Here is a 137,306-nt window from a genome sequence, read left to right as displayed (position 1 = left end):
GGCGTGGTCGAGAGTCGAAAGATTTCATTCAGCCTTTCCTCAGAAAGGGTTATATGCAAAAAATGGGGTTGGTTGAGTTATGTATAACTGGCTGCCAGGGTTTATGCCTCTGGGCATAGCACCAGCAAGTGGCGATTCCGCGGCGATGGGAACTCTCCACCCATCCATCAGCCGATAAGCAAACGCGAGTAAGGGTCCGGCCCTGCGAGGTTACCGAGAATCAGACATTCCTGGTCCATGTCCTCGGGGGTATAGCGCATGCGTTTGGACGTCAATGCCGGTCCGAGGCCCTTACATGTGTGTAATACACCATGTCTATGCCGCGTATCCCACTAGGGCACTTGCACCGCCCCTTGGCGAATCAACCTCTCGCCAAGGCTGAAAACGAAGGGTAAGAGACTAAGAGTCAACATGCAAGTCATGTATTTTACGTTTTATTGTCTCCGTTAAGTTACGCCAGGACCAGGGGACCCCAGGTGGTACTTCCAAGTCAAGGCAAATATATTCTCTGGGTAGTAATTTGGAAAGATGAGGGTCAATACTCATTCCCACCCCCTTCCTCGACTCTTGTCGCGTATACCGACAGCGTTAATTAACGCTGTCGCTTGTATCTGATAGGCGGCCACTGTTTTTTCGTGACAGTTATGAGCCCGGGCGGAGGGGTTACCCCTCCGGGAACTTCCCGGTGACTGCGCACGCACTTCTTCTGGCTAGCCTGGCGCGCACTACCCGAAAGGCCCAAGGTTCGAGTCCCGCCGGAGCAATTGCGCGGTATCAGCATGGGGCCTGCCTATATAAAAATTCCCTCTGTGGTCTAGGATATCTAGGTATCCCGGGACGAATTGACCCGACCTCCCTGAGGGGGTGTGTCGCGTATACTATATACGTTAATTAACGCTGTCGCTTGTATCTGACAGGCGGCGACTGTTTTTTCGTGACAACTCTCGAGCCCTTGCTTTATGTTGACAGTCTCAAACCCGAATAGGCAGGTCAAGCTCAGCTTTTCTCGGGCCGTCGAGTCATAGGGTTGAAACGGGGTAGAGCTAGGTATTTGCACTCACGTAATTTATATCTCCATTTAAATGCAGTAGCGCTGCCGAGTCATGACGCGCATGCTAGCGCTTCGAGAAGCCTGCTCAAGTCCCTGTTTCAGCCTGGAGGACTCCTTTCGGGGGCCAACGGGAGATACAAAGAGGAGCAAAGCTCGTGCGCCATGGTTGCCAGGTATTTTGCGAATTCTATTCCATGAAAATGAATCATGCCGACGTTATTGCTTTGAGGCTAGGGGTTACGTATGTACTGTACTAAGATATTAGATGGCGCTCGCCTTCTCGCCTTATATATGTCGTCGCTCTTCTTAAGCCCATCTAGTCCATCCGCAGCCGCCATTGCTATCCCGCTTCCGACTTCACCCTGGCATTTCTCCTCGACGGCTCGCTTCACCCGAAATGAGTCCTCACGCTTACGTCCCCGTCGACGGAGCCGCGGCTTGCCAAGACCCTGATCAACCTCTCAACATCGTCATCCCCATCGGTGGCATCGGCTCCCGCTTTGCGAAGCATGGCTTCCGATACCCCAAGCCGCTCATCAATCTCGTCGGCCGCCCGATGCTGGTGTGGCTCTTGGAGAACCTGCATTTTAGGCCTGGCGACACCGTGTGGGTCGCAGTCAACCAAGAGATCGACGACGATTTCCACCTCGGTCAGCTCGTCAGGAAGACGCTGCCTGGAATCAACCATCGCATCCTGCGACTAAGGCATCAAACCAAGGGAGCCAGCGAAACGGTGAGCCCAAAGCCGTGAGGCTCGGCATCCGTATGCCAATACTGACGCTGGCTTTCTCGCAGCTTTACATCGCTAGTCAGTCCATGACAAGCGAGCATCTACAGCGAAAGACTGTATCCCTAGACTGTGACACGGTCTACTGGGCCGATATCCTGAGCCAGGTCAGGCACTTGCCCCCCCGCCATGGCGCTTGCTTCTACTTCCCAGACCATGGAGACAAGCCCGTTTTTTCCTACATCGAGACAGAGCCTCGGTAAGCCGCGCCTGTGTTCGACTGAGGAGAAGTGCCCGTCACTGACCAGCAACGTCGTCAAGGAACGGCCTGGACTACATCACCGATGTCCAGGAGAAGAAGGCCATCTCGGACAAGGCCAACTCGGGCGCATACGTGTTTCCGAGCGGCCTGCAGCTTAAAGCAGCAGCCGCCGAGGTCCTAGACATGCGCCATCCCGACGACCAGATAATTGGCGAATACTACACCTCGAAGCTCGTCCAGCACATGATCAGAAAGGGGACACCCTTTGCCGGCGTGGGTATCCAGGAAGACGATTTTACTTGCGTGGGCACGCCCCAGCAGCTGCAGGATTTCCTTATGAATATCAAGATAGGAAAGTGCAAGCTTCCTATCAAGAGTCAGAGGCGTCGCTTCTGCTTTGATCTCGACGGGACACTGGTAGGCGTGCCGGCTGTCCTCGGCGACTATTCCACCTGCCCACCCATCGACAAGAACATTCGCCTCCTGCAGCAGCTGTTCGAGGCCGGCCACTACATCATCATTGTGAGTCCCTGGCCTCATTGCCGTATGCGCTAGAGAATCGGTTGGGCTGATATAGTGGCTTGGTTTTAGCAAACCGCTCGACGCATGCGAACCCACAATGGAAACGTTGGATCCGTTATTGCCGACATCGGAGCCGTCACATTTGCGCAGTTGGCCCGGTATAGCATTCCTTTCCACGAAATCAACTTCGGCAAGCCTTTTGCGCATGTCTATATCGACGACCTGGCCGTCAATGCCAACATTGATACCACGAGGGAAATCGGCTGGCTTCTTGATGGCCCGACGTCGCTCACGCCGGCCGCGCCCGAGCTTGAGTTTAAGCTTGCCACGGAGCAAAAGATAAAAAATTCAATGGTCGCAGCACGCGATTTCAACACTATCCAGATCCTCGACGGAAAGGTCGTCAAGTCTAGCAAGACAGAACATATTCTCGGCGAACTATTCTTCTACTCCCATATGCCCCCTGAGGTTGCGATTTATTTCCCTTCTATCTATAGCGTCGACTTTCTCCCCCCCACCAGCACCTATATTATCACTATGGAAAACTGCGGGGGACTTACCTTCTCACACCTTCTCGTCGGCCGCTCTATCACCACCGGCCGTTTTGAACACCTCCTCAAGGCTCTTCACTCGATTCACTCGAGCCAAGGAACGAGCCAGCGCAGCCTGCGGATATCGTCAGAACTTGAATCACGGTTCAATAAGCATACCTTGCCGAGTGCTGACCGGCGACCCAACATTTACGCCAATTATGGGTCTAAGCTCCGCAGACGTTATAGCGAATATCGAGCCCTATATAACGTGCTAGGTCCTCGGGCCGCCCTTATCTTTAGTCGGCTGTGTGAGTTCCTTGATAGATACGAAGCCGAGGACCGAGGCGGCTTTGCGCATGTAATCCACGGCGACCCTGTCTTCAGCAACGCCATCTTGAGGGATAGCCAAAAGACGGTCAGCTTTATTGACGTCCGCTGCCAGCTCGGAGATACCTTAACGCCCGAAGGAGACGTCAACTACGATCTGGCTAAGGTCCTGCAATCACTCTGCGGCTACGACCATGTCTTGTTTCTGGCCGAGAGCCCGGACAGAGTCGACGACATCATCACCAACCAAAAGCCGCTGCTAGACCAAGCAGACAGCAACCTCCTCGAGCATCTTCAGCGACACTTTTTCACCTTCCTGGCTAAGAACTACCCTGCGCCTGTGGACCGCGAGACGCTGTTGCGTATCACGGCCTCGCTGTTGTTTAGCCTGATTCCTCTACATAAGCCGGAAATGGGGGCTTTATTTCTGCGACTTTGTCAGGAGACGTTAGAGAAGGCCGACGACGCGTGCCTTGAGGAACGAAAGGACTTGCCTTGAGGAACGTTAGTGCCTTGCCTTAAGGAACGAGGAACGAGTAACGAAAAGGTTCTTCTGGTTCCTCCCCGGGGAGAAAGGATAAAAAAACCCCCGCCATCGATTTTCCCCTACTAAATGCCGGCCTTTAATTTATCGCCTACTACCCTTTAATTTATTAGTTGCCGGTATCTTTCCTTTAATTTAGAGTATTACTATTTATACAAAGACACATCGCTATTCGTACAACGGCCCCATTTTTAAGATACGTACTTACACTAGCCCACCCTAACACCGGCACTCTCTAAAACACTATCGCGTCGTTAAATACATTATATTGCAACCGCGTTTTCTCGTATATCTCTTGCCCTATAATTATAAAATAAATACTATTTATATTAGCAATGCTTCGGCTTTCTAAGTATACCGAAAACTAGCTCTAAGAAGCACTTAAAGCTATTAAAAACGGGATACCTTAGCTTTATACTAGTTAAAAGTAAGGTATTTTAAGAGGGACCCTCTATATATATCTTAAAGGGGCTCTACCTATTAAGGAGGTAAAAGAGGTATATTAGAGGCTTAGCTTAGAGTAGGAAAAATACCTTACCGACTAGGTTCTTACCTAGGCCGCCCTTAGGCTACCTCTAACGTATTATTAGGTTAAGGAATTTACTAGCTATATCGTTAAGGCCGGCGGCGATACCCGTCTGCTTAGGAGGTAATAGATTTCGGGCTTTTTAGCCTAGAACCTAGAGATTAGTACTATTAAAGGTAGATCTCTTAATTCTACTCGCGTTAACGGCGCCTCTATAGCCCGTATTAAGGAATAGTTCTAATTACTTAAGCTGCCGGCTATATAGGCAATCCTATTAGAGTCCCGCTTTAATATAGATAAAACGGGCATTCTTAAGGGCCTCGGCTTTAATAGTCTAGTACTAGGGAGCTTAGAAATATAAGAGACTCTTAAAAAGTAGCTAGGATCGCGTTATTAGACTATAATAGTTAAATATGTCTTTATTATAGGCTAGGCCTTAACTCCCCTTATAACTTTTAAGGGTTAAGACCTTTAATATTAATAGTTCCTTAATAAACTTAATTTTCTATAAGATTAGGACTTTATTACCTCCTTAAAGGGCTAGATAAGTAATACTATCGCTATTTAATAGCTAAAGTAGGTTTTTATCCCTTAAATAAGGCACTATAAGTAGGGCAATACTCTTCTTATTATTAATAGCTATAGGAGTTATTAGACTAATAATTTTATATATAAATACTTCTAGAATAGTATATATCTCCTTTTCCTATTATTATACTCCTTATATATCCTTTAACTACTTAATATCTTAGTTTTCTTACCTATTAAAGCTATATACCGACGTTAACTTAAGAAAATTATATCTTTCGACGATATAGCGCTAATTAATAAGGCTACCTTCCTTTATATCTACTATAAAGCTTAGTAGGCTAGCTTAACCGAAAAGAATATTAAGGGAGGTTAGCGCGGGTTTAGTTTATAACTAATTAATATAGTAAAGCCCTTATTAAGCCGCTTTATCTTACTATAGCTATTAACGCTATTAACGTTATTAAAAAGGAAGAATATTAGCTCCTTAGCTAATAATAATGCCCTTAAAACGCTTAAACGATTATAAGAAGTTCGCCGCCTTATTATAGGGCTAGAAAATCGCGGTTAAGTTAACTATATAATCCGACTACTTTTTAATAAAGTTAGCCGCGCCCTTAACAATTAAAATTAATAGCTTATAGCTACCTAGCTTTAAATATAATAGCTTAAGTATTAATTATATCGTTTATAGCTTCGAAAATAAAAAAAGATTTTATAGGATCTTAATAGCTAGTTTATACGTATTAATTAAGTTATTAAGATAAGGCAGCGGCTTAAGTATATCCTTAAGCCGGCTACTATTACTATAGCTAATTAGGACGTAGATTTTAAAGCTCTATATAGTAGCTAGCAGCTTAAATAGCTAGAAAATACTATAATCGACTATTATAACGTTAAAATATAGCTTTAATTACTATTAAAATATACCTACCTTAGTATTATAGAGAGTACTAGTATTAAGGTATATTAGACTTTAGGTAGGCTAACTTAGCGGTACCCCTTAAACGCCCGCGCCGCCCCCCCCCCCTTATATATATATATATAAGAGGAAATATAGGCTATATAACGTATACCTCTTAATTCGCTCGCTATAATAAGGAGAGACTAGCGGGCGACTTTATTAGTAAAAGGAAATCTACTAAGAATATAAAGAACTACCTTAATTATCGTAATAAGAACGATTCTTATATTAGCTCTATCTCTATACTTTATAAGGGATTTACTAGTAATCTACTAGATCCTATAACCCGCTAGACTTATACGCCGTTATAATATAACGACCGGTATTATTCCTAAGGGATAAACCTATTAAGGGGTTTATATTAGTAGATATAATAGGGTATAGTTTAAGTAATAATAAGTATATTACGTTAGTAATAAGTTAGAGGTTATAGACTATAGACTATAACTAGGTAATTAGAATTAGAGATAGAATCGTAATAAAGATCTATATTAAAAGCTATTAAGCTATTTATCTAAAAGAGTGTTCCGTTCCTTCCTTATATATTTCGAGAGCTTCCCTAGATCGCCGAGAGCACTAGGTAATCCTATAGCCTAGGAGCGCTAGAGCGCTAGAGCGATCCTACGATCTTAGCTATAGAATGTTAGAGCGCTAAAATAACCCGTTACTCTAAACTTAATTAGCCTATTAGTTTATTTAATATTCCTTACTCCCTATATTATATATCCTTATAATATATACTAGTCCCCGCTATTTACTAGACTATAGTTATAATAGGATGCTTTCCTTCTTTTTAGTCTTACCCTTAAGACCTACTACCTTAGCCGCTATATATAAATATACCCTTATCGCGTTATATATAAGTATATTATTCCTTATTCCTTTATCTTTTTAGGATATACTACTAATAGTATATTTAGTTATATTTAAAAATCCTATTCTTATAATTCTAATAAATCGCGTTAACGATTAAAGCTAGTATCCTAGACCGAGATCTATAGTATTAAAATTATACCTTACTCTTATTATTTTTAGTTAGGCTTAACTTATAAGGTCGGCGAGCGTTTTAATCGGTATTTTAAATATACCTTTATAGGCCGTTCTTATAATAGTTATAATATAGCGTCTGCCTATTTATTTTATCCCTTTCCTTCTTTATTATTCTTTTCGCTAATATTCCTTCTTTTTTAGTTTATTATATTATAAATTAATAGTAAAAGATTAATTTAAATAAATAGAAAGTAAAAGAAGTATTAAAGGAAGCGATAGCTCGCCTAGCTTAGATTAGGAAATAAAAGCGTTTCTTAAAGGACTAAGGTAGTAAGTTATTTTAGCGGGGTATATAAGCTATTAATAAAGAAGATAGTATAATGCGTTCTTCTTAAAATAAACTAGTTTATTTATTAAATAAGGAAACTATTACCATTAGCGAGGTTTAATTATTTAGTACTTTAGATATATTAAACTAAGATACTATTCTTAGTAACCTTATATTTCTAAGTAAGGGTTCGCTTAGTAGAACTATTAAAGTAGGGAACTATAATAGGTTAAATACTTAAGTAGTTCCTAGGTATTTTCCTTTAGCCTATATCCTTTCTATTTAATAAGGTATTCTTATTACTAACCTTATTTTCTTATATTTAGTATTTATTCTATTTTATATTCTTAATTATCGTTAACTTTAATTTTTTCCTATAGTTTAGCGTTTTATAGCGCTAGTTTTAATAATAAGATATAAAATATCGAGTATATCTATATTATTATTAATAGTATAAGTTTATAGTTAACTTTTAAAATAGTTTTCTTAACCTTAAACGGTCTAAGTTTTTTAAAATCTAATTTATTACTTAGTCTTTTTATTTTAATATTTTATTATATAAGGTAGACTATATCTCCCTCTTAAAAGATTAGTCCCTATAATATTTTCCGATTATAGTAAATAGATATTTATTCTTTAATAAATTAAAGTTCTTATTATATTTCTTTATATAACTTTTATAGCTAATCTACTTATAGTATTACTCGTTCTACTTATAATCTTTATTAAGTAACCTTAAATACTTCTAGGTTATATTTATAGCTAGCGTATACTAGTAAGAGCTTAGTTATTTCTATAACTAAGCTATTATAAGCTAGTTATACTATTAGTAGCTATTTAACTTAATCGTTTTATTTATAACTAATATAGTATTATAAATATTATTTAAGCGTTTAGTTAAGTCGTTTTATTTATCTATCTATTTATAGGTAATAAGCTATACTAAGCTTATATTTCGTCCCTAATTATACTATAAGAGCTTACTAAAACTTAACTATAAATATACTTTCTTTATTAAAGATAATCTTATTTAATAGTCTATAATTACTAATAATTATTTATAAGAATATATATACTAGCTCTTCTATATTACTTACTTTTTTATATAGTAAGAAGTATCTATACTTTATTAATTAGTTAGTAATAATAAATATACTATTATACTTAACGTTAGTTATAGGTTCTTTTAACGGTAGTAGCTTTATAATATAATTAAAAGCTATTAAATCCTATAGTTTCTCTAATACTAATAGTAGTTATAATTCTCTATATAGCTTATATTATTTAGCTTTACTTTATATATAAAGTTTAAATTTTTTTAATAACTTATTATATTACTTCCTTAAGCTATAAGAAGTTATATTATTATTTAATCTATTTTATTATTTTTTAGATTCCTTAGTATCTATATATTAAATATTTATATATATCTTATATAACTTTATCTTATAACGCTAATAGTATTTAGATTTTATTCTTATATATTATAACTTCTAAATATTTTATATTATATCCCTTTAATACTTTATATTCTTTATTTATTTTAGGATCTTTTAGTATATTAAGTTATTAGGTTATACTTTAAATATTATATTTAGCTATTATTACTAGTAGTTTCTATTTTCGTTAATTTCTAGGAGCTATTCTTTTACTATAAGTACTTTTATATTATAGTTACTTCGTTAACTAAGGGTATTAGCTCGACCGTTTTTTATTACTTTTTTATAGATTATTTCCTAGTTAAATTCTAATAAATATTCGGCTTATTAGATCTATCGTCCGTTTAACTATTATATTATAGTAAAGTATAAGATATTCTTATAATTTATATAGATCTTAACTTTATACTTACTTTTAAGAAGGTAATATCGAAATTCCTTAAAAGCTAAAATAATTATAAGGAATTCTTTATTATAGATAAGGTAATTAAGTTCTATACTATATAGCTTTTTTAAGTTAAATATAATTAGTTATAATCTTCCTTTATTATCCTTTTATTTAATTTATACTCTTAAAGTAAAGTTTAATATATTAGTTTTAAGTTTAATTTATCGTTTTAGATTAAAGGTAGTTAAGACTAGTTCTTATATAATTATAGTCTTAATATATTTTAAAGCTTTATTAGCTTTATTATCCTATATAAATTCTTTTTCCTTTTCTATTAAGTTATATAGTAATACTATAATCTTTTTAAAATCTTTAATAAATCGTTAATAGTAATTTATAAATCCTAGGAAACTTTATATATCCTTAATATTCTTTAGCGTTAGCTATTCTTTAACTAAGTTAATCTTATCTTATTATATTTATATCTCTCTTAGTAAGATTATATATCTAAGGAAGTCTACTTCCTATATATAAAACTTACTTTTCTTTAGTTTAACTAATAACTTTATATTTTAAAGTATATAGAGTACCTTATAGATATATTCCTTATATTCTTCTAAGGTATCTAAGAAGATTAAGATATTATCTAGGTATACTATTATAAAGATATCTAAGTATTTATATAGGATATTATTAATTATCCGTTAAAAGGTAGCTAGTATATTTATAAGTTTAAATAGTATTACTAGATATTTAAATAGTCTAAATTTATTCTAAAGGCTATTATCTATTTATATCCTTTTTTTATATATATTAAGTTATAGGCGCCTTTAAGATCGAGGGCTATAAACTATTTTTTACTATATAATCGATCTTATAGTTCTAATATAAGTAGTAATAGTATTTAGTCTTTTATTATAATATCGTTTAAGCGTTTATAGTTAATAACTAGTAATAGCTTACCGTTTTTCTTTAAAATAAATATAACTAGATAGCCTACTTTAGATACTAATATTTATATATATCCCTTTTATAGATTCTTATTAAGGTAGTCGCGTAGCGTTTATAGTTACTTTTTATTTAAGTTATAAATTTTATAGAACGTTAGCGTTATTTTATCCTTAAGATAAGTTTTATAGTCTTATTAGCTATATTTAAGTAACCCTATCTTAAGTTCTTCCTTAAAGAGTTTATTATATTTCTAGTATTCCTAAGGGATATTCTTTATTCTATCTTATAAGCTTTATTCTTTCTTTTAAGAGCTAGTTTCTCTTAACTTAAGCTCTTTATTAATTTATTTAAGGTCTTTCCTTAAAGTAGTAATAACTCTTTAGATCTTTATATTATATCCTATATTTTATTTATATTAAATACTAAGTTATATAGCTATATTAGTTAGTATATAAGTTTTATTAATCGATTTTATTATATTTATTAGTTTAGTTACTATTTTTATTTATATTGCTAAAGCTTATAATAATTTACTTAAATAGTTATCCTTTTTATCTTATTTAGTAGCTAAATTATTATAAAATTTTACTTTCTTTTAAATCTACTAGTCTTAAAAACTTATATTTTTATTTTAATATAGCTAGTTAGTTTTCTAGTTAATTAATAGGTTGCTCTCTTATAGCTATAGAAGTCTTAATATAAGGTTATATTCTTTAATATCTATAATATTAAAGTTAACTTATTTATTATAGCCCTAGATATTAATATTAAGGTAATTAATCTTTATATTAATAATTCTATTATTATAGTTAAAGGCTTCTTTTTAATATTTATAAGTTTATATAGATCTTTCTTATATTTCTATATAAGTTAGTAACGATTAATAACTCTAAGTAAAACGTAATTACCTATTACGCTATAGTTTAAAAGTATATATATATAATATCCTATAATTTAAATATCTAATACTATTTAGTTACTATAGCTTATTATTACTATATATAAGGTCCTTAAATCTTATTATATCGTGCTAGTTTATAGCCCTTTTATAGATAGCGTACCTTATTTTTTACTTAGTCTTTATTTATTTTATTTAGGTATTCTTCTTTAATTTATTATTAATATCGTTTCTTTATATTTTTATTATATAGTATTATATTAAGGCTTAAGAGACTAATTTCTTATAGCTAATTAAATATTTCTTATTTCTTAACGCTATATCGGTTATATTATACTACTTTATAGTTAATTATATACTATACTTTATAATTTTATTTATTTTTATACTAAAAGTTAAGTTTTTATTTAGTATCTTTTTATTTTTTATATAGTATTTATATATTAATTCTTTCTTAGTTAAATATAGCTTATAGCCTTTATATATATTACTAATAATCTTTTAGTATACTATTATATTATTTATACTATACTAATACTTTTTTATATTTATAAACTCTATAGTTAAGGTATATATATTCGTTATAATCTTCTTTATTATACTTAACTTATTATATAAGTTTTTAGAAGATTAAGGGTTTAAATACTTTAAAGTAAGTAGCGTTATATTATTCCTTTATTTTAGTATATTTATAGATTTTATATATCTTTAAAAGATATCTTATTAATAAACTATAAATATCGCGGTATTTAAGTAGTATACTATAATTAGGTTTTAATAATATAACTTAGTCGTTTAAGTAGCGTTAATCGATTTTCTAGTAATTTAGTTTTATACTTAGGTTAGGTTTCGAAAGTACTTATCCCTTAAACCTAATAAAAAAGGTATTATATTATACCTTTATCTAAAAGTATATTATATAATCTAAGTAAACGTATAATATCTATAAAATATACTTATAGTATTTATAAGTAAGTAGTATTTATAGATTATCTTTAAATTCTCTTTATAGTTACTATTCTTATTATAAAGCTATAAAAGTATTAACTATAGCGATAGCTATAGTATAGTCTCCTTTATATAGTACTAGTTCATATCGAATTAATATAGCTTATTAGTTTTCTATAAGAATTTAAGGTATTTATTAGGTTTTAATTTTAAGTATTTCTTTAAATTCTTTAAAGTATAAAGCGTACTCTTTAATTATAGTATTTTCCCTTAGTAATAAGGGTAGTAATATAAGTTCGTTCTTATTTTCTATTTCTCTAAGTATTTCTTATTCTTTAAAGCTTATATCGTTAATACTTTATTATTCCTCTTTAAGTTATTATCTAAGTTTTATAAGTATAAAGGCTATACCTATATCTTTTTTATTATATTATTTATAGACTACCTATTATTATTATCGATTTTTATTTTATATATCTTCCTAGAATTATTTACCGTTCTTCTTAATTTAGTCTTAAGAGACTCTTTTAAGATAAGGGTATTTTAGTTTTATAAATTTAACTTATTTTTATATTTTAGGGTCCTTTTATTATATTATTATAAGGGTCTTCTTTAATAGCTTTAAGAACTATTTAATACTATTCTTATTACTTAGGTATACTATATATTTATTATTATAATATATAGTCTAACTAAGGAGTTTATACTTTAGTTCTTATTTATTAGTAGCTTTTAAGTATTTCTTACCTTCTAGGGCTAGTATTTAATAGGTTTTCTTCTCCTTATAAGGTTATTTATATTTTTTAGAGTAATATCTAAGTTTCTTATAATTAAAATACTTTCCTTTACTTTTTTATATTATACTTAAATCTATTAGTCTAGGATTTATTATATATACCTAGGCTATTTATATTTCGCGCTTTTTCTTATAGTTAGCGCGTTAGCTAAAGTTATTTTTATAAGAAGGGTTTTAGTTTCCTCTTCCTTATTTCTTTTCTTAGTATTATATATACTATTTATCGTCGATTTATACTATTATAGTAATATAGTCTAAGAGGTTATTAAGTCGATTTTCCTTATAAAGCTCGTCCTTAACTTCTTTTTTAAGCCTATTATAGAATCGTAATATAAGGGGTTCGTTATCTTAATTAAGCTTTAAGGTAACTTAATAGAACTTTATAGTATAATCCGATATTAAGATCCTTTATTAAAGTTCTTAAAGTTTTTATTTAGCTTCTTATTCCTTATTAGTTATTTTAAATACCTTTATAATAGCTTCTTTAAATCCTTAGAAACTAGTAAAGACTTTATCTATCTCGTTATCTTATCGCGCTAGTTAGTTATTAAGAAAATCCCTTATAATAGGTCTAAACTAAGTAAGTACTATTCTAGATAAATAATTTCCTATATAAAGTACCTTTTTAACTAGGTCTAAGAGTTTAGTAATATATTACTATATCTTCTTAGCTAACTTTTCGAAACTAAGCCTAAAATAAAGAAAAGGTATACGATTAAAACCGTTGCGAATAGTATATTACGCCCTTTTAAATATAGCCTTATATAGCTACTAGTAGGTATATAATATACTACTAAAGATTACGAATTAAGCGAGGTTCTCCTTTATATAAGTAGAAAACTCTTCCTTACCCTCGCTAACTAAAGGTATATGCCCCCCCTTACTAACGGGACTAAGCCTAGACCTAACTTAGGACCCTAGCCTAGATATAAGGAGGGCTCCTTTAACTTTAACCCCCCCCCCCCTCCCTCCCTTAACTTAAGGGTCGAAATAAGTACCTTAGAGGCTAGGGCCCGCTTAAAAGAAGCTTTAAAAGGCTAATACCTTTTAAGGACCTTAAAAGAAAGGCCTAGGACCTAAGACTAAGACCTAAAGGATATTAAGATAAAAGATAATACCTAGCTTATACTAAAGACTAGCCTCTTTAGGCCTAGCCTAGCCCTACCTTAGGCTAGCTACTTCTAGCCTAACTAGCCGTTAAAGTAAGTAAAGGGGTAAAAGAGAGCTATACTTAGTAGCCCTATTAGCCTTATACTTATCTAACCTATAGTTTAACGCTTATAATAGACCTAGCCCTAACCTTAGTACCTCTTTCTTAAGGACCGGGCCTAGGGCTTCCTTTAGTAGGCCCTCTAAGCCCTTAAAGAAGCCTAAAAAATTAAACCCTTTTTATAAGGAACGGTGTTCCTACTATAAATAAAGCAGCTATAATATACTCTCTTAATTATATAAGCTAATAAGTAGTATATTAATTATAGATAAAATCTTATCCTATAAAGTAAGAATCGCTCGTTATTTTATATACTATTATATATTAAACGGGTTGCCGGTTATCGTATAATCGGGAATCGAAGGAATAGAGCTAGCTTAGAATGCTAGCTAAGACCTCTTAAGAACACCGGCACGACTAACCTCCTTTAAACATAAATATTAGTAGAACTAAGACACTTCTAGACTTACTCGAGGTATTACGGAATTCCCTAGTCTTAGGGCTATACGGCAGCCTAAATCTAGTCCCGAAAGGTTCTTCTATTTAGCTATAATTATCTATATAAGATAGCATGTCCGCTAGTAGATAGATAGAGGATAATTAACTTTAACACCTCTTCTATATACTAATATACTACTAATAAATTCCGTTGAAAATCCTACCTTATACTCCTTCTTCCCCTCTATTACGTAGTCTTACGTAATTCCTTAATTTCCTAAAATTCCGCTTTTACTTATATACCTTAAGACTTTTATAAGACCCTTATAAAAGGGCTTAAAAAGGTAGCTATAAAGTCCCTAGACCGCTAACAGCCCTTATAATAGCCCCTATACTAGCCTAAGGCCGCTTAGTAGCCTAGGGCTACCTAAGGAAACCTTAAAGCGAGCTTATAGGCTAAAGTTACTATAAAGAAGGCGCTTAAGGCCCCGGCTAAGGCCCCGGCTAAGGCTCTAGTAAAAGCCCTAGCTTAGACCTTAGCTAAGGCCCTAGCTAAGAAGAACGTAAAAGAGGACTTTTAACTTATCTTAAAGCTAAAAAAGGAATCGCTAACGCCGACTATTAACCTTATTATACTTTATAATAAGCTTAATAAGGCTATAAGGGAACTAGCTATATTAGCTTTATTAACCTTAAATAAAGGTAATATAGTTATAACGATAAAGGCCCTATATATAGTAAAGAAGCTTTTAGAGTAGTAGGAGAAGTAGTCCTTATACCTTAAGGAGCTACCTATTAAATCGGCCGACCTTCTTACTAGCTAGACTAACCTAAAAGCCTAGAGCGTCCCTAACTTCTTAGAGACCCCTATCCTTAATATCTTTACTATAAAAGCTAAAACCTTTAGTAGGATCGATGTCCTAGGGCAGCCTAGGTAGCTAGGCACCTTAGGCTTAATATAGAAGGTAGGATCGGTTATCTTTATAGTTCCTTTAAAGGCTATAGGGGCCGAATACTAGAAAAAAGGCCTCTATATAGTAGGTCTATAGATTTAAGTTAAGGCCTATAAGGAATATACTATATATATATAGTAATATAGGTGCCTTTCCTTTAGCTATAACCCTTAGACCTACTAGCAGCTTATTAAGTATACCTTTTACTTAGAAAAGCACTTAACTAAGGACTATAACTACCTTAGCTATAAAGCTAGCTAAGGCTGCTCTTACTTTAAGGTTTAATACTATAACTATAAGGGAGAGTACCTTATAACTAATAAAGTATAATATAGAGTCTATAAGGGAATAACTAATACTTAATAGCCTTAGCCCCCTTATACCTATAAGGCCCTTAAAGCCCCTTAGGCCCCTTAGACCTAACTATAACCCTATTAGTATTATATAGTATAATACTAATATATAGGAAATAGCTAACTTATTAATCTTAAAGTAGGCCTTAAAAATAAGAGTAGACCTTATCTTATTATAAGAGCCTTACTTTTATAAGATCGATAATAGCTATATCCCTATATAGTATCTAGCTTATAATATTATAACTTTTATTCCTTCTACTAACTTTCTAAAGCTCGCTAAGAAGCCTAGGGTTATAGCTTATAAGAGGAAGGAAGCTTAGATAAAAGCTAGCCTTAGCTTTAACTTCTTTTACGATCTTAATATATAGGCTATAAAAGTAAAAGGCGCTAAGCCGTTTACCCTTATTAACCTATATAATAAAGAAGAGGTTAAAGGGGCCTTAGCTAGCTAAGGCTAGTAAGGGCTCTTTATAATAAAAAGGCTATTATTAATAGCCTAGCTCCTATAATAGCCCTTCTTATTAGTAAGGGACTTTAACTTTTACTACCTTTATTAAAACCCTTTTATAAAACCCTTTAAGGCCTATAAGGTAGAAGCCCTTATTAGCTAGCTCGACTACTATAATACTTCCTTACTAATAAACCTTAAGGTAGCTATAAAAAGTACTTATTATAAGAGTCTTTAATTATTATAGGTAATAAGCTTAGGCCGCGGCCTAAGCTATATAGTTATATATAAAGGGCCGGATCCTATAAGTATAAGGGCGGGCTAGCTATATATAAAAGAGCTCTATATAGCTTATTAATATTATCTTATAGATAGTACCTATATATACGCCTCTGCCTACTTCGTAATAGTATAAGCTATTAACTAATAGATCTAATAAATATCTCCCTAAAAAGGGTGCTACTTCCTTAAAGAAGTACCCCGCTACCCCCTAAGCGGATAGGAAGTATTATAGCTATCCTAGAAGCGATTAAAAGCGCGACGGCTAGCGAGAAGAATAAGGTTCTCGCTATACTAAGGGAGCCGTCTATAAGACTAGCGTTAACCCCTACGACCTTAGTAATACCGGTTATAGCGGCGGTACTATTAATATAGAAGCCGCTTCCTTAGCCGACTTAGGATAGTAAGCCTAAGTCCTTTTACTTCTTCCTTAGCCGGCTATAAATAAAGTTTCTAATAAACGAGAAATAGGGCCTAAACGGCTATCGTAATATAGCGTGGTATTCGCTCCTTTATACGCTACCGGAGCCCTAGATATAGCGGATCTCCGGATTCTAGGATAAGGGCGGCCCTAGAGGTAGACGCGACCTATAGGACTTCTTCTAATACCTTATATATACGTTCGGCAACGTATAGGAGCGGGAGAAGGCGTAGGATAAGCTATAGACCCTTAAGTAGAGGGACGGGTAGACCTTTAGCGAATTCCTCCCTAACTTTAAAAAGACGCTCTTATAAGTAGCGGGAACTATAGTATAGGAAGATAGCGTAAAGCTTATATAGTTATAGAACTTAATTACGCTAGCCTTATAAGAGCTACTTATCCTTATAATTATACCTACTAACTATAGCGAGTACGTAAGCCGGTTAATAAAGGTAGTATAGGGCTATAAGTAGACGCCGCGTTTCTAAAAGCTTTATAAGCGCACGCTATATAACGGCGATAGGATTACCGCCCCTCTATAAGAGGAATAGCTAACTATCGATACTAATAGAGATACCTTAATATCGGCTACCTATATAGACCGAGCTAAACGCGGTAGGAAGTTATCTTTAAATATCCCTTGTACTATCCCGCTCTTTAAGTAATAGGCGAAGTAGGTAACGAGCGAGGAAATCGGGAAAAGGAAGGCTAACGGCCGCTGCCTATATTACGGCGCGCCTATATACTTTATATTAAAATACCCCTTCCTTTTAGCTAAGCGGCCTATAATAGTTTAAGTAGTAAAGATAGAACCGCTCCTTGCCTTAGACGATAAAGAAGACTCTACTCCCTTAGGCCTAGAGGAAAAAGAGTAGCTTTAAAGTAAAGATAGGCTCTAGAGCCTTAATTACTAGTACTAGTAAAGGAAAAGGAGGAATTATCTACCTATATAGAAAAGGAGCCTACTTTAATATAGGTTATAGTTAATAACTCCTTACCTATCGCCGCCCTTATAGACGAGGGCTATTAGTGCTATACTATAGTTAACGAGGCGCTTATATAAGAGATATAAGTACTAGTAGAAAAGATCGCCCTAAGGCGAGTAAAAGGCGCCTTAAGCGCGATAGAGGGTATAGTAATTAAGGGTATTACGTAGCTAGCTATAAAGGTTAATAGTTACTATAAGCTTATTATAGCCTATATAATCCCCTAACTAAAGTTTCCCTTAATCCTTAGGAAACCTTAGTTATTATATATAGAGTTATACTCGGTTTTATACTAAAAGAAGCTATAGTTTAGGCCTATATAATAGTAGGTCCGCTATAACGATAGTTTCGTAGGCATAGGACTAGGCGTACGAGCTTTATACTTAGTATAAGAAGTCCTTACCTTTATCTTTATAGGAACCGTGCGACGGTTAGAGCGGGAGGAAGGCCGGGCAGCGGCTAATATAGTAGTTTACGTAGTTAGCTTAGCGGATATCGATAAGGCCCTCTAGGCAAAGAAGCTAAAGTCGCCCTCTAAGCTATAGTAGTAGATACCGGAGCGCTTTTACGACCTCCTACCGCTATTTAAGTCCTAGGAAGCGGATAAGCTTAACCTATATAAGCTAGGGGTAAACTATAAGATCGTACTCTATACTAATAAGAAAGGGCAGGAACTGCCTATACTATTTAGACCGCTATATAGTATATTATACGTAGAGCTATTAGTACTAAAGAAGACGCTAAGGGACCTCCTAGATAAGGGTTTTATTTAAGTAAGTAGCTCCGAAGTAAGAGCGCTAGTCTTATTTATATATAAACTAAGGGGCGGGATATAGTTCTATTACGACTATAGGGCTTTAAACGTAATTATAAGGCTAGACCGCTACCCCTTACCCTTAATCTCGGATATGCTCTATAACCTTTTAAAGGCAAAGTAGTTTACGAAGCTAGATATAAAATAGGCGTTCTATAAGGTATAGATCTTAAAGGGTAATAAGTAAAAGACGGCGTTCTATATATACTACGGCTTATTTAAGTAGCTTATAACGCCCTTTAGCCTCTTAGGAGCGCCCGCTACCTTCTAGCATTATATTAATAATATACTTTAAGACTTCCTCGATAAGTTCGCCTTTATATATATAGATAATATCCTTATTTATATAAGCGGCTCTTACGAGGACTATATATAAAAAGTATAAAGGGTCTTAGAGCGCCTTTAACTTTATAGGCTCTACCTTAACTTAGATAAGTACGAATTTAGGGTTAAGAGGGTTAAGTACCTAGGCTTTATTATTTACGCTAGCATAGGTATATAGGCGGATCCTATAAAGATCTAGGCGATTTAAGACTAAGCTGCCCTAACTACGTAGATAGGTATATAGAGCTTCCTTAGGTTCGCGAACTATTATAGGATGTTTATTAAGGGCTTCTCCTATATTATAATGCCCTTAAACGAGATTACTAAGAAGCGGACCGCCTTTTACTAAGGGCCCGTATAAGAAGGAGCGTTCTATACGCTTAAGGACCTATTCTCTTAAGCCCTAATACTACTTTAGTAGGACTTTAACCGGTCTACGTTAGTTAAAGTAGATTATAGCGGCTAGGCACTTAAAGGAACGCTCTCTTAAAAGGTAGATAGGTAGAAGTAACTAGTAGCGTTCTACTCTTATAAGCTAACCTTAGCGGAGCGGAATTACGCTATTTATAATAAGGAGATACTAGCGATTATTAGCTACCTTAAGTAATAGTAAGCGGAGCTCTAGAGCTATAAGAGCTTTAAGGTTCTTATAGACTATAAGAACCTTAAGTACTTTATAACTCGCTAGTACCTCTTAGAGCGGTAAGCCTACTAAGTAAAGTATCTCTTATACTTTAACTTCTTAATTAAGTACTAGCTAGGGTAGGACTTTATAGTCCTAGATACGCTTTCCTAGAGGGATTAGGACCGGCTAATAAGAGCGGATATCGAGGCCCGGGATCTATAGCTTATCCCGTAAGAAGCGCTATAGACTTATATAGGAGCTTCCTTAGTAAAGGAAGGCGCGGCGCTAATAAATAAGCCTTCCCTTATACCTTCGCTTTAGCCTAGCGAGGAGGGATAGACCGGCCTAAGGGCGCGTATAGCATAGGTATTCTAAGATAAGGTCTTTTAGCGCTTATAGGATAGGATATCGTCTCTAGACTATACCTACGAGAGCGTACGCCGCGCTATTAAGTCCGGCGCTTAACGCTTTAATCTAAAGCTAAAGCTAAAGGTATAAGTAGCCGACTATTATATCGACTTATAAGGGCACCTACGTTAGCGGGGGAGACTATAGGTGCTAGGCGCGCTATATACTATAGAAGCTAGGGAGAAGGATAGACCGCTAGAGCTAAATAAATAGAACGAGCTCTAAGGGAAGCTAGTCTAGCTCGTCTATAACTTTAGTATTATAGGCTACCTAGGTAGGCAGGGTATAATAGTAGGCCTCGCGAGGGATTTCTACTAGCCCCTCCTATAGTACTATATTCGCCGCTTCCTTTATAACTACGATATCTATAGCTATACTAAGATTTAAAGGGCGTAGCTTAAGGGGCTACTTAAGTAGCTTCTAGTACCCGACTAGTTCTATATATATATATAGATAGACTTTATAACGGACCTCCTACTTATAAAGGGCGGCAACCGCTATATATAGGTAATTAAGGACTAACTTAGTAAGTCTATAGTATTAAAGCTAATACCGTCTATAAATATAAAGTCTTATATAGAGCGCTTCTTATAGTACTAGGCCTACTTATATAGCTAGCTAGCCTTTATTATAAGCGATAAGGGATCGAATTAAATTAGCTACTTTTAATAGTACTTATACTAGCTACTTTAGATTATATAGCTACTTAGTATAGTATATTACCTATAGATTAATAAAGGGCCTAAGAGGGTTAACTAAGAGGCGTAAGCTTACTTATAGGCTATTATAGCTTATAACTAAGTAAACTAAGACCGTTAGCTCCCTATAACCCAACTTATATTAAATAGTAAACTATATACTTCTATTAAGATAGCCCCTTTCTTTATAATATATAGCTTTAAACTACCCTTACTAGTTCCCTTTACTATAAATATAGTAGCGGAGTAGTATAGTAATTTATTACCGGAGGGCCGCGCCTCTACGTTTATATAAAAGCTATAGGAGACTATAGATTATTGCTAATCTATAATAGCCGCCGCGGTATAAGATTAAGAGCAGCACGCTAATAAGACTAGGGCCTTAGTAGATAGGTTTATAATAAGAGATAAGGTATAGCTAGACCTCTATAACTATAGGTCGGTATAGCTAAAGAAGAAGCTTAACTAGCTATATATAAAGTTTATAGTATAAAGGGTTATTAGCCTATAGGTTATAGAGCTTAATAGTCTCTTAATAGGGGTTTATAATAAGATTAACGTAGACCTCCTTTATAAAGCCTCCTTTAACCCGCTACTTAGATAAAAAGTAGTAGACGCTTAACCGCTTATAATTAAAGTAGAGGGAGAGGACGAGTTTAAGATTAAAGAGATATAGGCTACGCGCTAGAAAAAGGTTAGTAGGGGGAAACGCTAGGAGGTCCTCGTTAAGTAGCGCGGGTATCTTAACCCTATATAGGAACCTATATATAAGTTTATAGGAACTATAGCCCTCGATAAGTTTAAAGCCTTATTTAGAATAGTAAACGAAAACGATAAACTAGCGGACTACCGATAGTAGCCTAGGCTAAGACCATAAAGTAAGTATAGCGGAGGGGGTAGTTATAGTAATATAAGTAATATAAGTATAATAATATAAGTAGAGATAAAAATAGCGTTTATTATAAGGCAAAGCCCTTAAATTACCTAGGCTTATTCCTTATTATTATTATTATTATTATCCTCGTTATTATTATCTTTATTAGCCTCCTCCTTCTTATTAGCGGTAGCGGCGGTCTCTAAGGCGCTAAGGCGGCCCTCTAAGCCTATAAGCTAGTCGGCGGCGGCGGCGGCTCTAAGGGTAAAGGGGCGGCGGCTAGCAGCGGCGGTAGGGGCAGCGGCAGTAGCGGAGGCGGGCATAGCTAAGGGGACCGCCGATAGGGCGACGGAGGCAGTATCCTTAGCGCTAGGTACGTTAAAGGCGGAAATAAGGGAGCGGAGGAGTAGGACTTACTTAAGTATAAGGCCCTATCGCTCGAGGGCGCGGAGGTTATAGTAGGCAGCGGCGGCGGCGGTAAGGCGCTTCTTAGTAGCCCCCTATGCCTACCTATATAAGCCGGCCTTCTAAGCTAACGCCGTAGTAAGTAGGATAGGAGGCGCCGCCTTATAGGCGCGGCCGGCTCGCGCGTACTAGTAGTAGCTACCGCCGCGGCGGCGCCCGGCCTAGTTAGAGTAATCGAGCTCCTACGATATATAATATATATAGGGGGCCGAGCGGGCGGCGCCGGCCTATACTTAGCGCTTATATTATAAGAGGTTAGCGGATAACGTTTATTACGCTTACCTAACTATAGACTTACGGGGGTAGCGGAGACGGAGGTAGGGGCCGAGGGGCCGGGCGTTATAGGTAGCGGCGGGGACGGCGTCGTTACCTTAAGGGGCGACGTAAGAGCGAATAGCGTAGTAGAGGCGGCGGCGGCGGCGGTAAGAGCGGTAGTAGCGGCGCGGGTAGGAGTAGCGGTAGCGGCGGAGTTATTATCGGCCGCGGCTAGTATAGCATCGACGAACGACTCTATACGCTCTAAGAAAGAGGAGGTAGGAGAGGGAGAGGCGGATATATCTATCGCGGAAGTTAGCACGATAGAATATAGCCTCTCGCTTTATAAGGCGCGGAACTTATTAGTTAAAGTAATTATTATTATTAAGGCTATTATTACTATTACCGCTATTACTATAAGTATATATTAATAGAGCGGCTTATATAACTAAGAATAAACTAACGCTTTAAGTAGAGCGGAACTTACTTATTAATACTACTATTATAGTTAAAGAAAGGAAAAAAGGAAAGAAAAAGGGAAAGAGGGGATACCGCCTTATATACCCCTTAGTAAAGGATACTACTTAAGGTAGAGGGGATAGGTAACCTAAGGCTTATATAGGTCTAGACTAGCCGCCGGCTACTTAAGGGCGTATATAATAGGTTATGCCCTTATTTAAACGGCTAGCTAGCTAATAAGTATAAAGCTAGGTCCTAGCTACCTAAGCTAATAGGCGCGGAGATAATAAGGCTAGTAGGGCCGGCCCTATTAACGGGAAAGGGTAGGGAAGAGCCCGCGGTATAGGCTTAATTATATAGGAGCTATTAATAGGGCAGCGCTACGCCGCGCTTAAGGGAGGGTATTATATAAGAGTCTTTAACTATTATAGGTAATAAGCTTAGGCCGCGGCCTAAGCTATATAGTTATATATAAAGGGCTAGATCCTATAAGTATAGGGGCGGGCTAGCCGCGTATAAAAGAGCTTTATATAGCTTATTAATATTATCCTATAGATAGTACTTATATATACGCTTTTACTTACTCTATAATACCTATTAAAAGAAAGGCTTAAAAGGGGCCTTAGTTATAGACCTTACTTTTTATAGCCCTTTTAAATAGCTAACCTAAGCTAACTTTTACTTCTTAAAAGCTATAAGCTTAGATTATAAGCCTATAGCCTTTAAAGCTAGCTTAAAGGGCTTTAATAAGCTACTACTAGCTAGGCCTACTACTTATAATTATAGGAAAGTAAATTAAAATATATTCTTAGAATACTTAGCTAAGAAGGAATAGGACCTCCTTATAGTTATAAAAAGGGCTATAAAAAGAGACGACTTAAAAGGGATAGCTTCCCTTTTAATAAGAACCCTTATAGAGGCCTTAAATATAGTAATACTAAAAAAGAAGCCTTATAAAGGATCTAAGCCTTAGTAGACTAACGAGCTAACTTACTTTTAAAAAGCCCTAAGCTTAGCCTAATAAGCTTATAAGCTAGCCTAAGATAAAGAGAGCTAGAAGAGCTTTATAAAGGCCCGAAATAGCTTTAAGTATACTATTAAGGCTACTAAAAAGCAATACTAAGAAAGCTTCTTAATAAAAGTAATAAGAAAGGACGTCTTTATAGCTTTTTCTTATATTAAGGCTAGAGCTAACCTTACCGTTCTTAGTATCTTATATATAAAAGAAGGGATAGAGGTAAAAGCTAATACCTTTATAAAAAATATAAGGCCTTCTTAATAACCCTTTTTCTAACCTTAGACCCTAGCCCTATCCCTCCTTTTAGCCCCCCTTAGAGCTTAGAAAAAGAAGAGCCCCTAGGCTATATAAGTAGTAAGGGCATAGTTAAGTAAGACTAGCTAAAGCTAAAAGACCCTAAGATTAAGAGGGCTATTTTTAGCTCTTTTAATAAGAAAGCCCTTAGCTTAGACTCCCTTAGCTTCCTCCTTATTTAATATATATATAAGGCTATTCTTATAGTCTTTAATAGGGCCTATAAAGCTCTATTTAACTAAGGATACTACCCTAAGGCGTAGAAGGAAGCTATAAGAATTATACTTCCTAAGTAAAATAAGTTAAACTATACTATCCCTAAGGCTTATAAGGTTATAAGTCTACTTAACTACTTAGAAAAGGTCCTTAAAAAGCTATACGCTACCTAGCTAAGCTATTTAGCTAATATAGCTAGGCTTCTAAACCCTATATAGCTAGGGGAATAAAAATAGTAGTTAGCTATAGATATAGCCCTCCTTCTTCTATACTATATCTAAAAGAAGTAAGAGTTTAATATAAAGGCTATTACTAGTACCCTCTTATTAGATATAAAGAGATCCTTTAATTTTATATTAAAGGAATAGATTATAAGGGTCCTAAGAGAATTAAACCTCCTTAAGGCCCTTATAAGCTAAGTAGACTACTTCCTTATTAAAAGGAAGATTTAGCTAGCCTTTAAGGGGTAAGTCTAGCCCCTTATTATAAGGAACGGTGTTCCTACTATAAATAAAGCAGCTATAATATACTCTCCCGATTATATAAGCTAATAAGTAGTATATTAATTATAGATAAAACCTTATCCTATAGAGTAAGAATCGCTTATTATTTTATATGTTATTATATATTAAACGGGTTGCCGGTTATCGTATAATCGGGAATCGAAGGAATAGAGCTAGCTTAGAATACTAGCTAAGACCTCTTAAGAATACTAGTACGACCAACCTCCTTTAAACACGAATATTAGAGGAACTAAGATACTTCTAGATTCACTCGAGGTATTACGGAATTCCCTAGTCTTAGGGCTATACGGCAGCCTAAATCTAGTCCCGAAAGGTTCTTCCGTTTAGCTATAATTATCTATATAAGATAGTATGTCCGCTAGTAGATAGAGATAGAATTATTAACTTTAACACCTCTTCTATATACTAATATACTACTAATAAATTCCGTTGAAAATCCTACCTTATACTCCTTCTTCCCCTCTATTACGTAGTCTTACGTAATTCCTTAATTTCCTAAAATTCCGCTTTTACTTATATACCTTAATATATATAAACTAGCTATTAGTCTTATAAGTTAAAGTAAGAGTAGTAATAACTATCTATATTCTTTTTTACCCGCTTAAGATCTAGTAAGTTCTCTATCCTTTATATATACTATAGTAAGTATAAGACCTTACTTAGGGTTTTAACTAAGTAATATCTTAACCTTATAATTATATAATAATAGTATAGCGTATTAGCGGTATTTCTTAGTATTTTCCTTAGATAGGTATAGGTATTTCTCTATAATTCCCTTACTATATTCTTATAGTAACTTCTTAAGGAAATATTAATATAGTTCTTAAGGAACTATTATTACTTAGGAAATCGTAGTATATTCCCTATATAATATATTCCTAGGGGAAATCTATATAAAATATCTATATAATCTACTTAGTTATTATTTCTAGGATTTCTAAGTAATTTCCTAGAGTTTACTTAGTAGCTTCTAAGTTCCTTCTTCTATAAAGAGCCTTAAAGAGTTAAGGGTAACTTCTTTAAGAAAAGTAGATATCGTTATAGGTAACTAGATTATCGACTATAGGGTATCCTATAATAAATACTTAGGGCGAAAGAATTAACCGACGTCCTTATTAGTTTCCCGCGGTATTTAAGCGGGAGTCGCGCTAATATAAAATTATAGTAAAGTTATATAGATTTCTAAGGTTAGTATAGGGAATAACTTATATCTTATCTAGAATATAACTTAGTATAACTAATATAAAGGGCGCGAGGCGGCTAAGCTAAGAGTAAAATACTACTAAGACTAAGGGCGCTAGGTAGCTAAACTAAGGTAATAAATAAGTAGGGCTAGAGGTATAGTATAGCTAAGCTAAGGAAAACTAATTATAACTAGGAGCGCTCTATAGCTAAGCTAGTAATAAAATAAATAAGGCTAGGGATATAATAAGGCTAACCTAGTAACCGACCGTATTATACTATAGGGGTAGGGGTAAGGCGAAGGATCTCTTCCTTAGCTTCCTCCTTTATTAGTTACTTAAGGCCTATTAGTACGTTAGCTAGGGCATCCTATATATTAGAGGCTTTATAGATAGGCACGCTATAGGCGTTATTTAAGGCCGATTTTACTAAAAGTATTATAGCTAGTTTATTATAAGAAGCTAGAATTTAGTTATAGATTACTACTACTAGTACTTATATAGTTAGCCTTAGGTTCTAGAATCCGCCTAAGTATATATTAGTAAACTTCTAGTTTAATAAGTTAAAATAGGCTATTACGTTAGCTATATAAGGGCGGGCCGCTATTAGCGTATATAGGGGGCTAATATAAGCGGCTCTTTAATATACTATAGCGAGCTTAAGCGAGTTATCTAGGAGGTAGGCAGCGAAAGTAAACTAATAAATAAAGCTAGCGGGCACTTTAGTAAGGGCAGTATACTAGCTAAGTAAGAGGTTAGCGTCGGCCTTCTTATAAATAGCGGCGAATAGATTTACCTAAATTATAACTATATCTAGGGCTTTATAAACTAGCGCTTTTAACCTAAAGTAAATAATACTTATATAGCTATTTATATCGCCTAGGTTATCGTAGTATATTATAAAAGGTATAATAGGGAATAGTCTAGGCTTTTTATAGCTTAGAACTTAAAAGGGTATCTTACTTACCTCTTATTTAAGGAGGTCTAGTATATAAACGTTTAGAGGTTATAGTAGTCCGATAATACCTTTACTTTATACGCTGCCCCTTCGATATAATATCGCTAGTATTTAAATAACTTAACGATAGCAAATAGTTCTTAGTCTAAAATACTATAATTAAGTTTAGCTTTAGTAAACTTCCTTAACTAAAATATAATTAGATAGTAACGTCCTTTATTATTAGGTTAAGAGATAATCCTTACTATCGTAAATTACGATATATCTATTTTAATATAAATACGTCTTTCTAGATCGTAATATTAAAGGAGTAGGGCTCCTTAAAAAGCATCCTTAAGAGCTTAAAACGCTGCCCTTTTAGTAAGGTTTAGCTCTATACTCCCTAGCTTCTTCCTATTCTTACTCCCCTTTAGTAATATAGTTAAGGGCGCTATAACTCCTAAGTACCTATATATAAATCGTTAGTAAAAATTATAGAACCTAAGGAAAACCTAAATATTATAGTAGGTTATAGGTTTAGGCTATTAGGCTATTGCCTCTACCTATCGAGGGTCTATCGATACCCTATCGATAGATAAAATAAACCTAAGGAACTTAACTAACTATTAATAGAAGATATACTTTAATAGTTTTATATAGAGCTTTATAGCCCTTAACCTTTCTATTACTTATTTTAAGTATTTAGTATATTCTTCTCTTATTTTAAAGTATATAAGGATATTATCGAGGTAGACTATATAGATTATATCTATAAGCCCCTCGAGCGCTTAATAGATATAGCTCTAAAACGTAGCTAGTACGTTAGTAAGTCTAAAGGGCATTACTAGGTATTTAAAATATCTATAACGCGTTTAGAAAGCGGTCTTTTATTTATCTCCTTCTTAAATTTAAATACGTTAATATATATTCCGTATATTAATCTTAGAAAAATACTTAGCTCCTTAATAGCGGTTAATAATCTTTAAAATAAAGGGTAAAGGGTACTAATTCTTTTATATAACCTAGTTAAGTCCTTAGTAGTCTATATATAGCCATAAGGTACTATCCTTTTTTAGAATAAAAAGGATAAGCGCCTTAGCTAGGCTCTTTAACTCCTAGATTATTTTCCTTCTTATCGCGTCTTAGATCTAGTTACGTAATACTTAGAGTTCCCTTTATAATAAAGGGTAAATCGGTCTATAAGGGGGTTCTATATTAAGGATTAAATTAAGTAAGTAATCTATTCCTTTTCTAGCTAGTAATAAGTTAGATTTATTAGCTAAGAAGGTATCTTTAAACTAGTAGAGAGTTAGTAGGATTTTAGCTTAGTCTTCTTATAAAATCCCTTTATCCTTATCTTTATCTAATAGTAGGATTAGCTTAAGATTAAGCGCTATTATATATACTCTTACCTCGTTCCTATATTCTTAAAGGAATCTATAGGGATTTTATAGGGTTTCGCTACCTAGTTAATACTTAAACTACTACTATCGTTTCTATAGGATAATATAGATACGTTTATCCTCTAAGGTAGTAACTAATAAAAGGATTAATACCTAATTATTTAGCGTTAACTTATTAGTATTAATATAGAAATAAGTAATTATCTTTTCGGTGCCCCTTATATTTATTATTTAAAGCGGTACTAACTATATTTTATACTCCTTTACCTTACTATTATTAAGCCCTAATAACTTAGGGTATAATAGCGCTACTTATAGTAATCCCTACTATTAAGTAAAGTATATATCTATAAGGTTAACGGTATTATAAGTATCTAAGTATATAGGGACTTCGGTAAGGTTTCGCCTTAATATCGTTATAGGAGTTTTAAGTAACTATCCTATAAGTATTAAGTTTACTAAGGGAGAGGCGTTTACCTTAATATCTTACCTTTTCTTTATTTTATAGTATTAAGTCTAAGAGTCTTTACTAAGGTTTCTACCTTTAAAGAATTAGTATATTCTATAGATAGGTATCCCGGCTTATTATATTAGAAATATATAATTCTTAATTAAGTAAAAGATCCTCTTTCTTAATAACGTCCCTTAGTTTAGCCCTTAATAGGTATATTACTAGCTTATTAGTTATTAGTCGAATTAATAGTATTTCCTTAATAATTCGGCCTAGCTTATTAGCCTCTTTAATTCCTCCCCCTATATATACTACCTTAGGGTATAGTACTATTTCTATTCCCGGTTCTTTTAAGGGTAAAAGTAGTATTAATATATCGCCTCTTATTAGTAGTAGTATCCTAATATTATTAAGCGACTTATATAAGCTCTTCCCGTTAATAAGTATAAATAGGTATCGAATAAAGGTTAATTTAGTTTCGAAGTTATAGCTTTAGCTTAGCGAAAAACGTAAGAGTACGCGCCTTTTTTAATAAGCGTTTAAAATACCTCTTTAAAAAGTTAAAGTATAAGCTAAACTCTAAAAGGGACTAGCCTTCTTATTAGCGAGCCTCCTTTAATTATATCGCTAATAATATCTCCTTATTTATAGTATCCTTAATTAAGATAAGTATCTATTCTTTAAAGTATACTTAATCTATACTATATTTAGTCTAGTCGATTAGCGTCTATTCTTTAAGGTATCGGCGCTATCTTACTTTATAGTCGCTATATATATAATCTACTATATAGAGGATCTTTATTTCGTCGCGACGAAAACGTTTAGGCGCTACCCTAAAGGCGTCCTCTAGATCGTAAGTCTAGTCTAGACGTTTCTATATATTAGTAGGTTAAGATAATTAAGCGATATTTTTAATCTTAACCTCGCTACCGCGATTGCCGTCCGATTTAAGGGAGTAGGACCGTCGACGCTTCCTTAAACGGATAGCGATAGTACTAGCGCGTTTAGTAATTTCCTCCTTTAATTATATAACGCGATCTTATAAGCGTTTCGTCTCCTCTAGCTCCTTAACGCGCGCTTATAGGGCTATAAGCTTTTCCTTACGAGATAGTTATCTTACGCTTACGAGTAGCGATATCTTTAATATAGTTATAACGCTATCTATAGTAGGGGTCTATTCTAAGGATATATCTTCCTATTTTTTATCTCTTAAGTAGATACTTAATATACGTAACGAAGAAGCCTCGACTAGTTAACTACTATATCGCGCTATAGGAGCGTTATATAGTCTTCTCTAAGTAGCTATCTTTACTAGGTAACTAAAAAGGGAAGCTTTAGAAATTATAAGGGAATATATATTACGGTATAATTAGTTAAGTAATAAAGATAGCTAGAGGTATATAATAACCGGCGTTATTCCTAAGGGATAATCCTATTAAGGGGTTTATATTAGCAGATATAATAGGGCGTAGTCTAAGCAATAATAAGTATATTACGTTAGTAATAAGTCGGAGGTCGTAGACTATAGACTATAACTAAGTAATTAAGTAATCGGAATTAAAGATAAGATCGTAATAGAGATCGTAATAATTATAATATATTAAAAGCTATTAAGCTATCTATCTAAAGGAGCGTTCCGTTCCTTCCTTATATATCTCGAGAGCTTCCCTAGATCGCCGAGGGCGCTAGGTAATCCCGTTATTTAGGAGCGCTAGAGCGCTAGAGCGATCCTACGATCCTAGCTATAGAGCGTTAGAGCGCTAGAGTAACCCGTCGCTCTAAACTTAATTAGCCCGTCGGTCCGTTTAATATTCCTTGCTCCCTACGTTACGTAACCTCGTAATATTTATTAGTCCCCGCGGTTCGCTAGACCGTAGTCGTAATAGGATGCCTCCCTTCCTTTTAGTCTTATCCCTAAGACCTACTACTTTAGCCGCCGTATATAAATATACCCTTATCGCGTTATGCGTAAGTATATCGTCCCTTATTCTTTTATCCTTTTAGGATATACTGCTAATAGTATATTTAGTTATATTTAAAAATCCCGTTCCTATAATTCCGATAAATCGCGTTAACGATCGGAGCTAGTATCCTAGACTAAGATCTATAGTATTAAAATTATACCTTACTCCCGTTATTTTTAGTTAAGCCTAACTTATAAAGTCGGCGAGCGTTTTAATCGATATTCTAAATATACCTCTATAGGCCGTTCTTATAATAGTTGTAATATAGCGTCCGCCCGTTCGTTTTATCCCTTTCCTTTCCTATCGTTCTTTTTACTAATATTCCTTCTTTTCTAGTTCGTCGTATTATAAATTAATAGTAAAAGATTAATTCGGACGAACGGAAAGCAAAAGAAGCGTTAGAGGAAGCGATAGCTCGCCTAGCTCGGATTAGGAAATAGAAGCGTTTCTTAAAGGACCGAGGTAGTAAGTTATTTTAGCGGGGTATATAAGCTATTAATAAAGAAGATAGTATAACGCGTTCTTCTCGAGACGAATTAGTTCGTTTATCGAATAAGGAAACTATTGCTATTAGCGAGGTTTAATCGTTTAGTGCCTTAGACGTATTAGACTAGGATGCTATTCTTAGTAACCCTATATTTCCGATTAAGGGTTCGCTTAGTAGAACTATCGGAGTAGAGAGCCGTAGTAGGTTAAATGCTTAAGTAGTTCCTAGGTATTTTCCTCTAGTCTATATCCCTTCTACTTAATAAGGTATTCTTATTACTAACCTTATTTTCTTATATCTAGTATTTATTCGGCTTTATATTCCTAATTATTATTGACTTCGATTTTATCCTATAGTTTAGCGTTTCGTAGTACTAGTTTTAATAATAAGATATAAAATATTAGGTATATCTATATTATTATTAATAGCGAAAGTTTATAGTTAACTTTTAAAATAGTTTTCTTAACCTTAAACGGTCTAAGTTTCTTAAAATCTAATTTATTATTTAGTCGTTTTATTTTAATATTTCGTCGTATAAGGTAGACTATATCTCCCTCTTAAAAGATTAGTCCTTATAATCTTTTCCGATTATAGTAAGTAGACATTCGTTCTCTAACGAATTAAAGTTCTTATTATATTTCTTTATATAATTTTCGTAGCTAATCTACTTATAGTATCGCTCGTTCTACTTATAGTCCTTTTCGAGTAACCTTAAATACTTCTAGGTTATATCTATAATTAGCGTATACTAGTAAGAGCTTAGTTATTTCCGTAACTAAGCTATTATAAGCTAGTTACGCTATTAATAGCTATTTAACCTAATCGTTTTATTTATAACTAATATAGTATCGTAAATATTATTTAAGCGTTTAGTTAAGTCGTTCTATTTATCTATCTATTTATAGGTAATAAGCTATACTAAGCTTATATTTCGTCCCTAATTATACTATAAGAGCTTACTAAAATTTAGCTATAAACGTGCTTCCTCTATTAAAGATAATCTCGTTTAGTAGTCTATAATTACTAATAATTATTTATAGGAATATATATACTAGCTCTTTTATATTACTTACTTCTTTATATAGTAAAAAGTATCTATACTTCGTTAATCTATTAGTAATAACGAATATACTATCGTACTTAACGTTAGTTATAGGTTCTTTTAACGGTAGTAGCTTTATAATATAGTCGAAAGCTATTAAATCCTATAGTTTCTCTAGTACTAGTAGCGGTTGCAATTCTCCGTATAGTTTATATCGTTTAGCTTTACTTTATACGTAAAGTTTATATTCTTTAATAACTTATCGTATTACTTCTTTAAGCTATAGGAAGTTATATTATCGTTTAATCCGTTCTATTATTCTTTAGATTCCCTAGTATCTATATATTAAATATTTATATATATCTTATATAACTTTATCTCGTAATTCTAGTAGTATCTAGATTTTATTTTTATATATTAGAACTTCTAAATATCCTATATTATATCTATTTAGTGCTTTATATTCTTTTATCTATTTTAGGATCTTTTAGTATATCGAGTCGTCGGGTTATACTTTAAATATTATATTTAGCTATCGTTGCTAGTAGTTCCCGTTTTTATTAATTTCTAAGAGCTATCCTTTTGCTATAGGTGCCCCTATATCGTAGTTACTTCGTCGACTAAGGGTATTAGCTCGACCGTTTTCTATTCCTTTTCTATAGATTATTTCGTAGTTAAATTCCGATAAGTATTCGGCCTATCGGATCTATCGTCCGTTTAACTATTACGTCGTTATAAAATATAAGATATTCTTATAGTCTATATAGACCTTAACTTTATATTTACTTCTAAGAAAGTAGTATCGAAATTCCTTAAAAGCTTAAATAATTATAAGGAATTCTTTATCGTAGATAGGGTAATTAAGTTCTACGCTATATAGCTTCTTTAAGTAGAATATAATTAGTCGTAGTCTTCCTTTATTATCTTTTTATCCGATTTATACTCCTAGAGTAAAGTCTAATATATCGGTTTCGAGTTCGATTTATTATTTTAGATCGAAGGTAGTTAAGACTAGTTCTTATATAATTATAGTTTTAATATATTCGAAAGCTTCGTTAGCTTTATCGTCCTATATAAATTCTTTTTCCTTCTTTATTAAGTCGTATAGTAGTACTATAATCTTTCCGAAATCTTTAATAAATTATTAGTAGTAATTTATAAATCCTAGGAAACTTTATACGTCCTTAACGTTCTTTAGCGTTAGCTATTCTTTAACTAAGTTAATTTTATCTTATTATATTTATATCTCTCTTAGTAAGATCGTATATCTAAGGAAGTCTACTTTCTATATATAGAACTTGCTTTTCTCTAGTTTAACTAGTAACTTCGTATTTTAAAGTACGCGGAGTACCTTATAGACGTATTCCTTATATTCTTCTAGGGTATCCGAGAAGATTAGGATATTATCTAGGTATATTACTATAAAGATATCTAAGTATTTACGTAGGATATTATTAATTATCTATTAGAAGGTAGCTAGTATATTTATAAGTTTAAATAGTATTACTAGATATTTAAATAGTCTGAATTTCGTTCTAAAGGCTATTATCTATTTATATCCCTTTTTTATATATATTAAGTTATAGGCGCCTTTAAGGTCGAGGGCTATAAACTATTTTTTACCGTATAGTCGATCTTATAGTTCCGATATAAGTAGTAATAGTATTCGGTCCTTTATTATAATATCGTTTAAGCGTCTATAGTCGATAACTAGTTATAGCTTACCGTTTTTCTTTAGAATAAATATAACTAGGTAGCCTACTTTAGATATTAACGTTTATATATATCCCTTTCGTAGATTCTCGTCGAGGTAGTCGCGTAGCATTTATAGTTATTTTTCGTTTAGGTTATAGATCTTATAAAACGTCGGCGTTATTCTATCCTTAAGATAAATTTCGTAGTCCTATTAGCTATATTTAGGTAACCCTATCTTAAGTTCTTCCTTAAAGAGTTTATCGTATTTCTAGTATTCTTAAGGGATATTCTTTATTCTATCTTATAGGCTTTATTCTTTCTCTTAAGAGCTAGTTTCCCTTAACTTAAGCTCTTTATTAATTTATTTAAGGTCTTTCCTTAGAGTAGTAATAACTCTTTAAATCTTTATATTATATCCTTTATTCTATTTATATTAGATACTAGGTTATATAGCCGTATTAGTTAGTACGTAGGTCTTATTAGTCGATTTTATTATATCCGCCGGTTCGGTTACTATTTTTATTTATATCGCTAAAGCCCGTAATAATTTACTTAAACGGTTATCCCTTTTATCTTATTTAGTAGCTAAATTATCGTAAAATTTTACTTTCTTCTAAATCTACTAGTCCTAGAAACTTACGTTTTCGTTCTAACGTAGCTAGCTAGTTTTCTAGTTAATTAGTAGGTTGCTCTCCTATAGCTATAGAAGCCCTAATATAAGGTTATATTCTTTAATATCTATAATATCGAAGTTAACTTATTTATCGTGGCCCTAGATATTAATATCGAGGTAATTAATCTCTATATTAATAATTCCGTTATTATAGTTAAAGGCCTCTCCTTTAATATTCGTAAGTTTATATAGATCTATCTTATATCTCTATATAAGTCGGTAACAATTAACGACTTTAGGTAAAACGTAATTGCCTATCGCGCTATAGTCTAAAAGTATACGTATATAATATCCCGCGATTTAAATATCTAATACTATTTAGTCGCTATAGCTTACCGTTACTATATATAGGGTCCTTAGATCTTATTATATCGTGCTAGTCTATAGCCCTTTTATAGATAGCGTACCTCGTTTTTTACCTAGTCCTTATTCGTTTTATTTAGGTATTCTTCTTTAATTTATTATTAATATCGTTTCTTTATATTTTCGTCGTATAGTATTATATTAGGGCTTAAGAGACTAATTTCTTATAGCTAATCGAAGATTTCTTATTTCTTAACGCTATATCGTTTATATTATACTACTTTATAGTTAATTACGTACTATACTTCGTAATTTTATTTATTTTCGTACTAAAGGTTAAGTTTTCGTTCTATATCTTTTTATTTTTTATATAGTATTTCTATATCGATTTTTCCTTAGTTAAATACGGCTTATAGCCTTCGTATATATTACTAATAATCTTTTAGTATACCGTTATATCGTTTATACTATACTTATACTTTTTCGTATTTATAAACTCTATAGTTTAGGTATATATATTCGTTATAATCTTCTTTATCGTATTTAACTTATTACGTAAGTCTTTAAAAGATTAAGGGTTTAGATACCTTAAAGCGAGTAGCGTTATATTATTCCTTTATTTTAGCGTATTTATAGATTTTATATATCTTTAAAAGATATCTTATTAATAAACCGTAATTATCGCGGCATTTAAGTAGCGTACCGTAATTAGGTTCTAATAATATAACTTAGTCGTTTAGGTAGCGTTAATCGATTTTCTAGTAGTCTAGTTCTATACTTAAGTAGGGTTTCGAAAGTACTTATCCTTTAAACCTAACTAGGAAGGCGTCGTATCGTGCCTTTATCTAGAAGTATATTATATAATCTAGGTAGACGTATAATATCTATAAAATATACTTATAGTGCTTATAAGTAAGTAGTATTTATAGATTATCTCTAAATTCTCCTTATAGTTACTATTCTCGTTATAGAGCTATAAAGGTATCGACTATAGTAATAGCTATAGTATAGTCTCCTCTACGTAGTGCCGGTTAATATCGAATTAATATAGCTTATTAGTTTTCCGTAAGAATTTAAGGTATTTATTAGGTTTTAATTTTAAGTATTTCTTTAAATTCTTTAAAGTATAGAGCGTGTTCTCTAATCGTAGTATTTTCCCTTAGTAGTAAGGGTAGTAGTATAAGTTCGTTCTTATCTTCCGTTTCTCTAGGTATTTCTTATTCTTTAGAGCTTATATCGTCGATACTTCGTTATTCTTCTTTAAGTTATTATCTGAGTTTCGTAAGTATAAGGGCTATGTCTATATCTTCTTTATTATATTGTTTATAGACTACCTATCGTTATTATCGATTTTTATTTTATATATCTTCCTAGAATTATTTGCCGTTCTTCCTAATCTAGTCTCGGGAGACTCCTTTAAAATAAGGGTATTCCGGTTCTACGAATTTAACTTATTTCTATATTTTAGGATCCCTTTATTATATTATTATAAGGGTTTTCTTTAATAGCTTTAGGAACTATCTAGTACCGTTTTTTTCGCTTAAGTATACCGTATATTCGTCGTTATAGTATATAGTCTAACTAAGGAGTTTATACTTTAGTTCCTATCTATTAGTAGCGTTTAGGTATTTCTTACCTTTTAGGGCTAGTGCCTAGTAGGTTTTCTTTTCCTTATAAGGTTATCTATATTCTTTAAAGTAATATCTAAGTTTTCTATAATTAAAACACTTTCCTTTACTTTTCTATATTACGTCTAGATCTATCCTACCTAGGTTAGTTATATAGGCGTAAGTAATAGGAGTTTCGCGCTTCTTTTTATAGTTAGCGCGTTAGTTAAAGTTATTCCTATAAGAAGGGTTTTAGTTTCCTCTTCTTTATTTCTTTTCTTAGCGTTGCGTATACTATCTATCGTCGATTCGTATTACTATAGTAATATAGTCTAAGAGGTTATTAGGTCGATTTTCCTTATAGAGTTCGTCCTTAACTTCTTCTTTAAGCCTATCGTAGAATCGTAATATAAGAGGTTTATCGTCCTAATTAAGCTTTAAGGTAACTTAACGGAACTTCGTAGTATAATTTAATACTAAGATCCTTTATTAGAGTTCTTAAAGTTTTTATTCGGCTTCTCGTTCCTCGTTAGTTATTCTAAATACCTTTATAATAGCTTCTTCGAATCCTTAGAAACTAGTAAAGACTTCGTCTATCTCGTTATCTCGTCGTGCTAGTTAGTTATCGAGAAAGTCCCTTATAATAGGTCTAAACTAAGCGAGTGCCGTTTTAGATAAATAATTTCCTACGTAGAGTACCTTTTTGACTAGGTCTAAGAGTTTAGTAGGGTAAAACCGGTAGTAGGCCTTAAGTTAGGTAAGAAAGTTTCGAAGTATACTATAAGTACTATCGAATAGTCCTAGCTATTTTAGTTTAACTACTTCTCTAAGGTCCCTAACTTATCCGTTGCCTCCTCCGTTCCTAAGTAACTATACCTTATATCGAAGGGTAATAATCTCGCGCATTATATCTTAAGGCGATATAGTAGTTCCGGAGTTAGTTAATCTAGCTTACTATATAGGCATATTAATAGTTACGATATTGCTTAGAGTAACGTAGTATTATACTAAATAAGAGCTTTTAACGTATAACGACTAGCGTTATTCCTAAAGGATAAACCTATTAAGGGGTTTATATTAATAGATATAATAGGGCGTAGTCTAAGTAATAATAAGTATATTACGTTAGTAATAAGTTAGAGGTCGTAGACCGTAGACTATAACTAGGTAATTAAGTAATTAGAATTAGAGATAAGATCGTAATAGAGATTATAATAATTATAATATATTAAAAGCTATCGAGCTATCTATCTAAAGGAGCGTTCCGTTCCTTCCTTATATATCTCGAGAGCTTCCCTAGATCGCCGAGGGCGCTAGGTAATCCCGTCATTTAGGAGCGCTAGAGCGCTAGAGCGATCCTACGATCCTAGCCGTAGAGCGTTAGAGCGCTAGAGTAACCCGTCGCTCTAAACTTAATTAGCCCGTCGGTCTATCTAATATTCCTTGCTCCCTACGTTACGTGACCTCGTAATATTTATTAGTCCCCGCGGTTCGCTAGACCGTAGTCGTAATAAGGTACTAAGCTATATATATTATATTCTCCTCGTTATAAGACTAAAGCTTATAAGAAGAGGGATTTCTCCTCTTTAGTTAGAGTAGCGAGCGGTCTATAATATATAAGCGGGGTAGGCACGATTCCCTACTAATACCCTACCGATATATTAGTACTATATACCCGAGTGCTTTATTAGCCCGTACCTCCTAGTAGCGCTCTTATAAGCTAATAGTACGTAGGAGGAAGGAGACGTCTATAGCTAAAGAGAGGAATTTAGACTTATCCTAAAGGAGGGCCCCTAGCTTAATTAGGACTTATTCTTCTTAAAGGCCCCCTTTTTAAGAACTTATCCTTAGAGAAGCCCCCCTTTCTTATAGGACTTAATTTCCTCCTTAAGGCCCCTTTTCCTAAAGTAGGTCTAAAAGAGCCTAGGGCTAAAACCCGGATTTCTTAAGTAGGGGATAAGTATAGACTAAGACCTCCTTTATACGCTTACCGGCCTAGGTATTTAGCTTTACCCTTTCTATAAGGATAGGCTATAGCTAAGGGGGTATATCGTAAAGCGTGGCCTAATTTTATAGTTCTCGGAGATATCCCTTAGTATAAGGGACCTAGGAAGCTAAAAAATAGGTTTTAAGAAAGGAGCTAAAAAGAGGTATAGAGAGGAGGGTAGGGGTAAGAAGGGAAGTAAAAGTAGTGATAGCTTCTTATAGAGGTAGCGAAAGATAAGATAGATATACCGGTAACGGCTAGAAAAGAGGGGAAAAACCGGTAAAAAGCTTAGTAGTCGAAAGGATATTAATAGCTTCTTTAAGTAGGATCTTCTTTATTAATTAAGATACTAGATAGGTATAAAGAGGGGTGTTAGATAGAGGAAAGAAGGAGAATTAAGGAAATATAATAATTACTCCCTTACCTTTATTACTACTCCTATAAGAATTAAATCTCTCTACCTTACCTATCCGACCCCTTACTTTTAATTTTACTATCGTGTATTTTTATATACTTCTTATATCTCTCTTCGCGAGAACTCTAAGATATATAGCTATATTGTGGATAGGCTAACTGAGGCTCAGTTGGGTCTTTGATCGGTGATCATGTTGTTCTTGTTATTCTTTTTCTATCTAGACCATGCGGTGAGGTTTGATAGGTTGTGTGTGTGTGTGCGGGTAATCGTTGTTCCCTGATGACGCACGTGATATCCTTCTGCGATGTGCGCTCTATCGTACAAATGATCAGACACTGGCAGCTCTTTTAAAGTCGAAGCAAACGCATCAGATAATAGGGGGGAAAAAAATAACCAAGGGAAATCGTCAATCGTTAATCGCCTCTTCAATCGTCATATCTTCCTTCCTTTGAACCCAACCTTCAAGCCGGATCGTGATCTCGTTGTCGTTGACGAATCGGGTCAAGGCTCCGTTCGGAGATAGCTTCGTCATTGCATCAGCCGGGTTGTCCGCACCATTGATCCAACGGATGCTTGTGATGTCTCTCTGTTCGTACGCTTGCCTCAACGCCATGATATCGATCATCAGGCGTTTCTCCGTCGTAGTGCCAAGCTTCACGAGGCACTCGTATAGGCTATACGAATCCGTACACACCACGAGCGGGATTTGCGGCAATCCAAGGCGGTTTGTGATCTGGTTGATCGTCTCTGTGATCACATATGCCAAATCGAAGCCTGAAGCTAATCCATATATCTCAGAAGCCAAGACGCTGCGGGTGACTCTCTTGCACTTCGTCGAGCTCCAATGGATCAGGTTTCCGTGGATCGTGAATGACTCATCTGACTTAGTCTCGGTTGCAATGATTATAACGAATCCGATCTGAGAGCTTAAGTCCTTGTTGTTGGCGAATGATCCGTCTGTGAAGACGAAGACCTTTGCTGCTTCTAGACCTATTGGGACAAATCGAAGGCCTCTTTGTGGATTGTCGATCTGCCATTGGATCCGTTTATTCAACGCCTGAAAATCCTCCGCGGTTGGATCTTGTGATTGTGCCGCGATTGAATAATCGAAGCTAGCCTCTGGTTGACAAATTGAGGCTATATAGGCGCCACGGGCACGTTGTTCCACGTATCGTTGGGCCCGATCTTCCGTGGATAGATCGATAATTTTGAGGTTGTTGACCTGACCTTTCTGCATGACTAGAAGATAGCCCTTCTCTAGAGCAATGAGGCTGCCGTTGAAATCACAGGTATCGCCTTCTCGTAGGGTCTTCTTTGGCTTGGCTTGGAAGCATAGCTCGCGGTCTTCACGTTGCAGGAATGTTGTTGTGCCTACCAATAACGTATCATCAGTCTGAAGCGCGGCAACGCCGAAGGCATTAACCTGAAGTGCGGTATCCGCGTTGGTCTCTGCGGTCGTGACGTTGATCTCTGCGGTCGTTATCATTAAACATGGATCAAACGTTGACGGCTCCATCTGTAGCTTGATGCGGTGATGCTCATGATACGTATTGAACCAATGAGCGCCTGCTTCAGCGATTCCGTACAATGGCTTGACCACACGAAGGATGGTTCCCCCTGGGTATCTCTCTTTTAATTCGTGTGGCAAAGAGATGAGGATAGTGCGATTCAAAGTGGTCGATGCCTGCGTATAGGCCATCGTAATGTCTCGGATAGCAAGAGACATCTTCAAAGAGCAAAGGAAGGGGAAAGAGCGAGTACTACCCGCTGGGCAGGACGGGAGATTGTTGGAGCCTGCGTGAGGATCTCACGCTTCTCGTCGTCACCATATCCTTGTACCACAAGACGAGACTTCTCGTACGGTGTAGCAGTGTTCTTGCCTTTGACCTCCCGGACCATTCGTGACTTGAATAGCCTGTGTTTTCCATGCTTATTCATATCGTATCGTTCGGGCACGATGACGCCTGCGCCTAGCAGGTTCGTGATTTCGAGGTCATCAGAGGCTTCAAACGGTCGTCCGGCGGTAGTGATTTTCTTCTCTGCACGTAACTTTACGGCAAGGTCGAGGGCGGCGCACTCCTTATGCGATAGAAACATATTAGCGGGTGAAAATTGAGATCGAGGTAACGAAAAGGGCTAAGACTAAGGAAATAACTAGAAGGAACGAAGGTATCGTATTGCTGCTGATCTCGAGGACTTTTCTTGGTCTGCCGCGTCTGCGTGGTCTTTCCGGCTCGGGATATTCGAATGGCTTAGGCACTTCGGTCTCAACGTTGATGCTATCAGCCTGATTGTCAGCAGTCTGATTGTCAGCGTGTGGCTGCTGTAGAACATCGTGACTTCGTTGCTGCTGCGAATCCGGGTGGCGAAAGTAGGGCTGGACAGCCGTGCTGCGAAATTTAGCTGGCCCGTTGTCTAGCTCAACTGTGACTTCTGTGTCTGTCACAGCTAGGACCTTGTATGGGCCTTTCCATCCTCCTTTCTCACGAAATACTCGAACTTCACTACCAAGCGGCAATGATAGTGGCATCTTCTCAATCGAGTTGGGCCCATTACGGGCATTGAGGGCGTCATTGACCTTCCTTTTAGCTACAAGCTTGCGTAGCTCTGCCATAGCTTTCGTCACGGCTTTCGCACGTGTGATCGCGGAAGCAGAAGGCGGCGAATCCATCGTTATCCGAGGGTAGGCACCAAAGACTAGTAGTGTGGGCACTAGACCGTCAGGTCCGGCGGTATCATTGACGGATTTGAAGGCCATTTGAAGCAACGACTCAGCTGATGCTGTTTTAGCTCGGCTTTCAAGATCTCGTATGCCCTTCGAATCGGGGCGTGATATCTCTCCACCTTGCCAATTGACCAGTGGGCTTCGACGGGCACTTGGTGACAGGTTATTCTAGCAGCTTCGCTTCTGCTTGGAACTCAGAGGAGGCAAAATTCGTACCAGCGTCGTGCGTGATAACATCTGGAGGGCCTAGGTATGTGTCAATCCAACACAATTTGAGTGCTTCCCACGTCTCTTTAGCCGATATATTCTGAAGAAATCGTCCGGCTTGGAAAGAGGTTGCTAGGTCAACGGCATGAAGGACTGGCCGGCTGTCAAGATGCATTACATCGACGATCAATTCGTAGTTGAAATCGCAGTTATCCTTTAACGTGAATTTGAACCTGCGCGGTGCGTCTGCCTTGATCTGGCAAAATGACAGAATTTTCGGATCATCGCGATTGCTTCGAATTCAACATCATGCCCAGCGCTTGTCAGTAGCTTATGTAGCTTGTGTACTGACGGGTGGCCAAAGCGAGTGTGTAGGCGCCGAAGCTCGGCTTCGGATAGGAAGGCAATAGCGGCTTCATCCTTCCGTAGGAAGAACCACGGATGACCCCATTTGCGTACGATCGGAATCCTCTTATCGCCGCAGATCAATTCGTTCGTGACGTTGTTGAGATAGGCACCGAGACGGTCCATATCCTTGAGGCATAGCAAGAAGGGCGTTGACATATTGATAACGTGGAAAACGACTTCTCCAATCGGGGTGATGACTGTTGTGATCCCGATCGTGTTCGTCGGCTCGTTTCCACCGAATCTGACCGTTGCGATCGTCGCATTCTTCCGTAGCTGGACCGTCGGCATCTCTCGTTGGAGCGCGCGGAATTGGTCGATCCCAGCTGTAGATATCTTCGCTGCACCCGTGTCAGGCAGGATCCCTTGGAAAGAGGTCCGGTTGTAGCGATCGAGCAAGAAATGCTGTGATTCCTCGCATATCGATTCTCCCTCGACGGTGTGAATGCGGTGGCGAAAAGCTCTATTAGATAGGAAGGCAGCTGCAAAGAAGCTATCGCTTTGATCGTCAGAGTCATCGTCAGCAGAATCAGAGGTCTGATCTTCATCTGGGTCCCCTTCGTAATCGGCAAGGAACGTAGTAAATGGACGGGAAGATGACTTCTGGCCGTGAAATCCTCGTTCTCGAAGATATCTTTCCTTGGCCCTCTTTCTCTCGTCATCCGGATGCTTCGTTGAAAAACAGCCTTCTTTGCCGCAGACGTAGCAGCGCTTCGTCCACTTCTTCCTTTTGTCAGCGGGGTGCTGATAGCGGCGGTCAGTAAAGAATTGGTCTTGATCTTGAAGATATTGACTGGGCTGTCCGGGCTGTCTTTGGCTGACGGTTGTGAGTGACGATCTTAGCTGTGAAGATAGTCCCTCGAAGGTCTTAGCCGGCACGAAGAGGGCGAATTCTAATTCAGGCACGCCACGGCATGCTCGAATTGTCGTTGAAATTAGCTGGTCTTCGCCGCCATAGCTATTCCCAAGAGCTCTCTGGCATAGCTGCAATTTGTCAAGAAGAGCCTGGAGGATTTCACAGAGAGGCTTCTCGGGAGATTCCTTCCGAAGCTGTGTGAAATTGATCGAGGTCCAGTCAGTGTGATACTGTTGCCTATTGACTTCCGTATCAAAGTGCTGCTTCATCTTCTGATACATCTCCGCGAACGTTGAATCGCGGCTGACTTGATGCACGAAGAAGTTCTTTGCTCTCTTCGTGAGGATATTTGAGAGCAAAGCGTGGAATTGTGACGGTTTGATGCTAGCTGTGAGGCAGGCATCGAGAAAGTAACGGATCTTATCATCTAGGATATCGTAGGCGTCACCTGAATAGTTGAGCTTTCGATCCCATAGCTTAGAAAACTGGTTGGCGATGGCAGGATCGAGGTCTTCATTGGGGACCTGGACTGGGGGCACGGTCCGGTAAGCTTCGCGGTCGATAGCTGGTCTGATCATAAGTTCCTGCTGCTGTTGATTCGATCGTGACAGGGTAGGGATTGGTCATTGGGGGGGTCTTGCGGGAGGTTTAGATCGGGAGTGACTGGTGCTGGGGTTGGTGCTGGGGTTGGTGCTGGGGTTGTTGCTAGCGATGGCGATCGTCTGAGGAGTTCTTGTTGGCGTCGGTAGGCGGCCGTTTTCTCGTATAAGATGGCATCACGAAGATCGTCTTCATCCCACTCAGGAAGTCGGTCACGGTTCTTCAGATTTACTAGGAATGCCGTGATCTTTGCGTTCAGCTTTCCTGTATAGATTCCTCTGAACCTTAGGGTATTCCGTAGGACCTTACGGACCCTTGGATCGACCTTCTTGAAGTCGTCTTCCTCCCAATCCTCAAAGTCTTCTTGGAATGATCCAAGCAGCTCGAGACCTTGACATGTTGAGGAGACTTTATAATCAACGATGCGGGCGAGAACGAAGGTATTATAGTGGATCTCATCGGAAGTCTCGTTGACTGGGGTGTTGAAGAGGTCCATGTTGAAGATTGTGGCGAGGCCACGGTTGAATTCAGCAATATCGAGGAATTCGTTGATGTCGAGCGTCGGTGCGTTCGCGTTCGCGCTGGTGCCGCTTGCGCTGCTGCTCATGATGTCGGATGGGGCTTGACAGGAAAATCTGCGAGGAATAGGGCAAGAAGGTGTCAAGAGAGGTCAAATTGATCGAGAGTGATCAATGAAGCTGATAATCAAGCGGGATACCAGAGATTTGTATGTGCGATAGGGCACGCCTAAGAGGTCAGCGGCTGAGGCAAACAACTAGGCACGGTTGACTGAATAGAGTGGGCGCCGGTCGGGTCTTCGTAGTCAGTCTCGCGTTCTAGCAATCTTAACTTCGCAGGGCAATCTGATGCAGATGATGCTTAGAAAAGACTCTCTTCTATCTTGCTGCTCTGAGGTTACCAGCCAGGTAACAACTGATCAGTGTGGATAGGCTAACTGAGGCTCAGTTGGGTCTTTGATCGGTGATCATGTTGTTCTTGTTATTCTTTTTCTATCTAGACCATGCGGTGAGGTTTGATAGGTTGTGTGTGTGTGTGCGGGTAATCGTTGTTCCCTGATGACGCACGTGATATCCTTCTGCGATGTGCGCTCTATCGTACAAATGATCAGACATATATATACTTAAAGTAAAATTAAGAAAGCTAACTATATACGTTAGCGCTTATTAAGGAAAACTAAAGTATTATAGACCTAATAATAGTACTATATAAGATATATATTATTAATATCCATAATAAGCTTCTTATTTACTAATATATTAAGCTTATAATAAATAGTTAGATACTTATTAATATACTATTAAGTAGTAAGCTAATTATATAAGATATAAACTTCTACGATTAAGATAAAACTTATATTATTAATCTCTTTATTCGCTTACTTACTAAAATTAACTCTTATAAACTTTTAGTATACTTAAAAAAGAATTCTTTTATAGGTATATATAGTACTTCTCTTATAAATCCTTCGATATAAGTTAAGTATCTACTCTAAAAATATTATAATATCTTCCTTTATCGATTCTATAAGATAACTAAGTAGATCGACTAATAGGTATATATAGTATTTAGTCTTATTAGCTTATTACTTAAATATAATAAAAAGGTCGCTTACCTTATCTATTTTTATTTTACTCTATATATATTAACCTTTATTATCTTAGCGTGCCGCTTTTTAATAGCCCTATATTTTTAGAGTCGCTCGCGCTTCGACCGGTAGTAGGCTAGCGAGTACTAAGCTCGCGGTAAGCTTTTTAATACCGCTATATTTTACTCTTATATATCTTAGAGCTTCTAGAGAATAGAGTAAAGGTTCGTGGCCGAATACTATATTACCTATTAATTAATATATTCTAACGCTATTAAAATTAATATACTACGGTTTAATTAGGGGGTCGGTGGGGGCCGGGGATAGTGAGGCACCTCGAAAGCTATAGCGGAGGGGTAGAGACGAATAGCGCACGCCCCGCCACCGGCGCTTCGCAAAATGTCCTCCGAAAAGGGCAGCCTATCCTCTAGAAGTGGAAGCACTTCCTCTAAAAATGGAAGCACATTTGCGGTGAACCTACACTTTTGTCGTAAATAGGGTAGCTTGGATTCCAGAAGAATGCCGAGGTTGACACAGCCAGCATCACCTCTTGGCGACAGCTTTATATGATGCTACAGACTAATGACTTGATTCGAGAAACTGTCACATTTCAGAGCTCATTGACGAGCGCAAAAGTGGCCATGAACTGCCATGCCTCCTACATCCTCACAAGCGTACTTATATGCAAACATCGAGCTTGCTAAAATCTATTTCGATTCCTTGTAGGCTAGTTACAGAGAAGTCTCGACAGTGCAGTAATAATCAGTAGCGACTCCTTGTTTCTCTCGTGGCAACCGCTTCTGACTACCGAGGACGAATCGTCCCACGCGTCTGGATGCCTTGATCCTAGGATTTGCGAACATCGCAGCCAGCAAACCCATCCTTGACATGGTAGATCAAGCCACAGTACTCAGCAACAGGTTTCGAGCCACTGGGGACGTTTTGGTTCGGGTCGTAGAGATAGATGGCGCGAATCTTGCCCGACTGGTCGTTTGTGCCGTCGTAGGCGTCGTTTTTCGCCACCGGAAACTCGACCCGAAAGCCATTGGGATCTGCCTTGCAGTCCCCGTTCTTGAAATCGAAGTCTTCGTGGTTTCTGTACGGATGAGGGTATGATTGTGCTATGGCGGGGTGTTAGCCAGGGCATTATGTATGTCCTTGGGCAGGCACAGACGGCCTCGTCAAAGGCTCAGGACTTACGACCCAAGGTCTCTCCCGCACGCCTGGCATTGACGCCGGTACGAACAGCAGTGACGATGTCGTTGTATTTAACATTGATTTTCCCTGGACTTGTAATGAGCGGGTTTCCGAAAACCGCTGTTTTGGTCAGCTTACCGCATTTTTTGTCGAAATCATCCAGGTTTTTGACGTCGACAGGGTTCTGCGATATCTGTCTCAGGAAAAGAGGAGCCGGTGTCGCCAAAGCGAGCGGCAAGGCACATAGTACGGTCGTGAACTTCATGGTTGACTGATTGTTTCGTCTTTTCTCTTTGCACAACGTCCAATGTCAACTGGGACTCGAGCTGTGGCTTTGTCTCGCAGTCTAGTTGTGAGCGGCCGCACCACGTACTTATATTTGGTTTGTGAGTCTGCAATCCGTCTTTGACGGGGAGACGAGCACCGGTGTCCGAGGAGAATCCATCGGCCATCCGCAGCGCAGCCCATCGCCAGGTTCCCACCTCTCAGCACAGGGTAATCGAACATGAGCTGACTCCCATCCTTCAGAACGCCATGGTGGGCTGCGTTGGGACACGGACGCAGCAGCACAAGTTGAGAAGCAATTGGCGAGGCCATGTAGTATCAACTGGCGATTCAAGGAACCCAACTGGCGATCCAAGCAGGACCAACAGCCTCGGCGGATCCTACCTACCGGCCCGGCCGAACCACTGCAGCTCGGCTATTGCCCAATATCGCACTCGGCCGACGCTGCTACTGCACTGCGTTCTGAAACGGAAGCATCCTTGTGCAGTTCATTGTGTCATTGATGACGTACTGTTGCGAGAACCAACAACACATAACTTACATCTAGCTGTCAGCGTCGTTTGCTTGCATGTTTCCCTCTACAACGTACAGTACCTCCGTAAGTAGACGGCCGGCGTCTTGACCGTTGACTCTCGGTTCTTTGAATCAGTCCGTACTCCAGTAAGCCTGCACAACCTGACGTTTTCTAGCTACGTCATACGCCACGAATTGCCGAGTACCTGCAGATGCCCTTTCCATTCCCAACTCTCTCGGGGTCCTTTAATAACCTGGAGGCAATCGAGGCACTCCCAACCAAATACGCACGTCAACAATCGGCACCACTACAAAATGGCAGCCGCATCGACATCTGTCGAGAGCGCAAACCCCATCTCGGATGGCTGGTTCAGCGAGCAGTTCGATCGTCACGGCGGAAACAACGAAATTCTCCTGTCTTGTTTGAAAGAGGAAATCGCCGTTCTCGAGGCGTATTATCAAGGAAAGACGAGCACCGGCGATGCAGCCTCGGCAATCACGCGTCCCATCTCAAACTCTCCCGCCCCAGCCCTCGGGGGCTACTCCGACGAAATAGTCGGCCTCTGCCAGCTATGGAGAGTGTTCACCGACGCCCTCGCAGACTGGCCATCAGACCGCTTTGCCGACCTTGTCGAGCTTCTCAAGGCTATTTCCGAGATCCCAGATAGCATCCACCGCGGGGAAGCCTTGGATGACGACGGCAAGGAATCGTTGACCTGGAATCGACTCCCCTACTTTTCCATGGTTTGGTTTGACAAATACTGGGAGGAGCCGCGAGATATCGTCGAAAAGTGTTCCACCGACGAGGACAAAGCTCGTGCAAAGGAAGCCTACGTAACGCAACAAGACTCGACCGCTCGGCTCGTGGCAGCTGGAATTCTGCAGCGCCGTAAGGCCTTTGAGTACATGACCCGGGCATTGTGGGCAGAATCAGAGCCGAAAGGTGACTCTGACAACTGGAGCGACCGCTCGGCAATGCGTCAATGGATACTCAGCTTCTATATCTCAGCTGTGGCTGCATGGATGGAACGGACCGGGCACAGTGTCTATCTCGATCTGCAAAGTATCGACATACAGAATCGGCCACCACCAGCTGCTCCATCTGGCGCCACCAAGTATTCGGATCGTTCTAGAGAGGATTGGTCGTCTTGGAAGAAGCGGCTGCTTGATGTGGCTCAGAATGAGTCCGACGAGGCCACGAAAAAGGCTGTCACAGCTGCCATGGAGACAATGGAGGCTGTTGAAAAAGCGGCAGAAAAATGAGGTGTCTTGACAATGCTTGATAGGGATGGAATGAAGCTATTGTTAACCTTGGTGATGTTGGTATGTCAACGTTGCGTGAAGACACGATAAGATACACATAGACTTGGTCAATAGCTGCATGTTCGCAGAGCAATTACCGCCACATATGGCTTTATAGCAATTACATCGATTTGCATCCTTTCAAGGTTTCTCTACCAAGTATGCTAACCTGTATAGTTAGTGGAGGCTGCATTTCAGACGTGGGTGTCACCGCCAAGTCCTCGAAGTTTACAACCTCTCGAGACCTAAGAGGTCGGCTTCAAGGCGTCAGAATTGCATGGAGGGTGAGAGATTGGATGATGGTGGACATACGTAAATGTTCTATAAAACCGGCAGCCGGGCTGTCCCACAACCATGGCTATTGAAGCTCTGCCGACTGCTGATTGATAGGACCACGGGTTTGCGTTATATGCCTAGCCGGAAGCGAGCTGAAGATGGAGACGAGAGATATATCTTCAATGACCCAGAGAATTTCGCTAAATGCATTTGCCAAAGCGGAGTGGCAGACACGAGTGTCCCAGAACAAACCCGCCCTTCAGGTACCCGGCTGAGTTGCTACACACAGTCCTCGCGTTGACCGTTGTCTGGGTCAGAAATGATCCCGGGGCATGAATGTATTAACGCTTGTTCATGTCTATTTCTCCTTGGAAGGTTCTCGGTAACATATTCATCAATTAAACCCGTCTCAACCGCGGTCATGGACCTCGCCCTACCATGTCGGCACTTAGAAAGCCAAGAACCAAGAGCAAAGCCTGAGTTCAACCGGGTACGGTGGCATCGATGCTCCGATGTCGGTAGGACAACTGCCGGATCTGCGTCCGATAACGCGAGCCGTAGATTGCGTGGCAGAATGCCATGCCGTTGACAAGGTCCTCTGCATCGGTCTGCATCTGAGGTGCTGATTCAGAGGTAAGTCGGGGACAAGCTGTGGCCAGAGATCTCGAGTGGGCTGTAGACCTGTAACATCTTGGTGGGGCAGTTCCGGGGGATCCCCCTCGAGGAAACACACTGCCGCCAACAGGCTGCCACCAAGGGGTCAACTGCAAGGGGCTTTCAGTACCTATATATACTGTATACAACAACCCAATTTGTCGTTTGCTGTGTGCAAAAGGGCGGTCCAGGCGTCACTAACAACGTTGACCTGCAGTATGACATGCCGTTGGTAAGCCCCCTGAGCAACGTCATATCAGTTGAGTGTACAATCCCGCGAGTCATCTCCCGATTGAGCGGTTATGCCGTACGCCTCGACATGGAGAAGGGCTGAGTTGACTGAGGCTCAGGCGGGGCTGCTGCATCAGAGTCCTTGGGTAAGTTGCACGACGTGACTCCCAGCAACGTATAGGCTTCGAAAAGCCTTGTGTATCCGTCAGCGCAAGCTCCGTTCTTGGTCCTAGCTGAGCCTGGACTGTTAATTGGCTGTGCCATACGCCAATTTTGGGACGAAACTGGTCTGGGGATGCAGATCTGTACTACTGCATCACCTGGCATTACATGTCTCGTTGGTCAGATATCTTTCTACCAACCGTCTGTTGCTCCTAGGCACTGCCTAGAGCTGCCTCAGAAAGGAAGTATCCAAGCTCCCCGTTGCCTTGGCCCACTTGAGATCTCAAGACGCAGTTCCTCTATTTCCAGTAGGCAAACAATTCGAGGTATTATGCATGCTCTGCGGACGCTCGTCTCGAGACCAGGCCACAGCTTTCGCTCATGTACTGCGAGTCTGCCCAACCATCATTTCCTGGAGAATCAAGCGTGTTGTTGTCTCCACCTCGAGCCGCACAATGAGCTCCATGCAGAAAATACCAAGCGCGAGGCTGTTGTTTGCGAGCCCGGGCAAGGGTGGTCCGGCGCAGTCGGTTCCTGCCAAAGGAGATGGTGGAACGAGCTCATGCCTGGACAATCTGAAGGGGTCCAGGCAGCGGCGCCGCAGCTTTCAGAAGCCGTATTTTCTTGGCTTGATGCGTGACCCAACGTATGAATAACGCGAGGTCTGACCCTCTGTCACTGGCTTCTCTTCGTCTCTTTGCTTGCTCTCCTTCTTTTTCTTCGGCCCACAGGTGCACCCACCAAATCATTAAGTCTCAGAGCGAGTTTCTGAGCATCATGCGGTTCGTCACTGCTCAACCCGGCGCCGACCGGAGTGCCCTTGGCCCTCGCATTCGTGTCATCGGCGCCGGGCTTTCGCGATGCGCAACTTCGTCCCTGCAAGCAGCGCTGGAGACGCCCAGCATGGGCTACTTTCCCTGCATGCACATGGAGCACGTCGTTCCTCACAGCTGGCGTTCCCAAATTATCATCGACGCCATGCAGGAGGAAGACACGCAAAGGCGGCGCAAGCTCCTCCACCGGGTCTTTGACGGTTATGAGGCCACGACAGACTTTCCCGGCTTCTGGTTCATCGATGACCTCATGGACATGTATCCAGATGCGCCCATCGTCCTCAACCAGCGCAAGGGCGGCGGGAACGCGTGGTTCAGGAGCTTCGAGGATAACATCGGCTTCTTCAGGAGCTGGACGTTTTACCTGATCTGCTTCCCCTTCAGATCCGATCGTCTTCATTGGACAATGCACCGGGTGGCAACCCGGACCTGGGATCAAAAGTTCGGCGTCGGTGTCGGCCCCGAGTTTTACGACGCCTACCAGGAGTTTGTGCTGCGGGAGGCCCGAAAGCGCAACCGCGAGGTCTTGGTGTGGCGGGCGGAAGACGGCTGGGAGCCACTGTGTGATTTCCTCGGCAAAGAGGCGCCCAAGGACGAGCCATTCCCTTGGGTCAATGATGCGGTGACCGTGCAGAACGTCAAGCAGGTGTTGGTCGCGCGAGGGATTCTGTCCTGGGCGGCCATCTTTGGCGGCTTCTGGGCCGCATGGACGCATTTGCCGCTGCTGGCGGGCTTTGTCTCGACCCAAATGAGCCAGGCGCCGGCATGAGGTGATACGAGGTTATTCTGCCAATATTGGAGGATCATGACGGCGTAGTCTTTTGTTTGCACATGCAGGGCTTCAGCGGGAATGAAAGGAGCAATTGCATCCAGGGGGGGAGCCATGATTGTAAGAAAAGGGACCACGTTGGTGTCCAAGTCATGGCTTGAATCCCTCGAATCAAGCACATGGCCTTGCTTTGCCTGCCTCGCGCGTCGTCCAACTGTGAGGACAAGCGATGAAATGGACTGGAGTGGAGGGCAAGCATGGCTGAGCCTGACGCCGCGTTTGCCCTGGGAGCACGGCAGCGAGCAACCGAATGCGGCCCGACCGTCAGGCACTCTCGATTAGGAAAAAGCGAAAGGCAAGAGACGACACGATACGATTGCTGCGCTCAAATTGCCTTTGGCAGTCGATTGGTGAGCCTAGCCGGTTGTGAACCTTGGCAGTTGGTGAAGCTTGGTCGGAGTCGACGGAACAAGCCAAGAGTCTTTAAACTCGGCGCCAAAGCAGGCGCCCGCCATCCCGGGACGGCTATCTTTCTGCCAACAGGCCAATAAAGCCCAACGGCTAGTTGGCGAGGCTCGACGCGTTGGGAGGCATGAGGCGCGCGCATCTCGACGCGGACACGGGCTCATCCGAGCTGCAGACGTGGGGAGAATCAGCAGGTCCTATACCAAGTACATACATGCATGCCGGACCCGATGATGCCGGCCAAGGCGGCCAGCGAGCGACGCGAGCAATCAATCATCAGGGCGTGTCGGGAGCAGGAGGTGAAGCAGCGAGAAAGTCAGGCGGCGTTGGGCGGTAGGCATCAAGGGTTCGAGGGGATCAGCCGTATTAATAAATAATGCAGGGTCGTCTGCAGCTCAGCCGGACCACCGTCGACAGCGATCGTCGACGATGTTGGCCCGCAACAAAAATCATCTGCTTCTCCGGGCGAAAAGTGCGAGCAGGCGGGAAAAAGGAGTGGCGCATGAAGAGCTGGCCGTCACCAGACACCTAAGCAATTGGTCACGGGGGCCGGCGCGTCCATTCCCGTCCATTCCAGAGTGTTGGGCCACTGTAACGTGGGGAGTTATGGCGCCTAAGCGCATCAGCTGCCCGGTCGCGGGGCCCCGCCATTTAGGCCCTGCCCTGCCCGCCATCTCCGGCGTCTTCACCTTCACGCCTTCGCCCTCTTTCCCTCTCCCGCCATCGTTGACGCTCCTGCGCGCCTCGAAATCCCATATCCCTCCCGCCGCCCTTTCTGACTGCGAGGCACGGCCTCAACCGCCGCCGTCGCCATGTTCGACCTCTTTGCTACGCTCCTCTCGTACGTTTCGTTGCACTGCCCCGCCAATGTCGTCACCCCACGCGCGCCGCCTTGCCTTGATCGAAGACCCGTTTGCTAACCTCGACGCCCGCAACAGCTCCGTCACCTCCTTTCTTTTTCCCATCTTCGCCTCGTACAAGGCTCTCAAGACGTCGGATCCCGCCCAGCTGACGCCATGGCTCATGTACTGGGTCGTCTTCAACTGCTGCCTCCTCGTTGAGTCCTGGGTGTCTTTCATCCTCGCCTGGTGCGTCTCCAGTCCACGATCCGAAGACGCCATGACCACTTGTACTGACGATAGCGCGCCGCAGGGTCCCCTTCTACGGCTACATCCGCTTCTTCTTCTTCCTCTACCTGATTTTGCCCCAGACGCAGGGCGCGCGCGTCATCTACGAGGAGCGGATCCACCCCTTCCTTGAGGAGAATGAGGGCACTATCGACAACTTGATCGCGAGCACTCACGATCGCCTCAAGGTTGCCGGCATGACATACTTGCGACGAGCCATCGAGTACTTGAAGATAAACGTCCTCGGCCTTCCCCCCTCCGAGGAGGAGGAGCCGCCCGCGCCCGCGCCCGCCGGCCAGCAGGGCTACACCCAGTCGCTTCTCGCCCGGTTTAGTGTGCCGACGGCGAGATGGACCGGCGCCGCCCACACCGGGAGCGACTTTTACAACTTGCTCGCCAACGCCGTCTCCGCCGCCACGGGCGCGACCGGCGGCGCCAGCGGCAGCAGAGCCGCGCCCGACTCGGGCACGCTGATCCCGCCTAATCTGCGCGACTCGGCCGAGAAGATGAACTTCATCGCCGCCCAGCGCGAGCGCCTGAGCATCGTGCTCTCGGCCCTCGACCGCGAAGCCCAGGAGATCCAGCGCGACGCCGGCGACGCTCCCCCCGGCGCCTTCGCCCAGGGCCATCAAGACAATGACGCGTCGAGCCGCCGACGGTCGAGTGGACTGAGCAAGAGCCGTAGCGAAACCGACTTTGAAAAAGTCGAGGCCGAGAGCGGCGCCGAGGGCGAGGATGAGGGCGACGGCTCCCTTCGGCGTCGGCATGCCTCGGGGACTGGTGGCGGGCCCTGGTTATCCTGGGGATGGGCCAGCGGAGCCGGCACCCCCAAAGGCACCTCGCGGGAGGGATAGAAGTCCTCGAGAGAGCTGTTCAGGGTGGAGTATTCGGCGCCTGATTTTAGATATGGCCGATGGGTCTACCGCGGCAGCCTGTTCGCGGGACGTCCGCTGGTGCCTCCTCACGGAGTGGTCTGATGGCAAGCCTGCCGGGCTTGATGAATTTTTGATTCGGCCAAGTCCCCCCGGTGGCTCAGCGAGACATGTAGTAGGTTTGCATACAGTGGTTTCATTGTCAGGGCAATCGTACGCCAGAAGCCGACCCGATGCAGTCAATGTCCACATCTCCATAGCCCGCCCGTCCCATCTGGGCAGTAATGTACAACGGCGGATCCCCAACCCGCCGCACGCGCGCACTCTTATGCTCCGTAAAGTCGCCAGTGATTTTTGCAACGATGCCCGCTTCGTCTCGTGTCATGCCGTGGCGTGCATTCTTGCTGGAGTTCTCACTTGGTCAGCTTGTAGGGGTAGGTGACCTCGACGGCGCCCTTTCGGAACCAAAGCGTGCGCCGCTTCTTGGTTGTTGCGTGTTCCACCCACGCCTCTTCCATGCGCGTCTTCTTGAACCAGCGGATGAAGTGGGGATCCCACAGCTCCGAGCCAATGCCCAAGTCTTTGCAGCAGCGCATCAGGGCGTTGGACTTGCAGCCCTCAATGGCCGAGGGGAGCTGGTCACGGCCGAAGAAGCCGTTTTCGCCTTGGGCTTGCGAAACGAAGCTGCCAGATGGAGTCAGCCCAGGCCGTCAACATGCAGGGCTGGAAGAGCAGAATCATACCGGCCATCCACAATCAGGGCATATTCACGCGTCACTATGCTCTCGCCGACGACGGGCTCTGACTTTGGGATGAGGCCCCATCCCATGGGCCCAAAGGCCTCGTTCAGCCTCCTCCTGTACTTGATCTCTGGTAGATAGATTATGCCGTCGGGCTTGACCTCGATGTCGTGTTCCGACAACGGTTGCATAAGCACCTGGAACTGCTCCTCAGTCACGGGCTTGGTCGAGACGCCGTGGAAGCTCTCGATCCAGTCCACGTCGGGCGGCGCGACCTCTCTGGAGTCGGCGGCGGCAGGCAGCTTGACCCGGTGCACCACCTTGCTGAGTTCGTATCGCGGGGGGTCCGACGCTGGCACGGAATTCGTCTTGCCGTTGGCAGCCGCCAGGCTGCTGCTTACGTTGGAGGCCGCCGACGTAAATTTGGCCCTCGGAGCACTCGGCGGCACCCTTGGTGGCAGTGTCCTCGTTGTTGCCGCGGGCTTCGCCATATGATCGGGGGCTCGCGTTGGCGCCGCAGGGGGGGTTGCTTTGGTGGCAGCTGGAGGGGTTGCCGGCGGAGGTGCGTCGGCAGCAGCTGGCGATGTCGAGGATGCAGTCGCCTCGGTGGAAGAGTGGCGAGCCCACGGGGCGCCGGAGCTGCGGCAGAGCGCCAGACTCCGCGTCGCCGCGACGACACCGCGACGGGAGGCTAACATGGCTCACGAACGGGAGTGGCGGAGGGTATAGCGACGAAGGGCACGTGTCGTGAAGCTCGGAAAGGCGGCGGGCGGAGATATTCGAGGCTGGGGGGTGGCGTTGTCGGGAAGAGGCAAAAAAATCGGATTCGAGGCTATTAATTGGTAGCTGCGAGCTTGGATGGTGCTAACAGCAGGCGTTTACAGGTACCCGGAGCCGCTGAGTGAAATCTCCACTGGTGCACTCACTGCATGGTACTCTGCAAAGCGCCTACAGAGCCAATGCCATCAAACTGATTGAGTACTACCTTAGTACATGACGATGCTGGTCGGGGCTTCAAGACTCCTCCTCATGCCCCCTTGCTAGAAGTGCGCTCTTCGTTGCCATTCTTCTGCCAGCACTCCTTGAACCGCTCCATCTGCCCCCCGTGTTTGTTTGTTAGCCCATCGATGAATGGGAAAACAGAGCAGGCGGCGTAAGCACTCACCTCGGCGGTGCAGGCTCTCCAGTCTCTCTTTTCAAAGTAGCAGTCCGTCATCTTTGCGTTTTCGTCTGTCCGAGGCCATCGCCAGTCAGGCTCCAAAGTCCCGCGTGATGAACAAAAGACAGGGGACAGGTGCCGCAAAGCCTGTCGCATCCAGAGAAAACCCTGGCCCTGGTATCAAACTCACCTGCGCAGCCTGTGCTGAAGATGCGCTTGTCCCTACATCATCAGCGTCAGCAAGAGCCTCAACGTCGGGCAGTCGACGCACCACTCATCCGGCTCGTCGACTTCAGCAGCCGTCGGAGGCGGCGTCTTGCTCTCGTCTGTAGCCATCCTGCTGCTTTCTCTGGCTGGCTGTGTGGCCGTCGCTGGCCCTTTGGTTGAGTTGGCGGCACCAGTGCGGGAGGCGAGTTGGCGAAGGGAGGGGAGGGGGGAAACACGACTACAACATGGCCTCTTTGCGGCTACATACCAGACGCCGCCCACCATGGCTCCTCCCGCGAGGCTCAACATACTTGTCTACACAGGCAAGTCGCGCCCACTACATGCTCGCGTGACGCCCGGCTGACCTCGAACCCGCCCAGGCACCGGGACCAGCGCCGAGTCTGTCCGGCAGTGCATGTATTCGCTGCGCCGGCTGCTGTCGCCCAACTACGCCGTCATCCCCGTCGCCGAGTCGGCGCTGCTCAAGGAGCCCTGGCCCTCGACCTGCGCCCTGCTCGTCATCCCCGGCGGCGCCGACCTGGGCTACTGCCGCGTCTTCGACGGGCCCGGCAACCGCCGCATCGCCGAGTACGTCCGTCGCGGCGGCGCGTACCTCGGCCTGTGCGCGGGCGGCTACTATGGCAGCGCGCGCTGTGAGTTTGAGCTCGGCCGCACGCCGCTCGAGGTCATCGGGAGCCGCGAGCTGGCCTTTTTCCCCGGCACCTGCAGGGGCGCTGCCTTTGCCGGCTTCGAGTACCACAGCGAAAAGGGCGCCCGGGCCGCCTCGCTGAGCGTCGTCACGGCCGCCTTCGAGGAGCGCGTGCCCGAGCATTTCGTCTCCTACTTCAACGGCGGCGGCGTCTTTGTCGATGCCCCCAAGCTCGGGGCCCGCAAGGTCGAGGTCCTGGCTTCCTACGACGACCACCTCGACGTCGACGGCGGAGACGCCAACGCCGCCGTCGTCCTATGTCACGTTGGAGACGGAAAGGCGGTGTTGTGCGGGCCGCATCCAGAGTGAGCATCCTCCTCACTCCATCTTCACCCACAAGGACCGGCCCGAGGAGCTCATGTGCCACAGGTTTGCCGCCACCAACCTCTATCCCCAGCCAGATGTGCCCGGCTACGACGACCTGGTCAAGAAGCTCGCCGCCGACAACCACGCCCGCGTGAGCTTCTTGAGGGCGTGCCTCGGCAGGCTGGGCTTGGATGTGTGTCAGGAGGAGGCGAGCACCCCTCCCTTGTCCCGCCTGCATCTCTCGGCCATGGACAGCGCCAAGGTTTTGGACCTGCTCTGCGCCTGGGAGGAGGTCATGGACAAGGAAGACGGGGCCGAGTGGATCAGGGGGGAGGCAGATAGCTTTCGGATCCAGAGTCGAGACGGCAAGCTCGAGCTCGAGACGCTGCGCCAATCGCTCCTTGAGACGGTGGAAGAGCCAGGCCTCAGAGACGATGGACATGTGGATTTCGCCGCCGTCACCAAGACCATTGTCGCCCACGAGAGCACGCTGCCGCCCCCGGACCTGACCCCGCACTTCAACCACGAGCTTTACTACACGAGTCTGAGGCGCTTTCAGACGATGGAGGAGGATGCCGTGGACTGGGGCAACGTCCTGCTCTACGGCGAAGTTGTCACGAGCACAAACTCTCTCCTCGACAAGTCAGTTCCCTGCCACCCCCCCTCAAATTGCCGAGACTCGCGGCTGACACCCCCTGTGCTCGCGCCAGAAACCCCAAGCTCACGTCCAAGCTGCCCACGGGCTTCACCTTGTCGGCATCCACGCAGCTGGCAGGGCGCGGGCGCGGGACCAACGCCTGGGTCGCGCCGCCCGGTGCCCTCATGTTTTCCGTCGTCATCAATCACCCGGCCCACCTCGCCATGTCTCGCCCCGTCATCTTTATCCAGTACGTCGCCGCCATTGCCGTTGTCGAGGCCATTCAGTCGCTCGGCCTGGGATATGAGAACTTGCCCGTCAAGCTCAAGTGGCCCAACGATATCTGTAAGTAAAGGAAACATACCACGCCGCTAGATCACATCTGTTCGCGAGACCTGACGCCGTGGAGATGCTCTCGACCCAACCAAGCCCGCTGCCTCCGCGCAGTATGTCAAGATTGGCGGCTTGCTCTCGCAATGCGGTTACTGTGACGGTTCGTACCAAATCGTCCTCGGCATCGGCATCAACGCCATCAACCCGCGCCCGACAACCTCCCTCTCGGACCTTCTCCCCGCAAACGCCGCGCCCCTCCGCCTCGAGGTGCTCCTCGCCCGCATCCTCACGCGCCTCGAGTCTGTCCACGCCCAGTTCCGCCGCCAGGGCTTCTCCCAGGACCTCGAGCGGCGCTACTACCGCCACTGGCTGCACACGGGCCAGGCCGTCTCCCTCGAGGCAGAGGGCGGGGTCAGGGCGCGCGTGCTCGGCATCACCAAGGACTGGGGGATGCTGCGCGTCGAGGAGACGGATGCCGAGGGCAGGGGCACCGGCAAGATGTGGACCCTGCAGAGTGATGAGAATAGCTTTGACTTTTGGAAGGGTTTGGTCCGGCGAAAGGAATAGATGCCTGGCGAGGGCCGCTTACCCTGTACTCGGGGGACAGACTTAAGAACACCGCTTGCCTATGTAACAGTTGAGAAGAGTAGACGAATGTGCTGGCGGCAATAGACTCGACTCACGTCTTTCAGGCAAAGACACTTTGTTTCTCAACCGTGTTGCGTGAAGTGAAGCCTCAAGGGAGGAGAGAAGGAGTTCTCCGACAGCATCGTTGGACCAAACTTGCAAGCCATGGACCAAAAGCCAAAGCAACGTTTTTCGCATGGCCACTTCCCTGCCTCGCCGAAAGTGAGCTCGAAAGGAGGATGCGGCCAAGGCATACCGCATGCAACAAATCGTCACGCTCCATCGTATTGTACAAAAACATTAAGCATACAATCGAAGCACGCCTCCCCCTTTTTCCTCTAAATCCATTCGCCCAGCGGCCACAGCCCTCGGTCCGCCGCCCATAAAACGCCATGCCATGCCGTAGTCGAGTGAAGATGTAAGTGTATACAAAGGGGGAATTTGTAGCCCCCATCACGGAAGCCGGGTTGCCCAAGAGCCACGTCGTCTCGCAACCCAATGCAACACTCGTCTCCGAGCGTTCATCCGCCGCTTGAGTAGATCCAGGGTCAACCGATGCATCGCTCGGCCCGTAGAGTAGTGTGCGCCTTCCCTTGGCTTCCCCTACCGGTCCTTGTAGATCTTGGGCTTCCACCCCTCCTTGGCCTCGGCCTCTTGCTCCGCCTTTTCTCTCATGGGCCCAAGCTCCCGCTCAAAACGCTCCTTGGCTCGGACAATCTTGCTCTGGAGGTAGAAGCTGCCCCCCTTCTGGGGATCGTTTGCGTCGAACAGGCGCTTGTACCGGTCGAGGACCTCCTCGACGCTAGCCTGCCCGTTGGCCGGGGGCTTCACGTTGAGAATGCGGCAGGCCTCGTCGAGTGTCATGCCCGAGGACAAGGATGCGCGCGCCGAGGCGCCCGACCCGCCGTTCATCTTGCCCTGGGCACGCTGGTACTGCGACGCCGCCTGCGCTTGCTTGTAGGCCGCCATGAAAGACCGGCCGAGGATCCGGGATCCAGTGAGGAAGGCGGTGAAGACGAAGCGGTGCGCCTAAGACGTAGGAGTTAGCAAGCGTCTTGGGAGCTGGACGAGGGGCCGTCGGCCGACGGAGAGCACGCGCATGCAGACATCTCAGCTGAGCGCGGATTGCCGTTAGCAGGGGCTTGGAGGCTTCATACCATTATGGCGATAAGGGTTTGGTCCGACGGTGAGTGTCTCTGGCAGCCGGGGATAGTGCCATGCGGCGTTTGTCGTGGGCGATGCTGATGAAAAGAATGCGTCCTCCGTCCAAAAGAAATCTTGCAATGGGCGGCGGCGGCAGCGGCCTTCGGGATTTTTCCAGTACAGGGTACGTGCCTAGGTACTTTGTAGACGCGCAGAAGTTTCGCCGGATATTTGCCGCTCACCGAACACCCACCTAGGTGAACGGAAAGAGCATTGCCGTGCACATGCTACTCCGTACAGCCCGTGTGATCTGCTGAAGAAGGAAAAAAAAAGGCAGAGTGACGGATCGTTTATCTTCAATTTTAACTCACGCCAGTCAAGCAGCCAAGCGAATCATTGGTTTTGCTCCCAGGGCGGCTGCATTTCTGGCACCAAGTCCCGACACCGCGGCGGCGGGACTGCAAGCTGTTGGCTGGCGCGACCCAGCTTCAACACGCGAGCCGCTCTCTGCCGGAAAAGATTGGCCCATTGCTGCGTCTGCAGCGCCATGATGACCCCTCAGGAGATTGAGGCTCTGCTTCAGTACAACGGAAGTGGCCGGCCTCAAGATGAACACGGCGACGGGTCAGACTCGGAGCCGCCAGCCGGCGATTGCGAGCCGAGGACGGCGCTCCTGCTGCCTGTTTTGAGCGCGTGTAAAGAGACGTGGGCCTCTGGGTCGGAAGCACTGGATGCCATGGCCCAGAAGCTGGGAGACGGCAGCAGAGATGGTGAGTTTGGTCCTGGAGCTCCCGAGCCGCCCGGCATGCCTCCAGGTTCCGCTGCTCGAAACGCGTCCTAAGGATAAAAGCAACAGGCTGATGCTCCTCTATGTCAGTGGCGTGGCGCTTGCCCCTGGGCGAGTCCGGCATCCTCGACTTCTTCTTGACGGTGCTGGCAGAGGACAACCTGCGCCAGGGACTGCAGATCCACGCTCTCCGCCTGGTGGGCAACTCCTGCGCCGACACGGACCAGAATAGAGCTCGAGTCGTCGCAGCGGACCGTCTCTCATCCGTCTCCCGCCATCTGCAAGACGAGGCTCTTCTCTTATTTACCGTCCCAGTTCTGTACAATATCTTGGTCGACTATGGTGAGAGCTCCCGCTTCAGCTTGTGCCCGCTCCTTTCGTCTCTGTCTGACATGGCCAGAACCCGCGCAGCTGCTGGCGTCGCGGTCTCGCCTGAGCAGCCAAATCCTCGCGCACCTGTCTCTACCCAACTTGTCCAAGCATACCGCTGCCGTTTTATACATCTGCAGGATTCTCGCCCTGCTCGTCGAGCAAGACGGCGAGTCATCAGTGGCGGACCCGTCGACCGCCAACGCCCTTTTCGGCCTGGCAACGAGCGAGCTGTCGAAAGAGGACGTGGAGAGCTTCGCCTCGATTGTCGAGGTGGCCGTCGCATATCTCGCCAACGAGGGCTTCCAGTCCCGGCTCGTTGCTGAGAACCACGTGGGACTGTTCATAGATGCGTTCCACCACCTTCACACGAACTGGATGCCAAACGAGGTTGAGGACTCAGATGTTGCAACGCGGCTGAAGCAGCTACGTTCCGCTCTCTTGACGATGCTCGCTGATCTGTCCGGCAACGACTCCTTCTCCCCTCACTACCCGCTATCCTCGTCCGTGGCTCAGTCTTTTCTGGCCTGGATCAAGGGCACGAACCTGGCATTGCAGACAGCAGCCTGTCTCGCGTTGGGCAATCTCTCGCGCTCGGACGAAGCCTCCGTCGAGCTCGTCGAGAAACACGCCGTCCACATCGCTCTCACAAATCTCCTCTCCAGCCCTGCCGTCAACGACTCCCAGCTCCTCCACCTGGCCCTGTCCTTTGGCCGAAACCTTGCGATTCCGTCGCAGAACAAGGTCCAGCTCGGCGATCTCCTGGCACCCGGCTGCGTTCCCCGAATTCTCTCCCTCGACACCTTGCCGCAGGTGCAGTTCGCCGCCATCTCGCTGACGAGGCTCCTGCTCCTCAACTGCCCGCCAAATGTGCGCCGGGTCTGCACACCGCTGAGCGCCGATCCATCGAGTCCGGATCATGAGCGCACCAGTGTTGCCGCCATTGTCTCTCTATTTGACCGATCGGATGCTGAGCCCACAAAGCTCGAGGCGGCTCGCTCCATCACTGCTCTCTGTCGCACCCTACACTCGTCAGCCGCATCAAACGTACTCCCAGACTGGGACGAGAAGAATGTCTCATCAGAACCCAGTCCAGCCTCCGTGGAGGAGAGCAAAGCTAGTCACGGCGAAACGGATGGCGCTCAACGACGGAGCCTCTTCTACGAGAAACACGACCTGAGCGGGGCCCTAGCTTTCGTCGTCGCCTTGCAGAAATGGCCAACTCTACGCTCCGAGGCCTGGTTCATCCTCGCCCTCATGAGCCGCTCCACGGACGGTGCGGCCGTCGTCAACGCCGTCCTTGAAGTCAAGGCGGCGAGCGACGCTCTCGTAGAGGCCGTCACCGGGCGAAAGGTGACGGAGAGAGAAGCGGGCTCCGCGAGGCAGATCCAGGACCTTGCCGACACGACTTCAGTCGACGATGCGACTGCGTCTCTGGCAAGCGGCTTGCAGCTGGAGCCGCAGCAGGCCGATAGCGCGGAGCAGCAAGCCAGTATGACCAAGGCCGACAGGGAGAATGCGCTCATACTGTGCGCGGGGCTCCTGAGGAATGGGGAGGGCAGGCTGCCGCCTACGAGGCTCAGTTTGCTGCAGGGCCTGGTCAAGGAGGGCACAGAACTGGTCGTCGCAGACAGATCACGAGGATAGCCTAATTCAGGCCCAGGGGCCGAAGCACTTGCCACTCGAGAACCCAAGCAAATAATGGACGTGCTTTGTAGCTTTCGCACAAGTTAAAGAGACATATGTATGCGCCCAGCTAGAGCATGCCCACTCGACGTGGCTCATTGTGGACAAGATACCTCGGCTTGCTCACGCGTCAGGCTTCCGTTTATCCACTCAACACAGGGCAGAGCCGGTGATTCATGCAATTGTTCGTTGACCTGGATGTAGAGTACCTTTCCCCCCAAGCCCAGTCAAGAACCCCAGAAGAGCCTCGAACCAACATTGCCGCTCCCTCAAGAGACGCAAAAGAGCAAAATCCTCAAACACCGAATCCCCTTTTGCCCGACTATTTCTTGGCGGTCTCGGCCTCGGCCTTGTCCCGTGCGCGCTTGTCACGGGCGCCCTGGTACCGGGCGTTGCTCCGGGCCATGCGCAGCTTGGCGTAGGCGCCACCCTCGATGGGCTTGGGCATGTCGCTCTTCTTGATCTCCTTGACGGCAAGGTCGACCGGGGCGATGGGCATGGCGGAGGAGATGAGGGTAGCCCTCTGGACCTTGGCCAGGTCGGTCTTGGTGTCGCCCTTCTTGGGGGCGTTGGATCGGCGAGGCAGCACGATAACGCGGTCCTTGTAGGCCTTGAGGCGGGCCACGTTAACGGTGAGACTCTCCTCGCTGAGGTTCTGGCGGCGGTGGTCGACGGCGATGCCGATGGTGGGGGCAAAGTGTCGGGAGATGCCGGCCTCCTGCAGTCGAGTGTCAGCATCGAACCCATGATAGCCTCGCCGACCCTTCGCGCTTGCGAGGCTCGCAGGCTCGACTCGCTGGGACAAGCCTCGAGGGCATGGCATACCTTGAGCTCAGTGAGAGTGAAGCCCCGACCGGCGCGGACCTTGCGGTTGTACTTAATGGTCGGGCATCGCACAATGGGTCGCAGCCTGTCGACGGGGCGGGGGGCGACAGCAGCGGCCTTGACCTGACGAGCAGTGCGCCTCGACGCCTTCTTCCCGGGCTGTTCAGACAGTCAATGCCAGGTTCCTCCAGATCGATTCTGCCTCGTTCTCGTGTGCGCATACCTGGTCGAAGTGGGTGCGGACCCGTCGCTGCCAGTCCTTGCGGAAGTCTGCGAGCCCAAGTCAGTCGCTGTTCGTTGTCTCGTCACCTGTCGGCAAAATAGGCGGAGGCTGCTCACGGTTGTTCACCAGCTTCTGGTTGTGCTTGATCGCCTGGAGAGAAAACAGAGAGTCAGAGATATGCCCTCGAGGCCAGCGGCGTTTCAATCATGGGAAGAAGGCATACCATTGTGCTTGCTTGCGATCAAACTCGGTCCGGTTGTCGATGTACGGTAGGGCGTTGAAATTTCGGAGATGGAGGCTGAACAAATTGGCAAAAGGGTTTTCGTGCCCTACAATGGGTACGTACCTGTGCGTGGGCCTTGTCGCGTAGCGGAGCGAATTTCCAATGTGTGTGCATCACGTGAAACTGGCTTACCTCAGCACGGAACTAGCTTACCGTTGCTGCCCCAGGCATCCACGCAGAGCCCGGGGGCTATAAATTCTCGTCGCGGCGCCGGTCTTTGCTGGTTTCTTTCCTCTCCTCTTCATACTTACCTTGTTCCGAATTCCCCAGCTCAAGATTCGGGGGATTCAGTGAGGGAGGCCTGCATTGCACATCGCGGAGTCGTTCCTCACTCCATTGTCCTTCGGGGCCATGGGGGGCGTAATTTTTGATTCTCCCAATTGTTTTCATTGTGAGTGTCGCCTTGAGCGGTGCCATGAAGAAGACTTCTCCACGTGTAGCAGCAGCCCCTGGGTCAAATTGGAAACCAATGCTCTGTTCCCGCGGTGCATCGAATGGCGGAAAGATTCTGGATAGGCTCTTGAAATATTAAGCTCTTCCCTGCTACGAGCGGGGACCGTGAAGAGCGTCCGTCGCCTTGCTTTCTGCGCAACGCGAGCTCCAGGGCTGTTCATGCGGACACGTAGCCCCAAGACTCCTCGCCGACGTAGAGATCGTGACCCCTAAGCGAGTCGCCCAAGTCACAGATCTCAGATCACTCGATAGCAAAATGCACCTGGCCTTGAAGTTGATCGTTGTCTTTGACCGCGATTTCCACCCATCGCCAGCTTCCAAGAGCTTTTGCCGGTCGGGAGTCGCGCGTAGAAGCATTGATTGAGCCTCCTAACAGTAGCCTGAGTCACGTCGGACATTACCTCCACAGATTTCCTTGCCTGCTCACCCGCCGAGCTCTTCTCGTGCGCCGAAGAATGTCCCCCTTCAGACATCTTCGGCTCTGCTCTCCCAGCATCGAGCCATTTCCACTCTTGAAGCCTAAGCTTGCCACCACCGGACTTTCCCCGCACCAATCACAGGCTACAAATGCCCAGCTTCCACCTCTCCGAAAAATCTCACAAGCTCCACCCCGAAGACGCACTGCATCTGCAAATCCATCTACATACTCTTCCGGGGTGCGCGCACTCCCCTGACTCCTTTTCCGCGTCCTTGCTCAGCCTTCTTTGTAACCATGACCTCGCGAATTGGACCTCGGAGCGTCAAGGACGCCACGCGCTTCACCTCGACCGTCCCTCATGCCACTTCAAAGTCAGCCGGCAGGCACGCCGCGGCCATGCCCACGCCGCAGTCGAGGATTCCTGGCGAGACGCCAGAGCAGCGGGTCAAGCGGCTGAGGCTGGCACACTTGGCGGCGCAAAAGGCTCAGATTAGCCGTACGGACCGGGTTGTCGACGCTTCGAGGAGGTTTCTGGACGTTGCGCACCGGTGGACCGTTGGGGGGATCGTCCTCTTTACCGGTAAGGTCCCGAGCTGCATCACCTGTCCCGCGCTTTGCCTAGGATGCCGAGGAACTGACGAGGGAGGGCGCATGCAGCCGTGGCCGGCGTCGTGAGCATCTACTCGGTATGGGATATGCTACGGTATAATCGCGCCCGCCGCGCCGAGTGGATCGAAGCCCAAAGGACGCTCGAAGCCGACTCCCTATCCGCAGCTCGCGTGGCCTACCTCAAGGGCGAGGCCACGGAGGAACAAATTGCGCTCGTCGAAGAGGCCAACCGCGAGGCCGAGGAAAAGGGCACCAAACTGCCGCCCCTATTATCCCCACCCGAGCACCGAACACATTTCGAGGAGCGCGTCAAGCCCGCCTTCCAAAGTGCGGATCACAGTGAGGGCAAGGGCAAGGGCGTTCTGGGCATCCTATCGGGTCTTTGGGGTGGGAGCCAGAGCGGCGACGGCAGCAGCCAAGTAGCAGCCTCGGACGATCAATCGGGAACCGGCGGCGTGGTGCGCTCCATCGAGACGACTGCCAAGCAGGCCTGGGATGCAGAGAAGGAAAAGCAGCGCAAGGGGGGCAGCCTAGACCAGCTGGGGCTTGACTCTGCGACTTCGAGTCCGGCACCCTCGGTCAAGAAGCGATGGTGGCCGTGGTGAAGAGAAAAGGACAAGGAAAACAAAGAAGATGACCCTATTCTGACTTTATTCTACAATCTAGCGGGACTCGGGCGAACAGGGAAGAGGGGCGTGTACCATACCCGTTGTACATGAGCAATGCATAAGTGGCGTCAGGAGTCATGTATGGCAAGCAGAATTGATGCCAAAGAGAGTTCCATGCTTGCTCGCTTCAACACTGGGCACAGCCAGCTTGGCTTATCCGTTGGCACACCTCACTATCAGCACTCTCTTCGTGTCGCCCTCGGTTTATTTACAGTGGGAGCAAGAGCGAAAGATGACGCAGATTCCATTTGATGCCACGTGAAATCCCTCGCGGCCCTCGTCGAGCTTCTAGAGCTTCTTTTTCCTCGATGCAAGAGTATCCGGCGCTGTCGCCGGGAACAGGAACTGATACAAAACAAATCCGCTAATTGAAAAGAACGCTTCATCCTGATAATGCAAGCCCGAACTGTGAAGGGGCCAAGACATGGAAGAAGAAAAAAAACATGGGCCACGTAATCGGCGGCAAGTCTTCTCGGGTGATTATGTGTAGGCACGCGGAAAAAACTACCTTGCCCGAACTTGCAGTCGGCGGTCGGCCGCTGCTGAAGCAAAAAAGGTGCGATCGGACGTCTCAAGCAACGCAGAGGTCGTTTCGTCCGGCTTGCGAGCCACGACCAATGGCATGGTGCGAAGCTGACCAGAGCTTCGTGTAAGCGCTATGGGGACGCTGCCACGGTGAGGCAGTCTTTTTGCACGGGCGAATCTCAGCTGCTGCCGTTTCCGACGCTGGTCCAGCGGCCTCACAGCACTGTCCTAGAGCTCCATGTCGTCGACGGGATCCACCAACCGCTTCTTACCCCCCTATGAGATGACAATGTGATTGAAATGGCCCGGAACCTTGAGCCTGCACTTCTCACAGTCGGACCTGTAGCCTATACTGAAGCTCTTCTTCATCCCGGGCTGCCAAGTCCAGGAATTAACCGTGTGCTTGCTTCGCACATGGCCTCTGCGACCTGGAGAGGGGGATACTAGATCGGGCTCGGACTCGGCGGCTGGCAACGGCGGCTGACTCTCGACATCCATCATGGCGTTGGGGTGGTGCATGGCGTGCGCGGGGGGGGAGTGCATGGGCAGAGACGCCTCGGGTAGCCCGTACTGATGGCCATTTTCGACATCAATCACCATGCTTGCCGACCCAGAGGCCGGATATTGCGAGGTGTCACCGGCCTCTGATATTGGGGAGGGTAGGCGCCGGTTGTTGTGGACCGCATGCCAATCCGTCCCGTTGGCCATGACCCTCGGCACACACTGGTCGTCGGAGAGGCCAGTCTGGTGATGGCCCATGTTGACAATGCCGTTGAGCGTCTTGACGTCGGGCCCAGGTCCCGCCCATTCACAATGCTGGCCCCTGACTTGGGCGGCGAAGCTGGGCTGGATGGGGGTCGGCATGCGGCCGAGAGCGTCACAGTCCCCGGCGTGGGCAAGGGCCCGGCCGTCTCCGACTCGGTAGGGCGAGGGAGAGACCGCGGAGTCGGACATGTCCATCTCAGCATCCTGGGGCTGGGAGCTGGCTAGCGGAGACGAGGACCAGGGCGAGAAGTGGGAGCGAGGAAGGGCGTCGTTGTGCACCGGAGTGGCTACCGAAGCGGGAGGCCATTGCTGGCCGGCCTTGGGCGACGAGCGAAGTGGGAGAGAGTGAAGTCGTTTCTAAGGCCACGATCAGTCAGTCGGATATCGCATGGCGACGAGGAGAGGAGGGGCAGATGGAGGCATCCTACATTTCGATGCTCCCCGAAGCCCGCAAAGCCGTTGGCCCCCTCATCATCTTCCCTCAACCGCTTCCTCCCGGGATCGTGCATGGCTTCCATGTAATGCTGCGTGGCAAACATGTCGTAGAGGGCGGAGAGACGGGGAAACGTGGTCAAGGGAATGGAGGGGAAAGGGAAGTGCGGAGACGAGGGGGTGGAAGCGGGTGGCCGCGGCCGAGACAAGGCAGCGAGCGCAGCGAGCGGGACGTCAAGCTTGCGTGGTATGTAAGGGCGATGCGAGAGGCTGGACAAAGAACAAGGATGCTGGGTTGCTTTTGGGACCGGCCGAGCGGCTGGAAGGGGAGAATAGGCGGTGGAAGGCGTTTGCTTTTTCCGTTGTTGTTATTGTTGTTGTTGTCAGCAAGCCGAGGGCGGGAGGCGGCTGAGCTTCGCTCTGTGCAGGGTGAGGGGAGAGCTGAGGGGAGAGCGAAGCTGTGGCGAACGGACCCCGGACCGGCGAGTGCGTGCGTGAGGTCAGCAATGTTGCTTCGGGGTTTTGTAGGAAGGCGATACCGGACCAGCCGTTGGAGAGGGGGAAGAAGGAGAACAGGGAGCTGGCAGTCGAACAAGAACCTATTTAGCGGCAAGGAAACGGTAAAGGGCTTCAAGCAAAGAGCGATGGATGACGCGCGGTCAATATACGTGTAGCTCATGCAGAGCGTGCACGAAGCAAGAGGTGATGGGAGATGAATGGATATTGGGTATTTCTGGACCAATCGAGTCGAGAGAGAGAGTTCTGTGACTTTGGGAGTATCTGCTGCGTACTGTACATTCGGAGAGCGGAGGGGGGAGAGAGAGGGGGGGGGGGGAGAGAGAGTCAGTCCTTGGCTATACTCCGTACGTTGCAGCACATATCGACCAGACGGCTGCACTCGAACACGACGGATACCACGACGGATACATAGAGAGTTAGATGGTACAACACTACAATGCATGCACGGGCGAGGGTTTTTTCTTGGGCAGACTGGCCCCGGTGGAGACGGAGTGGACCGTCCTCCCTCAACCGTCATACGACTCTGTGGCGCTCTCGAGGCATCGAGTTCAGCATGCCAAGCAGCGCGTCTCATGTCCCTCGGTGACCAGAGTCGTAGTCGTTGGAATGCCGGCGCCTGTTGCTGCGTTTCACGATTGCTTCACGACGAGATGCGGGCCACGCCGAGGCAACACGTTTCGAGAGCCGGAGCCCGATGCAACGCGGGCCAGGACGGACGACACTGCAATTGGAAAATGACAGGCATCCGAGTGCCAACGTCACATGCTCGTTTGCGCCAAAAGGGCGGCATCTAGAAGCACTGGATCGGGTCCGGATAGTGTCGCGACTCGCTCGCTCTCGCGACTCTGCGCGAGGAGGCCGGAGGGGCTCCGAAGGTGGGCCAGAGGGAGGGACACCCACGTCTTCAGCTCCTCTTTCCACTGCTACAGCATGTATGTATGCACATCCGCGGCGAGTAATATCCTGTGGCACAAGAAGGCCCCCCCCCCGCGTCGCCACGGGGCTGCGTCTTTCTGCCGTGCGAGTTGGCGTGGATGGATGGCCGCATTATCTGCTGCAGTGCAGTGCAGTGCCGTGCCCCGGGCCCACAGGGGCCAATATCGCCTTCCCGGCCAACCTCTTCCGCCTTTCTCACCCACGTCCAACAGTGTATCAGGGTAATTATCAGGGTATCTTTGCGAGCGCAGGTCAGGTTATCTGCACCACCTTGACATCCCCTCTGGCTTACGGATACAGCATGCAATCCAGCGAGCTTCATTGGCCACCCCGTTGTGCTGACGTACCGACGGCCATCCCGCCCGTCTACTTAATCCTACAGGGCCGCCGCGCAGTGGGGCCAGTCTCCGAGGCTGCTCCGGTCCCGGCACCACCTTGATTTTTTCTTGTCATTTCGCCTCTTTGACTCATTCGACTCAAGAGACGACACCCTGGGGGCCGAATCGACGCACATATCTCCTACACAAGCCTGCCTGGTCAGCATCTCCTTGTCTGATTCATTCTTTCTGCTTCATCAGTCAAAACAGAGCCGTCTCGTCCTCTGCAGGGTAGCGCCTTGCCCGGAACCCGATCAAGATGCCTGGACTCCAAGAGCATCCGCTGGCCGCCGACGACACAAGAGGTGAGTGCTGGACCACGAGGCCCACCCGTCGACCGATTGACTCATTGGCGACCCTGTTGGCTCGCTCTCTCAAGTTGGCGCACCAGAGCCGCGAGCCTCGGGCCCTCCAGCCTGGCGCTCGTCCTTCCAACCTATCCCAAGCTTCCTCCAACTGGCTCAGCTCGTGTGCGCCTGTGTCAGCAAGCTGACTTTGCACGCAGTGCTCGGCCAGGATCCCCTCATCCCCCCGGCCCTGCTCACCTCCGAGATCCCCGTGCCGGACGAGGCCCTCCGCACCGTGGTCAGGGGCCGAAACGATGCCGCCGAGATTGTCCTGGGTCGCAGTGACCGCCTCTTGGTCGTCGTCGGCCCCTGCTCCATCCACGACCCCGAGGCGGCCCTCGAGTACGCCGGCCGCCTCAAGGACCTGTCCGACAAGCTGTCCGACGACCTGTGCATCGTCATGCGCGCCTATCTCGAGAAGCCTCGCACCACTGTCGGCTGGAAGGGCCTCATCAACGACCCGGACATGGACTCGTCCTTCCGCATCAACAAGGGCCTGAGAGTCTCCCGCCAGATGTTCGTCGACCTCACAGCCAGCGGCATGCCCATTGCCAGCGAGATGCTCGACACCATATCTCCCCAGTTCCTGGCCGACTGCATCTCGGTCGGCGCCATCGGGGCCCGCACCACCGAGTCCCAGCTGCATCGCGAGCTTGCCTCTGGCCTGTCCTTCCCCGTCGGCTTCAAGAACGGCACCGATGGGAACCTGGGTGTGGCCATTGACGCCATTGGTGCCGCCGCGTCCAAGCATCACTTTATGGGTGTCACCAAGCAGGGCCTGGCAGCCATCACGCGGACCAAGGGCAACGAGCACGGCTTCGTCGTCCTTCGCGGCGGCACCAGGGGCCCCAACTACGACAAGGAGAGCGTCCAGGCCGCCAAGAAGTTGCTCAAGGACAAGGGCCAGAAATTGGCCATCATGATTGACTGCTCTCACGGTAGGTCCCCGGAATGCGCATCCCGCGTCTCCAACAACCGAGCTGACAGTGTGGCAGGGAACTCGCTCAAGGACCACAACAACCAACCAAAGGTCGCAAAGGCCATCAGCGACCAGCTGCGTGAAGGCGAAGAGGTCATCATCGGCGTCATGATTGAATCCAACCTCCACGAGGGCAACCAAAAGATGCCCGCCGAGGGCCCGGCTAAACTGAAGCGCGGCGTCAGCATCACTGACGCTTGCATCAACTGGGAGAACACCGTCACCGTCTTGGAAGACCTGGCCGAGGCTGTCCGCGCCCGGCGCAAGGTCAATGGCAGCAAACATTAATCGTAGATGGGTACTGGGTGAGCATGCTGGGACCAGGAGCGGTTTTGCAACCCACGTGCGAGTGGCGCGCAGATATGACTGATGAACAACCAACCGACCGGCACACCGCTCAACCGGGTTATGCTTCATGCTGCGGCAAACAAAATGTAAAAAAAAAGGACGGGTAGTTAGCCGCCAGCCAACAAGTCTCGTCGATGCGAGCAAGGGCGAGGCGGATTCCCAAGCACATGACGGGTCAAAAAAGTCGCATCCAGCCGTGAACTTGCGCCGCCTTTGCCAATGTCTATCGATTGCCCGCCACAGATGAGTAGCTGAAGCCCTGGCGATCCATGGCCCGGCCTTCGCGCCATTCGACGACACGCTTGAAAGTCGCCCACCCGAGAAGCCCTACCGTCCCCAGAATGAAGCCCCAGACTATGAATTTGTCCTTGTTGCTGTCCCGCTGGAAGCACATGGTGACGACATTTTCCTCCTTGGCATCTTTGCAGAAGGCGATGCCCTGGCTAAGGCAGAAAGCCTTTGTGCACTCGGAGCATGACGTGGATGCCGACCGACGGTCCTGGCTGTGGCTGGATGCCGCCTGGGCACGGGGTTCGTCGGAGACGTGAGCGGCGTCCGGGACGGAGAAGAAGGATCGTAGCAGGAGGGAGGGCGACGACGAGGGGGTTTTGAGCTGGCTCGCGGGCCCAAGAGGGATGATGGTGCTATTCTTGAAGCAGGTGCATTTGCAAAACGTGGGTGCAGCTGCAACAAGAGACGACGGTTAACCAGTCGTCGGCCTGCGCGGGGACGGGGACGAGGACGAGGGGACTCACACGCTGCTGACGCCACCGCGGCCAGCGCCGATAAGATGAGCGCCACTAGTAGTTGCAATCTCGTCATGGCGCGCGATGTCCGGAGAGCTGGCAACATGGAGGATCACGGCGAGTCGCGAATCTTGGGAGCATGCGAGAGCAAGTACTTTGTACCGCCCTGCCAGCCTGCCTGGGCTGGGCTGGCCGGCCTTATCTGGCGTGGGGCGTCCAGCTGCACCCGCCGGAACGACTCGCGACCGCTGATTGGCCCGCTGATCTCGCGCATCTCCTTGCACCAAAAAAAAGCCAAGCAGCCCATCACGAGACCTCAAGGCGCCGTTACGGACGCCGACTCAACGACCATGCCTCGAATACCGCGGACGGGGACCCTGGCGCCCCTGAGACTGGCGGCTGCGCCTCCGTTTTCCTCGACGAGACCGTGCTTCGCCGCCTCTCGTGCCGTTTCCACCACGTGCGCTACCCGAGCCGACAGCTCAAGCTGGGTCCGAACGAAGCTCTGGAGGGGAGAAGCTCCCGGCCCTGCGGACCCTTACACGGAAAGACCAGAGACCGAACACGTGTCCAACTTGCCTGACGAGGCGCTCGAGCCGCAGCCGCAGTCGCAGCCGCAGCCGCAACCCGAGGAGACTACCTCCGCTGCGTGGGAAACGCGCCTCGTCCTGCCGCCGAAGCGAACCGAGGCCCTGGTAGAAAAGGAGGTCAAGGCATCGGATCCGACCTACGTGCCAGCGACAGACATTGAGGGCCTCGAGGAGATCCCCGCTCTCAAGAATTGGTGGGATCTGCCGGGGCACTGGGGTGAGGAAAGCGAATTTAGGGGATTTGGCGGCGTGGAAAAGGTGACGGCGAGTGCAATGGTCGAGATCTACCTGAGAGAGGCTGTTGTCGAGACCCTAGTCCTGAAGCATACGGGGAAGCTCCAGCGATCGGCTGGGCGTACGTGGTACCAGGGCGACACGAGGGCACTCCGCCGAGCACTGGCTATCGGGATCCAGGTCAGGTCGGGCAAGTTGTGGCTCAAGGGGGATGTCGACTCGCTATCGAAGATGATAGACCCGTGCGAGGAAGAAGCCGAGACACCCGTCGAGGAAGAAGCCAAATCACTCGTCGAGGACCAAGTCAAAGCACCCGTCGAGGGGGAAGCGGAATCACCATTGCCCGTTGAGGCTATAGCAGAATCACCGCCGCCTGAGATGGTGTCACTCGAGGAGGCGAGGCAAATGATCGAGAAATGGGGCCTGGGCTGGAAGAACATCATCCTGGACGACCAGTTCAAATTTGCGGTAAGCCCTCTTTCTACCCTTGGACCCCCACATCAACAATAGCAACGCTGACAGCATGCTCGACAGCTGCGAAAACGTCTCTACCAGCTCACGGGCATTCACATCCCCGACTCTAGGCTCGGCGCCGTCAACACGGTGCAAGACATGCTCGTCTTCGCCACCCGAGACCCGAGGCCGCCCAAGCTCGCCGATGCCCTTCACCGACAAAGGAACCTGCAGCGGCTGCGCAACGTCACGGTGCACAGTCGCAGGGTTGGGCCCATCGACAAGGAAACAGCGATTGGCCGCTGGAAGGTGATTGAAGAGGAGCTCAAGAAGCGCGACCTGCCCGTCAGGGGGACTATGGGTCTGTCGGGGAACAAGGAGAAGGACTGGCTGACGGGCAAGCTCTGAGCCTCGAGACGGCAGACTAATACGCACGCGGCGCATGTACTACTACAAACCCCATACAGACTGTGTATGTCTCCAATACTGGAACTTTGATTTGGTCTGGTGGACGGCGGCGGGGTTGAGAAACGGGCCACGCCAAACAATTTGCTTCGCATCTCGAGGCAAACGCGGGGAGAGCAGGGCTCATTGACCAGCAGCGAAACATGTCGCTTGGCTGGCGTCTGCTTATCAGCCTCCCATCACGGCAGCGACCTGTCCATCATGGCCGGGATCATTTGTGAAACGTGCGTCTGCAGGAGATGGCGGACACACAATGTCGCATTGCTACGGCAGTTCCCTGCTGGGGCATACGGACAGGGATATGACTGTATGTACTGTAGGTATGTATCTGACTATTAAGACTTGCGTGGAGCAATTGTATTAATTACTGGACCGAGGAAACTAATGAGGCCTCTGCGGCTATTGGGGATGTGCCCGGCTTAGGGTGCAGTAACTAGACAATAGGCTCTGGGCGGCGCATCCCATTCTCTGCAACGGGCCTAACGGGAAGGCGGGAGACATGAGCAGGCTGAGACATGGATCGAGGGTTTGGGGCCTTGATCTCAGCGGTTTCAATGAGAAACTGAAGCTGATATCTCGGGACTGCAGTGGCCTCACGGCCTCCCTCGCCTCTCCCCCCTTTCCCCTTTACACGTCGACCAGCTCAGCCGAGGCCAAGCAAAAGCACTAAAAATGCCAATGCCGAACGTCTCACAAGCGACCCGGCTACAATCCGGCAGCGGCGGCGTCTCGCTCATGGTGATAAGCCGGGATAGTCAGCCGCCGCGCCAATGGCCGAGATTTTGGCTGCTGCTGCTGCTGCGGGGGTGGCCGCAAGTATCATGTCTGGAAGCGACAAACAGAATTCCCGAACGGATGCTTGGCGTTAGGGAGGGGCTCGCAGTTCTGTTGCACCAGTGCCATGGTTGCATGACTTTGATGTGGAACATGAGCTCGGGAAAAGAGCTTCCAGACTTCTCTTGGGCGGTATGAGGAGCAAAGTCCTCTACACGCCCTTCCAAAAGACGCTGATTGCCAACGAGGCCTCGGAACGGCTGGGGCCGCGGTTCCACCCATGACGCCGCCCAATCCCGGCTCTGGGAGAGCAGAACGGATCACGCCGGAAGCAACAGGACGTCGGGCTTCTTCATCTTGTCTTCCATCTTGTCAACTCCAAGGTGCACGTAGGCGTCTCCAAGTAATTACATACGAACCATGAAGAACGAATAAGTTTCACGAGGGCAGAACATACCCCCCCCGTCGAACCCTGCAAGACTAACATGATACCGCACACCCGCCATCACTCGTTTCTTTTCATGTCTCTTGTCTCGACGGCGCCGTCGCTGCCGCACCACCCACCCGGGCGCTTGCAGGCCTGACGAGTCACTTTTTGTTGACTTTCCTGTCGGCTGACCGAGCCCTGGCTCTCTTCGGAAGCCGTCACCCCCGGCCATGTGTCAGGCGTGTGTAAGTTGTTGGGCCAACGCCGCGGACATAAGGGGTTAGGCTGTCGGTGCGCCGGCTCTATAATACAACACGAGGGCTGGGCTTGGCGGAGGCTCTCAACGCGAGCTCTTGGATGATCCTCCGTCCGAGGCCGAAGCAACGGGACAAGGTAATTAGCATGCCGGAGCTTCCGTCTTTGGCAGGACGCGAGCCTCGGGCCACGACAGACCCTCGTGAGCCTACGACTACGACAGGGTCTCGACATACCACAGGACCTCCAGGCGCTCAGCCCACGACGGGAGGGCCTCGGCCAGCACCTCAACCTGCAGTAGGATCCCGACCGGCGACGGGGACTCCGGGAAATCAGCTCCCGGCACCGCCTCAACCTGCGACAGAGCCTTCAGGACCCCAGCATACGACGTGGAACCCCCAGCCGCGACCTCGACCTACGGAACCGGCGACTGAACCCCAGTATGCGGCCGAGCCTCACCCTATCGCGGTCAGCGAGGTACGTCTGGCTACCGTGCGTCTCGGGCTGCGTCTCAGAGCATTGACAGCAGGCAGAAAGAAGACGAGGTATATCCGCCCAATCCTACTCTCTCGTGTTAGATGCAGCCGTTATCGCTGACTCGGACCAGGGCCTCGAGTCTCAAAGCACGCACAGCTCCCTGACGTCCATCACGTCGTCGGTCCTGTACGGCGTCGTTGCCGAGGGACAGCGAACGTATGCTGCCTACGGCAAGGAGGGTCAGTCGGCGAGATGCGGGAGCCATCGTTGCCCCCCCGTTGGGGCTGCAGAGTCGGGACTGACCAAGGCTGTTGCCATTGGCAGAATATGGCTTCCCCATGGACGATCGGGAGATGGATCGCATGGACCTGTGCCACTCCATGTACTACGCGCTGTTGGACAAGAAGCGGTTTTCAGCCCCAATCAACCCGAATCCGCAGAGGATCCTCGACCTCGGGTGCGGAACAGGTAATTGATGGCCGCCAGTCGTCGTTTTGGAATGCTAACAATACGCCGTCTCAGGCATCTGGGCCGTGGACATGGCGGACGAATACCCCAGCGCAGAGGTAAGGATGGACAAATGTGCGCGGGCCAGGACATGAAGTTGATACTCACGATGCTTGCACAGGTTGTCGGCGTCGACATTGCTCCGACGCAGCCGGATTGGTTGGTCCAAGGGACAGTTGTGTCGTCTGTGGATGCCACGGCTCATGCTTGTTGCACAGGGTCCCCCCGAACTGCTCGTTTGAGCTCGACGACATCGAACAGCCGTGGACGTGGAAGGAGAGCCAGGCCGACTTTATCTTTGGGCGGGACCTGTTTCTCTCGGTCCGGGACTTTCCCAGGCTCATCGACCAATGCTACAGGTGCGGCTCGACCCCTCGCCCTATCCCGGACCGCAACGACAAGACGACTGCTGACACAATGACGGCTGACGGGGGCATGGGCAGACACCTCAAGTCCGGCGGGTGGCTCGAGTTCCAGAGCGTGACGGGCATCGTCCAATGTGACGACGGGACCTTGCCAAAGGACAGCGCGTACCAGGCCATGTCAGACAACGTGGAGCAGGCGTGCAAGCAGTTTGGGACGCCCGTCGACGACCCGCTGCGGTGGAAGCAGTGGCTGGTGGAGGGCGGGTTCGAGGGCGTGACGGAAAAGGTGCACAAGCTGCCGTGCTCGCCGTGGGCGCTGGACAAGCGGCTCAAGCTGGTGGGCATGTGGGAGCAGCACCACCTGCTCAACAACGTCGACGGCATGATTATGCGGCTGTTCCACAAGGGCCTGGGGTGGACGGAGCAGGAGATTCTTGTCTTTGGGGCCATGTTCAGGAAGGATCTCAGGGACCTGTCCATGCATGCCTATTTCCCTTAGTGAGTGGCCCCCTTTTGCTTGTTCTTTTTGTCTCGCCGAGAGACTTTAGCCTGGATGGCTGATGGAGTGGAGGATGACTACAGCCATGTTGTCTACGGACGCAAGCCACTGTAAGTGGCATGGCAGAGGCGCCTTGCCTTGTTACCCGCGGGCGAGCATACGAGAAGGATGCGGGCGACCCAGGGAGGCTGACGATAGATGGGCATTGCAGCTGACTCGTGAGAAGACGATTCTGGGTGAGGGGAGAAGGGCAGATGCGAGAAAGAGAGGAGTAATGGAAGGAGGATGGCCTTTTGATCCCTGCAGTGGCAAAACAATCGAGTAAGTAAACAATACACATACACAGACAAGGTCCGCAGGCCTCGTCCATGCACACATGACCATGTGTTTTGGTCTCGAATCAGCTCCCCCCCCTTCCATACCCCGTACCCAGCATGCATGCAATGTCGATCGATGGCCGGCCTCCGACCGAGCCCCGGTGCGGAGGCCGGCGTGGAGAGTGGGCCGGTTAGCGGGCCCCGCGGCACAAACCACGCAACCGGGCAGTGGAGTGGAAATGGCGGCGTCACCAATCGCAGGCCGGAGAATGACACGTAGGTTTATGCACAGAAGGGTTCTGTGGCGGCGCCCCTCTTGGAGAATCGGCACAAAGCGCGCAGGGCTCGTCTATAAAAGAGGAGTTTCCTCCACCCATGCCGACGAGCACACTCACAACTCCCTGCTTCTTTATCTCATCGGTCTTCAGACAACTCGTTCATCGCCCGTAAAAGCCCCCGTTATCATCGTATCACCGTATCACCATCACCATCATCATCATCACCGTCGACAACATGGCTGAAGACTGCGGATGCTCTGGCTCGGCTGCGTCGTGCAACTGCGGCCCCAAGTGTACGTGAAATCTAGCCTGTTTCGTTTCGTCATGCTGGACCAGGGAGGGAGGGCGCCATGTTTGCTAACGTCACGACAGGCTCGTGCACGACCTGCGGCCGGTCTTAAACGGTAGCAAGTTTTCGAGGTCAATAGAGGCGGGGGGCGGTAGTGGGAAATGTCTTGACGGTTATTGATGGACATGGCAATAACAGCACCACTCGACCTTTCTGTGTGTTCCGTGCGATGTCCGTGACGGCATTCCGTGAATCCAAGTATACCTCGTACATGCAAAACCCCTGCTCTCCCACCACCTGACGAGCGCTTGCGTCGGGCTTTCGGAGTGCGCAAGCGGACGCGGCCCACTACCCACTACAGAGGCGCCCTCACGTGGGCTCCAGGCCCGTCCCTCGGCTCCTGTCCGGGGGCGGACAGCCCCTGTAAAAAGGCCCAGCAAAAGGGCCCAGCACTAGCTCGTCCAGGCGCCTCGAGTTTCCCCGCGGCTCCGTCTTCGTCGTCGTCCTTCCTTGCATTGCACGTGTATATAGCGGCGGCGTCTTGCCTCTCTGCACACTAAAAGGGCCGTTGCTTCTCCTTTCGCTCGACCTGGCTGTCTGCTTCTCTCCTTGGACAGTCTCGATGCTGCTGCTGCAACGCCGACGACGGCTGGATTCTCGAGGCCACCACCTCTTGGCACGTCGTCTTGATGGCGGCAATTGTGAGTTTTCCCCCTTGTCTGCATCCTTCCTGTCCATGCCCTCTTCAGCTCTGTCCTGCCCTCACCCTTTTCTCGCCTCTCCCCTTCTGGTCCCTCGCTTCACTAGAGCCGCCTCTCCGCTTGCTTCATCCCTTGCTCTTTCCTCCTCCCCCTGGCCAGGCCCTCGTCTCCCTTGCTCCTTCCCACGTGCGGCTCTACCCGCCTGCGGGGTCCAGCAGCAAGCATGTGATTGATTGACTGTACACGACCTGTCCCTTTTTTCCTTCTTCCCTCCACCCTACGCTAATCCACCCTCGGCTTTCCCTTCCGAACGTCACGTCACAGCCGTTTAATGACCCTGTCGACGACGGCGCATGCATCTGTCGTTTCTTTTCCCTTTCCTTGTCCCCGTCGCCATCCGAGCGTCGTACGGAGTACATCCTCCCGCGGCTCGGCGTCGCTGACAAGCCCCCCCCAGGACTCGCCCTGGCTGTCATCCCTGGGCGCCCTCATGTCTGCTCGTGACGACGCCTCCGCCGGCAACGCCGCCTTTGACTCCCAATCCTCGACCGGCCTTCCTCCGACGCTCGCCGCCTTCTCCCCCGTCACCCTCACCGCAAACACCCCCTCGCGCACCACCCGTCGATCCACCATCCTCGTCCACCAAAAGAGCCCCCTCCTGCTCGCCACTCCGCCCCAGGTCACCCGCGCCTTGGCCTACAGCCACCCCTTTGTCCTCGTCCTCAACAAGCTCGCCGGCCTGCTCACCTGGAGCTCTGGCGACCCCTGGCAGAGCTTCCTCCTCCTCTCCGCCTTCTGGGCCCTCGTCCTCTACGGCGATGTCGTCGTCAGGAGGGCCGGCCCTGTCGTTCTCGGCCTTGTCCTCATAGCCGGCATGTACGGTCGCCGCTACAGCCCCCTGAGTAGCAGCGGCTGGAGCGAGCCCGCCAGGCAGGCCAAGGAGGTTGTCTCCGATGCCCTCGCTTCCGGCACCCCCGCCGACAAAGACGTCAAGGCCAACGCCGCCGACAACAAGACCAAACACCAGAGGTCCCATTCGCAGGTCACGGGCGCAAAGCACCAGAAGACGCTCGACGAAATCGTCGACACTCTGAAGGAGTTCACCGGCCGATGCAACGTTCTCATGGAGCCCCTGCTCGAGATGACCGACTTCCTCAGCACCCAGAGGACCCCGACGAGCGCCACCACAAAGCCCGCCCTCACCGCCATGTTTGTCCGCCTCCTCATCGTCACCCCCTTTTGGCTCGCCCTCACCATGCCCCCCTGGAGGGTCGTCACCACCCGCCGCGTCGTCCTCGTCGCCGGCACCTTGGTCTTGACCTGGCACGCCAGGGTCATGCGCGTCTCCCGCACCATACTCTGGCGGAGCGCTACTGTCCGACGCCTCGCCGCCGCCATCACCGGCCTGCGTTTTGAGCGTCCCGTCAAGGTGGGGCCCAAGAGCGCGGAGAAGCCCGAGCCCGAAGTTGCCCGTGCTGCCACCAAGCAGCCGGGCGTCCAGCCCAAGGACCAGCGTAAAGCCGGCGGGCCCAAGAGTGCGGGCGTCAAGTTCACCTTTATCATATACGAAAACCAGCGGCGGTGGGTTGGCCTGGGGTGGACTGCCAGCTTGTTTGCCTACGAGCGTCCTGCCTGGACCGACGAGCACAACAACTCGGCGCCTCCCAAGGACGACTTTGAGCTCCCCGACGTCGAAGATGGAAGCCAGATGCGGTGGCAGTGGGCCGAGGGAAGTCGATGGAGGGTCGATGGCGTCCCCGACGATAACGGGCCCGTCGACTACGACGGCGACGAGGGCAAGAATGGCTGGGTATACTACGACAACAAGGTAGGCCGATGACTTCCCCCTCTCCCGATCTCGAGTCGCTCGCGCTGACGGCCCCGCAGTGGCAAAACGGCCGTAGGGGCCAGGATGGCTGGGGCCGGTGGACACGCCGAAGAAAATGGTTTCGCGACGCCGAGCTGGTGGAAGTCGACATGTCCGATGCTGACATGACGCGGGCCATGGGCAACGGGCCCTCGGGCGGCCTGCACACACAGCGCTACAGCACCATGGGTGAGAAGATGCGCGCCGAGCCGATGCTCCCCGGGACCGACCAAACCGTCGCCGACGACGCCAGCGCCAAGACGGCCGACGACTCGGCATCGATGCACTCGACCTCGTCCAGGTCTTCTTTCTGGCCCTCGTCACTCCGAAAGCGTGCTACCGAGCGACCGCGAAACTCGACGGAAAAGGAGCGTCCCAGGCGGCTAAGCGAAGTACAGGGCGACCATGTGAGTGAAGAGGACGCGACCGGGCTCGGCCTCGAGGTCGAAATGGAGCTGCAGAAACAGGGAAAAGACGGAGGCCAGTGGGGAATAGGCGACGAGGCCCGGATGAATCTCGAATGAAGGACCGCATAACTTGAATAATACCTTGCTCGCCCACCCACCACTCAGTGACTTTTTTCCTTCCTTGTTCTTTCTGTTTTGGAGGGCAAAAGCGGTGTTGGATTCACTGAGCTGTCGAGGGTCCGGGAGGCGTGCAAACGAGATGTGTCGGCGCCCAGGGAATCGAAAACTTTCAGTGGCAATGCGCCAATCCACTTCACCGCACGAAACGGACCGTCTCTGCCCCCTGCTCATCGGTTGGCGAGCAGTTTCTTCGCACCGGCGGAACAGCGGAACACGCCGGCAGATGCACGCATTACCGGAGCAACGAGCCTTGAATCAACGGGGCCAGTGAGGAGGTGTTTGCGTCTTTGCCAACAGCTGGCAGAGGTGGCCGCTCAGCTGCTGTGGAAAAGCGAAACCGGCTGGGGCTGTGTTTTTGAGAGCTCCTTCAACACCTCTCAACCTCGACCTTGGGCTCGCTTGCCGCTCTCATTGTGGCATCCGGCTCGAGAGAAGGCGTGTGCACAAACGCGGGCTGTCTGAGAGGATTTCCTTGATCGCTTAAGGAGCCGTTGTTCCTGCAGAGGACCTTTCAGGCATCCGCTGCCTTGTTAACATCGCAACGCAGAGGCCGAGTCCACCAACGAGACCAAAATTCACTCGATACTTCACCTCGCGCCGCGTTTGCTTAAGATCTCGCCTCCCCTCGGAGCCACCCTCATCACCTCAAGAGCCCCTATATCAGTTCAACTGGACCGACTCCTACTCCATCTACCATGGCCAAGGCAGACGAAGCAGCCTCGGTGCACAGCCCTTTGCTAGGTGGTAAGGTGACACCGCGTGGAAACCACCGACAAGCCCATCTCCTGTATCGAGCTTCCCAGTCGTTGACAACCTCACCCACGCGGCCAGCGGTTCCGGCTCGACGCTTCGCCCCCCAGTCGGCACCGCGAGCTGCTCCCCTGTGGTCGGCGACGCCGCCGCTCTGGGGCGCCATGTCGCCGGACCCGAGCCTTCAATCCGCCCCGACCTCGCCACCGGATGATTTCTGGCGCCTGCTTCCTCTGGCCCAAGGTTCTCGACGCAACTCGACCACAGCCGAGGGGAAGCTGCCTGCGGGCCAGACGCCGAGCTGGAACGCGTCGACGCCGTCGCCCGCGGAAACCGTCAAGAAGTCGCCACTGACGCCCTTTCCGGCCTGGAGAGACGAGCCTGACGGCGAGAGCAGGCGCTCGACCGGGCAACCCCAGCAGCGCCATCGCGACTTGGAGGAGCAAGAGAGCGTGACCCCTCCAATCAATGCCGGTCTTGTCAGACACAGATGGAACCTCAACACTGCCTTGCATGGCGCGATGCTTGTTGGACAATGCATCGTCACCTTGGCCGTATTCAGCACCTTCGTTGCCGTCCTGGTGTGGCAAAAGGGCAACCCGCGATCTGGACTGGGGGACTCGTCGTACGTTTACACCTTGCACCGCAGGTATTCTCTTATACTTGGAGGCTAACTACTTTGCAGGCTATGGAACTACCTCGCACCGTCTCTCGGTCTCACTTTGGCCGTGTGCGTGAGCGTGCTCGTCCTCCACGAGACTCGCGTGCTTTCGACCGTTGCTATCCTCTACCTTCAGGCCCTGATACTCACCATGACAACGGCTACGTCTCTCGCGTTGTGGATCTGGATCCTCACCAAAGCCACCAGTCAGATGGTCAAGGGCCTGTTCGTCGGCTGCCTGATCATGATGGAGGGAACTGCCATGCTTGCCTTTGGGAGAGCCACGCTGGTATGGTGGCTGCTCGAGGATCGCGGTGAGCTGGGCGGCAACGGCGAGTCGGTGGACCAGCACGTTGCGGACTGGGAAGACGATGAGCGCTAGTGTTTGTGGGCTTGGTGATATGGTTTTCTGAAGAAGGGGACAGGTTTGGTGATTGACGACGCACATTTGCTTGTTGCTTATTTGCTGGACCGAGGACGTTTGACTTTTACCAACTGAAGATGAGCCGTCGAGATATGAACACGCCTGGCTTTAACAGACAGAAAACGAAAGGGTCTATTGAAAAACTGACAAATGACGGACGTTTGCTCTACGGCAGCCAGTGTCACTGTCACAAAATGCCTGCGGTTAAGCCGTCTCTGGCCTTTACAATGAAAGATTTGGCCTCGAACCTTTCTCGACACATGCTGGAAATACCTGCCCAATCCTCGTGTCCCAGTGTGCCTCGTTGGCTAGACGTCTCATTACGGCGGCCATGCAGTCGCAGTGCCGGTCCACCTCGTCGACGTTCATCTGCGCCGTGTCCCACGAGGCGATGAATATCATGTTTTCCGGGCTGGCCAGGAACATGTTCCAGCAGAAGCCGCTGTTTCTTCCGTCAGCCATGACTTGAATAAAGATCAAGTCGAGAATAAGACGAACGAATCAAGAGGGTCATACAGAATGGGATGGGAATGGAATGCAACCTACAAATCGGCCCAGTCGTGTCTGGCCACGGGATACAGAGCCTTGTCGTCGTGGTGAGAAAGAGACTTGCCCATGCTGACATCCCAGACAAAGGACTGACGAAAGGAAGCGTCAACCGCAACAGGGCCCTCCTCCTTGAGCTCGCTGACAACCTTGTCCCAGGGGACATGCGCATGCGCGGCAGCCTCGTCGTTCTCGCGCACCATGCGCTGCAAGAAGTCGCGCACCGTCTCGTCTTCCTTGACCTCGACAACGTTGAGAATCCGCTCCGCCGTCGGGCCGTCGATGCTTGGAGCCGGCGGGAGGAGACCCTGCATCCAGCCGGGGACAAAGGGCCAGGACCGGCCGCTCTCCCAGGAGTTGAAGACGGCGTAGGGAGAGGCGGTCTGGACAATGTTGAAGATGGCGACGGCGCATCTCGCTAGCAGCGCGGGCTCGACGCCCAAGCTTCGTCGCAGCTGGGCGAGCTTGGGCAGGCAGACGACGCGACTTCGCCGCGGGTAGCGAAACTCAGACGCCCTCTTGTCGTTCCACGTCCCGTGCCAGACCTGGTCCCGGACGCGGCGGCGCGCCTGGGCATCTGATGCATCTTCGTCGCGCGCCATCATCCACCCCGGTGCCCTCTGCGGGGGCCAGAGATGGTGCTTGAAGCGCGAGATGCCGCGTAGTCGCTCAACGTGGAAGGACACGGAGGCCTGGGCCGGGAGGCTGTCTTGATACTGGTGCCAGAGGTCGGCCCAGAAGCGGTACGGGCTTCGGGCGTCGACGGGCCATGCCGTCCCGGATCCGCTGATGAGCTGGCCCAAGTCGCGATGCCACTCGAGCAAGAAGACGGCATCTACGACGGAGTGGTTATACATCGCCGACAGATAGCACTGCCCAGTCTCCATGACCGCGATGATGTCGGCTGAGAACATCAGTTCCGGTACCCGGCAGGATGCCGAGTCATCTGAGTAGCGTTCCTCTGCTTCTTGCTCCGTCCTGACTTGGACCTCGCGAATCTGTCGACCAAAGAGCTGGTGGTGCGCCTTCACCACGGCGTGGAAGGGAGCCTGGCCGGAGGGTCTGCAGGAGACTGTTCGGAGGATGGGCCGGAGCGTCAACCCTTTCTCGATGGCCTTGCGCATCTGCGGCGCTTTGGCCTGGGCAACGCGGAAGACGACACGGATGTGAAAGGACTGCGGCCGCTGACCGGATATCATGCGCTGGAAGGAGCTTCGGATGGGGACCACGTCCTCGACCTCGCATCGGTCAAGGCCGAGAGACTGAAGTCTGCGTTTGGCTGTCTCCCACAGCTCATGGCGACTGGCTGCTCGAGTTACAAAGGCGGCGTGTCGCTGGCCGTCGGAGCTGGCGATCAGGTCAAGGCCACGGGTGGAGGAGATGCCGCCGTGTAGCGTCCAGGCCGAGCACACGCCCCCCTGGGCGCCGGACAACGCATCCTGCTGCGCGTCGCGGTCCAGCAGCAGCCTTGCCTGCTTCTCAGGCGTGTCATGCGTTGCCAGGTCTTGGAGATACAGGCGCTTACCGTTGAGGCGCAGGACGCTGTCACAGTACCGGAGCAGGGTTATGCTGTCGGCGAAGCGGGAGACCTGGTGCTCCGGGGACGGACGATGGCCCGTCAGCTTCTCCCACGTCGTGGCGAGTGCGTGGGACAGAGCCTGCAGCTCAGAAACTTCGGCCGAAGCCTCGAGCCGGCTCGCCGCGCGGAGACGGACGACGGCTTCTATCAGGATGCCCTTCTTGGGCTTGCCGAGGGACGTTGCGGGCATCTGCCCCAGCCCGAGCTCTTCAAGAGTGTAGACGGCGTCGAGGGCGTACCTGGGGCCAAGGGCTCTCGCCTTTTCGGCCACGTGTGCCTTGGAATAGCCCTGGGGGAGGCTCACGACGGCGACTGCGAGCTGGCCGGCGATGTTGTTTGGGATGCCTATGATCTGTGCCTGTATGCTTGCGTTAGCTCGAGGCCACGGTCCCGGACGGATGAGAAATGGCTCGGCTCCAGAGGGCGCACTCACTTGCAGATCAGGGGTTTCGGTCAGGGCCGCTTCGATCCTGGCCGGATGGATGTTTTCGCCGCCGCGGATGATCAGGTCCTTGTACCGCCCCTCGAGGTGCAGCACACCGTCCGCGTCCATCCTGCCCCTGTCACCGGTCACGAGCCACGAGCCGGAGGAGTCGGTGTAAAACGAAGCGCCGTCCACGCCGGCCAGGTACCCCGAGATGACGGACGGTCCGCCGACGTGCAACTCCCCGACGTCGCCGCGCCCGAGGACCTCGCGGGTGCCGGGCGTACAGATGCGCACGGCCGCGCCGGGGAGGACCTTGCCTACGCCGGGATGACGGCCGTCGGCGAGCAGGGGGTCTCGTCTGGTCCAGCTCACCAGCGGGCCCCCCTCGCTCATGCCGTATGCCTGGACGACATCCCTGGCCCCCAAGCCCTGGCGGCAGAGGAGGACGTCTTCGGGCCGCACGCAGGTGCCGGCCATGGTCACCATGGAGAGGCCGAGACCCCTGGAGGTTGGGGGCAGGGCCTCGTGCGCCAGCAGGGCCCTGACGAGCGTGGGCGTGGCCGACATGACGGTGCACCCGTCGTGCGCCAGGGCTTCGGCGGTGGCGGCCACGTCGAATAAGGGCGAGGGGAAGACGACGGCGTCGCCGCCGCGCCAGGCGCGCAGGGCATTGTTGATGGCGAAGATGTGGCTGACGGGCGTGTGGACGAGCCAGCGATCGACGGCCCTTGGGTCTCGCTTGGGGTCGAAGTCGTGTGTTTGCGCCACGAGGTTTCGGCTCGTGTGCGGACAGCCCTTGGGGGAGCCTGTCGTTCCGCTCGTGAAGGTGACGAGGGCGACGTCATGCTTGTTGGCCGACTCGTGGACGCCGGTGGCCGACGTCTGGCCCTCGTGGCAAACCCTCGTCGTCGTCGTCGCCGGCGCCGCCACGCTGATGATGTCGCCATTGTCGACCAGGTCCAGGGGCGCCTCTCCTGTCACCCGCTCCAGTGACAGCCAGCGCGGGAGACATGCACGGGAGCAGTGTATGCGGACGAGCGGCGTTCGGAGCTGACCACGCCCCAAGGCCGGCAAGTCGTGGGCCAAGTCGGCGTCCTGGACGATCAAGACAGCTGGGCGGACGGCTTCGAGCATGAGCAGAAGATCTTGGTGGCCGGCCCGAGCATCCATGGGCACAAACACCATGCCGAGCCTGGCGGCCGCCCAGAGGAACAGGCCCCATTCGGCAGAGTTGCAGAGCACGGCGGCCAGGTGCATGCCGGGGGCGCACCCGAGGCCGGCGAGGGCCCGGGCGAGGCGCTCGGCTCTCTCGTGGAGCGAGCGATAGGTCCATCTGAGACAGGCCGGGGGGGCCTGCTGCCGAGGCGCCTCGTCTGCCTCTGCCGGGTGCGTCGAGGCAGCCACTTCTGCTTCTGCGGCCGTCTCTGCCGGCTGCTGCTGCCAGCGCGAGACGAGCGCCTCTCTGTGGGGAAAGGCGGCCGCCGATGCGGACAGGAGGCTCCAGAGCTGGAGGTCCAGGTCCGGGGGCTCTGCGCCGAAGACCTCGGCCGCGTGGCTGTGGCCGAGGAGGGACGGAGGGTGCGCCATTGTTTGGCGAATATCGCAATCTAGACAGGACAAGGGGCTGCTTGATGAAGTGAAGTCAATGAGTGACGGAGAAAGGGGGATGCAGACGCCTTCTCTGACCTTGATGATTCTTTGATCAACATGGGCTCCCGAGAGACGGCGTCTCCTTTCTTTATTCTCGCTGCCCGCAGGCCCCCATATCACCGTGCTGCTGCCTGAGCAACTGCAATCTTAACATCGCCTACTCGTACGTCCAGAATTCCGGGTCCTCAAAGCTCACACGCAGCACGCCGACGTCCGGTACACGGTCTTGCTCATCTTCTCACCGTGATCAATGGCTGTGCTCCGTCGAGGGGGAGCGAGGACCGTTGACTGTCGTTCGGTTGTCCCCCTTTTGCGTAACCGTCAAACGACGCGAGACCCACGATGCTCTTCCTTCGACTAAACTCCTTATCGGCGGTCCGGGAGATGACATCGCTTTCCCCTGCGTCGGTGTAGACAAGAGGACAAGGTTTCTTGGTCACACTCACACCCGCATAGGAGAGGAAGTGTCCTTGATGGCCAGTCAAAGGGGGCTGCGGATGCGCCACTCGCAAGGGCCGGCGAACCAGATCGTGCGAAGCCGCCGGTGTGACGACATGTGTAAGTGACGCGAGACTTCAGGGGACACAAGAACCAGATGTTTGGTTCTGGATACTGCCCTCAGCCCAGCCCCAGGGTTCGGCAGCCGACATCTTGACGCTCCCTCGCGCTCGTGTGTGTGTGTTCTGGTGCTGCCGTGCCACGAGACGGCTTCGAGTGACAGCATGAATCCAGGCACAGAATTTTCAACGTGGCGGCGGATGCTTGCAGGATCTCCAGATGGCTAGCTTTTACATGTGCCGAGAGGGCCCCCTATTCAAGGAAGGAGTCAGACAGGGGCGACTGAAGACGTGAGACCCGGGCAGGCTCATGGACTCGGCAAAGGCATCATGCTGACTCTTGGCGGGCATTGGAGAGCTAGGGTTTGAGGGGGCAAGGCGAGATTGAACGAAACAGGGGGCTGGCTGTCAAGGTAAGATGGCTGTTGGCGACCTTACCCGAGATCGAGGTCGGTAAGCAACGAAATGAAACGTGCGACGCCATAGCGGATGAGGGAGGGCCATGTGCTTGTTTGATGTTGAGCACGTCAGTCCACTTCAATGGAGCAAAACAGATCATTTCCATTGCCAAGTCCCAGCCTCAACCCGAGTAAAGGAACAGCAGCAAGCCTATGAACATGATAACATGAGTCCACGGTCCGGTGCATCTGAGGATGGCTTGACCCCCATTTCTGCTTCTTAAACCACAAAGAGCCACGCAGTCTGACCGAACAGGTCCAGAGAGGCTGCATGTAAATGGCATCAAGATCATCCCAGCCACTTCACTTCAAAGAACCTCCCCCCCTCCCTTGCGTGCGGCTCTCTCTCCTCTCCCAAGCACGCCGATGCTTTTCGGACGTTGCTCATTGTGACCCCCGGTGGCGTCTGCAAGCTGCCACAGGCCTGGCTGACAGTCATCGATGTCCTTGCCGCCAACGATTGTCTCCCTCCCTCCAGCGGCGAAAGGGGGAGAATGCTTCCCTTCTGGACCCTTTTCTCGGTTTTATGTTTTTGATACCCCGGAGTCGGCGAGACCAGCAATTTCAAGGTTCCAGGCTTTTGGTCTGGCGGCGGTGACTGCTGCATCGAGACATGGCTGAATGGAATTCGAGCCTTGTGTCTTCTGTCAAGGTGCTTGGCAGTATCGCTGCTTACTTGGTCGTTCAGCCATTGTATCACTGGCCTCGCCCGGTGGCGCATTGATTGGTGTATAGAAGCCTTGGACTGGTGAGGCTGTCTGTCAGCGGCCAACGAGCACGAGGCCAAGCAAGCACAGTAGGAACCCTATACAACCGCAACATCCTGGGATGAAGGCTAACACGAATAACCAGGGTCCAGAGCTGTCGCCCGGCAGAGGTCGATCCCGGTACGTGGGACCTGCGCCGTCTCGAGCATGGGCAGCAACCTGGCTTGGGGACCTGGACGCCATATGGCAGCCTCTTTTCTGCAACACGCAGCCTCGATGCTCGCTCTTGTCTCACGGGAGTCAAGAACGACCAAAAACACAACAAACCCTTGCAAATAGTCAAACATATACTGACGAACCTCTTTGCGGCCGCCTTGCGGGCCTGGCGATCAATTGGCGGGGCACTCTTCGGCCATAGACCTGTGGCTCAGCCACCCCCTTGTTCGGAGTTGAAGAACCTGCGCACGCTCAATACAGCATCACGAAGAGATATGTTGCGGAGCATGCCACTCAGAACGGCTACCATCGATGTGGATGGGGCTCAGGAGAGACGTTTGAGCGCCACTCGCGCCGGTAGCGAGATGGACCCCCCTTCCCCCCTTTTTTGGAAATTCGATCGTCATCCATGTAGACCTCGACCGTGCTGGGAACCAGACACACCGATGACTTGGGAGGAAGTATGACCGGCCTCTACAAAGAAGCGAGGATTTCCTGGTTGTGATTGTTGATGCTCATTCCGAGTTACCGATCCTAACGGACTGTATACTATCTTTGCTTTCTGTTCATATTTCTTGGAGAACTTATTGTGAACGGGTCAAGCTGAGTTGGCTCGGCCTGTATTCGATCCACGAACAGCTCAAAAGCAGTCTCAAGGCCTCTGTCGCCGTAAGAGCACAAGTACAAGATGCAGCAGACGGTAAAGCTAGAATTCCAGCAGCCATCGTCGCTGCTCTTCCTCGTCCTCGCCGGCCTCGCATACCTCATATACCGCCGCGTGGCCCAATACCTGTTCTCCCGCCGACGAGGCTGCCAAAAGGCGAAGAGCAGAGCACCCGTCAAAGACCCGTATTTTGGCTTCGACTTCATCTACGACTCCATCTTTGGCGGGTCCGAGGAGAAGTACCTCGAGTCGACGCTCGAGACGTTCCGGCGGCTCGGGGCCACGTACACGGTCAAGCGCTGGTCGTGGGAGGTGATTTACACGGCCGACGGGCGCAACATTAAGTACCTTCTCGCGGGGGGGTTCGGCGACTTTGCCCTGCCGCGGCTGAGGGTGGCGGCCATGAGCACGCTGCTGGGACGGGGCATCTTCACCCTCAACGGGACGGCGTGGGCCCATGCGAGGGCGGTGCTGAAGCCCATGTTTGCCCGGCTCGACAAGCAGGCCGTGACGAGCGCTCTTGAGCCCCATTTCCAAGCCATGCTCGGCCGCTTCCCCGGCACAGCCCCCGTCGACCTGCAGTCGCTCTTCTTCCGGCTGGCCATGGACTTTGCCGCCGACCATCTCATGGGGAACCCGGGGTCGGTGCCGGCGGCGGGGGAGCATGCCAGAGCCGAGCGCTTCGTTGACGACTACATGGCCTGCTCAAGGGAGGTAGTCAAGAAGCTGAGGCTCGGCCCGCTCCAGCACTTACGGTTCAGTGTGGCTGCCTTTCTAGCCAAGAGGAGGGTGTTCCGGTACATTGACGACTTTATCGACGAGGCGCTGGCGCGGGACGGCCGACGAGACCCGGACGGCGCGTCGTCCGGACCAGTGGGGCGGACCGGCCGGGGGACCGGCAGCATACTGAGCGAGCTGGCGGCCGTGACGCAGGACCGCAAGACGCTGCGGGACCAGGTGTTGCACATCCTGGTTGCGAGCCGCGATACCACGGCCAGTGTCTTGAGCAACCTGTTCTTCGTCCTGGCCCAGAACCCGAAAGCGTACCGGCGGCTTCGGAAAGAGGTGCTGGCCGTGGCCGGCGATGAGATGCCCACGACGGCGCAGCTGAGGCAGATGGAGTACGTGAGATGGTGTGTCGACGAATGTGAGCTTGAGCTTCACCCCCCCCCCCCCCCCGCCCCCCTTCCTCTTTTCGTTGCCCTCTCTTCCCCCTTCCCGCTCTAGAGTCAAGACGGCCCTTCATCATGACCACGACTCGCCCCCCGAGGCGTCGACACACCAGCAACCAAACAGCAACGGCTAACAACGGAAAAATTGAAGCGCTGCGACTCCACCCCGTCATCCCCGTCAACGCGCGCGAAGCAACGCGCGACACAGCGCTGCCGCACGGGGGCGGCGCCGACGGCAATGCGCCGCTGCTCATCCCCCGGGGCGTCGTCGTCATGTACAACACGTACGCTCTGCACCGCGACGAGGGCGTCTTTGGCAGCCGGCCCGAGGCCTTTGAGCCCGAGCGCTGGCGCGGCCTGCGTCCGGGTTGGGGGTATTTGCCGTTTAGCGGAGGACCGAGGATCTGCATGGGACGTGAGTCGTCGGATGTCTCTCCCGGCTCGCCGTCTGGTTGCCTTTCAGGGAGTTGTGTGCTGACGGTGTTGTTGTTCGTCCAGAGCAGCTGGCGCTAACCGAGGTGCAATATATCGCAGCTCGGATGGCGCAGACCTTCGAGGCCATTGAGGGCCGTGGCGAGAGGGAATGGGTTGAGGTCGATGCATTGGCCACGACGTGCAGAGGCGGCGTCAAGGTCAGTCTGCAAAGGGCGCAGGCGCGAGAGCCGTCATCATGAATTGTGCCTCGGCCTGGGGAAGTTTTCCAGATTCGAAGCAAGGGACGGTCCACTTGTACGTGTATTATACTGTACAGCTTGATCTGGATTTTGACACGGCCACTAGACGCCTGTAATAACTGACATCAGTGAGATGCTTCTTCTCTTTGGGGAGCGGAGACCTACTGGAGAGAGCAAGAGCATGAAGCACTCGAGAACGTCGCCTTGTTTGCATATGGAGTAGCGGTGGAGTAGCTGGCGTCACGAAAGCGTCTGTTCATTCAGCAATCTCGTCCCGGGCACACCCGTATTGACGCTATCGTTTCCGTTTTGTGTCACCGCGTGATTCATTGAAACTGCTAACCCGACCCAGGAGGCACCAGCACAGCCTGGTGGACAAGGCCGACTCGATTTGAGAAAGGGCTGCAGTCATCTCCTATGCTTTGGAACATCTGGTCGTCAACCTTGCAAAAACAGAATCCAGGATCTACCAGACTCCCCAGTAGCGGTATCATTGCTAGACAAAATGCACGTTGGCAACTAATGCTTCAGATCCTTTTCAACCTGCGCCAGGACCATGCCTCTTACGCTCTGCCACGAGTTCTCCGCCTCTGTGACGCGTGTTTCCTTCTGGGCGAGAGCCGCAAAGTCAGCCGGAAGCACTGTTTCGAAATCGAAGCCCGGCTCCTGCTCCAGCGCCAGGTTGACAGCGGCAGCAAACTTGGCGGGATGAGCGGTCGAGAGAGAGATGTGAGGCATCTGCTCCCCGGCCCTGCAGATAGACCTCTCCGCGGCGGTGACGCCCACTGCCGAATGGGGGTCCAGGATGTAGCCCACGTCCTTGTAGTACTTCTTTATCGTCTCAATCGTCTGCGAGTCAGTCACGCGCTCACTCTCAAACGTGCGACGCGCGCTCTCCAGCACGTCCAGGTAGACGGGACCGAAGCCTCCCTTTTTCTTCAAGTCGGTCAACCACGCCGTCACTTCTTGCGAGGCCTGAGTCTTGCTCCATTCATAGTCCATGCCGGCGCCCGACGCGAACTCGAAAGCGAGGTACCAGAGCAGGCGCTCAAAGTTGCTCGAAACCTGAATGTCCATGGCCGGGCTTAGCGTCTCACGCACGCCGCCCGCTTGCTCCTTGGCGCCATCGGCACCTGACGCTTCGTCGGCCTCGGAGCCGCTGACAGGGTTCTTTTCGTACTTTCCAGTCTTCCAGAAGCGGTCCAGGATATCGTTTTCGTTGGTTGCGATAACGAGCTTCTCTATGGGAAGGCCCATTCGACGCGCGAAGTAGCCAGCCAGAATGTCGCCAAAGTTGCCGGTCGGAACGACGGCTCTGACCTTGTCGCCAATCTTGAACGACGAGGACGTCTTGGCGAGGGCAAAGTAGGCATGGAAATAGTAGACAATCTGAGCGAGGATGCGGGCCCAGTTGATGGAGTTGACGGCGCCGAGCTTTATGGTTTCGTTGGTGCCGGGGTCGGCGAAGAGGGCCTTGACGATGTCCTGGCAGTCGTCAAAGGTGCCGGTGATGGCTATGTTGTGAACGTTTTCGTCCAAGACGGTCGTCATCTGTTTCTCTTGCAATGGGCTGATGCGGCCCTTGGGGTGCAGGATGAATACGGAGACATCCTTTTTGCCTCTGAGGCCGTATATGGCAGCCGAGCCAGTCTAATGGCATGTCAGTGCTGTGTCCGGGAAGGGCGTCGAGGAGAGCATTACATCGCCGCTCGTGGCACCGACAACAGTGAGATGATGCCTGTCTGGAAGCCAGTCAGTCGTCGGTCTCCTCGATGCAGGCATAGCTGCGCATGTTCAACTGACCTGTTCCTTCCTTGCCTTGGTTCCTGCGGACGAGGAAATACTCAAAGAGATTGCCTAGAAACTGCAGGGCGCCTTGAAGACGTCAGCGTCATTGGCGAGTCCCATGAAGGGAGGGCCGTGCGTACGCACAGTCTTTAAAGGAGTAGCTAGGGCCGTGGAAGAGTTCGAGGAGATGGAGGTTGTCGCGCAAGTGTGTCAGAGGCGTGATGTCGGGAGCGCGAAAGGTCGAGTAGCTGCGGTCGATGATGTCTTTCAGATCGGCGGCGGGAATCTCGTCGGTGGAAATGTAGAGGCTCAGGATGCGAAAGGCCAGTTGGGCGTAGGGCAAGTCGCTCCAACTTTGCTGGAGTCGCGTCAGTCTTTGATGTTGTGGACAAGCGGCGTGGCGACGCACCCATTCCGTGGCGGCGGGAATGGCCTCGGGGAGGAAGAGACCGCCGTCGGCAGCGAGGCCCTTGAGCACCACGGTTTCAAAGGAAAGCTGGCAACGTTTAGTCGGCTGACGATGGTGCGCGTCGAGCGAGAGAGCGTACGCCGTAGTCACCCCCTCTGGTAGAGAGGTAGGTCTGCGACGAGGGAGCCGCGGGATCCGACATGACGACGGAGGCTGTCTGGAGCAGGCTGGGTGTGTCGACGCGATGGATGCGGCCGTTGTTGAATCAACGACTCCGTTGCCGGCGGTGGTAAGGGAAGGAAAAAGGAAAATAAATCTCTGCCTTTCGTAACGATGGACAATGCCGGGAAATTCTAGGGCCGATTCGCAGTGGAGTTTCAGATGCCAACCCAATAGCACACTAGCGACACTGGACAGTGCTTCAGGCTCGCCTCGGCACCAGAATCATTAGCCCAAGGGTCGACCAGTCTCAAGCTGCTTGATTAGATCGTGAACCTGGACTTTGAGGTGCAAACTTTGCACATCCATTTTCCGCCAGCCATAACCAACAAGGAGACTGCAGTCGGACTCGCCATGCATGGGCTACTTACTGTCGGTTTAGGAGACTCGGGGGAATGACGCCACTCCACACTGGACCGGCATAATGATAATACTGCGCCCCCAAAAGGGCATTGCGCTCTCTCCTGGAAATTCCCTCCATACTTCGCTCGCGTCGAGATAACGCGCAGACACCTTACACGTAAAGGCTATTCTCAGCGTTGGCTTTGAATGGCTCTGCTATTCGTACATCTGCATCCGTATGACATATCTTTGGCATTGGCCTGGATCGACCCTGACAGACCCAGACTGCATGGAGCGAGGAGGGTCTCGGTTTGCTACAAGTGCCATGGACAGGGCGGGCAACTCACATTTACCGAGTAGCAACGCCCATCTCTCCACTTGGTTGAGGGCATCGTGTTGAGCGGGACACGCCCGCCGCCTTTTGACAGGCATTAATGCCGCAAACAACAAATTCACAGCCATGTTTATCAAAATGGATCCGTGCTGCTAGATCTTTCGACAGTCCACTCCGCTCTTCTCAACGCCGAGGATGATATGAATTGGTGGAATACTCTTCTCAGACGTAAACTGACAAGGCTCTAGCTATCCGACGACCATTTAACTAGTGATGCACTGTTAGTAGTCGTCGTCGCCGAAGCCGGGCGGAAAGGGGACCGGCCCAAACTTTCTGAAATCGTCCCATTTCAGACTTTAAAGCGACGTTCTTTAAGATGCGAGAGTCTGTTACGATTTCTCTCGGATGAACAGGCCTCACAGTCGCTCCACTTGTCGGTCCTCGGAGGATGCCGACGCTGGGCCTCAAACTCAGTGATTACCTACAACCCAACGGTGACAGGGCGGGTTTTTAGCTCCACTGGGCCAGTGAATGCCCGCTCCGCTGAAGGAGCCAAAGTGCTGCGGGGCTGGCCGTTGGAATAGAGAGGCATTATCGAGGGTAAAAAAAAACCTCCAGAAGAATCCTTATCCACTCGCCTGATTTCCCTCCTCCGCCACCCTCTCTCTTCTCACCCTCCGGGCCTCACGCCTCGCCTCGCCTCTTTCCGTAGCCTGTTTGCCGATCACGTCGAAGCCGATCCCGCCGCGAGACAAATCGCCGCCGCTGCCTGACGTGAAACATTGTCGCGATATCACCGCCCCGCAAAGTTTCACGCGAGCACGACGAGTGCAGATTGTCGTCGCCATGGTCGAAAAAGTCTACGTCACGTACAACGATGTAAGTGTCCTCGCCTGCCGGCGCAACGGACACTGGCCCAAGACAGACGCGTGCCCTGACAATGGACCGCGGGCAATGCCTTCCAGGTGCACAATCTGTGCCGCAAATCCGCCGCAAGGCTTCTCGCCGACTTCCAGCCCCAGCTCATGATTGCCATTGGCGGTGGCGGCTACGTCCCTGCCCGCATCTTGCGCTCGTTCCTCAAGCAGCCCGGCTCGCCCAACATCCCCATTCAGGCCATCGGCCTGTCCCTCTACGAGTCCCTCGGCGGCACAGAGGTTGAGGCCATTGGCACAAAGGTCACCCGCACCCAGTGGCTCGACTTTACTGCCCTCGGTGAAATGTACAACCTCGTTGGCAAGCGCGTCCTCATCGTCGACGAGGTTGACGACACCCGGACCACGCTCGAGTACGCGGTCAAGGAGCTGGAAAAGGACGTCGAGGCTGCCCGGCAGCGCATGGGCGGCGAGCAGCCCAAGACACAGTTCAGCATCTTTGTCCTCCACGTACGTTGACTCTTCTTTGTGTCTGGCTCTGTTTGTTTCTGACCGAAGCACAGAACAAGGACAAGCCCAAAAAGGGCGTCCTGCCCCACGACATGATCGACACGCACTACGAGGCGGCCGAGACGGTCGGCGACGTTTGGATCAACTACCCTTGGGAGGCGATAGACATTGAAGAGCACGATAAAATGGCTCATGCTGCCAAGACCCCTTGATGGATAAACGGACGAGTTGCTTTGGTACAATCTACCTGCATGCTGCCTCATACAATAAACAAGCAAGGGAAAAATCTCGGCGTCGACAACAGTGGCCTATTAGACACGTGGAAAGGAATTCCATGGGCAGTTTCTGGCCCAGGCGGGGAGTAATTGGTTTTTGGCTGGCGACATGGGCTTGGATCGGAGTCCTACATCAATAAACGCATTTCAACTCCGTGCTCACCGTATTGAAGGCTGCGGACATGGTCAATCCAACGGCGTTTCTCAAGGCAATTCCAAATCCAAGCACGCGGAGCAAAGGAACATTTGCGTCATCTTGGCTCGTAAGTAAACGTTGATCTAACAAAGGCCCCCGACGCGCTTCTGTCCGCCGGGCTCAGCACTGACGGGAACCAATTCAACCCTCGCAATACCTCCGTAGTATCCAAGTCTCCGCGATCAGTTTAGCAGCAACAAACGCTCAGAATCTCATCTATATCTCGGCGCATCAGTCATTGGCGCATCATTCAGCCCCCCATGGTCCCTTCCCTTTGGTGCTTCTCTTTCAGCCGCTTCTCCTGCTTCATGAATTCGCGAATGCCGACCGGGACGTTTTCGAACACTTCTTCATCCCATAAGTCCTTTGCGATCTTAGCGTTGCCAAGTCTGACCCCCCAGCCGCCTTGTGAGCCGCCGCCATCAGCGTCTATGGATGCCTCCTTGTCGTTGAGTCGCATTTGCGCCTCGTTCTTCCTGGCTGACCACTCTTCCATGTCATCTCGGAACCGATCCCAGACGCAGTTGACGCACCCGCTCATGCAGCAGTTGTCGGGCTCTTCGGGGCGCGGAGGTACGAGGACACCAGCAATATATGTCGATTGGGCTTTCTTGGCTGCGAGGCGATCGGCCTGTTCGGCAGGGCCGAGCAGTCGGGACCCAAAGACAATGCGGGCCTTCTCCGCTGCTGTCATGGGGGGAGGTGATGGGATGGGAGTGGACGCGGCGGAGAGGTCGGAAGATGCTGGCAACGAAGCGGACGCGCTGGCTGCTGGCTTGCGGCCCGGCTTCTTCTTGGTCGGCGGTGGTGCGGACGGAGATTCGGGCTTCTTGCCGGGGGGCTGGACGTCGGGGTCGGCCGAGTCGGGAGGGTCTTCGGGCTTCTCCTTGAAAGGATACGGAGTCGGATCTCGGATGATGCTTTCGTAGTAGGCTCCCAGGGGAGATCTCTGGGGCCACGGTTCACCTTGGACGGCCAATCTGGTGGTACTGGTGAAGTTTCGGCTGGGGCTCGATGAGGCAGATCGCAAAAGGCTAAGCCTTGATGGGAGTAGCCTCTTGGATGCCGACATTGTGCGCGATGATGCGATGAGGTTGTTTCGGTATCGCGGGGGTATCGGAACGAGGGGAGGGGAGTGAGAGAAAAGCTGATATCACCATGTCAGGGCGCAAACCGAGAGTGAGTGCGTCATACCGCGGCATCGACTGCCGGCCTCAAAGGCCGCACGTGACGGTGCCTGCATCTCGTGAGCTGGGGGCCACGTGCTTTCGCGTTCTGAAGCGTTCCTTCGAGGTACGTACTGACTGCGTTAGTGCTGCGTTAGGTGCTGACATAATAACTGAAAGTAAACAGGGAGGAAGCTTTGCCTTTATGTACGGATAAAGAAAAATGAATTGTTCCGTTGCTGGCGATAAGCTCGACTGTTCTTCGATTCTCCACCGCCAGACCTCCAGCGGGTGCTGTGCTGCCACTACTGCCGTGCAGTAACATGACCAGCAGGCCTGCACTGATTCGCCATCTCCCTCCAGGATCAGCAGGCGGTCAAGCCCACCGAGGCGGCACGCGTGCCCACAGTGTTGACATTGAACACCCCCTCGACCGTCGCATCTGCAGGCCTCAGACTCGGGCAAAATCCTCTGCCATGCCGTGCCTCTGAGCCGGCACTCATCTCTTCGCCATGGACGAGTCTGCGCCCAAGCGTCGACGCGTCTCGTCGGGCATCGCAGCCGCCCGCACATCAGGCCAAGGCGCAACCCCAGAAGCCTCAGGCTCACGACGCGCGCGGCCGTCTTTTGCATCGCCGACCAAGGCCAGCCTCTCGCGCCATAATCCCGAGATTCTCGAAAAGAGACGCTCTGCTTCCCCAGCGAAGCCGCCGGCAAGACGTGCCAGCGACGCCGGAAGCGACCAGAGCCTGTCTGACATACTGACTGCGCGCCCCGACACGACGGCCGACAATGTCGCCGTCAGCGAGCCAGACCGGAGCTACAATGAGATGCGCCAGGGCGAGGCTGGGCCCAGCTCGGGACGATCCGTGAGGACGGTCAGGGGTGGTCTGGCGGCGGCTCCGAGGCGGTCGCCCGCCAAACCGCAGCCGAGGCCGCTGCCGCCGCCCGCAGCCGAGGGAGAGGATGAGCTGAACCCATTCATCGGGCATACGCTGCGTCGATCTCCGAATACGGGCGTGTCCATACCACCCCCGCCAGAGCCCGAACTCCCACCCGCAGTCCCCGATGCCTTGTCGTCCACTCCGCCCAGAGGAATCCACAGCAGTCCGTCACGGTGGCGGGAGAAACGCAAGGCCACTAAGAAGAGCTCTCCTTTGAAGCCCCCGCCGGAAAGGCCCCCGCCGGAACCAAGCAAAAAGCCTGGCGCCGTGGCCCGGGATCGCCACCGAACAACTGCGCGCAGCCAAAAGCCGCCTCGCGATCTTGCCTTGGACCCAACGACGAATCACGCCCGCCAAGTTCCTGCTTTCAACCCGCTTGCGGCGAGATTGAAGGAGCGAGATGGACTGCGAGAGGAAATCGCAAGGCTGAGAAGCGACTTGAAGACGGCGAGCGAGGAGAATGAGCGCCTGCGGCTGATGCAGACCTCCGGGCGCATTGTCGCCCCGACCAACGAAGAGGGCGTAGTGGACTTGCTGCACCGCTGTCTCGTTTCCCAGCAAGAGGCACCCCGATCGGCTTTGTCTCATCAACTGATGCAGGCAGTGCTCAATCCCATGGGCCTTCTTCCATTCGGCCGACTCTCACTGGCTGCGGCACCGCCTGCGGCAGCCGACCAGGAGGATCTGGAAAGCATCAAGTCTCACCACCCAGTGTCCATGACTGCTGACAAGGAGCTGCCGTACCTAGAGCTCTTTAGCCAGTTCAGCGTCATGTCGAGTATAGCCGTCTTGGCCCCCAAGCCAAATCAGCCACTGCGACAGCGCCGTCTTGTCACTCTTCGGTCTCGCGATGTGCCGGGACTCTTCACGGCAAAGCTTGAGATAGTGGTGAATGCCATGAACCTCAGCATCGTGGAACTCGCCGTGACAGCCCTCGAACCATCTGCCAAGTACGAGCTAGAACCCTTTGCGGACAAGGTTTGCTCCGGAAGCTGCAACAGAACCATGCAGCGAAATGTCGGGATTCTGTCATGGGCAATGGGCGAATGGTATCGAGTCGCAACGCTCAGAGCACAGTTTTGGTCTCGATTGGACCGGAGCTTGGGGTCAAGAAAGAGATTACTAGAATCAGTTGCCGAGGCGTGGGAGGCACGGCGGCAGCGGCAGCGCGAGGGCAGCGCCGAGTTCGACGACGATGCAAAGAAGCAAAGAGCTTGCAACAGGGCCGATCTGATACGTTTCCTGGGCCAGCGGTCTTTTGAGATTGAGGTGCCTGCTGGGGCTGGTCTGGACGACACGTCCTCGCTGCGCCTGGAGTGGAAGATTGACTTCGACTGGACGGGTGAGGCACAGAGCAAGGTTGCTGTATTAGTTGGACTCCCAGGCAAATGTGAGTTTACGACATGTCTTGACGAAACGGATCACGCGCTCGTTGCTGACGGGGCTCCCAGGGCGCGAGGCAGATGGACGAGGCGTCTTTGGCAGGCTTCCCACCTTGTTTGATGACCTTGTCAGAGGTGGGCAGGAACCGGAAGAGGCTGTACGGACTGTAGCGGCGCTGCTGGCAGGAGTCCAGGTCCCTTGAAAGCTGGTGGCGAGACATGTGGAATGAGACTGCAACGAGAAATCATGGCCGCGCCACACGTAGCCTTGTTGGTAATCATAATGGCGAGCCCAAACGGGTGGCTTCTTGAATTCCACTCCTTGGTCTTCTACATTCGAACCAGTGCTCGAATCGTCCATGCCCAGCTGCACTGCATCGTCGCAGCTTTCAGTCGACGTCGACCCCGAGCTTCCTCAAGTCGACCTTCGCCATGTCGATTTCCGCCATCAGCTCCTTGTGCGCTGCGGGAACGTCGTTGAAGGTCAAAATGCCCAGGCCGAGACGGAAGAGAAGGATTGCGCCGAACGAGACGAGAGCCCAGAAGGGAAGCTATCGAAGGCAAGCAGCCAGTCAGTCCACATCGCGGTCTGGAGGCAGGCGGGTGGCATTGGGCGCGTACCACGGGGACAATCTGCTGCTGGACCAGGGGCGGCAGAGGGATCAACTCGAGGTACAGGGCGAGGTAGAGCTGCGGCGCAAACCAGTCGTCAGCGTCGAGGCGCAACTTGGGAGTAGTCAGAGAGGCAGAGAGAGAGTGGGGGCATACGGAAGAAACGAGGAGGCCGAGGGAGATGGTCTGTTGCGCGCGCGTCATGATGAGCGGGTCTGCGGAGGCGCTCGAGGAGGCAGCAGAATTGTCTGGCAGGTCGAATTGGCGATGCGGGAAATGAGCGACGGCCGTGGCGGCGATGCAGCGTTGAGCTGGTGGTGGTGATGCTTGGTTTTGCCGGCGAGACGTGGGATTGATTTACTGGCGCGTTGACGCTGGGCGCGAAATCGAAAGGTGGTGACTAAGCTGGGGTGAGCTTTGAGGGGCCACCTGATTGACACCTGATTTGACAAGCTGGCTGCTTCATCATCCTCGGCACCCTCGACGGGCTTGCATTGAGTGCCTCAGTGCGACGTGGCGCCGATTTAACGGCCTCCTGCACATGTACTGCACTGTACCTCATCTTTTGCCGATCCGACTGCAACTGAGAGCCCGGCAATGGGGCATCGCAAACGCCATCGAAGTACGCTTTCCGGCTGGGCAAAAGGAAAGATGGCGCATCGAGAGAGGATGCCGACAATCTCGTCTTCTCATTTGTCGAATTCAGAAGCATCGAGGCGAGATCAGTCTCCGTGGCAACTGAAGAGTACCCTGCAGTGACTCGAGTCCATTGTTCCCCGAGGAGAGTAAAGATCTACCGACATCCGGCGAGCTGGAGGTGGCAGATTGGCAGCTTGCTTTTCCCCCCTGCTGGACCCAGCGAACAGACGGGGTGAGCAATGACACAGATGAGACTTTCACCGTCCAAGCTCGCGGGGTTGACATCCATTGTCGGCTTCAGCCAGCTGCAGTACCGTACACTCTCTGTGCGTCGACAGTGTTCGGCCAGCACACAGAAGCAGACTGGGAGTGTGAGCCCTCACGGTTCGTGCAGTCTCGCTGCCTCGCATTGATGCCGCGTACGGGACAAAGTACCCCGGCTAGCATGGACGCTGCCAATCAAAGGCGTGCCTTTTGCAATGCGACGCCAGCGTCATTGGCCCTCGGCAATGGGCAATTGTCGCCGTCGACGGCAGCGCGCTAATGCAGACCTGACAGTGACCCGATGTTGTGATGTTTCCAACCTGTGCTTGCCAAGTATCTACCAAGCCTTCGTGCTCTGCGGCTGGCTTCTTGCGTTGTCAAGCGAGATAAACCACCTGTTAACGTCCAGAAGATGAAGAGCCTTGGCGCAAGGCATGCACCTCGCCGCCGACAGTCAAGCAACGGGTTGGCCGAACCTCAGCGTCAAATGTCCCCAACAAACAAATTTGCTGGCAGACACGGGTTTCAGTTGGGAATACTTTGTCGACAAAGAGACGTCGCTCGCTTCTCAATTGGATCCACGGCTGCATACACAGATGCGAGTTCCAGTCTGCATGACCCCCCGGTCCCCCTCTCCTCAGCTGCCCATCCGTCCATATGAACCGGCTTGCACCCGGCTTCTCTGCACAAGCTGAACCCGTCCCCTCGAGTTGCTAAGCGCTACTGTGAAGAAGCGAATAAAAAAAGTCACCATGTCGCAACCCATCCCACGGCCCTCTGGCGTGCCCATCCTCGGCAACATCTTCGACGTCAAACCTGGCAATCCGTGGGCCTCGCTCAAGAAGTTGGCGGAGGAGCACGGCGAAATCTTTCAGATCAAGATCCTGGGCAAGACCATCGTCTTCGTGGCCAGCGTCGCACTGGCAGAGGAGATTTGCGACGAGAAGCGGTTCCGGAAATATGTTGGAGGCCCCGTGGTAGAGATCCGAGCGGCCGTTCACGATGCCCTGTTCACGGCCTACGACCACGAGGCGAGCTGGGGCATCGCACATCGCATCATCGCGCCCTATCTGCAGCCCGATGCCCTGGCGGACAACTTCGAGCAGATGCGCGACACGGCCTCGGAACTCATTGAGCTGTGGAAGGCGTCGACCGAACCCGTCTGCCCGTGGCGCGACCTCGCCAAGCTGGACCTCGAGACCTTGACCTTGACGCTGTACGGCCGGAAACTCAACTGCCTGAGCGGGCCGCATCACCCCATGATCAAGGCCATGGAGGACTCGACGGGCGAGGCCATGCAGCGCCCCACGCGACCCGGCATCCTCAACTGGCTGCTGTACCGGGGCAAGTTCAACTTGGCCATCAAGGCGATGCGGGAGTACGCCGCCGACTTGGTCCAGTACCGCAAGGAGCACCCGTCGGATCGCCAGGACCTGCTCTCGGCCCTCATGAGCGCCAAGGATCCCGAGACGGGCGAGAGCCTGACCGAGTCGCAGGTGCTTGACGAGGTGGTGTCGATGCCCATCGGGAGCAGCACCGCGCCTTGCCTGCTCGCCACGATCATCTTTCTGCTGCTCAAGAACCCGGACGCGATTGTGAAGGCGCGCAAGGAAATCGACGTGGTCGTCGGCGCGGAAGGCGACCTGTCGCATGCCCACCTGGCGCAGCTCAAGTACATCGAGGCCATCGTGCGCGAGGGGCTGCGGCTATCGTTTGCCGCGCCAGGCTTCAACATCGAGCCCATCCCGAGCGGCGGGCCCGGCAGCAGGAATAAGAGCCCCGTGCTCCTGGGCGGCGGCAAGTACCAGGTCGCGCACAACCAGGCCATGATCATCGTCATGGCCGGCGTCAACCGGGACCCGGCCGTCTTCGAGGAGCCGCTGGCCTTCCGGCCCGAGCGCATGATGGGCGACGAGTTTGAGCGGCTGCCGGCCGGGGCCAAGAAGTGGTTCGGCAACGGCAAGCGCGAGTGCATCGGCAAGCATTACGCCTGGCAGTGGACCATGATCGTCTTGACCAAGATGCTGCGCGAGGTCGACTTTGCCATGGTCGATGCGGATTACAAGCTGGAGCAGGACGGCTGGTTCAACGTTCGACCCATTGATTTCAACGTCAAGATCCGGGCGAGGGCCGTGTAGCTCGTCGGTTCCCTTTTCGATTGGCTACCTAGCCACTACAAATACTCTGTACGAAATTTCCGATGTGTATCGCCGTGTATGTAATTTTCGTCAGCCGTCATGTTGGATGTGGATGCGACGAACTCCAGCGTTTGTCTCGTAAGCTGCTGTGCTCCATTCTCGCTTGCCAGCCAAGAGCGGAAGCAAGTTGCATCATGCGAGCACCCGGACCTTTGTTTCTCCTCTAATCAACGCAGAGTTCCTTTGCTCGGTAGATGTAACAAGCGGCACGCGTCCAGTCGCCGTTCTGCTGTACGCCGGGGTTTCCACGTGCCCATCTGTCGATCAACGTACACGTACAAGTCGTCAAGCCACACGGCCGGACTTTCGACATGAATCTTGATTTCTGCTCCTCGAGGCTACCGGGCAATAATGGTGGGCGCCCATAGCCGGGCCGCCCCTCGGCACCAGACGCATACTAGCAGGGTCTTGGTCGATAGATGTAGACAGGGGTGCTCCGGCGCAGGCGGCCCCGCTCGCCGGGACAGGGCGGTGGGGTCTTTCGGCGCCGGTCGGGACGGAACCAATGAGCTACGGCGCCGGATATCTGAGAGGCAGAGAGGAGAGGAAGACAACGACACACTCGAAGAAACAGGGATGGGAAGAATGCCCATGTTGGAATCTTGTGGCTTTGGCAATGGAAGCTCATGTCTCCACCGGCATCAAAGCGTGGGTGGAGCGGGTAATTACTGCACAGGGGTCCGGACGGCAGAGGAGCGGTGACGGGCTTGATGCAGTGGCTGTTTAGATAGTCACGTCATTGGCTTCGGAACTTCATGTTCGGAACAACTTGTTTGATTGCAATCAGGAAAGACAAACAGCAATAAGTGGTCCTCTCCTGAAAAGACGTTAACTCCCGTTCCCACCCATGTTGCATTCAACGATTCCCGTCTCCCTACCACTAGGAACGATGCATTCAGTAGAATCCCGATTCACCGCTTTCCCGTACCATGACGGTGCGCGGCGAGTTCACGCCCGCCATCTATCGCGTGCAGCTCCGCTTCTGAGGTCGTTTCTGACCTTGACTGTGCTCGTTGCGTATGCAACTCATCCCACCCATAACCGACAAAAATGGGTATTATACGACGCCAAGCGATGATGTACCTACTTTCCATGCTCCCTAACGCAAGAAAACAAAATTGAAATGAGAAGTGCCCCTCGATTTTCGAGGCGAGGACACCAGAAGCGCCCGTTTATGCCGCCAGAATGGACGGGCGAAGAGTGAGGTTCAAAGGGTCTTGCTCCTGCGGAGCAACGGCCAAAATTGCCAGCCCTTACGCCGCCTCCCGGGGCTGGGACCCGGAGACTTCTCGTCGTGATCGTCTTCGAGCTCCAACCGGTAGCGCCGCACGCTCCCGGTATCGTCATCGAAGGCAACGTGCCGAGGGCCGAAGCACCCCGGAACGAGGTTCCTGCGGACCCAGCCCTTGACGCCTCGACCGGCGGCGTCGATGGCGGCGTACTCGAGTCGGCGGGTGCGGTCGCTGGTCCAATAGTGGGTCGTCTGTGGCGGCTGGTAAGTCGCAGGCGCATGCTCTTGATGGCGATGCGAAGTAGACGATGTCTCGGTGAGCTCGAGGAGGTCAGGTGAAGGAAACTGGAAATAGGCCGCCGACGGGGGTCTGGACGCGTGGGGCCGAGGAGTGTGGTACAGCAGAGACGGTGGGCAGGAGGGCTGCGGAAAAGACTTGGCGGAACGGCGTGTTGACGGCCGGGTGCGAAGACGGGACGGAGAGCCCATGCCAGCTGAGGATGTGTTGGACATCGGCCTAGCTGGGGCGGGCGGGCGGACTTGGGAGACGGAGGGGCGCGGAGTAGCTCCATAAGATTCGTAGCCCGAGTCCTGCCTCTGCATCTTGGCCGCAGTGGGCATCAAGGGCAGTTTTCCCCCTCGCTCCGTGACCTGCTGTGGCGTGCCGCCATGGTGGTCCGCCAGACTCGCCGGCGAGAAGGAGGAAGAGGAGCCCCTGCTGTCTGGTGGTGAGGGCACTGAGGGCGGTTCCAGCAGCTCAATGTCGTTGAAGCTGTGGTATGTCGTGTCCGCCGAGGCGGCGAAGCGAAAGCTCTGGTCCATGCCGGGCAGGCGGAAGAAGCGGACAGGGACGACGATGCAGAGCACATGGAAAGGAGGTGAGGGGGGGGGAGAGCCATACAGACGCCGCCCAGAGAAGATTAGATGGATACGATGGGACGGGATGAATCTCGGGGAAAGGAGGGGGCGGGGCGGGAGCTAGAAATAAGGATCAATGAATGATTATGGGGCCAAGGCCCGTATATAGAGGAAAGCGACTCGGGGGGGGGGGGGTTGTTCTTGTTTTATGTGTCACAAAAAAGGGCCAGTGAACAAGCTTTCCTCCCCCCCCCCGCCGCGGCGCGTGCTCAAGAGTTGCGGTCTGCAGCAGGGCCAAGAGGAGAGAGGATACGGATAGAGAGAAGGATGAGAGACTTTTCGGTGCTCCAAGAGCCAAGACGAGCCGAAACGGTCCGCAGGCGGAGTTCGAACAAGACCACAGAACAGAGAGGCCAGGCAGGGGTCCGTGTCTTGGGGGCTAGTCGGCGGTGAGAGATGGACCCCTGTTGTCTGCAGTGGGTTAGGGGTGTCTGAGCCGATCCAGTCGAAGCTAGGAACGGGGCGCGCGGTTAGGATGCGGGCTTTCTGGTGCAGTGCCGAAGGAGGGAGAGGACAAGAATGCTGCGGGTTGGTTTGTTGTACGTATGTGAGTTGAGTTGGCACTGCTCTGTTGTGGGGACTGTCGTCGAATAGATGGATAGATGGTTGGGGGGGGTTGGCGGTGGTGACCAAGGTGTGGGCTCTGGGCATGTAAGGGGGTGTGATGCAGGGCCACGCAAATGTGTGTGAATAGCCCCTGTTGCGCAAGCCCGTCTATGACTTGGGTGCGAGAGAGTGCGAGAGAGTGCGAGAGAAAAGGGAGGAACAGGGGACCATTCGAGGAGGTCAACAGACGAGAGGTGCCCCCTTTTCAATGAACGGGGAGAGACGAACCAGTCGGGATCCAGGGACACAGGCGGTACCAATGTAGAACAGAGACAGAGACAAGACTGCCAGACTGAGGAGGGTGCACAAGGTCATGCGGCGCCATTCGCATGAGTTGGACGTCGAACGTCTTGCCTGGGGGGGTGCATCCGATGTCGCTGGATCTGCGTTGTGCGAGGCCAAAACAGGCCTGGTCTCCCCTCGTTTGTTGGTGGCATGCCTTTGTGTGTCTGTGTGCGTGCGTGCGTGCTATTCTGCGCTTCCATGTCTCCATGGTTCTCCACGCGGATCCGCATGGGCCCTTTCTCTAATTACTTTCCACCAAGACTCGATTGCAGGGCAAGCCATGGGCAGGCCGAGAGCATTGATCCGATGGGTAGCGCGTGGCAGGGTCCCCTTTCCGCCCCCTTTCCGCCCCCCTGGAGAGGATACATGTACATAGGGACGGCGTCTTTCCGGTGGTGGTTCATCAGCAAGGTCCAATGTCTGGGACAGGAGCTGAGGGCTGTGGTTCACCCGCCCGTCCATCAGGTGACGGTGACCCTTTGGGCCTCTCCACACGCTTCAAGTAAGGTGAGACGCGGGCAGGCGGGCGCTTGCTGCCAACCCCCGTCACATGCCCACAAGCCTCGCGTGAATGGGCCTCAACCGTGACGTGAGTTGCTTGTTTGCCGCCGAGATCGAAATAGAGGATCTATGGGGGGGTGGATGTCTCAAAGGGCTTTGGGAGTTAAGAAAAGAGTAATGTTTCCCGCTCTCAAATGGTCGGTCAGACACCGGTCAGACCACGGTCAGCGAGCGGTAGATTGGCCTTCGAGTCCCACCGAGGCTGTGACACAAGCAATACTGACACCCATCGGCTATCAATGTGCTTGGGACGGCACGTGTTGGGTCGCGGGTGACTCCCCCCCTCCCTCCAGCTTCCGTGCGCTCGATGCCATGGCCTCGTGTTGCGCTTTATAATAACCATCTGCTATACGGGCATTCCTCAGTTTAGGGCCAGCACTTAATCCCGCTTCCCCCACGGCTTCAGGCCGCTTCAGGCCGGACCCTGGCATGCCTACTCTACTTTACGAAGCACGCAGCACGGCACTCAAGTCAAGTAAGCGGTCACACGGCTTCGGTCCCGGGCCGCACTCCGGACGGCACACGGTAAAGGGTGATGGCATCACCAACGCCTACTCCGCCACGGCTGGCGATGCCGGGGGTGCACACGCACGCTGTCAAGAGACCACCAGGTGCGCTCTCGTGCCGAGGCCACGCATGGTGCTTGCTCCAACTTTCACATGCTTGTCTTTCTGTGCTCGCCCAGCAGTAGATTTGGAGGGACATTTGGCCGAGGACAAAGCCGATTCCAAGGACCGGAGCGGAGTGGTAGCCATCTCAAGCGTCCACGCTCGTCTTGATCTACGAATACAAAGTACGCCTCAAAGGATGACATGCGCTGCAAAATGCACGCTTGTCCTGGCAAACCTTCCCGATCGTTTGGCGTACAGTAGAAGCCGTCGCTTGGCGGCGGCAGAAGCCTCCAGCCAAGACATCCTGCCGACCATTGCCGGGAGCCTTTCCCTTTCCCTCTGTGGATGAAATGCTTAAATCATGTCTGTTCTTACTGGAAACAGTACTAAAATAACTTAAGTGCAAGCCTACAATGGGTTTACAAAACGTACCGCAAGGCCGCGCTACACGATTCCGCTTTCATTCACTCCACTGGAGTCTGCATCAGAACGGGCCGGGAACAAACAATACCATTATCCTTCGACCCTACGAAGTATTGTGTGCCGCATGTGCAGCCGCCTTGTTTCCAGAATGTTGCAGCGGCTGCTTCGTTCCCGCGCCTCATCTGAGAAGAATCGATGAAAGGGCCTTCTTGACAAGTGCAAGAAGGGGACTCGCCGTCAGCCCTGTGCCGAAAGACGCATCAAGGTCTAGGCTTCGTTCCTTTTGGCTATGCATCCACGGTAGCCGATTCGATGCTCTGATGCGAGATGCAGTGCCAAGGAGGCTTCCTATGCGAGTATTGCGCCTGGACTCATAGGGCTTGTCGCCCCCAGCGCCAGAGACAGATGTCGAGCTCATCGCTATAAGGACCCTCCTCAACTATGCCACACACATCGCCGGTACCCTTGCATTTGACCAGACACAGTAACGCACTCTATTTGGATTACTTTGCTTTATCTATGCGAGATACCTGCCAGCTTACCTAGCAGCTTGGCATCACCATAGATCGGATGCTTCTACTGCAAGCGTGCCCGTCGCTCCGGGATATGGTTATCGCCATCGCTGCGCTCGAGGCCAGTAGGCGAGCCTCTATCACCTCATTTTATCTTATTTAATACGCAAAACTCGCCTATTATTATTGGCTATAGCTCTTATAGCAGATCGATATAAGCTCTAGACTTAGATAGAAAAGACTATCGCTACTTAATCTAGTTATATTCTTTAAACTATGTTTTCCCTTACCCGTGCCACGCCCCACTTTATTTGGAATTCGCAAGCTCCCACCTCCTAAAGTTGGTGCTCACCACCAGTATCCCCACACCACCGGAATACCCAGAATTTCGACTCCCCGACTTCAGCATCCCTATATCTTAACCAATTCACGATCTCGTCGATAGCCGAAATGGAAGCACGTGTACAAAACGCTCTTCGATATATTGAAAATTTTCCGGTGCTAAAGTCGCAACCGTAGCGCGAGAATTCGGTGTAACACGTGATCGATTGCGATACCGTCTTCAAGGCCGACCTCCTAAAACTGGCCAGCGAGCTAGAAATACGAGGCTTTCCGAACCAGAAGAGAAGGCCCTATGTCGCTATATCGATCGTTTGGATAATATAAACCTTGCGGTACGCGTCGAGTTCGTTACTGACGCGGCAAACTGTATCTTGCGCGAGCAGTCTAGCCAGCGCGACGCTCCTACCGTGGGGCCAAACTGGACTTCTCGCTTCTTAAAGCGTCACGGCTACTTCAAAAGCGCCAAAAGGCTTCAAGCAGAGCGCCAAGTCTCCGAGAATCTTACACGAGTTAACCAGTATTTCCAGCATCTTCGGCAGGTTATCCAAGACAATGGTATACCTCCTGAGGATATCTGGAATATGGACGAGACTGGTTTTCGCATCGGGGTTGGAAAAGACCAGCTGATTGTGACAAAACGGAGGAGAGCTCATTATTTTGGCATTCCTGAGAATAGGAATCCGCTACTGCGATCGAAGCTATCTCGGCGAATGGGGAGGTTGTTCCGGCTTTTGATACTCGCTGGCCAGATGCACATGGCTTCATGGTATCAAATACCTGAGCTAGATCCTGACACAGTTATTCGACCCACGCCTACTGGTTACTCAAACGACGTGATTAGTCTGGAGTGGCTCCAGCATTTTGACAAGCACTCGGAAAAAAGCTCAAGAAGCTCGAAGCGACTTCTAATTCTTGATGGTCATGGCTCTCACCATACCAGGCAGTTCATTGAATACTGCGACAACCACAATATTATTCCCTTCGGCATGCCGCCTAATCTCACGCATGCACTTCAGCCTTTGGACGTTGTCGTTTTCCAGCCCCTAAAGCACTATCACGCCAAGGCTTTAGATGTCATGGTTCGAGATGGCCTCGTCAACATAACCAAGCTTGAGTTTCTCTCCTGCATTCAACAAGTACGATTGCATGCTTTCAAGGAGAGTACTATACGCTCCGCATTTCGCAAGACAGGAATCTTCCCATTCAATCCACAAGTAGTACTTCAATGTTTGGAAGCTCGTCAAGCCACGACACCCACACCTCCTCCCAATTCAGGACCACACTCCTCACCTTTCGAGACACCATTGACTCTACGACAAATAAACAAGGTAGCGGACAAATTAGATCTCGTCCTTGAAGACGATAAAAGCCTGGATCCCGACTTTCTCACGATCTCAGTCGATTTATTCGAGGATCGCTATCTCTGGCGACTGAGCTCGTGCAGACTAAAGGGACTTGGGACGAACAAAATGGCGGAGCGGATCCAAAAACAACGTAAGGCTATGAAGAATATACAGTTACAATCAGGAGGAGTATTGTCAGTGGCCCAAGGACGGGAAATGGTGCAACTAAGGAGATGATCAGATTGCTAAAGCAAGGAAGGTAGTAGAAGACGCGGAGAAAAAGGCGCATAACGCACGCAAGCGATGGTTTGAGGAAGCAGCAAAAAGGCACGCCAATGGAGGGTTCAGGAAGGTTAGAACGAGTGGAAGTACGCGATTCTGAGCGTGGTACGCGGTGGTTGAAGCGATTCTAGGTCGGGGAGTCGAAATTCTGGGTATTCCGGTGGTGTGGGGATACTGGTGGTGAGCACCAACTTTAGGAGGTGGGAGCTTGCGAATTCCAAATAAAGTGGGGCGTGGCACGGGTAGTATATACGACATATATATAAGGCCGTTTTCTATTATAAGGGCATAACGCCGGTATACTACCTAGGCTTATCTCTAGATCTTCTAAAGCTAGCTAGGCTCGGCTTCTATGTTCTAGCACGTCTAAGGTATTCTAGTTAATAGGCCCTATTAAAACTTTATCTCCTTACCCTTAAGTATTATTTAATGCCTTTTAAGCGCTTAAGACTAGTAGAGTAAATATATCCCGCAACGGTATATATTTACTAGAAGATATATAGCTGCTATGCTAGGAAAATTAGCCGTAAATAGACGTGTTACTATAAGTCCCTGCACATAGAAATGGGCACCCCCCTGTTTTGGGCACCCAAGATGGGTGCCCAACCTAAACGGCTGCGTCAACTTCAACAGCAAATTTCACCGCGGAAACGCATCCAATCTGCTAAAAAATTGACGCATGTGTCTTCAAGCCACTACTGATGAAATATACAGAGTCTGACATTCACAGCGCCCTTGAGGCAATCGCCAATGGCGGATCCGCCAAGAAGGCTGCTCGCGATTGGGGCGTCCCGAGGCAACTCTTTACAATCGCATGCATGGTCACGAATGCAGAAAGGATGCATTTTCTGCTCTTCAGAGGCTTTCTCAGACACAGGAAAAGCAACTTACCGAATGGATTCTCATTCAGGACGCCTTGGGCCTTCCTCCCACTCACTCGCAGATCAGGCAGTTCGCGCAGCGCATGCTCGCCGTCAAGGAGACCACACACCGCTCGGAAAACACTGGATGCAAGCATTTTTAAGACGAAATCCTGCAGTTCGGACCCAGAAGTGCCATCACAGAGACTCTGCGCGTGTCAACGGCGCTTCTACCGAGGTAATTCGGCCTTGGTTCAACAATTTCTTCCTTCCCGAGATTCTGGCTATTAAGCCGGAGAACAGGTACAACATGGATGAAGCAGGCATCATGGAAGGACTTGGGAGAATGGCCTGGTCGTTGGCAGTGCTGAAAAACGATCTGTACAAAGAAGACGCCTGGTTCTCGGGTCTGGACGTCGTTCATCGAGTGCGTGTCCGCTGCCGGCACCTTCCTCCCTCCACCCGTCATTTTCAAGGGCAAATCGGTCCAGCAACAGTGGTTCCCAGAAGATCTCAGTACTTTTAGTGACTGGCAATTCACTGCGACAAAGAACGGCTGGACTTCGGACCAAACTGCGGTGGAGTGGCTCGAAAGGTGTTCATTCCAAGAACCCAGCCACCCGACCCTTCGGAGCGAAGACTGCTAGTATTGGACGGCCACGGAAGTCACGAGACGGTTGACTTCATGTATCTATGCTACCAGCATCAGATTCACCTTCTTTCTTACCTCCCATACCTCTCATGTGCTGCAACCGCTCGATTTGTCTGTCTTCTCCGCTCTTAAGCACTACTACCGCAAACAGGTCGGATTTCTCAGCCTCCTGACCGATTCAAGCCCAGTCGGCAAGCAAAACTTTCTTTCCTGCTACCAGAAAGCACGCGAGCAAGCGCTCACTGTGTCAAACATCAAGGGTGGCTGGAAAGCGACGGGTTTGTGGCCGGTGTCGATGGCGAAGCCACTTTGAGCCCTCTTCTGCTGGAGAACAGCAACAGACGCAAAAAGAACGCGAAAAATGTGGCCAATGCATTCAATAGCCACTTACCCACCAGTGACTGGCAATCAGACACATCCCAGATTGCGTGGTCGACCCGAGGCGCTCGCAAGATCTGAAGGTTCAGGTAGTTCAATTCAACCAGCTAGACGACGACGTGCCCACGAAGAGATTGCTGTTCAGGAAGATCACAAAGGGTTTGACGAGAAGGATGGCCTTTTAGCAAAAGCTCAATTGCAGATTCAGGCACTGGAAACACAATTGGCGGCCGTCAAGCCGAAAAAAGGAAGAGGTGGTCACGAGCCCGAATTCGAGGTTCGCCAATATTGAGGCAATACGACGGGCGCAGGAGGAGGTGAACGCAGCTGAGAATGAAGAATCTGATGAAACCGAAGCTGAGGTTTCAGAAATAGGTGACGATTGTATCGTAGTGCACGGTGGTGGGCAGTGAGAAGGGATTGAATTAATGGTGTTGAAAATGGTCGTGATTTTTTGGGGTGCCCAAAACAGGGGGGTGCCCATTTCTATGTGCAGGGACTTAGGTCTAGCAGAAATAACTCTTATACCTATAGTTTACGTCTTATCTTTTATAAAGCGAGAAGCTCTTACTTTATCAGCGCTCTAAGCTTACCTAGACTTATTAATATATAGCTTCTTTAAATATATAGAACGTATTATAGAGCTTATAAGGTCTACTAATCTAGTAATAAGATATATAATATTACTCTCTAAGTTTAACTAATAATAGGTCGAATATATATATTTAATATATATAGCGACTATACCGAAGTTAAACTAAAGTAGACCTACGCCTAAGTAAAGCTCGACCTAAACTTGAGCTAAAAAGCACTTAAATATAGGTTAAGCTAGGGACTAAGGAAGATAGATAACTAGCGCGACTAAGATAGAGTTTTCCTCCTTTCTCCTTAGCTTTAGATAAATAATTATTTAGCCTTATACTACTATACTAAGTATACGCTAGCCCTTAATATATCTAAAGCTTTTTTTAGATAAGGCTATAAAGCTTAAAAAGAGATCGGACCTAAAGGATATAATATAGATATCCTAATAACTTAGAGGAGGGGAAATAGGCCTAAGGATAGCTAGGAGTAGCGATAGAAGGGCCCGACGCTTAGCTAATAATAAAGTAAGCGATACTCTCGCTATAAGTAAGAGAGGTAGAGATAAGGTATTAAGTAATATAAAGCTAACTATAAATATAGGAACTAATCGACTAGATTAAGAGGATATATTAAAGGATAGATAAGCTAATAAGGATAGGTATATATTATAGGCTACGCCTATAAAAGGCTAAGGTTATACTATAGCGACCGTACTAAAGTCGGGCTAAAGTAAACCTATATATAGGTAGAGCTCGACCTAAACTTAGGCCGAATAGCACCCGAATATAGGTTAAGCTAGGGACTAAGGAAGATAGATAACCGTAGCGACTAAGATAGAGTTTTCCTCCTTTTTCCTTAGCTTTAAATAAATAATTATTCGGCCCTATACTACTATACTAAGTATACGCCGGCCCTTAATATATCTAAAGCTCCTTTTAGATAAGGCTATAAAGCCTAGAGAGAGATCGGACCGAAAGGATATAATACGGATATCCTAACGACCTAAAGGAGGGAGAATAGGCCTAAGGATAGCAAGGAGTAGTAACGGGAGGGCTAGACGCCTAGCTAACGATAAAGTAAGCGATACTCTCGCTATAGGTAGGAGAGGTAGAGATAAGGCATTAAGTAATATAGAGCTAACTATAGATATAGGAACTAATCGGCTAGATTAAGAGGATATACTAAAGGATAAATAAACTAATATAGATAGGTATATAGGAGGGGGCTAAGGGCGGAGTAGGTGGTTTAATGCCGCCCTTAGGGGCAACGGGGGGGGCAGCGACGCCTACGACTAAGGGGGAGGTAGTAAGGAAGAATAGCTATAAGAAGCCTCTCTTAAGCCTAGGAAAATTCAATAGATAATAATAGCACTATACCCTATAGGTATAATATATATAGGAGAAGTATAAGATTAATAAAGAATTCTTCTTAAGCTTAAGGGAAATCTTCTACCTTATCTATAACTACCTAGACGCTAAGCTATAATAAACGGTCGCTATATACTATAGAATAAGGGCGGAGAAGAGCTATAATTAAAAGGAATTCCTAAAGTACCTTAACTTAATCTACCTTAACGTAGATATTTAGTTACGCACGGTAGCAGCGATCTAGATAATAAAATAAGGGGGAAGTTAAATATTTATAGCGTTCCTCCTAAAGTTTAAGTAGAGACTCTTAAGGCCGGAGGCGGGTCCTAGCTATATAATATTTAGATCGTCTTCCTAAAAGGGGCTCTAAGAATCTAGCTCTACGAGGCGTTAGCTATAGTCGACCTCCCTATATTAAGCTTCGCTACTTATATTAATCGGGTAGCGTAAATAGCGGCTAAGCTAAAGAGGGTCTAGTAAATAAGATAACCCCCCTTAAATTAAAGGAGACTAATAGATATATACCCCTAAGAAAGGAAGGATAAAGATAAGGATACCTTAATAACCGGTATTAATGCCCTAGATAAATAAAGGGAGGGGTAGAGCTAGCTAGAGAACCGTATATACTTTAACTATAGAGTTAGAGGATATATCGCGCTCTATTATAAAAAGAGGAGATAGGAACCCTAGAGGGCGGGCGTAATAAAAGAAGAGAGGGATACTAAGGATAATAATAACTTAGAAAAAAGGGAACCTTAGTATAAAGTTAGGCGCTAAGGGTAAAAGAGAAATAGTAAGAAGCTTAAAAGTTAATAAGGGACTATCTTATACTAAGCTTAGTAACGCTAAGGGTAAGTATTAATAAGAAGAAGGGACTTAACGCGCTTATAAATACCGGCTATAATTACTATACTATAGTAAGCGAGAGGGTAGTAAAGAAGCTATAGATACCTCTTACTAATAAAAAGAGAAGATAACTAAGGCCGTTCTTAAAAGATACTCTAGCCCTATAAATAAAAGGAATTATAGTATTTAAGATAGATATTAACGGCTATATAGAGTAGACCTTTATATATATAGTCTTTAGGCTAAGCTATAATATATTCCTAAGAAGGCTATAAATAAAGAAAAACTAAGTAATATATAACGTAGTTTAATAGGGGCATCTATACCCTAAGGAATATATAGCCCGCGTAGTAGAGTCTTTAGTAGGGTCCTTAGTAGGATCCTTAGTAGAGTCTTTAGCTAGCCCTCTTCTTAATTAGATAATCCCTTAGCCCCTATTCGTTTAGGGAAGAAGGAGGGGAAATTTAGTCTATAAAAGAGGTCTCTTTTCCTCCTTAGCTAGCAAACAGTATTAGTATTATTATCTCCTTCTTTATTATTAGCATTATCTTCTTCTATATTCTCTTTTACTAATATACCTTTTTAGCCCTCTTTGCCTTTGCCTTGCCCTACTTAGTACTTTCTCGTTTCCTTTATCCCCCTTAGACCCCCTTATCCTTCGGTATCTAGCTACTACTATTGCCGTTAGCGTAGGTATATCTTTAGGTATATACCGTAGTTACCGTTAAAGTAGTAAGGGATTAGATTTAGTATAGTAAGGCTAAGATCTAAATAGGCCTATAAGGATCGGAAGTAGTAAGGAGGGTAGAATAAATTTAAGGGGTAAAGATCGTTAGCGCGGTAGTATTTATAGTAGAATATTAAAGGAAGAGGGCGGTAAGGGATAATAAGGGAAAGTAAAGGATAGTCGATATCTAGGCGATTATAATAAAGGATATAAAGAGAGCACTCTAGCTAAAGACGGCGGTAGACTTAGCGGACTACGTTATAAAGTAAGCGCTAAATATATACCTAGACCTCTTTATACTAAAGAAGGCTTTAAAGATACCTTTATATAAGCTAGGGGTAAACTATAAGATTAACTTAATACTAGATAAAGATAGGGTAGAGCCCCCCTTATTATAAGGACCCCTTTACGATATATTAAGAGAGGAACTCTTAGTGCTAAGGAAGACCTTAAGCGAGCTAATAGAGGTAAACCTAATCTACCTAAGTAGCTCCTTAGCTATAGCCCTAGTACTCTTTACCCGAAAGTTAGACGGTCGCTTATAATTTTACTATAACTACTAGGCCTTAAACGTAATTATAAAGAGGGATAGGTATACGCTACCCTTAATTATAAAGATATTATAGATACTTATAAAGGTAAAGTAGTTTACGAAGCTTAATATTATAGCAGCGTTTTATAAGATCTAGATAGTAAAGGGCTATAAGTTTAAGATAGCCTTTTAAATAAGGTTTAAATTATTTAAGTAGTAGGTATACCTATTCGGCTTAATAAGGACGCCGGCTACCTTTTAATAATATATTAATAAGGTACTAAGGGAATACCTATATAAGTTCGTTATAGTATATATAGATAATATCTTAATCTACTTATTAAGGTCTCTTTAAGACTATTAAGAGAAGGTAGTAAGGGTACTTTAAAAGCTATAAAAAGTAAGCTTAATATTAAACCTAAGGAAGTATAACTTCGTAATAAAGGAGGTTAAGTACCTAGGCTTTATTATATAGGTAAGGGGTAAGGTTTAATACGACCTAGAGAAGATCTAAGTAATACGGACGTAGTAGGTACCCTAGAACGTAAGAGGAGTCTAAAGCTTCCTTAGCTTCGCGAACTACTACTAAGCCTTTATACTACTCTACGTAAAGGTATTAATATACCTAAATAGCTTTTATAAGAAAGGTACGATCTTTAAGTAAATAGATAAGTACTAAGTAGCGTTTAAGTTTATTTCGAACGCTTTCTATAACGCCTTAGTACTATAACTCTATAACCTAGAAAGAGAAATATACTTAAAGGCAGACTATTCTAGATATATAATAAGGGGGGCGCTAATATAAGTAAGGCTAGATAGTATATAATACTTAATAGGATTCTTCTTAAAGAGACTAAACCTAGTAAAGTATAACTACTTAATCTATAATAAGGAGATACTTATAATTATATAGTACTTAGGCTTCTAAGGAGTAAAACTCTAAAATATACCTACCTTTATAGTATTAACTAACTATAATAACCTAAGGTACTTTATAATAAAGAAGAAGTTAAACGAAAGATAAAGCTAATAGGTAATAGAGCTTATATCCTATAACTTTATACTAAAGTTCTAGCTAGGGAGGCTAGTAGCGGTGCCTAACGCGCTATCCTACTAAGAGTAAGATCGGCTAGTAGGTAAAACGGATAAAAGGGAGATAGGGTAGGTAGTCTAAATAATTCTAAAGACCGTATACTTATAGGGCCGCTTAGTCCTTACTAAGGGCTAATACGCCGACTTACTAAGACGCTTAGCCTAAGATAGGGCGGTAGTAGTAGCGCTATAGGTAGGTAGAGGAAGGGTAGGCGCGATAGTATACGTTAGTAGAGTAAGGGGGCCCGTTAAACGACTTAAGGAAGAGGTAAATAAAAGCGATAACTAACTAAAACTTAACCTAAACTTAGGCCGAAATATACCTTAAGAATAAGCTAACCTTATATTATATTTAATAACTAAGAGCTATAGAAGAAATAGATAGAGGCGTTAAGGAAAGATAAGGAATACTAAGCGGTGTTTTAAGTAATATATAAAAGGGAGAGATCGCTAGTACTAAAATAGTAACTAAAGGTATAGCTAAGTAAATATACGATCGATATTAAAAGACGGTTATACTTTTAAGAGAGGCTATAAGTACTAGGGAAACTAAAGTATAATAAAGGAAAGGGGGCTAAGGAATAAGATATACTTTAGGTATAAATAGCCTAATAAACGTATAACTTAATAGCGGTAGGATACCTAAGAAGAGAGGGGACCCTAGTAATACTAGCTAGAGAATTCTTCTAGCTTAGCTAGTCGGCGATAGTAAGGCGGCTTATCGTAAATTACGGACTATATAGGAGGGGGTATATATAAAGGTAACTTTAAAAGGGACTCTTAAAGCTCTTACTACCGCCGTCCTAACCGTTTATATACCTATTAATAGACTTTATAGTTAAACTACCGCTAACTAAGATAGAAGGCGTAAAGTACCTTTAAGTAATTATAGACCGGCTAATAAAAGTAGTAACGCTTAAAGTAATACTAATAATAAGGGTAGTAGTATACGTAATAAGGTTCCTTTAAGCTTACTTTTACTTTTATAAGATACTAAGGTTAATTATATTAAATAAAGGGATAAACTAAATAAGAAGCTTTTAAAGGGAGTTCTATAAATAAATAAGAGTATAAAGGAAGTTAAGTTTAGTATACTACCTATAAATAAATAGGTCGACTAAGCGCGTAAACTAAGAAGTATAAGTATACTTTTAAGTATACGTTTACTATAGCTAGGACGACTAAGGAGCATAGCTACTATATATATAAGCTATACTAAATAACCGCGTAGCGTCGATAATATATATAAGCCCGTTCTTTACGATATATAGATATAATATCGAGCCGGTCTAAATAGTAAGGGAGGAGGGGCCGCTATCGCTAGAAGTAAGAGGGATAAAGGAGCTCGCTTAAAGGATAAGAGAGGTAACTAACTTCCTATAAACCGCTATTATCGTAGCGTAGGTAAGATAAAAGGAGATAGTAAACTAAAAGAGGGCCTTAGTAAAGAGGTTTAAAGTAAGCAATAAGGTATAAGTAGATATAGCTAAATATATAACTAACTAGCTATATAGGAAGCTTAACTAGCTATATTAAAAGTATACTATAATAAAGGTAGTAAGCTTATATATAGTAGAGCTCGATATATTAAGGAGGGTATATAAAAGGCTCTATATAGAATTCCTCTACTAAGCGGTAAAGAACCTATTACTTAAATAGGTAGTCGACGACTACTAACCGCTATTAGTAATTAAAGAGGATAACGAGCCTAAGTATATCGTTAAAGAGATCTAGTAAGCGTAGTAAAAGTAAAAGGGGAGGGGTAGATAGTAATAGGTACTCGTAAAATAGTAAGGGTATATAAACCTATCGTAGTACCTATTAAATAACTTCTAAGAGATAGAAGCCTTAAAGGGATTTAAGAGATAGTAAGGAAATATAAAGGAGAACGATAGAGGAGGGGCGAGAAAAAGAGATAAAGAGGAGGGCGGAAGATAAGGAAGGGGAAATAAAGGATAGAAAAGGGAGAAAGAAAAGAAGGTAAGAGATAAGGGACGCTTATTAAAAAATAAGGAAAGGATAAAGAAGAACTATAGTACTAAAGGGAAATAATAAAGGATAGATAAGGGATAAATATAAAATAGATAGTAATAAAGGATAAATAAGGATAAAGATAAGGGTAAGATATAATAAGATAAGATATAGATATAATAAGACGTACTAAGGATATTAACTTAATTTTAACTAACTATAGACGCCCCTTAACTACCGCTTAATTACTTTAAGATATTAAGGTATATTTAAGCTTAGCGTATAAATATAGCGGCGCGGGTAAGCTTAGTATACTAGAACGATAGTTAAAGATAAATAGTAGGATAAGGTTAAAAGAGGAATAGAGTATATATATAAGGGTCGCTTTAATAGTTATTAAACGTCCTTTAAGATATATAGTCTTAAAGGGTATTAGTAGTAGCGATTATATTCTTAATATACTACTATTATATTAGCGTTTTATTAAATAAAGTTAAAGGAGAGTAATAAATAAGAAGGTAGCGTAATCTAGTATAAGTATAAGCAAAGTAGTTATAAGTATATAGTAACGCTTAATTCTAGTAGGTACTATATTATATCTTAACGCTTAGCGACGTTATTTAGCCTATATAGGTAAGATAAAGTAGCCGCCGTATAGTAGTACTATAGGTCACGCTATACTTATTAAGAGATATAGGCGAACGCGTCGACTAGCGTAAAGGCGGTAGAGTATAGTCGCCTAGCGTACTAAGAGGCGGGGTACTACTATATAGAGTAAAGAAGCCGGCGGGCGTACGAGGGCCTATAGTAGTTATAATATAGCGCGGCGCGGCGATAGAAGTTAAGTAAAGTAAGAGCGCGCGCGTAGAGGGAGTAAAGCTTAAAAAAGGAAAAAGAAAGGAAGAGGGAGAAGGGATAGAAGAAAGGTATTTATACGTAGCGGGGTATATATATAGTAAGGTATAGGGGTATATATATAAAGGAGGGAAAGATAGGGTAGAATAAGTATATAAAAAGGTAGTATATAAAGGGATAAGGTAAGCGTAAGGTAAAAGGAAGTAACCGCGCGCGCTAAGAAAAAAGGGATAGTAATAATAAAAAGGTAGTAAGAGAGGAATAAGAGTACTACTAATAAGAAGGGGAGAGTAAGGGTAGTATTATAGGCTATGCCTATAAAAGGCTAAGGTTATACTATAGCGACTATACTAAAGTCGGGCTAAAGTAGACCTATATATAAGTAAAGCTTAACTTAAACTTAGGCCGAATAGTACTTAAATATAGGTCGAGCTAAGGACTAAAGAAGATAGATAACCGTCGCGACTAAGATAGAGTTTTCCTCCTTTCTCCTTAGCTTTAAATAAATAATTATTCGGCCCTATACTACTATACTAAGTATACGCCGACCCTTAATAGTATATAAAGAGGGGCTAGAGGTAAGATAGGTAGTTTAATACTACCCTTAAAGTAATAAGGGGGGTAGTAATACTAGTAATTAAAAAGGGAATAATAAAAAAGAATACCTATAAAAACCTTTTCTTAAGCTTAAGAAAATTTAATATATAATAATAATACTATACCTTATAAGTATAATATATATAGGAAAAGTATAATATTAATAAAGAATTCTTTTTAAGCGTAAGGGAAATCTTTTACTTTATTTATAACTATTATAAAGTATAGCTTAATTTTATAGTTCTTAAAGATATCTTATAGTATAAGGGACCTAGGAAGCTAAAAAAAATAGATTTTAAAGAAGGAGCTAAAAGGAGGTATAAAGAGGAGGGTAAGGGTAAAAAAGGAAGTAAAAGTAGTAATAGCTTCCTATAAAGGTAGCGAGAGATAAGATAGATATACTAGTAACGGCTAGAAAGGAAGGGAAAAACTAGTAAAAATCTTAGTAGTTAAAAGGATATTAATAGCTTCTTTAAATAGGATCTTCTTTATTAATTAAGATACTAAATAGGTATAAAGAAAGGCGTTAAATAAAAGAAAGAAAGAGAATTAATATAATATAATAATTACTCCCTACCCTTATAATATAGTAGTTATATACCTAGGAAGCTTACTAGCTATAACGCTAGAGTTAGTTTAAATCTAGCTAAGGGTATAATTAATTTTTAGTTAAACTAATAAACTACGCTAACCTACTTATTAATTAGCTAATTAGCGCTTTTAAAAGCGCTTATAAATATACTAGTAGTCTAGCCCCGCTATAAGTAAGCTAGCTTAGACCTCGCTTACCTAGACCTAGTAATAAATTTATTAGGACCTCCCCTTAACCTTAGTCTAGGCCCCTTAACTAAGAAAATAAAAACCTAGGGCCAATACTAGTAACTTAATAAGTATAGCGTAAAGCTAATATAATAACCTAACTACTAGCTTAGCTAAAGGCCGGTATTAATAAAAAATAGCCTATTAAGCCTTATAGTAAAAAAATAAGGCAGAGCCTAGGAAGATATTATTATAAGATAAGGTTAAAGATAATTATATAATTAACTATTAACTATTAACTAAAAACGCTCGTACTACTAATTAACGCTATATACCCTATATATATAAAGGAGTTACTTTTTAAGGTTACTTTATAGTAGGGCTAGTATAATTCTAACTAACTATAACGATACTTAAGATAGCCGGCGTAAGATTCCTATATATTATAACCGCGACCTAGTATAAGGGCGGACTAGCTTTAAAAAAAGGAGGGTTTTCCTTTAAGTACTTTAGCTTTTCCCTCCTATTTAACGCCGAAGTTCTAGATACCTTTAAATAGGTTACTAGTATAATCTTAATAATAATAATTACTCCCCTATTATAATTACTACCCCTATAAGAATTAAATATCTTTACCTTACCTATCCGACCCCTTACTTTTACTTTTACCTTTATATATTTTATATATACTTCTTATATCTCTCTATATAAGAGTTATAAGCTTAGGAGGAATAGAATTCCTATACCTTTTAGCTACTATAAAAGGCACCTTTCTTATATCCTTTTACCCCTCTTACTAGAAAAGCCGATTTTTAACTAACTTTTCTATACTTCCTTTATAACGATATTAAAAAACGACTCCTTTACTATCCCTATAGTCTATAGGACGATTCTTATAGAGCCCTAAGATTAAGATAAGTAGGTAAAGGAGCTATAGGCTTATATAAATAAAATAACTTATAATTTAGTTTTCTTTAATAAGTAGGACCCTCTTAAGCCCCCTTTTTATCTTAAGGCAACGGAATTTATAAAAGGAGCTTCCCTTTTCTTTAAACTAACCTCTATATAGTAGAGAGCTTTTTCTACTACCTTAGGTAACTATAAGAGTTACTATAAGGAATACCTTTATAAGATAAAGCTACTAACTATTACTCGTATAGTAATAACGGAATCTATTAGTACTATAAAGCTAATCTCTCTTTAAGAAGAAGAGACTCTTAAGTAATAGCTTTTAAAGCTTAAGCCCTTAATAGCTCTTTTAAAGGGCTATATAACTAACTATATTAAGAAGACCTATACGGTATACCTAGGAGCCTTCTTTACTAGAAACCTACTAGCTTCTTTATAGCTAGCTAAGTAAGAAGAAATCCTTAAGGAAGCTAACTAATACTTCCTAATAAAAGCTCTTTCTAGCTAGTAGCTATAGGATATATCTCTACTAATAAAGCTTATTAGTAATAGTTACTTAACTATCTTTTAAGAAGCTAGCTAGGAACTAAATAAAGAAGCTACTAGAGTATAATAATAAGTAGTCTTATTCCTTTATAGCTAGCACTCGACCTAGATAGCTCGACCTACTACCCTTATAGCTACTATAGCCCTTATTACTACGGCCCCTACTACTACTACTATTGCCCCTTTAGCTCCTCCTCCCTTAAGAGCCTTAACGCCGTCGTTAACTATAGCTACTACCCTAGCCCTAGATACGTATCTTACTCCGGGCCCGGCCCTAGTCCCGTTAGTTAGACCGGCCCGACTAGTCCCTTAATAGACCTTTTAGTCTATTAGTCGAAAAATTAAGGAACTAGTTAAAATCGAACCTCTTTATTAAAATTAGTAATAAGGGGTAAAAAGTAAGGGTTTTTAAGTAGACCTTCTAGATCGGGATAAGGATTCCTTAAAGAAATAAAAGACTAAAAGACGAAATAGCTACCTAGCCTATAAATCCCTAAGTTATCGGTTATTATAATACTAGTAGGTCTTCGAGGAAAACCGACCTAAAGAATTTAACCTTTTAAAGAGGCTATAAGAAATAATATAATAGTCTCTTAAGGAGGACCCCTTATTATAGAAGAAGATAGATAAGATTTAGGTTACTAAGAAATAGTAACTAACGCTACTACCCTTATTCGAGCTATAAATTTAAGGAAATATCGTTAGTATAGTATATCCGGCCTTTATCTTCCCTATAAATTAATAAGGCTAAGACTAACTATTAGAGCCCTTTAACTATCCCCTATAAAAATTAGCTATCCTTAACTCTAGTACTTCCCTTAATATTTATAATATACTTTTATAATTCCGGTCCTTTAAGAAGGTATAAAGGGAATACCTTATTACTAGGGAATTAACCGTATAGATAGAGGGATATAGAAGGGTGAATTTTACGATAAAATTACCTAATAGGTCTATATAAATTCTTCGACGAAAAAGGGTAGCTTTTTACCCTTAATTTTTAATAAGCTTAATTTCCTTCCGCTTTCTTTAAAAGGAAGGAATCTTCTAGGATATAACGTTTAAGCCTATAAGGCTAGTTTAAAAGAATTAGACTATTAAGCTTATTAAGGAAAAATTCGGTTAATTTATTCTCGAATTTCGACCTATTTATAGGAAGGAATCTTATAAGAAGTTAGCTTTCCTTACTAAGAAGGTAGGTTTTAAGGACCCTTTACTAGTAGCCTAAGGAGACGGTCTTCTTTAATACGTATAACTTAGTTACCTAGGCCCCCTAGCTTTATATAAGCTAGGCTAATAATAGGGCGTATAAATAAAGGGCTTAAAGACCGTTAAATATAAATACTATAGCTAAGGAAAGACTAAGAGACGAATTTTTAAACGAACCCCTTTATAGCCGGACTAGCTATATAAGGAAATTTACGTTAATTAAACTAATGTCTCTAAGGACTAGGAAAGCTTTATTAGAGTAATATGTTTTATAGACGCCTTTTTAGGGATAGTTCTCCCTTATTTCTTATAGACCTACCTAAGTAAGTATAACTAGTTTACCTTCTAGGACTTTATTAACTAGATAAAATCCTACTTTAGCTATAAGGTAAAGAAGATACGGTTTAACGGAGAGCTATTTATAAAAGATATCTTAAATTAGCTATAAAAAAGGGGCATTCTACCCCTCCTATTAGCACTAAATACCTAGGCCTTAAATAGAGGGGTAGAAAGATTAAGGGGTACTTATAAGAATATACCCTTATATTCCTATTTTACTGTTATAAAGAAATAATAGGCATAGGGAGGCTTTATAGAATAAGCTAGTAAAAAGAGGCTCTATAATATAGTCTAAGGGAATAACCCTTAAAAGACAAAGACCTCTACTAGACATCGATATCTTCCTCTAGGAAAAGCGGGTTAGGATAAGCCTATCCCTATAAATAAAAATATGCATAAAATACATAAGTTAATTACGAGTAGAACGGATACCCTATTGCCTATTTTGGCCTAGCGGTTCCGAAGATATCCGCGATACGAGAATAGGTAGGGCATAGAACATTCTAGTCAAATCCACTACTTATGCTAGAACCCATAGTCTTACGTTAACCATCACGCCACAATCAGACCACTTACTAAGTTAGGAAGATATCCTATAGATAGAGCTTTTTAAGCACTATAGAATATGCTAGAAAGCCAACTAATTAGTCTACTAGTAGGCGAGCAATAGTCTATAAAAGACGAAGGATTTCCCTAGGAGTAGTAGATAGAATAAGTAAGTTCGTAAGTATCTTTTGCAGCGCTATTCTTTTAATATATTATTTAGCCCCTTATATGCTCGTTATAAATTCCGGACGAAATCCTACCCTATACTCCTTTGACCGATCTTTCCGCTTACGTTATTAATTACCCGATTCTACGCTTATTGCTTATACCTTCTAATAGTACTATAATAGAAAGGGCCTATACGATAAGACTTACTATAAGGCTTCTATACGACCTTTAAAGGGAAGTCGTTAAGACTACCTATTACCTTTAGAACCGGACCCTAAGGGACCCTAGGGGCCTAAGGGACTATAGGGACCTAGAAACCCTTATTAAGACTTAAGGAATAAACTAGAAATCCCTTTTTAAGCTCTTTATAAAAAAGAGGGCCTTGCTAGCTTACCTTTATACCTATAGCTATAAGGTATATACTATAACTACTAATATATAGCTAAAAAGGAAAAAGAAAAGAAAGCTTAATCCTAGAGCCTTTATTAGTTACCTTATTAGTTATAATTCTATAAATATCTTTTAGATCTAGATTCCTTTTCTATAAAAGGTTATTTCGACTAAGAATATAATTTTCGATAAATCTAGCTTCTTTAATAGAAAGAGGGATTAATAGCCCCTCTTACTCTTATAACGTTAGCTAACTTAAAAGATTTAAATCCCCCCTTCTTATAGTCTTAAGAAGAGGCTATAAATAAGAAAATAAAAAAAGAAACTAACGTTAAAGTAGTTAAGGATAACGCTAACGTTAAAGAAAAAGAGGAAGCTACTAGATTAAATAATCTAAATAAAGAAGGAGACTATAAGAAAGTAATAGAGCTAGAATACGCTTACCTCCTTATACCTCCTCCTATATAAAAAGAAGATCTAAAAGTAGCTTTCTTTATTAGTCTTCCTATCTTAACCCTTAAGGGGGTAGGAAAGGCACTACTCTTAAAGGATTACCTAGCTACCTTTTTATCCCTACTTCGAGAAGTAAAGGAAGGTATAGGGCCTAATACGGTTATTAAAGAAGACTAACCTCTCCCTTATTTCGATTACTTTTCCGACTTTTATCTAACGCCTATAAAAGATAGTTCTTATAGAGTATTTATAGTAGGCCGGCTTTTTAAGCTAATATTAAAAAGGAAGGTATATAAAAGAGACCTCCTAGACCTATTAGTAAACTAAAAGTAGCTAGAAAGACACCCTTTTAAAGACTAGTTTTTCTAGGCCTAGAAAGATTACCTAGCCTTATATAAAGAGATAGGGTCTTTTAAAGAGGTCCTTTAAGAAAAAGTAAGAGGAAAATAAGTCCTTAGCTATAAGTAGGCCTTTATCTATAAAACTAATAAATATAGCTTCCTTTAAAAGTATAAGGCCTAGCTAGTTATATATAGGAACTAGTAAGAAAAAGGGGATCTCCTTACTAAGGTAACTACCTTAGTAAGGATATCTTTTTAGACCCTTATAGCTATAGTAGTAGAATTCGACCTTAAGCTTAATTAAATAAATATAGTTAACGCCTTTATTAACTGCTTACTTAAAGAAGAAGAAGTTATCTATATATACCTTTTACTAAGCTTTTAATAGCTAGGAAAGGTTCTATAGCTTAGGAAAGCTCTATATAAACTATAAAGATTACCCTTTCTTTAGTAATAGTATTTAATAGGTTCCCTTAAAGCCCTAGGCTTTAAGAAAGTCCCTTAGGAACTATATATAATATAGAAGGGTAAAATTATAGTCTTCTTTTATATTAACGATATTATCTAGGCCTACTTAAAAGAGGAAAAAGTAACTACTAAGGAGGCTATAAAAGGCCTATAATAAAGGTATAAGATAACTAGGCTAAGGGAGCTAAAGTAGTTCCTAGGGATATAAATCCTTTAAATTAGGTCCTAATAGACTATCTAGCTTACCTAGGACGCCTATATCGATAAGGTCCCTTATAAATTCCTCCTTATTTCCCTTAATAAAAAGCTTCCCTCTATACCTATATTAAATAAAGAGCTTTTACTTAATCTATGCTTTTAAGCTAGGGAGTAAGAGAAATACTAATATTAATAAAAGGTAGGCTCCTTACTTTTTTTTAGCTATTTCTACTAAACCGAATATCTCTTTTATAGTCTCCTAGCTAGCTAAGTATAACTAGAATCCTAGCCCTAGGTATTAAGAAGTAGTAGATAAAGCTATCCTTTATCTTTATTTAATAAGATTATATAGTCTATGCCTAAGAGGGTAGGGAAGGAAACTAGCTACTAAAATCTTCCTTTATTTAAGCGATTCGTCCTTTATAGATAATTCCTTAAATATAAAAAGCTTATAAGGGTATATTATATTACTTTTTAAAGGAACTATTACTTAAAGAGCGTTAAAGGAAGCTACCGTTACTACTTTAAGTATAGAGGTAGAGCTACTAGCTTATTAAAAGTATTAAAAGAAGCGAATTTCCTTAGCCGGCTACTTATATCTTTATAACTATAAATTCCGTCCTTATTAGCTATAAAATATAATAATATATAGACTATACGAATTCTTATAGAAAATATAAAGCTATCGACCTAGCTATAGTATATTATTATCTATTAGTATTAGTTATACTAAGAGATCTAAAGGGGATTAATTTCTATTTATTAGGTTTTAACGGTATTAATAAAAGCTAACGGTCTTATAAAGCTCTTACTAAAGTAAAAGCTAGCTGTCTTTTTATAGTAAATTAGGCTAGAAGACGTTTAAGAGAAGCTATCTTTAAAGGCCCGCTTTAAGAGTCTATAAGAGGAGCTTATAGCCTATACGAGAAGGTAACGTCTATAGCTAAAAAAGAAGGAAGAGGTTTTTCCTTTTAAAGGGCCCCCTATTTAATTAAGTTTTTCCCTTCTAAGAAGGCCCCCTTTCTTATAGGACTTTCCCCTCTTTAAGCCCTTATTCCTTAAGTAGGTCTAAAAGAGCCTAGGGACCTAAAAGGGCCCTTATTTTCCTTAAGTAAAGGGAGAATTATAAAGCTAAGAACCTCCTTTATACGCTTACTAGCCTAAAGCTATATTAGCTATGCCCTTAAGGGGCAGGCTATAGCTAAGGGGGTATATTATAAAGCATAGCTTAATTTCGTAGTTCTTAGAGATATCCTTTAATAAGAGGTACTAAGGAAGCTAAAAACACCCGGTATAAAAGAAGGAAGAAAGAGCTAAAAAGAGGTATAGAAAGGAGGGTAGGAGTATAAGGGGAAGTATAAGTAGCGAGAGATAAGACGGATAAGCTAGTAACGGCTAAAAAGGAAGGGAAAAACTAGTAAAAAGCTTAGTAGTTAAAAGGATATTAGTAGCTTCTTTAAGTAGGATCTTCTTTATTAATTAAGATACTAGATAGGTATAAAAGGGGCGTTAGATAAAAGAAAGAAGGATAATTAAGGTAATATAATAATTACTCCCTTACCTTAATTACTACTCCTATAAGAATTAAATAGCTTATCCCTACCTATCTATCCCTTTACTTTTACTTTTACCTTTATATATTTTATATATACTTATTATATCTCTTTATATAAGAGTTATAAATACTTCTTATTAATAAAAAAAAGATAACTAAGGCTATTCTTAAATAATACTTTAGCTTTATAAATAAAAAGAATAATAGTATTTAAGATAGATATTAATAGCTATATAAAATAAACTTATATATATATAGTCCTTAGGCTAAGCTATAATATATTTTTAAGGAGGCTATAAATAAAAAAAAACTAAGTAATATATAATATAGTAAGGGATTAGATTATAGTATAGTAAGGCTAAGATTTAAATAGGCTTATAAGGATTAAAAGTAGTAAGAAAGGTAAAATAAATCTAAGAGGTTAAGATTATTAGCGCGGTAGTATTTATAGCGGAATATTAAAGGGAAAAGGTAGTAAGGAATAATAAAGGGAGATAAAAGATAGTTAATATTTAAGCGATTATAATAAAGGATATAAAAAGAGCGCTCTAGCTAAAGATAGCGGTAGACTTAGTAAATTATATCTTAAAGTAAGCGCTAGATATATACCTAAACCTCTTTATAATTAAGAAGGCTTTAAAGATACTTTTATATAAGCTAAGGGTAAACTATAAGATTAACTTAATATTAAATAAGGATAAGGTAGAGCCCTTATTATTATAAGGACCCCTTTATAATATATTAAGAAAGGAACTCTTAGTATTAAAGAAGACCTTAAGTAAGCTAATAAAAGTAAACTTAATCCGCTTAAGTTACTCCTTAACTATAGCCTTAGTACTCTTTACTTAAAAGTTAAACGATCGCTTATAATTTATTATAACTACTAGGCCCTAAGTATAGTTATAAAGAAGGATAGGTACGCGCTACCCTTAATTATAAAGATACTATAGATACTTATAAAGGTAAAGTAATTTATAAAGCTTAATATTATAGTAGCGTTTTATAAGATTTAAATAATAAAGGGCTATAAGTTTAAGATAGCCTTTTAAATAAGGTTTAGATTATTTAAGTAATAAGTATACTTACTTAGCTTAATAAGGACGCTAGCTACCTTTTAATAATATATTAATAAGGTACTAAGGGAATACCTATATAAGTTTATTATAATATATATAAATAATATCTTAATTTACTTATTAAGGTCTCTTTAAGACTATTAAGAGAAGGTAGTAATAGTACTTTAAAAGCTATAAAGAGTAGCCTTAATATTAAACTTAAGGAAGTATAACTTTATAATAAAGAAGGTATAGTACCTAAGCTTTATTATATAAGTAAGAGGTAAGGTTTAATATAAATAAAGAAGATCTAAGTAATATAGACTTAGTAGGTACCTTAGAATATAAGAGGAGTCTAAAGCTTCCTTAGCTTTATAAACTACTACTAAGCCTTTATACTACTTTATATAAAGGTATTAATATACTTAGATAGCTTTTATAAAAAGGGCGTAATCTTTAAGTAAATAAATAAGTACTAAGTAGCGTTTAAGTTTATTTAAAACGCTTTTTATAATACCTTAGTATTATAACTTTATAACTTAAAAAGAGAGATATACTTAAAGGTAGACTACTTTAAATATATAATAAGGGGGACGCTAATATAAGTAAGGCTAAATAGTATATAATACTTAGTAGGATTCTTCTTAAAGAAACTAAACTTAGTAGAGTATAACTACTTAATATATAATAAAGAGATACTTATAATTATATAGTACTTAGACTTTTAAAGAGTAAAACTTTAAGATATACTTACCTTTATAATACTAACTAACTATAATAACTTAAGGTACTTTATAATAAAGAAAAAGTTAAATAAAAGATAAAGCTAATAAGTAATAAAGCTTATATCTTATAACTTTATACTAAAGTTCTAGCTAAGGAAGCTAGCGGCGGTACTTAATATACTATCCTACTATATATAAGATTAGCTAGTAGGTAAAATAAATAAAGAGAAGATAAAGCGAGTAGTTTAAATAATTCTAGAGACTATATACTTATAGGGCTACTTAGTCCTTACTAAGGGCTAGTATAAGAGTCTTTAACTATTATAGGTAATAGGCTTAGGCCGCGGCCTAAGCTATATAGTTACGTGCGGAGGGCCGGATCCTATAAGTATAGGGGCGGGCCAGCCGCGTATAGAAGAGCTCTATATAGCTTATTAATATTATCCTATAGACGGCACCTACGCGCACGCCTCTGCCTACTCCGTAATAGTATAAGCTATTAATTAATAGATCTAATAGATATCTCTCTAGAGAGGGCGCCTCTCCCTCGAGGAAGCACTCCGCCCCTCCCCGGACGGATAGGAAGTATCGTAGCTATCCTAGAAGCGATTAGAAGCGCGACGGCTAGCGAGAAGGACGAGGTTCTCGCTATACTAAGGGAGCCGTCTACGAGACCGGCTTTAACCCCTATGGCCTCCGCAACGCTAGTTACGGCGGCGATACTACCGACGAGGAAGCCGCTCCCTTAGCCGACTTAGGACGGTAAGCCGGAGTCCTTTTACTTCTTCCTTAGCCGGCTATAGACGAAGTTTATAACCGACGAGAAATAGGGCCTAAACGGCTATCGCGATATAGTATAGTATTCGCTCCTCTATACGCTACCGGAGCCCTAGATACGGCGGATCTCCGGATTCTAGGATAAGGGCGGCCCTAGGGGCAGACGCGACCTATAAGACTTCTTCTAATACCTTATATATACGTTCGGCAACGTATAGGAGCGGGAGAAGGCGTAAGATAGGCTACGGACCCTTAAGTAAAGAGATAGATAAACCTTTAGCGAATTCCTTCCCGATTTTAAAAAGACGCTCTTATAGGCAGCGGGGACTATAGTATAGGAAGATAGCGCGAAGCTTATATAGCTACGGAATTCGATTACGCTAGCCTTACGGGAGCTACTTATCCCCGTAATTATGCCTACTAACTACGGCGACTACGTAAGCCGGTTAATAAAGGTAGCTTAGGGCTACGAGTAGACGCCGCGTTTCTAGAAGCTCTATAAGCGTACGCCGTATAGCGGCGATAGGATTACCGCCCCTCTGTAAGATAAATAACTAGCTATCGACACGGACGGGGACACCCTAATATCGGCTACCCGCACGGACCGGGCTAGACGCGGTAAGAAGACGCCGTCGACCACCCCCTATACCGCCCCGCACTCTAAGTAGCGGGCGAAGTAGGTAACGAGCGAGGAAATTAGGAAGAGGAAGGCTAACGGCCGCTGCCTACGTTACGGAGCATCTACGCACTTTATATTAAAATGCCCCTTCCTTTTAGCTAAGCGGCCCGTAGCGGTTTAAGTAGCGAAGATAGAACCGCTCCTCGCCTTAGACGATAAGGAGGACTCCGCCCCCCTAAGCTCGGAGGAAAAAGAGTAGCTCCGGAGCAAAGACGGGCTCTAGAGCCCTAATTACTAGCACTAGTAAAGGAAAAGGAAGAATTATCCGCCCGTATAGAAAAGGAGCCTACTTTAATATAGGTTATAATTAATAACTCCTTGCCCGTTGCTACCCTTATAGACAAGGGCTACTAGTACTACGCCGTAGTTAATAAGGCGCTTACGCGAGAGATATAAGTGCTAGTAGAAAAGATCGCCCTAAGGCGAGTAAAGAGCGCCTTAGGCGCGATAGAGGGTACGGTAATTAAGGGCATTACATAGCTAGCTATAGAGGTCGACGGTTGCTATAAGCTTATCGTAGCCTATATAATCCCCTAACTAGAGTTTCCCTTAATCCTCGGGAAACCCTAGTTATTATATATAGAGTTATACTCGGTTCTATACTAAAGGAAGCTATAGTTTAGGCCTATATAACGGTAGGTCTACTACGACGATAGTTCTATAGGCGTAGGACTAGGCGTACGAGCTTTATACTCGGTATAAGAAGTCCTTGCCTCTATCTTCGTAGGAACTATATAACGGGTAGAGCGGGGGTAAGGCCGGGCAGCGGCTAACGTAGCGGTCTACGTAGTTAGCCTAGCGGATATCGATAAGGCCCTCTAGACGAAGAAGCTAAAGTCGCCCTCTAAGCTACGGTAATAGATACCGGAGCGCTTTTATAACCTCCTACCGCTATTCGAGTCCTAGGAAGCGGATAAGCTTAACCTATATAAGCTAGGGGTAGACTATAGGATCGTACTCCGCACCGATAAGAAGGGGCAGGAACTGCCTATACCGTTTAGACCGCTATATAGTATATTATACGCGGAGCTACTAGTGCTAAAGAAGACGCTAAGGGACCTCCTAGATAAGGGTTTTATTTAAGTAAGCAGCTCTAAAGTAAGAGCGCCGGTCCTATTTATATGTAAACTAAGGGGCGGGATATAGTTCTATTACGACTATAGGGCCCTAAACGCAATTACGAGGCCGGACCGCTACCCCTTGCCCTTAATCTTAGATACGCTCTATAACCTTTTAAAGGCGAAGTAGTTTATAAAGCTAGATATAAAATAGGCGTTTTATAAGGTACGGATCTTAGAGGGTAATAAGTAGAAGACGGCGTTCTATATACGCTACGGCTTATTCGAGTAGCTTATAACGCCCTTTAGCCTCTTAGGAGCGCCCGCTACCTTCTAGCGTTATATTAATAACGTGCTTTAGGACTTCCTCGACGAGTTCGCCTCCGTATATATAGATAATATCCTTATCTATATAAGCGGCTCCTACGAGGACTATATATAGAAAGTACGGAGGGTCCTAGAGCGCCTCTAACTTTATAGGCTCTACCTCGACCTAAATAAGTACGAATTTAGGGTTAAGAGGGTTAAGTACCTAGGCTTTATTATCTACGTAGGCGTAGGTATATAAGCGGACCCCGTAAAGATCTAGGCGATTTAGGACTAGGCTACCCTAACTACGTAGATAGGCGTACGGAGCTTCCTTAGGTTCGCGAACTATTATAGGATATTTATTAGGGGCTTCTCCCGTATTATAATGCCCCTAAATAAGATTACTAGGAAGCGGACTACCTTTTGCTAGGGGCCCGTATAGGAAGGAGCGTTCCGCACGCTTAAGGACCTATTCTCTTAAGCCCTAGTACTACTTTAGTAGGACTTTAACCGGTCTACGTTAGTTAAAGTAGACTATAGCGGCTAGGCACTTAGAGGAACGCTCTCCTAGGAGGTAGACGGGTAGAAGCAACTAGTAGCGTTCTACTCCTATAAGCTAACCTTAGCGGAGCGGAATTACGCTATTTACGATAAAGAGATACTAGCGATTATTAGCTACCTTAAGCAATAGTAAGCAGAGCTCTAGAGCTATAAGAGCTTCGAGGTTCTTATAGACTATAGGAACCTCGAGTACTTTATAACTCGCTAGCACCTCTTAGAGCGGTAAGCCCGCTAGGCGGAGTATCTCTTACGCTTTAACTTCTCGATTAAGTACTGCCCTAGGCGGGACTCCGCGGTCCTAGACGCGCTTTCCTAAAGGGATTAGGACCGGCTAACGGGAGCGGATATCGAGGCCCGGGATCTATAGCTTGTCTTATAGGAAGCACTAAGGACTTATATAGGAGCTTCCCTAGTAAAGAAAGACACGGTGCTAGCGAATAAGCTTCCCCCCGCGCCCTTACCTCGGTCTAGCGAGGAGGGATAGACCGGCCTAGGGGCGCGCGCGGCGAGAGTATTCTAAGATAAGGCCCTATAACGCTTATAGGATAGGATGGCGGCTCTAGACCGCACCTACGAGGGCGTACGCCGCGCCGTTAAGTCTAGCGCTCGACGCTTAGATCTAAAGCTAAAGCTAAAGGTATAGGTGGCCGACTACTATATCGACCTATAGGGGCATCTACGCTAGCGGGGGAGACTATAGGTACCGGGCGCACCGTATACTATAGAAGCTAAGGAGAAGGAGGGACCGCCGGAGCTAGACGAACGGAACGAGCTCTAAGGGAGGCTAGTCTAACTTATCTACGACTCTAGCGTCGTAGGTTACCTAGGTAGATAGGGCATAGTAGTAGGCCTTATAAGGGACTTTTACTAGCCCCTCCTATAGTACTATATTTATCGCTTCCTCCGTAACTATAATATCTATAGCCGTACGAAGATCTAGAGGGCGTAGCTTAAGGGGCTACTTAAGTAGCTTCCGGTACCTAACCGGTTCTATACGTATATATAGATAGACTTTATAACGGACCTCCTACTTATAGAGGGCGGCAACCGCTATATATAGGTAATTAAGGACCGACTTAGTAAGTCTATAGTATTAGAGCTAATACCGTTTATAGATATAGAGTCCTATATAGAGCGCTTCCTATAGTACTAGGCCCGCTCGCATAGCTAGCTAGCCTTTATTATAAGCGATAAGGGATCGAATTAGACTAGCCGCTTTTAGTAGCACCTATACTAGCTACTTTAGATTACGTAGCTACTTAGTATAGTATATTACTTATAGACCGACGGAGGGCCTAAGAGGGTTAACTAAGAGGCGTAAGCTTACTTACGGGCTATCGTAGCCCGTAACTAAGTAGACTAAGACCGGTAGCTCCCTACGGCCTAACTTACGTTAAATAGTAGACTATATACCTCTATTAAGATAGCCCCTTTCTTTATAACGTATAGCTTCGAACTACCCTTACTAGTTCCCTTTACCGTAGATATAGTAGATAAGTAGTATAGTAATACGTTACTAGAGGGCCGCGCCTCTGCGTTCGTACGAAAGCTATAGGAGACTACGGATTATTGCTAATCCGCGATAGCCGCCGCGGCGTAAGATTAGGAGCGGCACGCTAATAAGACTAAGGCCCTAGTAGATAGGTTCGCGGTAGGAGATAAGGTATAGCTAGACCTCCGTAACTATAGGTCGGTACGATTAAAGAAGAAGCTTAACTAGCTATACGCGAAGTTTATAGTACGGAGGGTTATTAGCCTATAGGTTATAGAGCTCGATAGTCTCCTAATAGGGGTCTATAATAAGATTAATATAGACCTCTTTTATAGAACCTCCTTTAACCCGCTACTTAGATAAGAAGTAGCGGACGCCTAACCGCCTATAATTAAGGTAGAGGGAGAGGATAAGTTCGAGGTTAAAGAGATATAGGCCGCGCGCTAGAAAAAGGTTAGTAGGGGGAAACGCTAGGAGGTCCTCGTTAAGTAGCGTAGGTATCTCGACCCTACGTAGGAACCTATACGTAAGTTTACGGGAACTATAGCCCTCGATAAGTTTAAAGCCTTATTTAGAATAATAGATAAGAACGATAGACTAGCGGACTACTAATAGTAGCCTAAGCTAGGACTACGAAGTAGGTATAGCGGAGGGGGCAGTTACGGCAATATAGGCAATATAAGCGTAATAGTATAAGTAGAGATAAAAATAGCGTTTATTATAAGGCGGAGCCCCTAGACTACCTAGGCCTATTCCTTATCGTTATTATTATTATTATCTTTATTATTATCGTCCTCGTTGGCCTCCTCCTTCTTATTAGCGGCGGCGGCGGTCTCTAGGGCGCTAAGGCGGCCCTCTAAGCCCGTAAGCTAGTCGGCGGCGGCGGCGGCTCCGGGGGTAAAGGGGCGGCGGCTAGCGGCGGCGGTAAGGGCAGCGGCGGTAGCAGAGGCGGGCACGGCTAAGGGGACCGCCGATAGGGCGACGGAGGTAGTATCCCTAGCACCGGGTACGTTAGAGGCGGAAATAAGGGAGCGGAGGAGTAGGACTTACTTAGGTATAAGGCCCTATCGCTCGAGGGCGCGGAGGTTACGGTAGGCGGCGGCGGCGGCGGTAAGGCGCTTCTTAGTAGCCCCCCGCGCCTACCCGTGCGAGCCGGCCTTCTAAGCCGACGCTATAGCGAGTAGGACGGGAGGCGCCGCCTTATAGGCGCGGCCGGCTCGCGCGCACTAGTAGCAGCTGCCGCCGCGGCAGCGCCCGGCCTAGTCGGAGCAGTCGAGCTCCTACAACGTATAACGTA

General features: G+C 47.2%; 29 protein-coding genes across 29 annotated transcripts; 16 read left to right on the top strand and 13 right to left on the bottom strand.

Annotated features, from left to right (window-relative positions):
- Positions 1-1,448: 1,448 nt before the first annotated feature.
- On the top strand, positions 1,449-3,921 carry HRG_07601 (mobA-like NTP transferase domain-containing protein; the record flags this gene model as incomplete). The annotated part of the gene is made up of 4 exons (XM_044866072.1): positions 1,449-1,784; positions 1,847-2,037; positions 2,100-2,562; positions 2,632-3,921. 4 exons carry the CDS (start codon positions 1,449-1,451, stop codon positions 3,919-3,921), a joined length of 2,280 nt encoding a protein of 759 aa, XP_044719036.1.
- A 35,417-nt stretch (positions 3,922-39,338) lies between these two features.
- Positions 39,339-44,332, bottom strand: HRG_07600 (uncharacterized protein; the record flags this gene model as incomplete). Its single annotated transcript, XM_044866071.1, has 12 exons — positions 39,339-39,529; positions 39,623-39,771; positions 39,817-40,012; positions 40,085-40,402; positions 40,744-40,764; positions 40,813-41,068; positions 41,130-41,365; positions 41,624-41,702; positions 42,043-42,120; positions 42,324-43,695; positions 43,767-43,794; positions 44,035-44,332. 12 exons carry the CDS (start codon positions 44,330-44,332, stop codon positions 39,339-39,341), a joined length of 3,222 nt encoding a protein of 1,073 aa, XP_044719035.1.
- Positions 44,333-46,177: 1,845 nt separating this feature from the next.
- On the bottom strand, positions 46,178-46,793 carry HRG_07599 (uncharacterized protein; the record flags this gene model as incomplete). The annotated part of the gene is made up of 3 exons (XM_044866070.1): positions 46,178-46,452; positions 46,532-46,615; positions 46,667-46,793. The coding sequence occupies 3 exons, from the start codon at positions 46,791-46,793 to the stop codon at positions 46,178-46,180; spliced, it is 486 nt and encodes a 161-aa protein (XP_044719034.1).
- An 848-nt stretch (positions 46,794-47,641) lies between these two features.
- Positions 47,642-48,589, top strand: HRG_07598 (uncharacterized protein; the record flags this gene model as incomplete). Its single annotated transcript, XM_044866069.1, has 1 exon — positions 47,642-48,589. One exon carries the CDS (start codon positions 47,642-47,644, stop codon positions 48,587-48,589), a length of 948 nt encoding a protein of 315 aa, XP_044719033.1.
- A 2,139-nt stretch (positions 48,590-50,728) lies between these two features.
- On the top strand, positions 50,729-51,553 carry HRG_07597 (putative tpr repeat containing protein; the record flags this gene model as incomplete). The annotated part of the gene is made up of 1 exon (XM_044866068.1): positions 50,729-51,553. One exon carries the CDS (start codon positions 50,729-50,731, stop codon positions 51,551-51,553), a length of 825 nt encoding a protein of 274 aa, XP_044719032.1.
- A 1,277-nt stretch (positions 51,554-52,830) lies between these two features.
- Positions 52,831-53,999, top strand: HRG_07596 (TB2/DP1, HVA22 family domain-containing protein; the record flags this gene model as incomplete). Its single annotated transcript, XM_044866067.1, has 3 exons — positions 52,831-52,859; positions 52,957-53,106; positions 53,171-53,999. 3 exons carry the CDS (start codon positions 52,831-52,833, stop codon positions 53,997-53,999), a joined length of 1,008 nt encoding a protein of 335 aa, XP_044719031.1.
- A 431-nt stretch (positions 54,000-54,430) lies between these two features.
- On the bottom strand, positions 54,431-55,248 carry HRG_07595 (mitochondrial genome maintenance domain-containing protein; the record flags this gene model as incomplete). Its single annotated transcript, XM_044866066.1, has 2 exons — positions 54,431-54,701; positions 54,761-55,248. The coding sequence occupies 2 exons, from the start codon at positions 55,246-55,248 to the stop codon at positions 54,431-54,433; spliced, it is 759 nt and encodes a 252-aa protein (XP_044719030.1).
- A 536-nt stretch (positions 55,249-55,784) lies between these two features.
- HRG_07594 (uncharacterized protein) lies at positions 55,785-56,252 on the bottom strand (the record flags this gene model as incomplete). The annotated part of the gene is made up of 4 exons (XM_044866065.1): positions 55,785-55,853; positions 55,923-55,987; positions 56,107-56,138; positions 56,188-56,252. The coding sequence occupies 4 exons, from the start codon at positions 56,250-56,252 to the stop codon at positions 55,785-55,787; spliced, it is 231 nt and encodes a 76-aa protein (XP_044719029.1).
- Positions 56,253-56,406: 154 nt separating this feature from the next.
- HRG_07593 (biotin/lipoate a/B protein ligase family domain-containing protein) lies at positions 56,407-58,675 on the top strand (the record flags this gene model as incomplete). Its single annotated transcript, XM_044866064.1, has 5 exons — positions 56,407-56,446; positions 56,504-57,137; positions 57,202-57,780; positions 57,849-58,120; positions 58,185-58,675. 5 exons carry the CDS (start codon positions 56,407-56,409, stop codon positions 58,673-58,675), a joined length of 2,016 nt encoding a protein of 671 aa, XP_044719028.1.
- Positions 58,676-59,338: 663 nt separating this feature from the next.
- Positions 59,339-59,895, bottom strand: HRG_07592 (pam16 domain-containing protein; the record flags this gene model as incomplete). Its single annotated transcript, XM_044866063.1, has 2 exons — positions 59,339-59,764; positions 59,893-59,895. 2 exons carry the CDS (start codon positions 59,893-59,895, stop codon positions 59,339-59,341), a joined length of 429 nt encoding a protein of 142 aa, XP_044719027.1.
- A 530-nt stretch (positions 59,896-60,425) lies between these two features.
- On the top strand, positions 60,426-62,681 carry HRG_07591 (uncharacterized protein; the record flags this gene model as incomplete). Its single annotated transcript, XM_044866062.1, has 4 exons — positions 60,426-60,648; positions 60,756-61,007; positions 61,066-62,065; positions 62,126-62,681. The coding sequence occupies 4 exons, from the start codon at positions 60,426-60,428 to the stop codon at positions 62,679-62,681; spliced, it is 2,031 nt and encodes a 676-aa protein (XP_044719026.1).
- A 361-nt stretch (positions 62,682-63,042) lies between these two features.
- Positions 63,043-63,994, bottom strand: HRG_07590 (ribosomal protein l13e domain-containing protein; the record flags this gene model as incomplete). The annotated part of the gene is made up of 5 exons (XM_044866061.1): positions 63,043-63,438; positions 63,546-63,704; positions 63,769-63,815; positions 63,885-63,918; positions 63,992-63,994. 5 exons carry the CDS (start codon positions 63,992-63,994, stop codon positions 63,043-63,045), a joined length of 639 nt encoding a protein of 212 aa, XP_044719025.1.
- A 1,222-nt stretch (positions 63,995-65,216) lies between these two features.
- HRG_07589 (cytochrome oxidase c assembly domain-containing protein) lies at positions 65,217-66,136 on the top strand (the record flags this gene model as incomplete). Its single annotated transcript, XM_044866060.1, has 2 exons — positions 65,217-65,502; positions 65,580-66,136. The coding sequence occupies 2 exons, from the start codon at positions 65,217-65,219 to the stop codon at positions 66,134-66,136; spliced, it is 843 nt and encodes a 280-aa protein (XP_044719024.1).
- Positions 66,137-67,000: 864 nt separating this feature from the next.
- On the bottom strand, positions 67,001-68,028 carry HRG_07588 (uncharacterized protein; the record flags this gene model as incomplete). The annotated part of the gene is made up of 3 exons (XM_044866059.1): positions 67,001-67,570; positions 67,643-67,846; positions 67,918-68,028. The coding sequence occupies 3 exons, from the start codon at positions 68,026-68,028 to the stop codon at positions 67,001-67,003; spliced, it is 885 nt and encodes a 294-aa protein (XP_044719023.1).
- Positions 68,029-70,012: 1,984 nt separating this feature from the next.
- Positions 70,013-71,367, top strand: HRG_07587 (DAHP synthetase I family domain-containing protein; the record flags this gene model as incomplete). Its single annotated transcript, XM_044866058.1, has 3 exons — positions 70,013-70,058; positions 70,259-71,038; positions 71,096-71,367. 3 exons carry the CDS (start codon positions 70,013-70,015, stop codon positions 71,365-71,367), a joined length of 1,098 nt encoding a protein of 365 aa, XP_044719022.1.
- A 283-nt stretch (positions 71,368-71,650) lies between these two features.
- Positions 71,651-72,249, bottom strand: HRG_07586 (MFS transporter; the record flags this gene model as incomplete). The annotated part of the gene is made up of 2 exons (XM_044866057.1): positions 71,651-72,111; positions 72,183-72,249. The coding sequence occupies 2 exons, from the start codon at positions 72,247-72,249 to the stop codon at positions 71,651-71,653; spliced, it is 528 nt and encodes a 175-aa protein (XP_044719021.1).
- Positions 72,250-72,312: 63 nt separating this feature from the next.
- HRG_07585 (ribosomal subunit 39S domain-containing protein) lies at positions 72,313-73,858 on the top strand (the record flags this gene model as incomplete). The annotated part of the gene is made up of 3 exons (XM_044866056.1): positions 72,313-72,664; positions 72,729-73,465; positions 73,532-73,858. 3 exons carry the CDS (start codon positions 72,313-72,315, stop codon positions 73,856-73,858), a joined length of 1,416 nt encoding a protein of 471 aa, XP_044719020.1.
- Positions 73,859-75,813: 1,955 nt separating this feature from the next.
- On the top strand, positions 75,814-77,333 carry HRG_07584 (methyltransferase domain-containing protein; the record flags this gene model as incomplete). Its single annotated transcript, XM_044866055.1, has 9 exons — positions 75,814-75,848; positions 75,901-75,916; positions 75,979-76,087; positions 76,173-76,316; positions 76,371-76,414; positions 76,477-76,514; positions 76,574-76,714; positions 76,799-77,218; positions 77,303-77,333. 9 exons carry the CDS (start codon positions 75,814-75,816, stop codon positions 77,331-77,333), a joined length of 978 nt encoding a protein of 325 aa, XP_044719019.1.
- A 1,459-nt stretch (positions 77,334-78,792) lies between these two features.
- On the top strand, positions 78,793-81,195 carry HRG_07583 (integral peroxisomal membrane peroxin domain-containing protein; the record flags this gene model as incomplete). The annotated part of the gene is made up of 3 exons (XM_044866054.1): positions 78,793-78,804; positions 79,262-80,632; positions 80,692-81,195. 3 exons carry the CDS (start codon positions 78,793-78,795, stop codon positions 81,193-81,195), a joined length of 1,887 nt encoding a protein of 628 aa, XP_044719018.1.
- A 758-nt stretch (positions 81,196-81,953) lies between these two features.
- On the top strand, positions 81,954-83,051 carry HRG_07582 (uncharacterized protein; the record flags this gene model as incomplete). Its single annotated transcript, XM_044866053.1, has 3 exons — positions 81,954-82,002; positions 82,090-82,633; positions 82,694-83,051. 3 exons carry the CDS (start codon positions 81,954-81,956, stop codon positions 83,049-83,051), a joined length of 951 nt encoding a protein of 316 aa, XP_044719017.1.
- Positions 83,052-83,280: 229 nt separating this feature from the next.
- HRG_07581 (AMP-binding enzyme domain-containing protein) lies at positions 83,281-87,232 on the bottom strand (the record flags this gene model as incomplete). Its single annotated transcript, XM_044866052.1, has 6 exons — positions 83,281-83,313; positions 83,367-83,535; positions 83,640-85,576; positions 85,652-86,629; positions 86,681-86,978; positions 87,078-87,232. 6 exons carry the CDS (start codon positions 87,230-87,232, stop codon positions 83,281-83,283), a joined length of 3,570 nt encoding a protein of 1,189 aa, XP_044719016.1.
- Positions 87,233-89,921: 2,689 nt separating this feature from the next.
- Positions 89,922-91,743, top strand: HRG_07580 (cytochrome p450 domain-containing protein; the record flags this gene model as incomplete). The annotated part of the gene is made up of 3 exons (XM_044866051.1): positions 89,922-91,044; positions 91,221-91,484; positions 91,568-91,743. The coding sequence occupies 3 exons, from the start codon at positions 89,922-89,924 to the stop codon at positions 91,741-91,743; spliced, it is 1,563 nt and encodes a 520-aa protein (XP_044719015.1).
- A 519-nt stretch (positions 91,744-92,262) lies between these two features.
- HRG_07579 (pyridoxal-phosphate dependent enzyme domain-containing protein) lies at positions 92,263-94,142 on the bottom strand (the record flags this gene model as incomplete). The annotated part of the gene is made up of 7 exons (XM_044866050.1): positions 92,263-92,859; positions 92,908-93,393; positions 93,445-93,485; positions 93,547-93,618; positions 93,676-93,889; positions 93,941-94,027; positions 94,080-94,142. The coding sequence occupies 7 exons, from the start codon at positions 94,140-94,142 to the stop codon at positions 92,263-92,265; spliced, it is 1,560 nt and encodes a 519-aa protein (XP_044719014.1).
- Positions 94,143-95,681: 1,539 nt separating this feature from the next.
- On the top strand, positions 95,682-96,432 carry HRG_07578 (phosphoribosyl transferase domain-containing protein; the record flags this gene model as incomplete). Its single annotated transcript, XM_044866049.1, has 3 exons — positions 95,682-95,714; positions 95,801-96,220; positions 96,274-96,432. The coding sequence occupies 3 exons, from the start codon at positions 95,682-95,684 to the stop codon at positions 96,430-96,432; spliced, it is 612 nt and encodes a 203-aa protein (XP_044719013.1).
- A 509-nt stretch (positions 96,433-96,941) lies between these two features.
- On the bottom strand, positions 96,942-97,763 carry HRG_07577 (Oxidoreductase-like protein; the record flags this gene model as incomplete). Its single annotated transcript, XM_044866048.1, has 2 exons — positions 96,942-97,378; positions 97,472-97,763. 2 exons carry the CDS (start codon positions 97,761-97,763, stop codon positions 96,942-96,944), a joined length of 729 nt encoding a protein of 242 aa, XP_044719012.1.
- A 606-nt stretch (positions 97,764-98,369) lies between these two features.
- Positions 98,370-100,386, top strand: HRG_07576 (uncharacterized protein; the record flags this gene model as incomplete). Its single annotated transcript, XM_044866047.1, has 3 exons — positions 98,370-98,974; positions 99,035-100,191; positions 100,253-100,386. The coding sequence occupies 3 exons, from the start codon at positions 98,370-98,372 to the stop codon at positions 100,384-100,386; spliced, it is 1,896 nt and encodes a 631-aa protein (XP_044719011.1).
- Positions 100,387-100,572: 186 nt separating this feature from the next.
- On the bottom strand, positions 100,573-100,999 carry HRG_07575 (dolichol-phosphate mannosyltransferase subunit 3 (DPM3) domain-containing protein; the record flags this gene model as incomplete). The annotated part of the gene is made up of 3 exons (XM_044866046.1): positions 100,573-100,734; positions 100,805-100,873; positions 100,952-100,999. The coding sequence occupies 3 exons, from the start codon at positions 100,997-100,999 to the stop codon at positions 100,573-100,575; spliced, it is 279 nt and encodes a 92-aa protein (XP_044719010.1).
- Positions 101,000-102,450: 1,451 nt separating this feature from the next.
- HRG_07574 (cytochrome p450 domain-containing protein) lies at positions 102,451-103,836 on the top strand (the record flags this gene model as incomplete). Its single annotated transcript, XM_044866045.1, has 1 exon — positions 102,451-103,836. The coding sequence occupies one exon, from the start codon at positions 102,451-102,453 to the stop codon at positions 103,834-103,836; it is 1,386 nt and encodes a 461-aa protein (XP_044719009.1).
- A 1,267-nt stretch (positions 103,837-105,103) lies between these two features.
- HRG_07573 (uncharacterized protein) lies at positions 105,104-105,949 on the bottom strand (the record flags this gene model as incomplete). The annotated part of the gene is made up of 1 exon (XM_044866044.1): positions 105,104-105,949. One exon carries the CDS (start codon positions 105,947-105,949, stop codon positions 105,104-105,106), a length of 846 nt encoding a protein of 281 aa, XP_044719008.1.
- Positions 105,950-137,306: the final 31,357 nt, after the last annotated feature.

Source organism: Hirsutella rhossiliensis (genome assembly GCF_020360975.1).
Source record: "Hirsutella rhossiliensis strain HR02 chromosome Unknown scaffold00008, whole genome shotgun sequence".
NCBI lineage: Eukaryota > Fungi > Ascomycota > Sordariomycetes > Hypocreales > Ophiocordycipitaceae > Hirsutella > Hirsutella rhossiliensis.
Note: the sequence above shows the minus strand (reverse complement) of the source record. Positions and strands in the feature narration are given on the sequence as shown.